This window comes from Anser brachyrhynchus, assembly GCF_964034855.1.
Source record: "Anser brachyrhynchus genome assembly, chromosome: Z".
NCBI lineage: Eukaryota > Metazoa > Chordata > Aves > Anseriformes > Anatidae > Anser > Anser brachyrhynchus.
The window spans coordinates 22,611,344-22,730,504 of NC_137697.1; the positions used below are offsets into that span (position 1 = coordinate 22,611,344).

At 37.1% G+C, this 119,161-nt stretch overlaps 3 protein-coding genes across 7 annotated transcripts in view; all 3 read right to left on the reverse strand.

Moving 5' to 3' along the window:
- The window catches only part of TMEM171 (transmembrane protein 171), an 11,910-nt gene extending 4,470 nt beyond the window's left edge, over positions 1-7,440 (reverse strand). Inside the window, exons 1-5 of one of the 2 annotated variants that reach the window (XM_080572605.1) lie at positions 7,270-7,440; positions 6,395-6,495; positions 4,444-4,493; positions 918-1,045; positions 1-430 (exon numbers count right to left, since the gene is read on the reverse strand). The exon at positions 1-430 is cut by the window's left edge and continues 268 nt beyond it. In XM_080572605.1, the coding sequence (XP_080428731.1) occupies positions 1-360 (360 nt within the window). In that variant the 5' untranslated portion in view covers positions 361-430; positions 918-1,045; positions 4,444-4,493; positions 6,395-6,495; positions 7,270-7,440. The remainder of the gene's footprint in view (positions 431-917; positions 1,046-4,443; positions 4,494-6,394; positions 6,496-7,269) is intronic. The other variant, XM_080572604.1, reaches the window with a different exon arrangement.
- Positions 7,441-20,141: 12,701 nt separating this feature from the next.
- FCHO2 (FCH and mu domain containing endocytic adaptor 2) lies at positions 20,142-117,365 on the reverse strand. Of its 4 annotated transcripts, XM_080573186.1 has the most exons (27): positions 117,219-117,365; positions 116,967-117,056; positions 100,970-101,061; positions 96,782-96,856; positions 95,635-95,776; positions 95,395-95,547; positions 91,175-91,279; positions 86,031-86,129; positions 84,516-84,612; positions 66,132-66,176; positions 64,248-64,320; positions 60,354-60,378; positions 52,720-52,777; positions 50,017-50,192; positions 49,428-49,442; positions 48,968-48,992; positions 48,209-48,251; positions 47,468-47,562; positions 40,618-40,721; positions 38,473-38,602; positions 33,770-33,881; positions 32,997-33,152; positions 30,609-30,741; positions 27,715-27,914; positions 24,838-24,902; positions 22,644-22,808; positions 20,142-22,411 (listed from the first exon to the last, which is right to left on the reverse strand). In XM_080573186.1, exons 3-27 carry the CDS (start codon positions 101,020-101,022, stop codon positions 22,389-22,391), a joined length of 2,367 nt encoding a protein of 788 aa, XP_080429312.1. In that variant the 5' UTR covers positions 101,023-101,061; positions 116,967-117,056; positions 117,219-117,365; the 3' UTR covers positions 20,142-22,388. The 4 variants fall into 4 exon arrangements, with proteins under 4 accessions (XP_080429312.1, XP_080429311.1, XP_080429309.1 ...); XM_080573185.1 differs by lacking the exons at positions 116,967-117,056; positions 117,219-117,365 and adding an exon at positions 110,283-110,711 and having other exon boundaries at positions 49,428-49,439; XM_080573183.1 differs by lacking the exons at positions 116,967-117,056; positions 117,219-117,365 and adding an exon at positions 110,283-110,710.
- Positions 40,728-43,312, reverse strand: LOC308185927 (uncharacterized protein; the record flags this gene model as incomplete). Its single annotated transcript, XM_080574655.1, has 2 exons — positions 40,728-42,883; positions 43,199-43,312. 2 exons carry the CDS (start codon positions 43,310-43,312, stop codon positions 42,311-42,313), a joined length of 687 nt encoding a protein of 228 aa, XP_080430781.1. The 3' UTR covers positions 40,728-42,310.
- Positions 117,366-119,161: the final 1,796 nt, after the last annotated feature.

Consider the following 119,161-nt stretch of genomic DNA (forward strand, 5'->3'; position numbering starts at 1 on the left):
ACTCGTCAAAAATAGGAATCCAAAGATGAGAAACTGGGCAAACTGACAGCTCCCTCGACAGAAAACAAGGCTGTATACTTGCTCATTTTGCAATTGTCTTTGTCTTATATACAGCCTGGCCCTTGATCTTGCCAATAAAAGAAAAACTAAGCCAGTTACAGCCAGCACAGGCCCAGAAGCCTTAAGAACCCCATTACAGTCACTAAAGGTTTCATATGGGCATGATTGTAGAATAAAGACTGAGAGCAGAAATCCAGCACAGAGAAAGACTGCTCCAAAAAGAAAAAAGAAAAAAGTAAGTTTCTCATGTTGTCCATTATTTCCTTCACCTCCTGGTGCAGGAACAGCCACTGGATACATTACAACAGAATCTCCTCAAGCAGATTTTTTTTTTCCTGTTGGCATTCAGTGACAGAAAACTACAGTTGATCTGTAAACATGAAAATACACAAATCAAAAGAAGAAAAAATAGCAGGACTAGATACATAATGTTTACTGCTACATTTGCTACTCAACCTATTTGAATTGCATGCTTTTAGTATATTTTCTGTTTTGCAGTAATGCTGTCATGGAATAAAGGGCCTAATAAAGTTTGTTGCCATTGAATACACACAACAGGTCAAAACTTACTTTAGAGTTACACTGAAAACAACTGTAACACCCCACAATTGTGGATGTACAACTAATGAACTGTTTCTTTAGAAATACAGTCTTATGATTAAGGGGACATTGATATCAAAGAATGAATACTTGAAACAAGGTGTGGTTAACTTCCCCCTGAACACAAAGCCAGGAGAAACTTCTGTAGCATATGGTAGGAAGTGGCAAGTGTTGAAAGAAACAACCTTAATGAAATTGAGTTTAGATGACTACTGGCCTTTTTTTTTTTTTAACTGAGTAAATCTTCTAATACATACCTTTTAAAGCATGTACATCTTGTTTCTTTTTCCACAGCCACTAGAGACTTTGCAGTTTCTCTCCGTAAGTCACCTTCCTGTCCTACATAACCACAAGAGCAAGTACACAGAGGATTTTTGGTTCCATTCTGAAAGTGAAAAAAAGCCATGTTAAAGATTGTACTTCAAGTTTCACTGATTCCATAACCAGAGCTGGTACGTGTATCGCTCCCACACTTCCTTTCAGCTTTCCTTGTTTCTGAATCCTTTGTCTATACTCCAAGAAAGCTTTAAAAAGAAATAACAAAGGTGGCTCCCAGAAGGCTTCTGGACCTATCAGCCTGTGGGAGTTCAGATTCAGAAGTAACCAGAATACAGAAGTTAGTGCTGAGGCCAGTAACAGTTTTGTGCATACAGACAACAAATCTGCTGATCTGTTGACATACCAGAGCAGGGAAAGCCTGACTAAAAATTAGGACAGAGTGCCATCCAGTGAGCTCTAGAAAAAAATTTACTTATGTCATTACTAACAGGGAAGTTTGTACCGCTCTGACATAGGGATCAGATTGATAGCTGCAACCACTGAGATCTCTGTCCAAGCAGCTACCATCTATCAAGAGCTAACCTGAAACCAAGGGGAATTTCAGACTGGAAAATAGCAAGTTCAGAGGCATCATGAGAAAATGGTCTCCTTCGGAGAGCAGGAGGTACTTAATCCTGCCCATACTGCAGTGTTTCAACACTGCTCTCTTCCCTGCACCAGTAGTCTTCCAGGACAGGCTTTGTCTGTGACTTGGAAATATCACAAGGGACATCAGACTGGAGCAGTTTGTCAAAAATGGAAGCAGGTAACTGGTTTAATTCGCTGTTTCAGTTAACCTTCAGCATCTCCTCTACCAGTTTCTAGTGCCCTGCTACAAACTGAGACAACTGGAAGCTACAAGTTAAGTTAGACTGACTCCTCCTTACATATGCCTCAACAGCTATTCCACAAGAAAAACAACGTATTCTGTGATTTCTGGAAGCAAACTGTTGAACATGTGTCAGCCACAACAAGCTCCATGTCACTCCCCAGTAACTGCAATGCCCCACTGGGATGAAAACAAAACATAACCATAAAACCCACTAGTCACTCAAATACATAATTATCTAATTATCTGTCTGCAATATAAGGCAATCTATTGAGTCACTTACTTAATGACTTGTAAGAGCAGAATCCCACTTAAAGAAAGGGGTGAACAGATATACAAACAAAGTTACTAGATCTGCTGAACATCAAACAGCACCTCTAGCAGCATGGGAGAAGGCAGAGAGCATGCTGGTGACAAGGCACAGTGAGCACAAGACCTGAAGGGCAAGGAAACAGGCTGTTCCACAGCAGCAAGATGACCACTGCAGGAAACAGTCTCCTGACTGGCTATCTCAAACAGCGTAAGTAAGGGACATGCCTCAATGAAGCCCATTACTCCGGTCAGTTCATTCATAAGCTATGCTAAGTATTTCTTCCCTATTCTGAGAATAACTTCCCTTTACTATGAATGGTTTGAAAAACTGCAAGTGGGGGCTCCCTTATCATAGAATCACAATGGTTTGGGTTGGAAGGGACCTTAAACACCATCTAGATCCAACCCCCTGCCATGGGCAGGGACACCTCCCACCAGACCAGGTTGCCCAAAGCCCCATCCAGCCTGGCCTTGAACACCTCCAGGGATGGAGCACCCACAGCTTCTCTGGGCAGCCTGTGCCAGTGCCTCACCACTCTCAAAGTATTTCCCCCTTATATCTAATCTAGATCTAACCTCTTTTAGTTTAAAGCCATTACTCCTTGTAATATCCCTACACTCCCTGACAAAGAGTCCCTTCCCAGCTTTCCTGTAGGCCCCCTTTAGGTACTGAAAGGCCACTCTAAGGTCTCCCTGGAGCCTTCTCTTCTCCAGGCTGAAGAACCCCAACTCTCTCAGTCTGTCCTTATAGGAGAGGTGCTCCAGCCCCTTGATCATCATAGCCTTCCTCTGGGCTCATTCTAATATTTCTGTGTCACCCCCTGTGCTGGGGGCCCCAGATGTGAATGCAGGACTCCAGGTGGGGGTCTCATGAGAGCAGAGGGGAAGAATTCACCTCCCTCATCCTACTGGCCACACTGCTTTTGATGCCTTGATAGTACTGAGTATTATAGGAGTGTTACTCATGACTTCACTTTGGAAAAAGCAGCTATGCAGGGCAGTAAGGGTAAGAAAAGAAGAATAAAGAAATCTTGATAGATTTCAAACTGAAGACCTTTACCCAAGCATACTTCTAATACTGCATGAGTTGGAGTCAATTTGAAGGATCTGTTTACAAACAGAGAAAATAATTAGGTTGGTCACTCCTTCCTCAATTTCACTGGTCCTTCCTAAATTACCTTTTTTTTTTCCCTAATAACTACCTACACTCCCTGATGACTAGAATTTTTCCTCATTTTCATAATTGATTTGAGCTGGTTCAGAGTTATTGACCTACAAGGATACTAAACTGAGTAAATGGCCTCTGAAATACAAGAACACGCAAAGCCCAGTTTTAGACACAACTGTCTTGAGATATTTTTCTGTTGAGGCACATTAACCATTATAACAGCAATACACTATAATTAGAGAAAAGTCTGAATGCTTTCTTTGCAATTCCCTTTAGGGAAGAAAATATGGAAATAAGTACAAGAAAATTAGAACAAAAGGAAACAATGTGAAGTGGAAAAAAAATAATCAAGTGTTTAGTCTTTAAAAAGAAAAATCTAGAGGTTTGTTCTCTTTGCTCCAACACAGTGCCTGTTTCTCTTCCACTAATCTTGTTGTTATGAGATTAAGTTAAAACACACATTAGAAATGAAGCATGTGCATATTTTCTTAATTCTCTCAGGCCACAAAAGAAGGAACATTCAGAACAGCCTGTTGTGGCTTTGAAGATGAAAGCCACAGATTTTATGCTGCAAAATCCAAGGGCAGACTAATTTTCATTTGTGCTACCACCAAATTTTAATAGTAAACCCAATGAAAGATTAAGCCATATTTCTTGTGTTTCAAGAAGTACTTTAAGACAGAAGCAAGGCTTATATTGACTATGTGTTTGAAATACTTCCACAAGATTAGGTATCATATTGACACAGGGAGGTCTTCACTTCCTATTTACCCCTAGCTTGAAAGCAGACATGAAATAACAGGTCAGAAACTGCTGGCATAAAATTCAACAGTGTAGAGACAGTTAAGTATGAAGGAAGGAGAAACTGGAAACATGGCTTGTAAAGGAAGTCTGGTTATGAGCTTAACTTGAATGATATAGTGCTTTATCCTCTTGTAAGTCTGGCCTATGACAGGTATACAGAACAGGAAATAACGTAATTTTTGCATGTAACGCTTGTGATACAACTTTCACATTATGGATGAGTCAAAGAATTTAAAAATACAAATTTTGATTCTAAAAAGGGGACATGTTGCTTTCTGTTTGACCCTTCAGAGTTCAAGTTTTCTAAGATTTCTACTGCAAACACCAGGGCTATAAGCTTACTCTCCCTTACCCATATGAAATTTGATATCCTCATGCAGTCATGAATTCAGGAACTGAGGACTAAAAGAAAAAAAACATTGGAAGAATTAAAACACTTTTGTCTCTCTGTTTTATGTCTCCCAGAGTAGGCCCCATTTCTGCTATTTCACTTGCAAATGCACCCAAATCTTTTCATGCACAAGGACCACGCTCTTCGGACAAGAGGGAATGGCCTCAAGTTGCACCAGGAGAGATTTAGGTTGGAAATTAGGCGACATTTCTTCTCAGAAAGAGTAGTCAGACATTGGAATGGGTTGCCCAGGGAGGTGGTGGAGTCACTGTTCCTGGGGGTGTTCAAGGAAAGGTCAGACCTGGTGCTCAGGGACATGGTTTAGTGGGTGATATTGGGGTAGGGGGATGGTTGGACCAGATGATCTTGTAAGTCTTTCCCAACCTTAATGATTCTATGACCAGGTCTAGTTTATACAATTATTTAAGAACTACAATATCTAACCCTTTTAGCTGTTGTCCACAACAGCAACTTCCAATGGACTCAGAAGCCATCTCTTTCAGATATTTTCCTTTTAACTGTTTTCACCCCTAATTCCAATTTTGACCTCCTCCTGCAAAGTCGCCACTGTCATTCTATGTTTTTTCCTTCTGGTTTCTAGTAAAACCATGAATCCTGATAGGACAAACTAACTGGAGGGAAAACCTCCCAACTTTATTCAGTTTAACTTCCATGTCACAACTCCAGAGGGCTCTCTCCTTCTTCTTCCTTTGCCTCTCACTCCTTGTATAACTCACTTCTCCATTTACATACAGTATGTCCCCCAAACTGCACTCTTGACAGTCAGCAGAACTATCTTTCTGTGAGCACAGCTGGTCAACCTAAAGTAAATTGGAGTTTACCACATTTTTCCACCCCCCATGTACCACCCGCTCACCCCAACACAACTTTTAATCACTTGTGTAGGTAAGGGCAAATGCCAATTAGCCTGATAGTACTTTCAGTTTCCTACTATCAAGCAACAATAACACTACCAGCACTAGCAAGTTTGCAGATGCTAATCTAACCAATTTGCTCTCATATATACGCAGAGTAATTAGTGCCCAACGTTGTTCTCATCTCACATAACATCTGACATCCAAGAAGAAGGATTTTCAGAATTTAAAAGATGCACAAAACAATCTCCAAGCATTCAGTGGATGTCACAGACAGAAACTCTACCAATATGAGTTGACAAAATGATTATACCAGCTCACAATATAAGAAGGGTAACACTGCGTTGTTAGTTCTGAGTGTTGAAGGTGGGATAGGACTAAGCGTCTGGAAGAGTGCTGGAAAACACCTGCAGTAGGAAGTTACAGAAAACAGGATAATCCTGACAGTCTCCAGGCACGTGTGCAGCAGGGATCCTTCTCACCACAAACTGAGAAAGTGTCAGGGATTCTATCCTGTGCCAGACAACTACACTCCTTTAAGAAGCTGCCAGCTACGATCCCTGTGCGCTACAGGGAAAAAATGATTAGAATAGAAGCTGGCCCCGATCCTTTTTGGTAGGAAAGGGGTCCTTGCACTGATGCCATGGTTGGATGCAAGGATCCCAGAAGGGCGCATGGCCACAAACAGACATTTGCAGACCAGTTCAGCAGACGACTGGTTGGGTGCCACGCAGACAGTGAGGATAAAACCCATATTCAGCAACAACTCTGAAGGATCCCTGGTAGGTAGGATTCTTTTTTACACAGAACACTCACAGCACACAGGAGCTGGGGTAAAGCAGCTCTTGTTTTCTCACCAGTAGGGAGACTAGGTAGAAAATAAATAGAGGTGAGGCCCAAGCACACAATTAAAACCAGAGGTGACTTTCTTCAGACGCATAACACAAGGCAGAGCAGTTTATGTAAAGTTCTGGGAGGATCTGTCCCACAGATCTGATCGACATTGAGTGACAAAAGGCACAGGCAAGGAGACTTACAGATCTTTGAGGCGATACGCTTGTGACCATCGAGACGACCTAAGACTCCACAAGCTGTCCAGAGCCTTCCTGTCTGAGTTTCTTGATGCTGCCCTTGGGCACTAAAACACAACCAACACATGGACAAAGCAATTAAGCTCTACTCCGTTCAGGAAAAGCACCATCCCACCAAAGACCCCACCTCGTACTCCAGCCTGTCAGCCAGGCTCTCCTCCAAGCCACAGAGGATCTCGGAGGGGCAGGACGATGCCTTGAAAGCGCAGCTCGTGCGTGTAGCAGCAAGAGCCAGGTGGCAGCGAGCCTGCCCGGGGCGAGCTGGTCCTCACAGCAGAAGCCTCCTCACCAACCCCATGCCACCAGCACGGAGAGCAGCGTAATTCGCACAGGGCTATGTGATAATTCCCCATCCTCCCGCAGGCCCAGAGGTCCCTGCATGAGACAGGCAGGCCCAGGCTCTCCAGGGAGCAGCAGAAGAGCCTCTCTGTTACTCCAGGACACCACCGCCCTACAAAAGCGACGCGCAGAGGATCAGCCATCGCCTCCACCCTTCACCCGAAGGGAGCCAGACCCACACCGACAACAGCAGCACAGCCGGCGGCTGTCGGGTGACACAACACCCCGCACACCCGCCCCACGGAGGTCAGCAGGAGGACGAGACCTCCTCCGACACCCTCCTCCGGAGCCGCCGCTCTGCCCCGCGGCACCGTCCCCAGCCCTCCCTCCCCTCAGCGCGGGGACCACCCGCCATCTTCGCGCCCTCCCGCTCGCTCTCTCGGCAGCAGCACCCCGACATGGCGGCGCGGCAGGTGCGGGGCAGAGCCGGCAGCTCGCTCGCTCCTTCTTTCGCTCCCTCCTTCCTTCCCAGCGCCCCTTACCTGGCCGGCCCGCGGACAGCTGCCGTGCTTCAGCCAGCGCCGCTATTTAAGCACCTGCGCCCGGCTCCGCGCACCTGGGCGGCAGCGGCGCGGGGCAGGGCTGAGCCGAGCCGCCCAGGGGCCAGGGGCGCGGCGGCGGTGGTGCTGCTGTTGGTGGCTGCTGCGGCGGCACCGCCTCCTCGTCCCCGCCTCCCCCGGTGCCGAGAGCCCCGCCCGCTGGCCGGCGTCGCCCCTCGGTCGACCTGGGCTTCTCCTGTCAGCCCTGAGGGGCGTCCGGCAGCGCTCCGGGGCGTGAGGAGGCTGAGGCGGGAGGCGACGCCATGTCAGCCGCCCCGCGGCTGTGAGGTGACGGCCGGGGCTGAAGGCCGGCCGGAGGGGATCCATCCGGGATGGGCTTCCCAAAACCGGCCGCAGCCCGCCGGTGTGTTTGCTGCCCGGCTGTGAGGGGAGCCGGCCGGCCGGCCTGCCGCCGTGCGGGTGCCGCTGGCCCCTCACAGCCCTGCGTACGTGGCCCGGGTCTGGCGCACACCCGAAATACGGGTGGTTTTGGGGTGAGGCCGATGAGTGTTGCTCTCGGGAGGGTTGCGCCACACCTGCCATCTCTGGATCCCTTTGGTCACAGCCTTCTGTGTGTCCTTGACCTGAGACGTTGGGTTTTGAGCAGGATTCCCCTTGCTTTTCATGGTCTGGATGTGCCTGGTGTTGCTGAAGGTGACACAAGGTGATGCCACGTTTCCTGCTCCTCCTGCCTACCCTTGGCATTTCAGTAGGATTCTATAGTTAAAGCAAGCAAACAAACAAACAAAAAACAAAAACACAAACAAACAAAAACAACAAACACTTCTGCACACTGGGAAAGTTGCAAGGCATTAAAGATAGGCCAAGCCTAGGAGTGAGAGATTTCCTTCAGTGGTGAGTCAGTTCAGGCAGTGGAAATGTGAGGAGATGCTTTCCCTCCAGCTTCCTAGGTGCTGGCAGTGTGGAGGAGGAACGTGGCTTTGGCAGCAGAGATGAGAGCAGAACAGTGAACAACAGGCTTAGGTGGAAAGGTAAAGAAAAGTGGGAGTAGCTGTGCAAGAGGACAAGGAGCTAAGGGAATAAGGTTGGGATGTACCACTTGTAAGTGCATGGAGCTGTGGTTGGACCTGAATGACCATGCGACTAAAGCTGCTCCACTGGTTAGGCCCAGACTGGCAGCTAGTGAGGTGCAAGGGAAGCTTGGTCTTATGTGAGTCAAAGTGAGACGAGCAAGAGGAAGAGTGAAAGGTGGAATGATGCATAGAAAATAGATGGCAGGATGGAAAGGGAATGGTTAAAGTCTTGTTTGACGGGGAGATAGTTTTGTTATATAACAACACTGAGAGAAAGGGAGATATGTATGTTTTTGGAGTGGATCTGGATTTGGGTTAAAAATAGGGAAAACTAAGAGTGAAAAGTCAAAGACTGGGCACTTACTAAGTTTGAGAATACGTGTGGGGTGTGAGAAGGATGGGGTAGAAGGCTTCAGGTTTTCTAGAGTTGTAGGTTTCTGGATGTTATTGACCTTCTGTTGTTTCTATGTTTTTATGTCCCAACTCAGCTGCCACCGACTTGAAGGTCAGTTGTGAAAACTCAGACACTGTTGTGAAGGATCCCACGGTAAGGAGAGACTAGGAAGTGATGATTTCTATATTCAGTGAAGAGTGAAGTATTTCAGTAAAGGAGAAATAAAAGGAAAAAGGCTTGAAACAAACAAAAGAAGGTGAGCATCATTTGTTACGAACACAAGCGGAAGCTGAAGTCTTGAAAAAAAAGAAGGAGCATCAAAATGCACAGTCAGACTATTTTATAATGTGTGGCAACACTGGCACAAGGAGATTAATTATGTTTATGTGACAGTTTTCTATTATCTGATTCTAGTTCTATTGTTGTCCAATATAGAGCTTTAACAATAGTAATAATAATAAATTATGTAGTGCTTATTTCTGTCTTGTTAGGCTGAACTTTCTTCAGTTGTCTGGTATCCTTAAATGAGAGGATCACTGTTGTTCTATAAGATCTCTCCCTTTTCCTGTTATGTAAATACTTCTTGTACCAAACCTTACACACATTAGGAATTTCACATTTATTAAATTATTTTCTTTAATTAAAAAAAAAAAAGGAAAAGACAATCACTCTTCTTGACAAAAGTTAGCAATCTTGTTGTTTAGCATCTACATGCAAACAAGATTTCTGTCCAAACCTTTACATCAGCCTTTCTTCTCCACCCTCCACTTGGTTTTCTCGTAGTGCTAGGTCTCCAGATTTGACACCGATGATGAGAGAAGTCATTTCAGGAATACCATTCTTCCATTTGTGAGATTCTGATTCAACCTGATTTCAGTTTTCAGTGGATTGAGTGGATTTGAATTCATGTCATATGGCTATAGTCATTAAACTGTAATCTTGAGCCATATCTTGTGATTTAAGATAAGAATAAATTTATCTTTTTATTTATTTATTTATTTATATATATTTTTTAGCTTTTCACATAGTAACTGTTTAGTTATAAGTTATGCATATTTTATTTCTGGATACGAAGTGGTAATGTTTGCAAAAATGGAGGTAAATTGATTTTCCCTATACCAGAAAGTACTGAGAGAGTTGTTTGTATAAATCTGGACATGGTTGTAAGAAAGACAGTGGTTATAGAAGTTGATGCTAATGGGGAAAATAAAGTATTTTGGACTGGCATAGAAAGCAGTCCTAGGGCTATGGAAAGCTATAGTGCATTCACAGCTGGAGCGTGACAGGAAACCCAGAACTACCAGAATATCATTGCTTTTGACATAATTTCCAGGCCTGCAGTCAGGAGCACTAGTGAAGGCACCAAAAATACAGATTACCATTTTGGGATGATGAGCAGGGAAATAGAGTTGTTCACATTTTATTGGTTGGGAATTAGTCAAGGCTGTTCTGGTGGAAGCAACTATTAAAGCAATAACCTAATGAAATACAAACTAAAATTACTAACTTGCTACACACAGACCTTTTTTATTTTTTATTTTTAAATTAACACACATAAATGACAAAGTCATTTGCGTGATTTCGATTGCCTAATGAGGATGATCTCTAGAAATGAAGACAAGTACCGTAAGGAAAGTTAAGCATATTTCATCTTCTAAAATTCTACAGTGCAGAAGAGAAGTTAATTTGTTATGAGCAATATGAGACTGGTCACAAAAATCACAGCTGTTGGAGTAATCTTTTCTCTTTTGAGATTATACGTGCAAAATACAGGACGTGCTGAGATTGTGCTTCAATTCAAAACACTAAATATGCTCTGCAGAACGTATTTAGGTGTCTGAAAACATGGTGAGAGAGTCCAGGCTTTTCTAATCTGGCTTGATGAGAACGCACCCACTAGAGAAACATCTTGTGTTTATAATTCACTGCACACTTGGAAGTTTTTCAGTTCTGTTTTTCTGAAACCATACAAAATCCTTGAATCAAGGCCGGTGCTACTTGCTTTGTCTCAGTGAAATCTGACCTTTAATTGGTATGCTTTGAAACAAGAGCTGTTGAAGAACACATGGAGGTAATGTGCAGCAAATTGTACTTTATAAATTATAACTTGCTTACTGTGACAGTGTGGACCAAACAAAATGATGGCACAGAAGCCAAGGGAAACCCAGTTCTCCAACTCCCATTGAGTTCTGTCCAGACAGTTCACAGCAAGCACTCAGCGTGCATAGTTACTGTGAAGCTCACCCGAATAGCTAAGGACTGTGTGTTTTGGTTTATTTAAGTTCTGGTAGACTCAAAAGGGCTATACTTAGAAATATAAGGATATAAAGATGTTTGTTTTATTAGAATTGTTTAATTAGAATTGTCAATTTATAGGCTGAGGACAAAAGCATCGGTGCCAACAGCCAGTAAGCTTTTGAACCAAACTTAATTAACCCTGAAATAGTTGTTCTTCTGCAGTTGTTTGGCAGATAGTTACAAAAGAATTGCAGAAAAGTGCAGCAAGTTGGCTGCACTGGAAGTGGGGGGGGTGAATTTGACATCGACACCCTTCTCCCAAAGCAGCAGCAAACTGCTGCTGCCTTGTGCTCATGCTATGCACCCTATTCACCTGTGAATGTCCCTCCTGCAGGAGGAACTGGCAAAGTCCCAACAACAAAACTGACAAGACTGCTTTCTTCAGGGCCTGGGCAAGCCAGGAGTGCTCATAATTTGTCTGTCTGTCACTGCCTCTCCATAAATCTTCTTTCCCACCCTTCCCTCTGTTCCTCTAAGAAGTGTGTGAATGTGACAGTTCAGTTCAGTTTTTCTGTTTGTAAATGAAGATATTTAGAGAGAAGAGGTCATTTAATTAAAGGTTACACGTTGACCCTACTAAAAATCAAATAACTTCGTTTTGGCCTGTAGAGGTAGTCCTGTATCTCATGTCTGCATCTTAATTTGTCGTGTTTGCTTATCGTGCTTGTGTCTGATTTTAAGAGAAGGGTGTGGCGGATCCTCCAGCTGGCAGTGTTGGTAACCCTTCACCTGTGGCGCTGAAGAGTCACGGCACTGAGATGAGGAAATGAAGGTCAGCCCTTCATGTGCGTGCTGCTACGTGCTGCACCTGTCGGCATAGGTGTTGGCTGCAGACACCTGTACCCCGACTGGTGGCCGTGCTGCCCGTCTGCCAGAGCTGAAGCCTGGAGAACAGTAGAAAACACAGTGGGGTACAAAGATGAATCTGTATTCTTTAAACAATGTTTTTAACCTGGTACAAGTGGGAATCTTCATTCCGTTTGGGGTGCCTCCCCTTCCTACCTCTCCCCTCTCGCTCTTCCCAGCCTTTCTGGGGGAGTCACGAACTCCTCTGGTGCTGGAATGACAGCTGAGGCTCCCTGACGCTGCTGTGGATCTCTTCTCTTCCTGCATGTAGCAACTCAGTGGCTGGGACATTTAGGACGGATGTGGGAGTCCCTAGTCTGTGGGATTCAGTTAGGATCTAAACTGCGATCTTATATATACTTGAAAAGATTAAACTGGATAATGCTGGACTGTGGCTGGGTGAAGTAACGAGGTTGTTGTTGCTTTTGAAGTTGTGTCCCCCTGCCCAACTCTGGGGAGACCCAGAGTTGAAGCGAGGTGCCATTTAGGTACCTGGTGACTGTAACATCCAGGTAATTCAAAGAAAGATTTAGACGCTGCCAGGAGGATAGCACAGGAGTGTGATTCGAGGGAAACACTGTCTTCTTGCTCATCTTTTAAACAAAGTTTACTCCAACTGTTTTCCAGACTACTCCTTTTTTAATCTAATCCTGAGTATTCCAGAGAGGTGCTTTTAAGTGGAACATAGAGAATATATTGGAGGCAAGTCACTGCAAGCTCTCTGGCCTGTCCAGGTCTCTCTGAATGGGACTTGCAAAAGGTACACCCAGGCACAGCCCTCTGGTGTACCACACCTCACAGTTTTGTGTCATCACCAAACATGCTGAGGATGCACTCTGTCCCTTCATCCAGGCCACTGACGAGTGAGTTGAACAGGTCTGGACCCAGTACTGACCCCCCGGGGACACCGCTGGCTACAGGCCTCCAACCAGACTGCGCCGCTGATCACAACCCTCTGAGCTCTGCCATCCAGGCAGTTCTCAAGCCACCTCACTGTCCACTCCCCTAACACACAATTCCTGAGCTTACCTATGAGTATGTTGTGAGAGACAGTGTCAAAAGCCTTACTGAAGTCAAGGCAGACAACAGCCACTGCTCTCCCCTCATCTACCCAGCCAGTCATTCTGTCATAGACGGCTCTCAGATTGGTTAAGCACGATTTGCCCTTGGGGAATGCATGCTGACTACTCCCGATCACCTTCTTTTTCTCCACATGATTAGAGATGACCTCCAGGATGAGCTGTTCCATCACATGTCCAGGGATGAAGGTGAGGCTGACTGGCCTGTAGTTTCCTGAGTCCTCCCTTCTTGCCCTTTTTGAAGGCTGGCGTGACATTGGCTTTCTTCCAGACCTCAGGCACCTCCCCTGTTCTCCACAGCCTTTCAAAGCTGTTGGGTAGTGGCGTACTGATACCATTGGCCAGCTCCCTCAGCACTTGTGAGTGCGCCCCATCCAGGCCCATGGATTTGTGGCTATGGTGTTTGCCTAAATGATCTCTAACCCGACCCTCCCCAGCCAAGAGAAAGTCTGCCTTTCTCCACACTTTCTCTTGTGTCCGAAGGGTCTGGGATTCCTCGGGGCTGGCCTTAGCAGTAAAGATTGAAGCAAAAAAGGCATTAGTGTTTGTGAAGCTCTTGAGAGCAGAGGATACTGTGTGATATTTGCTGCTTTATGAACCAACCAAATGGTTAAGTTACTGCTGATTACGTGTAGGAGGGTTGTTCTCAAACAACAAAAAAATCATTATAACAAGCCCACTTAGTATTCAGAGAGGAGGACTTTTGTAGGGAAATCCAGATTTCATTGGGTTCCACTGTGCAAGATCAGCTATTTTTTGAGGACAAATAAAAACAGTTACATAAAGTTCAGCTGGCTTGCTGATAAAACCAGGCTGTAAATGTCATCACACTGGACACACTTTCATGTAAAGTATATCCCTGGTAGTGTTTAATGGTGCTTAAAGTAGCTAAAGAATCCATAATAAAGCCCTGTTAATCCTATACAGGTTCAGTTCACCTTTCTCTTAGAGTGCTGTTGCCGTACGTAGAGTTTTGTCTTTCTACTTATGTTCATGTAAACTGTAATGAGTTCACTCCTTAGACTTTGATATTCTGAAATAGACTCACACCATTAGCGCCCTGTTTCACTCATTCTGCAAGTCCCATGGCTTTTTTAATATTCTTCATATTGGCTTTAAAGTAAGCTGAATGAAATTATGTTAATATCATCTCTAATGTAATAAAGCAAAACAAAACAAAAACCAGGGAAAGATAACTTAACCATGGCCAAAACCTTCACCTGATTATAAATGAAGCATTTTTTTTTTTTAACTGAGGATTCTTGCCTGAAGTGATTTTTTTATTTTTTTATTTTTTTTGGTAACGTTTCGCATGCTTTAACTAATTATTTTGATATAGATGCAGAAATTTTATTTCTGTACAATCTAACAATTTGTTCTCCTATATTTTGGACATCATAATCAAAGAAGAAAGGCAGATTACTGATTCTTCTGAGCATGGCAAGTGTGTGACTTCACATGTACATATGCAGGCACTGAAGCTGAAAGGCTTTTTCTAACTTGTAGGACGCTGTAGGATACACACCTAAGCTACATGTCTCCCCATGTGTCAAGTGATTTAAAGAGCTTTGCAGCACCACAGGCACTTGGCATTTCTCAAACTCAGATTTCTCTTGTTTATTCAGGAAGCTTCTGGCCAGAGGTAATTTGTGAAAGCCTTGAGATAGAGAGAAATGGAGATGGTTGGGATACGTGCCACAAGGAAGTATTTCTTGATATTGATTGTATCTTTATTCTGAGATATGGTCTGCAGTTTTACACCATGAACGACTCCAAGCAGGTGATTGTTGATAATACTTGTGTTATCTGGATAAAGATGCCGGAAGCATAAGAAAAAAGTGACAAGGAGGTTGCTTCTACTGACGTTTGTGTCTTCTCTGCACTGTACTTAGCTATAGTGCAGTGTATAGAATTTTGTGGATAGAGCTCTAAGTTAAGGGATAAGAATGTTTGTCCTCGTCCCATAATATGGGCTTGTATCACATCAGATAGCTTCATCTTCCATGAGAGCTTACTAGGGTACGAGACAGACACTAACACACTGGGAGAAGATGAGTGAAGACTGCAGTAAGATTCTTGGAGAAAGAAGCAACAGAATTGCATTCTGTCCAAATTAAAAAAAAAAAAAAAAATCTAAGCATGTTAATATGTAGGGTAGAGAGTGTTGCTTCTGTTGTGGATGAATGAGATTTAGGAAAGGATGTAGGTGGGGTAGTTTGGACTAAGTGAAACTGAGGAATTACCTTTTGGCAGGAACTTCTAGTCACTCTGAAGTTAACCTTGTCTCCAAAACTCTTCACATAGGCAGATCTGTCACAGAAGCCTGTACCTTTTTTGCAGTCATTCCAGCAGAAGTAAAAGATGCCAAAAATTCCATTTCATAGATGTGAAAAAGACTAAATGTACCTCACTATTCCACTGAGGTCAAGAGAGTGAAACCAAGGTTTCTCCAGGTAATTGGTTTCTTCTTTAGAAGAAAAACACAAAGGAAGCTGTTGAGGATGGAGCTTCAATCAGGTAGGCATGAAGAAAAGGGAGGGAAACGGTAAGATAGGAGTAGTAGCTAAATATACACTAACTAAACTAATGGAAAGCCAATATAGCCTGGAGGAGTTTGCATTGGTAGGTGGTGGAATGATGGGTTTCCACAGAAATCAGTCTTTGTTGGATGTTTTTGTTAAGACTAACATTTTTATTTCCAGGGAGTTCATTAATTTGGTAAGACCTCAGGTCTTTGTCCATGCTTTGAGCAGGTGAAATGGCTCGATGATTTCTGGGGTTCCCTTCCAGCCTCAGTTCTTCTGTGGTTCTTTGAAGTTCTGCAGGTTTACAGTCAGAAGTTGGCACTGTATGTCTTTTAAAAACAATTTAGGAAAGTCCTTAGTTATCCCAAAGCAAGAGGATATTTTGTCTGAATTATTTATTCCTAAAGCCTCTTCATGCCTGTTTTGTGTGATGACAATGTGGTCCAAACTGTTTGTACATGAGATCTAGCTTATCTTTTGTACTCCGGCCTTTCGTCATCTGCAAACATTTATTTTTTTAAACTTCAGGTAATCGGAAAAATGTTGAGTATTATGAAGTTTGCAGGAATCCAGCAGAAATGTGCTTATAGTTGATTTCTTTTTTAGTTACACCTTAAGGCTCAGTTTTTAATCTATTGTGTGTTTGTATTGTTGTAAATTGTACATTACAATTATTTGGACTTTTTTTTTTTTTTTTTTTGTACTGGTGCAGTGTTAGCTTTCTTCCAGTCTTCTAATACTTTCCAGCACTTTAAGGCTCACTGAAAGGAAAATTAATCGTTCATAGCGTGGCTTATCCAGCTTCCTAAATTCTTGGATGTTTTTTATTTGATCTGCAGGTTTAAAAATATTTAGCTTGATGATTTTTTAACATTCTCTTAGGTACTGCTGGATTGCAAGGTATTTTCACCATGTGACTACATAACCTAGGTGTCCTTTAAGAAATGTGACAAAACGATTATTAAACACTTTTTAAAAAATGTTTTTTGTTCTTACTGATTCTGGTATTTCCATTTAGTAAGGGTCCAGTAACACTGTGGAAGTTAAAAGATTTTTGTTGTTTTTCAGAACAAACTCCTTTCCATCGCCCTCAGTTAAGCTACCAGCATGGACTTCCCTACCCCCTGTGTTTATTTGCTTTTCTTATCAACCTCTCATAGTTTATAACTTCTGGTTTTACAGCCACTATTAAGAAAAGTCTCCCATTATGCCATCTGAGCTAGCTGCTTCAGTTCCTCTCTCTGGCTGTGGTTTAGTGAACAGCGGAGCCAGGCTTAGGATGCATTGCAGCTGAAAGGGGAAGATCTCGTTCCCTGCCCCTTCACTGCTCTTGGATGGGGAAATGCCCGTGTGTGGTGTTCGCCAGCCCCTGCCGGCTGGTTCAGCTGGCTAACCTACCAACAATCCCTCCCTCTCTCTTTTTCTTTTTCCCCTCTCCTGAGTTTGAATTATGTCTGGTTGGTGACTTACGTTGACTCATAGGCAGACACGATGCACAACAGAGCTGGTGCAAGGTGTGGTGGGTGAAGTGGACAAGTGTGGCGTGCGTCTTTTGGCATTGTCAGGATGTTTAACTGGCCCATCATGAAGCTGTAGTCTAAGCCAGTTTAGTTGTTCTTAATTACTCTAGACCTCTCAATCATGGGATTGCTGCTTTATAAGCATCAATAAAATCTAAAAGTTGACCTTTTAAAGTACTACCTGCCCGTAATATTAGTTTGAATTGATTATAAACACCAAACACAAGTAATGGTGACTTGTTTGTCAGAAATATATGGTTGTGCCACCCGGTCAGGCAGCTTAAGATGAGGTATAGCGTATGATTCTGTCTGATAACTACATCAAAAAGTGTTTTATTTTTCTTTCTTTCTTTCCACGACCTTCATGCTCCAATCTCCAATTTTGAGCTCAGTTTGGGGCACCATAAATTAATGTGCATACTTCACAGCTTCAGTGAAGAGGACTAAACTGACAATGGGTGTTGCTGGACACATGAGCAAGATCTAAAGATCAGATCCAGATGCTGAAATAATGTCTGGTAGACTTCTGTGAATAGTGGAAATGGTGAACCTATCTTTTGGATACTGTTCCTGCAATGTCTTGGTACAGGCACACATTCACCTTTCTGATGACTTGAATAGGAGGTGTAGGTGAATCTTTGTTGGGAATGATTCCTTAAGGGTAAAATTCAGCATGGTTTTTGTTTAAAAACTGGTGTTGAGGTTAGAGTCACATGTTTAAGAAACAAGACATTTTTGGAAGGCTTCTGTTCAACCTGTGGCAACCGGTGACTTTTCCTAATCATTTTTTCCTAATCAGTACTAACCCTGGGACAGCCTTAATAACTCTGTATTACGGATGGCTATTGATATAACCCAGCAATGACAGTAGTGGGGAGGGGAAACGAAGGCAGTGGAGGCTATGGATATTATATAAAGAATGCATCTAATTGCAAAGCAGGAGGGGAGAATCAGCAATTGTAAAAAACAGCTGCTTCATTTAATGACAGTGAAGAAAGAACTGAGCAGAACTGAGCCATTACTGAACGCATAACCACTGCTAACTTGCTGGAGCAGAAATGAGACCTTCAAGAAGGGAGATCGGGTGATGGTAAGAGGAAGAGTTGAATTGCTATCACAATTGTGAAGTTGGCATAATTTATGACGTGATTATTATCCTGTTTTGTTGTTGTTTTTTAAATATCTGAATTCTAAGAATAAAAAAAGATGCCGAGTCACATAACAAGGCTTTTAGCAAGAAATACATCTGAGACAATGGCAAACAAAATGATTCCTTAGGTTATAGCAATTGAAATAGCCATCCCAAATTAAAAGAGATATAATGGATTCAAACTGAAGTGAAAGCAAATATAGAAAATGCAACATTTGAATATTAAATTCTTAATAAGTAATTCAGGAATTGCCTCATGTTTCTAAGATTATTCTTTACAGGCTGAATGATTTCTATTGGTATTGAGTTAACTAAGGAAGAACTTAAAAATCAACATGTCAGTAAACACAGAGGTCACACAGCATTGAGGAGGAATACTTGGTAGTGTAATAATATGCACAGCTGAAGATAAAAATCAGGTTTTCAATTAAGAGGCCTGGTAATCAGTCCAATCAAGGGCACTACACAGTAAGTATGCTATTTGCTGCTTTAGTACCTTGGACTGTTTTTAGCTTACTCTATCCTTACAGGAATTTCTGATTTTTTTCTTGCGTGCTCTAAAGTAAACTTGCCCGTTCATGGCAACTGAAATGGAAACCAATTATCTAGCAATTCCAAGAAAACAAAAGGTATGCAGATATTAAGATGCCTATCTTAAGCTTCTCAAACATGCAAGACTTGAAATGTAATGCTTTTTGGCATGATGCAAGACCTTCCTGGCTAGTTGGATGGCAAAAACCACCACACTTGTAACTTCCACACTGTTCCATTTGATAATCAAATAATTCATCTGCTTCAAATGCACTACCTAAATATTATTTGGCAGTGGTAGAGGTAGACGATTATCCCTGAAAAACTACCTGATAATACACTTCGATAATGACAAACTAGCTTGAGCAGTATAAATCCAGTTTGTACTAGCTGTGAGTAGTACCTGGGCACTGGCTTACAATAACAAGTCAACTGTTAACAGAAGTGCCAGAGCAGTGATCTCCAACACTTTGAGTTAAATGACTGCTGGAAGGACTGAGCAGAGTTGTACCCTTTCACATCCCTAACCAATAACTGAGGATGCTGGGTGAATAGCAAGGAAATGGCTTATGAACTCTCCTTGCCACAGTCCATTCTCCTGCCTTTGCTGAAGACAAGAGCCCTGGGCTAGACGGACCATTTGGTCTGGCTGTAGGGCAGTGGCCAAAGGGCACCTGCATTCTTCATTCCTGCCTTGCAGCAGAAGATAGCAATCAAACCCCACCTTTGGACTATTACTTGCCAGCATGACAAGAATGGTACTTATTGAAATGATATCCAGCCAGCTGAGAAAGTCAATTCAATAAGTCATTACTTATTAAACTACACAGACTGTGAGACTAGTGGGAAAGAAACGGACACAAACATACATTTGTTCAGCTTCAAACTTTGTTTCTGTGCTCAAAGCTTTGAGGGACTATCTATTCTCAGACTGTGAGAACTGAATTACCCGCCGTTATGACTGCGGAAACATAAGTCAGAAAGAATTACTTTAGCCTCGCCATGGACTTTTTTCATGTGCACTCAACAAAATATATGCTTATTAAGGAAGTTAGGGAACATATAGTATTTTATGGCACTATTTAGAGAAAGCAGCTACAAGCTAACATGTCTACAAAGTCAAGATTTTTCTGACAAACGTATCTGCAGTTTTGTCTGATAGTTAAGTATACCAATTTAGTAAAGGCAGAAGACATTGTAGATATCTTCCCAAGCATTCCAGTTTAGTAAAGATGTAACTCTGCAGAAATCATCTTTCCACCCATCTTTTTTGTGTTGTTTTAAAATATAGAAAATAGATCATATATTATCTCTACTACTTATTACTTGCAAATCAATTAACACTTCACAAACATTTAATACAGGCATAGTTTTGTTCTATTATCGTATTGTATCTCTGTGGCCCTGAGTGCAAAAGTATAAGCAATATAAATCAGTATTTAAATTATATATTACATGTTTATTATGGGTGCAACATTTTTTAAATTTACATTTTATGAAAAATCAGAAGTATTTACAATTTTTGCAAGATAAACTTGTATGCTCTAATTTACAGTCTGACGTAGTAACAATTCATAAAAATTCAGATCCTTTAGAGTTGTGTTTACAAATTATTTTTTTTAGGAGGCAGCTACAAAGGATATTGCTGTATACACAAGCAAGAACCAGCTTGCTACTTTTTTTTCTTTTTTCATCAGATAGCTACATGTATTTTTTACATTGTTTTTGAATTTCTTTACAAAAAGTCTACATAAACTTGTATGGCTTCAAAATTGTAACCTGCACCCAATGCAAATGTATGTATAATCACCTGAACGAAGACTAGTTTAAAAGTGCTGAAACATAACTACTTCATTTAACTTAGAATTGAAAGTAACGGTTGATTAAAAACGGCTATACAGTTTTGGGTTTTCCTAATAAAACATACTCATGTTAAAGAGCATTTGATTGCAAAGCAGATTACAATTAAGATTCCAGTAAATTGACTGTACCATTTCATATTAGTTAGAAATTCATCATTCAGTAAGATCATCAAATTAAAAGCCAGATATACTCTTCCAAACAGGTCTAAAGTACAGTATCCCCTTAATGCTAATAATGAAAATCTCATCTGCAAAAGTGTATAGTATACCTTAGAATTTATGTAGCCTCTGCAAAGCTTAATTTACTGTAAAGCTTTAGCAGTCCAATTTATTACCGGTTCTGCATGAATTAGTTCTAGCAAGTTGTATTGTTTTAATATACAATTTAAAATAGATACTGGTATTGTGAATGGTCATATAATATCCCCACTTGCACGTTATTAAATTATTTTGCTCCAATACTTTTGATTTCTGCATTGAAAAAACACTTGATAATAAAAACACAAAATATTTTCTAAATTAGAAATTTACTTAAAAAATGTTACTAATGTGTCACTTCCCTGTGCTTAGGCTGTGTAAGAAGAGTAGATGACAAATATTAAAATCGGTGGTTACAGATAAAATTTAAGCTAATAAAAATGGCAGTACTTGTCATCCTGCTGCCATAAAATACCCTTCTGAAATGCTATTCCTCCCAAAGTATTATGTTTACATTCACTTCACACAATTCCAAAAGCACTTAAATTCCAAAGACTTGCAATCAAAGCGAAGGGAAATGCTGTGTGCTCTTATAATCTTCAGTGATTTTTAAGGATTCTCATCTTTGGTGACATTAGAGTTTCTATATCAAAATTTCAGTGTTCTGCATGATGCATCTCCCTTTACTATGGCTGCATGTATTGCAATTACCCCATGAGGAAGTAATCCAGTATTTTAAACCTCTTTTAAAACAATCTCCAGTTTTTGCAGATCTCCCTTTTAAATCCCAGTCAAAGGAATTTTTATAAAGTTGTATGTATTATACAAACAGCATGCTTTCTTTACGAAGGGCCAAACTTTGAAAAAGGAAGTGAGGCACATGAATAACAAACTGGATAGGCACAGGTTTCTTTTAAAGGCACAAATGTTATGCAATTCATATAAAAATAAATTAAATCTACAGCATTAATTCAAACAATCACAACGCCCATAAAATTTACTAACTGCAGAAGTAAATCTCTTCTGTCTTTTGCAATTTTATAACACATTGCACTTAGGAAAAATAAACAAACAAACACCTATATAAAACAACTTAGATGTTAATAATATATGATACATGGGAATCAAGTTACATTTTTATACACCTCTAACTCAAATAGTTTTATGGCATGAGTGGATGGAAGAACTACATGAGTTTGCCTTTGTTTTCTTTAAAAACTGGCAATTAAAGAATCTGATATTACTTATGGAAAGCTCAAATATTTCTTACTTGCTCTCCTACATTTTAAGGTTTAATGCTTACAGTATAACATACAACTTCATACTTTCATTACAACTATTGATTACCATTTTGACTTCTATATAAATTTACTAAAATTTTAACAAATTTTCCCCAATATTGCAGTTGATCATTTACAGACAGTGTTGAAGTTAACTTCAGTGCTATTAAAGTAATAAAAAGTTTGCAAAATGACTTTCAAAAGTGCATTTTCTGTTCTGTAGTTCAGCCTCAAAGTAGGTCAACATTTAAAAAAAATTAATGCATGTTAAAATAGTGTTTGAGAAGTAGAGGGGGCAGAGTGAGCTTCTTGCACTCCTTTGATCCAATGACTTTCACAGGTTCATCAGCAGTCTGCCATATACCGTCCTGAAAAATAAAGGTAGTTTTTTTTGCATTCAGTAGGTAAAATAGATTTTGTCAGTATTTTCCTGTGAGCAGTTTAACTATGGAAAAACAAAAGACATGCGAAACAATTTTCAGATGTGTTTTAAGGAAAGGTAAATATGCATCACTTGTTTAACAGTTTCATAATCCATAATTTAGCACTACAGAATATATCATGTATTAATTTGAATACATAACCATTTCAACATCTTACCAGTGGCAAATCTTTTCTTAAGTAGGGAAAGCCGATAGCCGGTGCCTACTAGCTCTACATCTACTCCTGAAAGGGTGCTTCCTTCACTTATGAATTGCACTGCAAGTGTTGCTGGTTTACTGGGTCCTTCTGAAAGTTCAAATTTTGCCCTGAGGGATCCAGAACCTATAAAAAACAGTAATGTACCAAGAGGGAAAAAAAATCTCATTCTTCTAATATAGACAAGATTTAATTAAATACATTTCCCAAAAAGCTTTAGTTGATTTGTCATAGACATTGGTGAAGCTCACTTCAGTGCCATTATAAAGTAGCAACAGTTCAAAATTATTTTAAAATACACTTCTGTAGCTAGTGCAAGGCATTCAAAAAAGCATGCTACTGCTCCCTTTTTCTAGTTCTTTAACATTTTCTTGTTCTTGCACTGTCTAGCGGGAAAATGAGATTTAAATAATAAATAATGGAATAGTAAAAGTCAAGTACCTTTGCTTGCTTAAAACAACTTGCTATTCCTAGTCAATAGGAACAGCCAATTGATGAGGAGAGCTAGTAACTTGATAAATTTGCCATAAAGTCCATTCCATTTCTTTAGTATATATATCATAGTTTGGGTAAATGGATTCTCATACTCAAGAGCTTTGAAAGTTGGTTGTGTTTTACCTCTGTGATTCACCACTCGCATAATGTGTTGGATTGTACAAAAAGCACATTTTACCACCCTGTACACCAGAATAAAGAGACTTCAAGGCATTTGTCCTAATATGAAGTCTTTCTGTAACTTCTATTGTTCCTATAACTGTAAGCCTGGCATAATATTACTTCCTCTTAAACACTGGATTGTGAGTATTAAGTATTTGTGCTCAAGAGAAAGGGAAACAACGATGGTGGGAAGAGAAGGGAATATAGTAGAACCAGTGGGATATGCAGAAGTCTGCTGAACACACAAGATGTGATCTGCATCACTAGGAGTCCATTTTATGCTGCTCTGCAGGTGTGCAGTAGTTTTTCATCTGGCTGCATTCATGTTTTAGTATGGCTTTTTTTCTTTTAAAAGAAAATATAGTTTAGAAAAGAAAAAGAAAAGAGAAGGCTATCCCTACATAATCAAAATGGAAGAGAAATGGCAAAGAACTGTGAGGTCAGTGAACGGTAAAGTACACCAGACTACAGAAACAACCTCTGTCAGATTAAAATACCCTCAGATTTTGTTCAAATGACCACCACAACTTTGCAGCCTTTACACCAATTGAAGAGGGCTTCCCTTTCCAGGCTTATAGTTCCTATATGAAATCAGACGTATTTACAGGAAAATCTATGCTTTCATAATGCTCTTCACTAAATTCTTAACAGGACTATAGGCCCTTCCAAGGGCCACAAGGCCATTTTTTCCACAGAGGCTTTGTGGATGAGATGCTTCCCTTTTGCCCCTACTTTTCTAATTCAGAAAAAACCATTGCAACTACAAAGGCTTCAAGGACTGTGACATCAATTAGACTTCAGGGAAAGGCGGCTGTGTGGAGGACACCTACTGATACCTCACAAAATGCTACATAAACTACCACTCTGAGCAGATGTGCAGAGTCTTTTTTTTTTTTCTCAGAGCTGTATGCAAAAACAAAGACCCTCAAAATGCTGGTCAAGAATCATCTAGAGTTGAGCCTGTCTCAGCACAGCATTTTATTTTATTTTTTTCAGTTCTTCCACTTACCTCTTACTACTTTATCTCAATTGTCAACGTGTGGCAAAACAGAAGACAGATAGATCCTTTTTCTTCAAATAATTGCTCATTTTCAAATAGCATTGATGTAATAATTTCCTTACTAAACCTAAACTCTATTTTAGAGCTGGTAACTGCTTTCAAGGGGGTTCACTATTTTTCCTTTTAAAATTAAATGATTTGTGCTGGTTTCAGATGGGGTAGAGTTAATTTTGTTCCTAGCAGCTCATATGATTCTGTGTTTTCAATTTAGGATGAGAATAATGCTGATAACACGCAGATGTTTCAGTTGTTGCTGAGCAGTGCTTATGCTAAGTCAAGGCCTTTTCAGCTTCTCATGCTGCCCTGCCAGCCACTGTTAAACAGGATACAGCATGAGATGAAGTGTATACACGCATGAGGATGCAGAGGCTAAAATGATTACATTTTTATTGTTATCATTTTTCTGTAGAAGAAAACAAAACAGAAAAATCGACTTGCCTCCATTCTCAGACTTCTCTGAAATGCTAGATATTTTCCAACAAGCTTTCATCTGGTCTGCATTCCTGTAAGAGAAAGTTACAGGTTAGTTACAAGCATCAATTTTTAGAACATTATTTCTGTACATTTACACTAGTACTTTAAAAGACTACGTATGTATGAACTACATCTCTAAATGGATGTTTATGAAAATGCTTGATTATTTTGTATAAGTTTGTGGAAAACTGTACAAAGCAAACAAGTGCACTGCACCTGAGTTCACAGCAGAGCTCATGCGTACATGACACCTCTTTATACAGTTAACACTGTCCTATGCCTAGGTTGACAACTCAAAAATATTTGTCTTCGAAGGGCAAAGACAGGCCAAACACACTGGAAACAGTTTGAAAGCTGAATTTTTATGCTTGATGGTGATGGTCTGAATGGGAACAATGCTGATTGCTCTCTCCTATGCGAGATTCTTGGCTGTATAAATTTTATTCCATTTCCATTCTAATAAAACTATAGTTGGCAAAAGTGCCACATGGTTTAAGCTTATGACACACAGATTTACTTCTGATTATATACAGGGACAGGAAAGGAAAGGGCACTGAAAATTGGAGTCTCTAAACTGATAAGACATTTTGATATTGAGCAGCTGTTCCATCATAGGAAAGTTAACAACATAAAGCTGTGAGTGGCATGAAATGCTGATAGGTGTGAAATTGTCTTTGACATTGGTATAGCAGGAATGAAATGTTCACATAAGTAGCACAGATGATACCAGTCATTTGCCAGAGACAGAATTACAAAACTGTTATTAAAAATAAAAATAAAAAAGCACAACGGGCCACTGCCCAACCCAGTAGGCCAAAAATGTAGCATGACAAACACTAGAACTGTATTTATTTTTTGTCAACTTGCAAAGCTTAAAATTCTAGCTTTGGGTGGTTGCTTAGTTGAAAGGCAGAATAGCTGGGATTGAGTCCCCTACTCTGACGAATCTGCTGTGAAACTGTCACTAAGTGTTGAATCTTCCTACCTAGCACTAGAGGTTCCTGTTTTTACTTAGGTTTCACTATTAAAGGGTTTTGTGGAAGAAGCCTGGACAGGGAGAAACTGGTCATGTGCAGGCAGGATACTGAATCTGCTCCAGTAGAAAAAGCTTAAGATGATCTGGTTACAAGTTTTGCTCCCTTGAAATAGAAAATATAGAAAGATTCAGTCTTGGCAGATTTTTTTCCACTTAAAATCATTCTGTATTACCACATTGTCCAATCAACACATTTAAGAGGACTGCCTTCTGAAACATCAAAACCTACCTGATAAATACATCAAGTTTATTTTTCTTCTGAACCTTGCTTTATAGCAAGGTTAACAAAGTTTGGTATTCTTTTCTCTCATAATCTTCATGCTTTACTCAGCTAAAAAGACCCTCTTGACCCCCTTGGAAGTAAACATCCTGGAATTAAATTATACCTGGGCAAGTAATTTAATATTACCAAACCACAGGTGCAGTGGTTGAATTCTGGTCACGTTTTGCTCATGCATGTACTTCTCTGCCTTTTCCTACCACCCTCTGCTTGTTTTCACAAATCTGTAGCAATATACTTATCTGAGGCTTATGTCTCACTTTCAAGTGCTGCTGTAAATGGCCTGCAGGCTTAGGAGGAGGTGGCAGGTAGCTGTGAGTCAGATGATAATCGTGACAACTCTCGAATTGAGAGACAATGCTACATGGCTTATAAAGTACTCTTCCATCTACTGAGTTATCTTTTAAAACAATTTAAATCAGAAGCTAATTTTAAAGTTAAAATCATCAAGAAGTATAAATCTGTATGTTGCAAGTAACAATGATCAGAGGATACAAAAAATACTAATGTATGTGGAACCTGAGCGTGACACTAACTTTATGGAATAAGGAGTGCAAGTTGTAGTGGGCCTGGCTGGGATGGAATTAAGTTTCCCCACAGCTACCCACACAGTGCTGTGCTCTGCATGTGTAGCTAGAACAACATCTATACCAATGTTTTGGCTAGTGCTGGCAGTGCTGCCACAGCATCAAGGCTGGCACAGCATCTCCAACCCTCCACCCTCAAAAGCCAGTAGGCTGGGGTAGGCATAGGCAAGAGGAGGGGAGGGGACGTTGCCAGGGCAGCTGGCCCAAACTGACCAAAAGGATGTGACACGCCATGTTATGTCGTGCTCAGCAACAAAAGCTGAGGAAGGGAAAGAAGAAGAGGGGGACACTCGTTATAACAGCATATGTCTTCCCCTGTAAAAGCTACACATTTTGAGGCCCTGTTTCCGAAAACGTTGCTGAACATTGCTTGCTGATGTGAAGTAGACAAGAATTGTTTTCTTCTTTTGTTTCTGTGAGTCCTTTGCTTGTTTTTCTTTTTCTATAATTAAACTGTTCCTTATCACAACCCATGAACCTTTTTTCGTCATGTTTTCTCCCCCGTTCTTTTGAGCAAGGAGAGTGAGAGAGAAGTGTGCTGGAGCTTAGCTAGCCATCAGTGTGAAACCACCACAAATCCATATACATGGATATATTTACACACACACAAATCTATATAACATTTTTTTAACCATTAAGAGATTCTGGCTGCAAATCATGTTATTAAGAATAACTATCCTGTCTATTGGACCAAAAGAAAACACTGGAAATTTCATGAAGAGCTGTATTATTATACAGTTGGAATGGCTGAATATAGTTTCATTTTAGTCGGTATGAATTGGCTGCACATGGTCTATTTGGACCAGAAAATGTCCTATGCACTTTATTAAGAGAAAAAAAAAATCGACTATTTCTTCCAATGAAATTTTTTAGGCTATGACCCTAATGAATACAATGAAATGAACTTAAAATAATAGAAAGAAAAGTATTAATGTTACCATTTTGCAGGTGGAAGCGACTGCATGTTTGTTACTCCTCCATCTACTGGTACCACAACCTGTACATTAGACAGCATACTAGGCACATTCATAGACTCTGGATTGTACTTATAATCCACTCTCACATCAGTAGTGCTAGCATTACATTTCCAGTAAGTTGCAAGATTCAAGGGAGTGGACTGGATGCCATTTGAAGATACCTGTAAAAAAAAAAACAACCAAACAAAAAAACACATTGAAAGCGGCTTAATTACAATATCTACCCTTTTGGGCAGAATTATGGAATGATGGTAATGAGTACAACTATAGTATAACTATAAATCGTGACAAAAGATCAGAAGAACAATCGACCTCTGAGCCTTTGATCTCAGAATTCTAAAGACTGTTGCAGCCTACAGTAATTGCCACTCTTTTAATTTTAAAATAAATTATTTTTAAACGACGCTTTAAATTCACTGTGGCCCATGAGACTTTTTCCTGTTCTGGCTTTCTTAAGTCCAAATAGTTTTGTTTTAGTCTTGTTCTCTAACTCACAGAAGTTACCAGTGGCAAACATCCTTACCAATTGTGTACCACATCAGTTCAGCTCCCCAAGCAGCAAGCAGCAAAAGAGAATACCTGTCATTGGACAGGCAGACAGCAAAACAGTTCTTACATACTAAAAGCATTGTTGTCCTGGCATAGGAGAGCTGGAAGCTGCTGCTTCTGTGGTTGAGCTCATGCTGCTGCCCTGCTGCATACCCCTACCACCTTCCTCATCTGCTTGAGGAACCTTCTATTTCCCTGTGCCCTATCTTCCCTTTCCTTGGCAACTCAGGAGTCTTTCCATCTGCCATGGCTACTGCATGCCAATGCCTCACTTTTCTCCAGTGGTAAAGGCCTCACAACTCCTCTTTCCGCAGTGCTCATTTCTGCAATCCAAAGAACAGTTCTGTTCTTTCAATCTTTCTTAGGGTTTCTGTGATTCTTCCTCTGTTTTTCTGTGAATCTAACATTCTTTTTATAGATTCAGTATGGCAATATTTTGAACTATACTGAGAGGATGTGGAAGACTACTTTGGTATTAACAGCTGCATTGGCAGGCCTAGGAAACGCTTGTTCTCCCATTCAGATGAACGTGTCATTTCTGTATTTTCATGAAGGCCTTTGGTTGACATCCCACAGAATCACAGAGTGACTGAAGCTGGAAAGGACCTCTGGAGGTCATCTGGTCCAAGCCCCCTGCTCAGACAGGGCCACCTAGAGTCAGTAAGCCCAGGACCATGTCCAGACAGCTTTGAAGGATCTCCAAGGAGGAAGACTCCACAGCCTCCCTGGGCAATTCATGTCATTGCTTGGTCACCCTCATAGTAAGAGGGTTTCCCGATGTTCAGGTGACACCTCCTGTGTTTTCAGTTTGTTCCCATTGCCTCTAGTCCTGTTACTGGGCACCACTAAAAAGAGCCTGTCTCCATCCTCTTTGCATTCTCCCTTCAGGTGTTCATAGACATTGGTAAGATCTCCCCCGCCCCCATCTTCTGTAGGCTGAAGAGTGAATCCCAGCTGTCTCAGCCTTTTGTCACAGAAGAGATCCTCCAGTCCCTTCTTTGAGTCATCTTTGTGGCCCTTTGCTGGACTCTCTTGAGTGTGTGCATGTCTCTCTTATACTGAGGAGCCCAGAACCGGACTCTGGCTGTGGCCTCACCAGTGCTGAGTAGAAGGGAAGGATCACCTCACTCGACCTGCTGGCTACAGTCCTCCAAATGCAGCCCAGGATACTACCAGCCTTCTCTTCTGCAAGGCACTCTGCCGGCTCATGCTCAGCTGTGTCCACCAAGATCCCTGGGTCTTTTCCAACAAACTGCTTTCCAGCTGGGTGGCTCCAGCATGTCCTGGTGCCTGGGGTTATTTCCCCCCTAGGCGCAGGATTTTGCACTTCTCTTTGTTGAACTTCATGAGGTTCCTGTCAGCCCTTTTCTTCAGCCAGCTGGGGTCCCTCTGGATGGCAGCACGACCCTTTGACCTATTAGCCACTCCTTCCAGCTTTGCGTCATCTGCAAACTTGCTGATGGCAAAATCTTCTCCATCCTCCAGATCATTAATGAAGATCTTAAGCAGGGCTGGTTCCAGTAGTGACCCCTAGGATACTCCAACTGGACTTTGCACGACAGATAACCACCTTCTGGGCCTGGCTGTTAGCCAGTTTTTGAATCACCTCACTGTCTGCTCATCCAGCTCCTCCATGATGATCTAATGGGCGACAGTGCCCTACTGAAGTCCAGGCACACCATATCTACTGTTCTTTCCTCATCTACTAAGCCAGCTGTTTCATCATAGAAGGCTATCAAGTAAGGGGAAGCATGACTTCCCCTTACTGAATCCATACTGACTACTCCTGATGACCTTCTTGTCCTCTGTGTGCCTAGAATTGTTTCCAGGATAAGCTGTTCCATATTTTCTGAGGGGTCAGAACATCACTCACTCTCTTATATTACATCTGATACAGCAACCAAAAATAAAATAATTACAAAAGCAAATGCAATTGAATTACAAACTCAAACAAACAAATACCTGAAAAATGCCTAAATTCATGTAAAACTTAAGACTTTGCTAACAAATACGTAAAGAAACAGTGTTCAAAGTTTTCACACTTGAATTGGAGTAAGGTGTGAGCAAGCTGAAACAGGTCATGAATTCAAGGGAATCCAAGGGAATGACATGAAGGCATAACAGGAATGCACTCAGCCTGGGCAGACCCTATGGACTGGAAACAGTGACATACCCAGAACTGATCTAGATGCAGGGTGACAGTTCATCTGTATGCTATCAGGCAAAGAACAACCCTTATAAATTCTGTATAGATAAGAAATCAGCCAGAGTTCATTAAAAAATTCCAAAGGGAAAAATGTGTTTACCTGATACTTTAAAACATCCACATTATAATAGGATGCAGATGGATTCTGCTCTGATAACTTCTTGAGGTAGACAGTTATAGCTTGCATGTTCATCCAAAAATCCCTAGTACTGGAATCACTTTGTGACTGATCACTACAAAGAAAAAGAAAGGTAGGACTGAGAATGCAACACTGAGTGTTCTTTTTTGGATGTCTAATAACTAAGACTAGATCCTTTCCCTTCTTCAAGCAAGAGTTTGTTATACTGCTTTATGACACATAATTATACCTTTTTAATATTAAGGAAAATTATCAGCTTGTTGTATCTAGTAAAAATTCTCCTTCCATTCAAGGAGCAGTGAGTTTTCTCCACTGACAACTGACACCACAAGATTTAGTCTTGGATTTTATATTTAATAAACTCAATATTGGCAGGTGCCATGGGGATGTGCCATGAGGATGTGCATGAGGTCTGGATACAAAGGGTCTTTGAAAAGGAATGTTATCCAATTTGGAGTAAGACCTAAAATCGTAGTTAATTTTGGTTATGTTATAGCATCACTAAGATTTCTGCTACATGTGTGTTACTATACTTTCACATCTGCAGAAAGCATAAGCTTTCTAAAGTTTTTCCATTAAAAACAATTTTCAAATTATTATAAACAATTGCCTTTTAGGTACTCATAGTTATATTCAATCTATGAAGCAATTTATTATATCATCTCTCTATGTAGTTAAGAGCAAACATGACTGCATGATCAAAATGCTGGTTTGGAGCTACTGGAGCATGAAAACCTGTTTGGCAGGTCAAGAATATTTTCAGTTCTGGTTGCATCATGTTTATTTTGAATAAGGATGAAATTTTTAAGAATACTGATTCAGAAGCAAAATAAAAATCATTTAACAATCAATAAGCTTCACTGAAGCTCTGTGGATACAGTGAGGACCTGCATCCATTTGCTAAGGAGGTCTGCAGAATGTGTGTGCAAAGCAAAAGCTGAAAATGAACATCTGGACCACAGTAAATATTACTGCAATGGGTTGAATCTAGAATAGTGACTTATACACAAGTAATCTGTTTGATTTATTTTGACTTTGATTCTCAATATAGTATTGTAATTCATGCTACATCCATTTTTAGTAAAATATAGATGAACACTTACTTATCACTACAGGGACCTTACACAATTTAAGTAAATTAAATCTACAGTAAAATCCTTCTGCTGCTCCACAATTAAGTGCAATTCAAAATAAATTCTGATGTTTCCATAAATGTCACTCTCATTGAAACATTCCACCTCAATAAATATTAAAGAAATGATAGCATTTGCCATATACAATGAAAAGTTAAATTATTACCATACAGTTAACTTTGTAAGTTTCTGTTACATGCATTTTTTCTAATTAGAGGCAGGGTTACAGCACTCAGATAGGAATATTAGACATTTTCATGTTTTGCCAAAATGTACTTTTTCAGTATAATTCATTGTCAGATATAGTTCTGCTAATATTTCAGGTATATACCATCATGTCAAAAAGCAGCAAATACATTTTTTTACACTGAAACATTAAGTATGAATGATCACAATGATTAAATGTGAAAGAATGGATGCATATGGTTTGTTTCAGTTATTTCAGTAATTTTTAAAAATGTACCACCTAGAAGTGTTTAATAGGTTTTCAGATAATTTCTCCTCTAAATGGAACAAACAATTACAGCTTTTACAAATGTCCTTTTTTTTTTTTGAAAAGAAGTCAAAATGCTGTGATTTCAACACTTATTCTACTCAACCTCCAGCCTTTTTTCTTAAGAATTCTCCAAAACATGTTGCTATGCACTTGATATATATATAGCCATGTAATGGCTCTAATCTACTGTAGAAGCAATACAGCTTAAAAATACAGTAGTAACCAACAAATGAGATTAGGCATAGCTCCTACTATTTGTCTTCTACTTAAAGCCACTGTTTCATCATTTAATCATACCACTGTTACTGCATAAAGAAATTTGTATGACAACATAAGAATTTCCTAGTTTCAATATCTAATTTTTCTTCATATCTTGTATTTTCATAACTAGTTAGATTGTTCATATAGTTTGACTGGGAAAAAAAGTATTTTTTTCCAATAGGTTATTAAACCATTTCATGTATAAAATGCATGTAAAAACACAGCTACCTTTGCAAAGTATTTCTTATGGCTCCTGTTTTATTTAGCATAAATTTCAGTACCTTACTGAGATTTTTAATGGTGGCAGGAGAAAGAAACTGAGCTAAACAATATTAGTTCATAGAATTAAATTACAGTTAAGCAAATCAACGAGATGGAAGAGAACTCTGATTTACATATAAAACAAGTGAAATTTTAGAAATCACACAGTTTACTGTTATATTAAAAAAAATACAAAACCTGTATACAAGTTGTGCATTTGGAAGAATCTGCTCTAGTTTGCTTGTGTTTTTTACCCTGAAGCAGAGCACAGCTGGAGATGGGTTGCTGGTGAAGACTTTAATAATCCCACTTGGGAATGATACTGTCATATCACCAGTGATCTTCACAATACATCTAGGAGAATGAAAACATCAGTTTTATTGCAACTCATTAACTGCATGGTTTTAATTACTGATTTTAAAGCAATCACTGTACTTGCACAATCTGATGAGCTGAATTCAAAACAGAAAGTCAATTTTAAATGAGGGTAATGTGGCACTGTAACAATGTACCATCACTTTCAATTTGGCAGTCAGATGAAAGTGAAGAAAAAAGTGCAGCTGGTTAAGCATACAGTAGTCTTGGTGGATATTATTCAGGCTTTGAAAACATGGCACAACTATGCTTAGGCAAGGCCTACTAGCATAGCAAGGGATGTGACAGGGTGAATGAGGTGCTTTATAGAGCTGCCCAAATTTACTTGTAGCACCTAGCTGACTACGATAAAAACCTTTCTAATTTTCAATGTTTTCACTGAACATATTTTTGTAAAGCAGGGATATATGAGCTCCTAGCAGGATGCAGGACAATAGAGAGCAAAGAGCCACTGTTGTCACTTACACTCGGGGAAAAAAAAAACTGTGAAAACCCCTTCTAATGCACATACATATTCCCCAAAATATTACAAGTATAAACATTTTTTTTTTAAATTGTAACTTATTACATTCAAAACAATTCACTATTTAACTAACTTTGTGGGATCTGCTCCTTTAAAGTAGGCGTTAACAGATTCAGTAAGGGCTACTGCAACAGGCAAGGTGTCCTGGTTTCCAAGGCTGACAGGGCTGGGACCACGTGAAACACCTAGAATACATACAGTGTATAGGTTTAATTTATAAAAGTTTAGCAATAGATTTCAGAATGGTTGACTACATCTGTCATTTTCACAAGATGTTACTACCATCAAGGTCACAGTAGGGCCTGAAATGGTACTTGAACAGTTATTAGAAAAATATAGACATAGTACAGTACAATCACACCACCAAAACACTGCTTAGCAGCCTAAGAAAACAGGACTATCAATATGACATATTGTAAATGGACAGACACAAGGAAATACATATGAGCTAGAGGAATGCTGCATTAAAATGGCTAATGATAACACCAAAGTCAACAGATCCAAAGGACATTGGACATTAACTACAATACTTAAAAAAAACCACCAACAACAAAAAACAAACCCTACTGTATGCTTGTTGCATGGAAAAATGTATGATAAAATGGTGAGGGAAATGCAAAGAATTCAGCTACAGTATGTATGAACTTAAGTGCATATACATTTATATTACTCTACATAAGTGAACTGTTGAACATTCTTTTAATGACTTCAGCCAACAAAGGTTAAAATTTCCAAGCAGAAATTGCTGGAGAAATATTTTGCTACGTTTTCTATTGTTTTTGTAGTAAGGGTTCTGGGAATACCTTGGAGGTACTTGGAAATACACAGCAGTTCACAAGAAAAATAATTATCAGGCTTACATCAGCCTTCACAGGTGCTTGTGCATATACAACAGAGTTGAAATGCACAGCTACAAAAATTAACTCAGACCTCATGCTATGGCTTTTTAAAATCTGTACGACTGAGAAAACCGGTTGTCATGGGATATTACTTTTATCAGTGTTTTCCAATGTGCGGCCAGCTACTTAATATAAACCACAATACTGGAACTTTCATCATTTTTATTACTGCAGCTGCATAGTAGAGAGCATCTTACTGATTTTTTGTACCACTGCTGAAATGGTTTATATCACATAATATATGTATCACAAAGGAGGCACAGTCTTTCTCATGTCATAAGCAAAATGAGAAACTTGATTTTCATACCGTGAAGTAGAAACAAAATGCTTCTGTATAACATTGCTAATGGCAAACTAATCTCCTATTTACTTCAAAATAGCAGCTGTGCCTTCTGGGCTCTTTCATAAACAAAAAGGAATTTGAGACCTTGTTCTTCACAGAAGGTCTACTATGTGATTTTATGCTTAAATACAGAGATAAGAAAAAGAAGTATTAACAACAGAACAGTAAAAGACAGGAGAGTTGGTCTAATTCTGCTACTTTCATACCTTGCCCTCCATCATGATTTCTTGCCTAAGGTATGAAAACGTTCAGAATACTTCTCTGTGCTATGAGAAGGTATTAGTGCAAACTTTAAGCCCTCTTAGATGCATAGTACTGCTCTAGTCACAAGTGTTCAAAAACAGAAGATTCTTCAATGAAAGAAATGTTATGATGCTTTTTTTTTTTTAATATAAACAGTAGATCAATTTTATTTGTTCTTTCAGAGTACTCATAGGTCATGTTTCCAGTGTTATGTTTCTCTCCATGGAAGCTAGCAGTAAAAGCTGTCATTTTCAGTAGTCTTAGGAATGCAGAAATAATGACTTCAAAAAACAAATAGGCATTAAAATTCTGTGTTAACAACAACCAGACCCATTCACAAAATTCTGTCTGATGAAATAGCGAACTCCAGAAGTATTCTCCACCTAAGTCAAACTATGCACTTGATGGAACAACAAACAACTGCAGAACCCATAAGAGGTTTTTATGTCATATTATGTCAGATTGTCTACAGATTTATAAATTGTATCTAAATCTTTTCCTTATAAAAGTGTTGCAGATATCTTTACAGCGATATTTTAAGATCAAGAGTAATGTGAATACATAAATTATATTCCTATCAGTAAAAGACAAACATTGATTTCTTCACCAAACAGGGAAATTTATTAGTAACAACAAGGCTATTTTACATTTTTCTGGTAATACCAAAGCAAATATATATATATGTATAAACATTTCTCTGAGGTGTGTCTTAGGGACTACTACTTATTTCCACAGCTCTCCATCTTCATTGCCCTTTATGATTCATGAAATCTAATCATTCTCCTTAAAAACAATGAAGTGAAACATATAAAACTGTCTAACCTAACACATGTGATTGTTTTGTTGCCTTGCAGCTGAAAATATAAGCCTAACAATACAATGCACCACTATCCTGCTTCATGGCATTCCATGTCTGCTGCACCCTTTCAGAGGGGCAGGAAGCCATAGAGCTGTGCCAAGGTGGACTTGCTGCATCTCAGACTGCAGCACGGCTCAAGGGTCCAGATGTTCTGCAGTACCTGCATAGCTGGCCTTGATGTCCTGATCACCGTTAACAGCACCTCAGCTGTGCTGACACATACTGACATTGACACTGTTGAGGAGGGTGGCAAACTGCTAAATAAAACCTCTTATCATTGGTCATAAAAATGCCAAATAAATAAATTTGACCAAAGGGTTTCAGTTCAGTTCAGGAATAAAGACTCAGGTGATTTTAACATTGGCTAAGCTGTTTTGGCGAAAATATATATATATGTATTTAAAAAAAGACTATCTTTACTATCTGTATCTTCAAAGCTTTGTATTATATGAATATATATAAATGTTTTTACCTACTTGTCTTACGAGAATAAGGACCGTCAGAGTAAAAATGTAGTCCCTTTTTTGAATAAAAGCAGTAAAGCAAAACTAAAGAAGCGAGACCAGGTATCAGCATGTTTGGAGAAATAGAAGACTATGCTGCAAAGAAGTGGTTAAATAAAGTTTTGATGATTTTGGTAACATATAACACATTAAGAAGTTGCACTTTCTAGCTATTTGTATCTGCCAGACACCAGAAATAGCTGGAGAAACTTGTTCCAAAAGAAATACAATTTTATTAGGTGCAGTGCATTAGAATGATTAGTTGACATGTAAGTCTGCTTCTAATACAATACCTGGTGGTGCGTCACAAAGCCTTTCTATTGGATGAAGTGTTCCAATCAAAAGATCATCCTCTATTACATTTAAATGAAACAAGACATTGCAAGAAAACAAAATATTTCAAGCAAAAATATATGATAATTTAATATATATATAAATTCTTTCCAAATGAAAATTAAGCTAAAGCATAAAAGAAACGTACAATTAGGCACACCTACAAGTTCACACGGAACAAGACAAGAGTCAGCTCTCTATTATTCAGAACAAATGGGGTGAGGAAAACACTAGATTGTGCAAAAGCCAAAAGACTATAGATAGTAGTGCAGAGTATCCTCATGCCCCAAAGTCATTCTGCCATCTGCATTGCCCTTCCCATCTCTCCAGGTCTATTTAATTCACACACACGGTGCAGTGAACTGGCCCTGTTCATTTTCGGTAGGCCAGGTTAACAACCATGTCAAATCTCTGTGGCAGCACACACCTCCTTACCTTCTTCCTCACACACACATGCATACACAGAGAGCTGGAGCTATTGATGCTGCTGCCACCAACCTCTAGTTCCTTGGGACCAGTGCTGAGGCCTGAGGAAGTGAGCCTGGATGGACTTTGACAATCAAAATATCAGTTACCTTTCTATGATGATTCTCAGCGTTTGGGAAAATGGTAGACACTGAACTGTGCCACCACCACAGCAGCTAAAGCTGGTCAGATCTTACTAGCCTACGTCTTGCACAGTGAGGAAGCAGCTGCACCGCTTTCCATATGGAACTCCCCGCTAGAAGCTGTACAGATGCTCTCCTGAAATGTTGAGCCAGGCTGAGAAATCCTTAGCATCAGTACGATTCACAGACAACTAAGTGTTAAATCAGAGTCTAATTTCACTTTGAACTAAAGTGCTAACAGTGTTCAGAAATGAAATATTATGCTTCTGCTAACAAAACTAGTTAGAACATCTTTAAAAAACAACAAAAAAGCAAATGAAACACCTCAGAAGTCTCCTTACTATTTGTTAAAACCAGATATAAAAATTGAGGACTTTCCTTTAAAAACATGAGAAAATCTTCTGAAACTTGTGGCAGCACATAGAGACTGATTTGACTTTTTTTCGATTGTTCTTTTGTTTTTACCAACAAGTTCTGCTTAGTTAAAATACTTCAATAATTTGAAGGAGAAGATGCATTTTTTTTTTTTGAAACTGCAATTACAGAATAACAAACAAAATAAAAATAACATAAAATAACTGTTTTGAACATTTATATTCATTCAAACTTATCAGTATCCTAAAGTATTTCTGTACCTATAAAATAACATATTCCAAACAAGTGCACAATAACACACTGTGCTCAATGAACGCATATACAACCACACCAAATATGAACTTACAGAATATTTTAACTTTGAAAAGTATTTCACTAAAGAACATGCCATAATTGCATTAATGGCCTAATCTAATCAAATCCACTCTCCTGGCAGGACAGAACACTGTCCTGTCTCAGTATCATTTAGTAGCAGGTATTTCAAAAGATGCTTGAAATACCTACACTAGACTTACATGTGGAACAACTAACTCCAAGGAATGGTTTTCCTAAGAGGTGAAACTTAGTGGTGGAATTATACCACTACTAAGTTAGTATGGTTAATTTAACTTACCAACTGTAGGTGTGTTTGCTGCACTGAGGGAAGCAGAAGAGGATATTGAGGAGATGCTCTCAGCACGTGCCAAGGGAGCTGCAGGTGGTGGACTTGAGTTAGAGGTCAATGGAGGGCTGAATGGCCTAGGCTGAACACAAGAGATCACAGGAGTATTAAATAGACAAAGTGATTTTAAAAATAAAAAATACTGTAAATGGAAGAGTTTTTCTATTTCCCCAATTGGGGAATGTATCTTCCCCAATACATTTCAAAGCATTTCTTATTTCTTTTAATACTTTATCTATCCTAGTTTTGGTGTAAAACAGAGAACACACATTTTCCTCGGAAATCAACTCCACTATTTCATAGACTATTGATACCATTTTTTTCCCTGGGTAGTGAAGTCTAATATTTTTGATTGTGTAACAGCCTGTCAATAGTTGAACTGTATTACAGCAGCAGAATTTAAGCCTACAGCCCTGTGCATGTGTGCACCAAATGCAGATTTGCACAGCTAAAGGAGAGCTACTAACAAACTGGAAGCAAGTCCAGCATAAGACAACTAAAACAGCCGGGGTCTGGGGAACATAAGAGAGAGTAAGAGCTGAACGACCTGAGTTTGCCCAAGCCTGGAGAAAAGAAGCCTAAGGAGGGATCTACTAGCAATCTTCTACCAGCTAAAAGGTGTCACATTCTTCTCAGATGTGCAAAGAGCTATAGCAAAGGAACTTCAGTTGAATGTATGGGAAAAAGTTCCTTCTTATAGGCTGGGACAGCTTGCCCAAAGAGGTTGTGAGATCTCCCTCCTTGGAAACTTTCAAAAGTTGGCATGTCCCTGAACAATTTGATTCAATTTTGAAGTTGGACCTTCTTTGGACAGGAGGTTGTCCTAAAGATCTTCAGAAGTCCCATCTACCCAAAAACTTTGAATGGCCTTGTAAATCACTTGACTGTAAAAGCACCAGTTTAAACTAATCAATGATCACTTGGGGATTAATCTATCTAAAAGGTACTGAAACTCCTGAAACATCTATTTCGGCTGGGCAATGGTTATTTTATTTCAGTTCTATCACTCTTGTCAGCGAGTATATGACTTTTATACAGACCATGGGAATTGTAAATGTGTGTGACATATAATGAAGACAACTCAGTCTTCCACTTGTACAGAGATAATAGCTGATTTCTAAAACAACAGTATAAAATAAATGTAACTTTAAGCAGAATCATACTTTATAACAGAAAACTACCGGCTAAATTCACTTCTATTTGGATGATAAGAAGAGCAGATTCCTTTGTCTAAGAGCAATTACTACAGTTTTATATTGGAATGAGAAAACAATCTCAAAATAGACCTTACAATATTACAGAATAGCAAAATAGTTTAAAATGTTTCTGTTTTGTGAACATGTAGGACCAAAATTTTGTCTATAATGAGAAGATGGTGAATGTATCTTGCTGTTTTGAAAGACAGGAAGAGGATATTACCACAGTCACATTCTTTCAAGTCATTAAGTCAAACAAAACCCAAAGAATTATAATATTCATAGAAAAGATTCAGCATGGCTTGGTTTGATATGCTGCCTGAGTACTTGCATTCTTTGCCACAATCTTTATTGGCAGGTGGACCTGCACTGCAGGCAGTGAGCAGAGATGACCTCTCACTATCCTGATGGGCAGCTGCTGCAATCTGCCACCTCCCTTCACCACCAACCAGCACCAAGGGCAGGGTGAAGTCACAGAATGGCTACTTGTGTCAACACACAACTGATAATGATCTACTTAATGCCACTCATTCCCCAAAGCTTTGGTGATATTCCTAAATCAATGGAGCTTTACTAACGACTTTGCTAGAGTTTCACATTTTGAATACCTTAATCCCACAAACATACTATCTTTGCATTTTCAAACTATCTATTTATTCACTTAAAAACAACTGGCTGATGCAAAAATTATGTTTTAGACTTTTCTAATTCAATTAAGAATTATTTTTATTATAGTAATATGTTTACCAGAAACAACTTCCATGCCTACTTGGTAATGGTGAAAATCTGAGTATGTGATTCCTTGAGCACTGGCTGGAAAGTAACTCCATTGTAACAGTGTAAATTAATGGTATATCTGACACTGAGTTATAAAAGAGAATTTAAAAAAATCTATACATACTATTTCATTAATTCCACTAAGTTTCCCTGTAGACAGCTTTGGTCTTGAGGCAGGCCTTGGTGGGGGTACAATGGTGCCTACAGAAAGAGGAGTTGTGGGTCTTGCTGAAAGAAAACAAATTTAAGGAAATTAGAAAGATCACATTGAACATAAATACGTACTCACTTGAATAAAATAAATAAAAGTTATGTTTCTATTCAAAGTCCCTATTTTGCAAGTTCCATTTTATAAGATTTACCACTAATCAAAAATGCTTCTAAAATAGGACTATATGATACCCTGAAAAGTGACTCTAAAAATGGCATCATGGGATTTCTCATTGCTCTCAAATGACTTTATATCAACTATTCTTGGAAATTTATAGGTAAAAATATGGTTTTCCCTGAGCTCCCTTTTGAGTATAATCTATGTGGTTTCAAAAAACAGGACAATCTTTCATGCCTCACCATAAATGGAAAATTCAGTGGAAATTCGTATTTGGTCCTGGCTGACAACGGGGCAACTGTTTGCTTAAAATCATGCCCTTTGAAATCATGTTGACTCCAATATGTAAATGCCAGTGCAACAAATATAATTCAGTTAATTACTCTGTTGTTTGCAAGAACACAATAACTCCTCATTATCTCTTAGCTGACCTGTCAGAACTAAAAAGTGATTAAAAATACTGCCCCCATGTCCTTCTAATGCTAACAGACACAACTAACAGACGGTGGCAGCAGTACAAAGATGCCACTTTTACATAGTCACTTTTCTGAATAGAACTGCATTTCAAAATAAATGTTAAATGCCATCCAGTGAGTATGCCACATCTAAAATTAACTTCAAAATAGAACGAAACCCTTATACATAATTACATTCCCAGTACTTCATCTCCCTCAAATTATTCTGGATGGTTCTTTCTTAAATAATTAAGTTAATGTTATATAAAATGCAACTTTAAGCATGGAATTTTCTCAGGTATTCAGCATAACTCTGCCATCATTGAAGTAAGGGAGTTTCATTGCTGACTTGGAAGAAATTAGGCTAATACTGACCACATCCACCTTAAAAGTTGCAAATTGAAATGTCCCCAAACAAATTCGATTCTGAAATATCATTAATTCCTTTAAAATTCTCGTTGTGCCCAAAGAAGGCAGTGAATGCTAAACACCGAGTAGTCTGCTGCAGTATCAAAGGTATTCAGTGAAACATGGCACACTTGCCCAAATACTTTTTCCCATTGCCCTCTTAATATGAAGCATTACCATGATATCATCCACCCTTCAAAATAATGGGCGTTAAGAAAGTATCATTCTTATTCCAATGTATTTAACTTTATTTAACCTGAAGTTATACAAATATATACAAAGCTGGTTCAGAATGCATCTGTTTAAGAATGGAATTGTTTTTGCATATTCAATCATTTAATCTTTGAGACCTCACTGCTCTCTGACATCACAGATAAGTACATTCATATTTCTAGAGAAGCTAAGTTTCACGTAGTTAAGAAAAAGCAATGCCTTTAATTGAATAATTCAAATTTTTCTTCTTATGTCAAGCTGAACATTTATTTTGATGTCCTAACTTTCAAGGAAGTTGGTGCTAACAAGCAGTTTGTTTAGTACATTCTAAGTTAAGAAGACAAAGTTAATTTTAACATCAGGTGAGCAAGAATAATGAAATGAAAAATCAGTCCAAAGCTTACTTTTTAGAGTCAGTTATTAGCAAAGAGCAGCACACAATGCATGCTTGTCATACCCTTATTTGTATGAACACAAGGAGACACTAAACTATATTCCAGTAGTGCTGAAGATGATGTGGAAGAAATTTCAGCAGCAGTGCCAGTTTCTTCAATGAATAATTGTTCATGGCATATAGCACTATTTGAAAGGTCACTTTGATCCTCAGAAGCACAGCTGTTGGAAGAATTCCCAAGCAAAGCAGAAGAGGCAAGGCAGGCATTTTCAGTTGTGAATGGCAATTTTGGGGGCTCCTTCTTGTCTGTGCTTGTGTCTCTACTTGTAAGAAGTTCATCAGCAAAGGAAATCCACTGACTGAGAGACCATGAAACAGAGGATAAAGTACTCCCTGATGGTGCTTCTGTAACACCAGATTTGCACAAAGTGCGAATGGTAAAGTCTGGTGAGGATGGGCTTCTAGACCCAGAATCTGTCTGGTGTCCAAGCAAAGACTGAGATACTCTACACCCAGGCAAATCATTGGTAGATGAAGAGCAATTCGTATTGTGCTCTCTTAGAGTAGCTGAAGGAAAAGGGAAGAATTGAAACTAGAGGCAACACCGAGATAATAAAAATTTCAATATAAATCTCAATATAAATCCAGACTTAAAAGGTGTATTCAATAATCATTGCATGATGACTACTAGCCAGCATGAAGAAAAAAAAACACACAACAAAAAACAAAGTGTTCTACTAGGTTAAAAATCCCACTACTTACAATTAAAGGAAAAACAACAACAACAACAAAAAAAAACATCCACATATCATAGGTACTTTGTTCATACTTTCAGCCAGGTCACTTTCCATTTGTTAACTAAGCCAAAAAGTTATTTACGGTGTTTTTCTCCTCTTAAGGCCTTTACTCTCATGACTTTGCTTATTCCTCTGACTGCTTCCTTATTGTGGTTTAACTTCCTCTTGACTTTTTCTTTTACTTTTCGGTGTCCTAATCCATTTTTATTTCCTCTCCACGGCATTTCCTTCAAAGTTATTTAATCAAACCTATCCTTCTATGTTCCTTCTAAACCCTCTATGCTTGTAATGGAAAGGCTTAACACAAATGGCTGCCCAGTAAATGAATGAAGACAATGAAGTCATGAGATCCTGTTTAATATTTTTCTGTCTGCATTCTAGAAAGTGACTGTATGCATGAGGCATCATCTGCCTCAGTTTATTTTTCTTGCTCATCCCAGAGTCTTTGGGGTGCTGGAAAATGGGAGTTTCCTACAAGTATTCCCTGCACTTGGCTGTTGCCTGTTGCAGTAGATGACAACAGAAGCAGCAAATGCAAGGTTAGTCAACTCTCAACATCTTGCAGATTGGCAAAGCTAGGAGCAACAGCAGAGTGGCATAAAGAATTAAAGAGAGCAACACATTTAAAAATTCATGTCAGAAGTGTAAGTCACTATAGCTATCTTTCTGTCATGAACAAGTACATTCCCTAAGCCCAAATAAACAGAGACCTAACACAGTTTTCCCTTTCTAACAGATATTTTAAATATCATTCAAAGACTTTGAAATACTACTACAAGTCCTATACAAAAGCAATGTGGAAATGCTATTTTAAAAATACCTGTTCATGAAAATGGGGAAGATAAACAAAAAGCATTTTTACAGTTATCAACAGCTCACTAAAAATGTCTGTTTTGTTTGTTCAAGATAACAAAGTTAGTTTAAACATCTAATAAAGCAGGACTTCACGGATGACCAAAGTTTACCTCTGTTCTGCATAAACCAATGCCTGCTCAAATACCACAGTGGTTTAGGTGTTCAATGATTAACAGAGTAACAAAACAGTATCTAATGAAATGTTTTAACAGTAAAAAAGTATCCGTGGGACTTGTTAGATCACATTTACATATTCTGTATATAAAATAAGTAAATAATTATATACTTGAGTAATTTAAGTTTTGGATTGAGATTTTCAAAAGCTTTACGCACCTTGTCTTATAAGCTTATCTTATTAACATTCAAGATGAAGATAACACTGATTTCAATAGGTTTCAAAATAGAATCAGATCAAAGTATGTATTTTTTGAGGTCTTCAGAACTAAGATGCAGGTAAATGAACATCAGAAGCTAATTTCATTTAAACAACAATATGAACTACTGCAATTAAGTAAAAATTTTCCCAAATGTGCTACTAATTTGGTAACACTTTAGCACGCTCACTTGCTATCTAACTCCATGGATCATTTCACTGATGTAAATACCACACTTAATTCCTAGAACAATAATCCTTTAAATAATTATCATCAGATAAAACTGCAAAGGCAAAATATGTAGATATTTATATATTTCTCATATTTAAAATAGACTTTCATACCTAAAATTGACTTATACCCATGAGGCATTATATTCCAACAATTTCAATCAAACATAGGGCTCTGTGCATAAGTCACTTTCATGTACAAGGCCAGGTGCAGATGATTCCTCCTGAAGTCTGGCTACTGATCCCAATGATCTGTCATTACTCACCAGCCAGAGGCTACGCTCTCTAGTTCTGCTGACAGGAGGGACTGTGTGAACATTTCCTAACCTGCTTTACCCTCCTACTCATAGGTAGCAATAAATATCTGATTGCAGACAGAGCTTCAGATGGTGGATGTGGCCCTCCAAGTCCCATGCTGTGGGCAGTGCCTGTGGCCTCTCTCTGATGCCAGGACAGATGATCAATCCCCTGTCCTACAGGACAGCTGCAGTGCTGTCTTGGAGGAGCTATGCCACCAAGTGGAGGAGATAAAGTAGGGAATGAGCAGGCTGTGCAGCATGCGAGAATATGAAAGGGAGACAGATCTTCTCTGAGACACAACAGCTTGAAGAGCCTCAGACCCCAACCACAGTAGACAAGCAGGTAGTGTCCACCCCCACTATTAAAGTAAGCACAACCTCTAGAGAAGGGGAAGGATGAAAGCTGGTGACTTCTGGCAACAAGAGGAAGGCATTTGCCCCTTCCAAGGGCTTATAGCTACAGAGGAGGTTCACTGCCCTTGCAGTTGAAGGGAAGCCAGATGGACGTTAAAGCAGTGAACATGGTCCGCCTGATCCTACACTATGCAAGAACACCTGGAAGAAATGGTAAGTCACTATAACGGGTGACTGACTCCCCGCTACAAGCGACAAAGGCACACATCTGTTGACCTGAGATATCAACTAGAGAGGTTTGCTGCCTGCTGGAGGCCTGGATATGGGATACGGCGGAGGAACTGCTGAAGATGGTTCAACCCACTGACTACGATCCCCTGCAGTTCTTCCATGTGGTGCCTAAATGATACTGCTAGGTGAAATATGGACAGTATCAAAAACAACTACAGAGCTCTGAAGGCAGTAGTCAAAGGCATGGGGGCCCACGTGGTTTTCCACTCAATCCTGCTGGTGAGGGGAAAGGGTGTCAGAAGGGCACTAACAGGACACGTCAATAATTGACAGCAGAACCAGTGCTGGTGACAGTATTGTGGGTGCTGTGACCATGGTACCTTGCTTACAGATCAGCATCTGCTTGGGAGAGACTGGATCCACCTCACTACATGGCACAAAGACATTTTTACCAATAGGATGGCTGGCCTCATAAGGATGATGAGGGACTAAAAGAGTAACCAGCAGTCCTGTGAGGGATTTGAACATGGTCGCTGAGCAAACAGCATGCAGTCATGTGACTGGAACAGATTACAAAAATTAACAAAATGGGGCTTAAGAAGGGTCATCTCCATCACTTCCATGTAAGCAAGGAAATGCCTACAAGGCACTATTACAGAAAGATTGTTCAAACCCTTTCTAGAAACTCCACATGCTGGGACACCTCTCTGAAGTGCCTGTACACTAATGAACACAGTATGAGGAATATACACAATGAATTAAAAATCTATGTGCAGTTGTAGGGCTCTGAACTTGCCGGGATGGTAGTGGGACAGCTCCTAAGACTGAAGTAGGAGTCAGGGATGGAGTACGGGCAGGGATACCACCCGCTGGATCAGGCTGCCCAGGGCCTTGTCCAACCTGGCCTTGAACACCCCCAGGGATGGGGCTTCCACAACTTCTCTGGTCAACCTGTTCCAGTGCCTCACCACCCTCTGAGTGAAGAATTTCCTCCTAACCTCTTATCTAAATCTCCCCTCTTTAATTTGCTTTTAAAAACATTCCCCCTTGTCCTGTGATTGTCTGCCTGAGCAAAAAGTTGTTCTCCATCTTTTTTTACAAGCCCCCTGTAAGTACTGAAAAGATGCAATGAACTCTCCCTGGAGCCTTCTCTTATTCAGGCTGAACATTCCCAGCTCTCTCACCCTTTCTTCATAGGAGAGGTGCTCCAGCCCTCAGATCAGCTTCTGAGCCGTCCTCTGGGCCCACTTCAATAGATCAAAATCCTTCCTGTGATGGGGACCCCAGACCTGGACACTAACAACCACTAGCAGAACAAACTAAGCATCCTCTACGTTCCTTTACAGACTTCAACACCAGACCAAAGCAATAATATGCTACAAAAAAAAAAACATTACTTTGAGAAAACGCAACTTCTTTTCAGCATATTTCATTCATATATATAGAATATATATATATATAGGTGGTGCCACAAACTTCCCCCTCATTTCAGTCTTAGTCCTGCCATTTTTCTCCCACTCCCCCTGGATTCTGCCCACACATCTCCTAATAGAATCACGGTTTACTATAGAAAGCAGGTTAATTACTGCAAAGTTCTATAGTGGCTTTGTACTATACAGCTCAGCAGGCTTCCCTGGAAAGAAGCTACCCATCCCTATTCACAGTGCAAGCTCAGCTTGGCTCACAGTTGTTCAACAACCTCCATTTCATCTCCCAACCCTACCAGCTGAAAAAGTAGATTATATTATTCCTCCAGAACAGATGATCATTTTTTGGGAAGGGAGAAAAGGAGATTAAAAACAAAAGCAAGAGGGAATTTTCCTAAGGTTTCTTGTGTTCTCTCTTCCCACTTGCTCCCTAGCCTGAAAGCCTGACGTATTGCATTATTGTTGTGTATTACTTATAACATAGGACACTGCTTTTAAAAGTACTTTCATTTCAATATCTATGCACATTCACTTGCAATGACTAAAAAAGCAACAATAGAACACCCTGAAGAATATGCAGAAAACATTTTCTACTATAAAATATCTTACCTGAGGAAGATGAGGATGCCAAGGAGGCTGAAGAGGACGATTCAAGAGAACTGCTAAAGAGTGGATCCCATGCCAGAAGGTCACTGTTCCCCTTTCTACAGTAAGAGTTACAATTGGAATATAAATGAAAGGCATATATACTTATAAAAAAAAAATCAAATTACAACTTTGATAGTTCATCTTCTATATTAGTTAGTCCTTGCATCTAAAATAAAAAAAAGTACTTACAAATTGTAGGTCAAGGAACTCACTTACACATAAGTAAACTATCTGAACTGATACCTTTATCACCTTGGTGCAAGTTTGTGTTTGGGCATATATCATTATGTTAGTACTTAACCTCATTTTCAGTAAGAAATACATTTACAAACTGATTTGTTTCAGCAAACACATATATGAACAATGTATATATATCTGTCTAAATGTGGGGTTTGTGATCTTAAACGCTCTTAAATGGAAACTAACCTCGGCAGTTAAAACATGAGTTTTTAATAAAAAAACAGTATTTAGTGATTATGTAATTTTAAATATCAATTCAGACATAACAACAAAGCAACAAAGTAAGTTACGAGGGCAATAACAAGTGAACAGGAATCATTACATAATTAGTCCTTAACTCTTACCACACAAGAGATGCTTAAAACAGCAGTCGATGTTTCCAATGAGTTTCTGAGCATTGGATCAAAATAAGAACAAATTCCCCCCACACTTCATTCGACATAATATAAAAGTTGAACTTACTCATTAGTTGGAGCAGAAAGTTTTGATTTTGTTAACTCCTCACCTAAGCAAAGAACATAGTATGACCAAAGCTGTGATACACTAAAATAAAAATCTTTCAGCTTTATTACACAAAAGTAGTAAATGCTTATCATTGCAGTTCAAACTTTATCATGGATTTTTAAAATGGAAAGAAGATGCATTATTTCTGATAACATAAATTCAGATGTTCCTGAAATACTTTCTGAAAGGACTACACAGAGCAATACATTTTGGGAGAAAGTGATCACTTGAAATTTCATCCTTATATTATTCTGTTTACACCAATTTTATTCTTCAGCAAACCTGTCCTCTTTTCTTACTGGAAAAAAAAAGAAAACCACACATACAAAAAACCTAGAGGATATACTTTCTCTCTGAAAGATAGTACTTAGTGGGTTTGTGGATCTGTGGATCACACCTTACTAGAGATGGTGGAAGGGTTTTAAGAACTTGCACAAGAGTCATTTCCCTTTGCTCTTGGACTTGTTCCTCAGCAACGTCACAGACAGCCTCATCTGATTCCCAGAACAGGGAACAACTAAGTACATAGAAACTGAAGAGATCTTCACGTGTTTTCTACTGTTTTGAAATTTAGACCAGATAACTTAATTTTGTCCTTTGAATTTACCACTGGTACTTCAAAAGAAATATCACAAAGGTACCAACAATAAAAAATCTATTTTCATGCTAAGTTGAAAAACTAACATAAATAGACTAAAAGTTAAATATTGCACTTACTGGATGAATTTCTGTTCATTTGTGCCTGAAGCAGAAGAAAAAATATTATTATTGTTGTTGTTGTTGTTACAACAATTGCCAAATAAAACACTTAATAGTCCCAGGGCTCATATTTCCACTCAATCTTCCATGAGATATTTTACTTTCAGTGCCAGGCAGAACATTCTGGAACTTGCAGAATAATAGAACAAGAGCCATAACAGAGCAACCAGCGCAAACCTGTCACACAGGATATGAAAAGGCAGGAAAGAAGATTGCAGAGCTGACAAAGGGAACAGTATTATCAAATCTCTTTTCAGGCTAGGCCAGTAGAATTTCACAGCTTTCATATTACATGAAAGCTGCATCATGTCTGACAGATAAGAATAGAAACATTCCTAACATTTTCCCAACTCCCTCACATAGTAGACTTACTCAATTTTCATTTGACAACACGAATAAAAAGCCATTCCGTACTTACAGGACTGTGTCTCTGCTTTCAAAAAATGGGGAAAAAAGAGAAAAATCACTGTTAATATTTTATTATTACTTTCCTTGAAATCAGAGCCATCCTAATTCTACTTTGACTATTGCACTAGAATACTTCAAAACTATTTATTTCTAATTTCATCTCTTGGTATAAAGGATAATTCTGTGGTTTGGCAGAATACATACAGTAAAGATGCTCTTTAAGAGTTACACATACCCACACCATATAATCAATTTTAAAGGTTTGCATATTATTGAATACCCATTAGTTAACTAAGTTTGCAATGCAATGCACACCTAACTTCACATTTATTCAAATGTATTGTGGTGGCAACGGTGGAAAGACAAGGATTGAGCACTTCTCAGACTTAAGAAAAGTTAAAATCTGAGAAGAGAAAATTACTTAACATTATATTGTGATAAAGTGCAGGAAAGATAATCTAGTGCACAGTAAAAAAAAAAAGAATAATAAAATTTGAAACTAGAATAAATTTTGGACAGTAAATTACATGTTTGCAGTAAAGATTCCTTATCACTTTTCTTCTCTATTCATTAAAAATACAAAGAACAAAATTACTTACGGATGTTGCTGGAGAAAGGGCAATGTTCCCTATAGATACTTTTAATTCATCCAAGGAAGGCATGGTATATTGAGAGCTATTATTTGGCTGTACAGGTTTTATTTCTATATGGAACCTCCTGGGTTCATCATCTTCAGAGTCAGAATCACTGGATGAATAGAAGTGGTTCTCTTTGGTATGTTTTTCTCAGTTAAGGTGGAAGTACTACAAATTCACTTACTTTACAAATTACAAATTCATACACAACTGATAAACAATACTGCCTAAACTCTTTGTGCACTTATACAGACATCTCAAATAGATCCCACAAGTCAAAGTAAAAAAATTTAGTTTTCATATCCCACTCGTCTTCGAAATGGTACCCCTGTTATGAAAGGCACTACTCCGTTCTATAACTGAAAAAGTGCGTATTTGAAGGCATCAGGGTAAAAATGAAGATTTTACAATGGCAACACTTCTGTATGATAAATTAATGATTTGTACGATTCCACCAAGGATCCTAATGCATGTATGAAAAATGTATGAATCGCAGAAATCCATAAAAATCAAGTAAGGGAAAACACTAGGCTTTTTAAATAGCAACGGAATGCCCATGGTACCTGCACCAACCATAACTGCAGAGGAAGCAGCAGCAGCCACCACAACTTGCCATTTTTGCAGAGTGGCATGACAATTTCGCAACAAAGGATGCCAGTTACACAGGAGGCTGCACAGTAAATGAAACACCAGAATCAGCTACTTAAAGCAATGTCAACATTCCTAAAAAGGAATCACAATGACAACTCAGCCCTCAACACAAGCGAAATATAAAGATGAATTTAGCCTTGATTCTTTTTATGTACATATACTGCACTGGGAAAAACCTCTGAAAGGCCCATGCTAAGTCTTAAAAGATGCATTCGTTTTGACAAGAAACAAGGTGAAAAATTTTCTCTATTCAAAATTTTCTTGCCACATGGGGGGAGAACACATACCCTATACATTGCTTCTTTTTTTTTTGTTATTTGAAAAAATGCCAGCCACTTGAATGATATCTCTTGAAAGTATTCCCTGACAAAGATTAAAATCCTGAACCATAAGTGCATTACAAATCCAATTTAACTGAAAGAATCCCTGAGATCTGGTGAAGAAAAATTCAGATGTCTTCATCTTACAGGCTATCCGTCCTCAAAAATGGATCACATCTGGAAAAGAAAATTTTAAGACAGGCCATTTTTCATTTCACAAAATTGCCTTGCCTGTGAAGTTACTGAGTTTTATGACTCATTTACTACAAATCAGGCTGTTGCATGCAGGTCTATTAAATGGTTACTGGCAAAGATTATTTAGATCTGAATAACGTGAACTGAAAGGTCAGACAGTAATTTTTAGGATGAATGTTCTTCCAACACTTAAGATTGGCCTTACTAAGATAGACTGCCATTATGGTAAATTAATGTCCTCCAACAAATCACCTTAAAAGTTCCCATCAGCAGAATAAATATCCACTCTTGGATGCTAGTGGGAGGAAAAGATGAAAGGAACTGATGACTTCCTGAATCTGGTCAAAAGCTTCTGAAGCTGAAGGGATTGCAAATCATTGAACTTTGTCACTAGATGTATGGCCTTTTCCATTTCTTCATGACAAAAGGGATAACGGAGAAAAAGATGTCTGGGTAAATCTTTTACAAAGAATGGATGTTACTCACTCCACTTCATAAACATATGCAAAACATGAAATAAAGCCCTCCACAGAACTGGATAAGTCTGTCACTTTTATACCAGTTTTCTAAATGAGAGGTAACATGACTGTTTTCATCAGTACAGGAGTCTTCACTGGGGGCAAGAGACGCATATTCTGCAGAGATGATGAAAACAGAAACTGTGATGAATTGGTTCACTTTAAGGTGCTTTAAACTTGTTAAAAATTGTCACTAATATAAATGTAAACTGTAAATTTACCTTTTATCTCTAGTCCTCTGAAAAATCAGCGAATACATTTCCAAAAATTAATAATCTTGCTAACATAGTAGGCTTGTTTAGATCTATAGCAAGCCAGATCCCAGCTCCTGAATAGAGCCTCTCTCTGTTTCTGATAGGAGAACGAAAGAAGACAAAAATATTTTCCTTCAAAAGAAGAGCAGAGAAAATCACGTGTCTCCGTAAAAAATTACTCGTAGTGAAAATGTATTCTACATATAGAAACAATTACTAAAATACAATAAAAGCTGTAAGCACCAATTAGAAAGTGCATGTGGTGGAATACTTAATAAAGAAATTCTATTTCTAGGCTGTTGGAGCTCCCAACCTTTCTAATGGTATTATAAAAATGTGGAAAGGGTGTGGGTATAGAACAGGTAACTGTTCATTATGCTTAAAAGAGTTCTACTTTGCAAACTCTCTGAAAGGTTTTCATGGAGAAAGATCTTCATGGTCACCTTAAAGCTTTTGTTCAGGCTTTCTGTTATTGTTTTGTTTACTGTCAGACAAAGAGAATCCTTTTACAGTTCCTACGAAGTCTGATCTAAATTTTAACATTTATATACACAAAATCTAGGCTAGACAAAATTTTGTACAGTTTGCAGAAGCTATAAGCATAAGAATACAAAGTTGCAACGTAAGCTTGAATGACGTCTTCCTTTACTTAATACTTTAATCAGTACTTGCCCTCTTCAAAGAACTGTAACAACATCAAATAATTTGGCACAACAATAGTAAAAAGGATATCCTGTGTTGTTTCTGGTTTAATGCTGTATCCTTCATCATCTACATCAGGAATGTTCTAAAAATGAACAAACAAAAAAAATGTGGTATTGACAAATAACAAAACCATTCTTACATCAGACTGGATTTTATGTCAATGACAAATTAAAATTTGATTATGACACCTCATGAAAGTCATCACTATTCACCAATAATTATCGCAGTTATCTCATGTTATGGTCTATAATTCGGAAGAAGAGTGACAGGCAAGATACCTCAGAACAGGGTGCAACAAAACAACCTCTGAATTTCCTGCGAAAAATGGCAGTTTAAATGCATCTGTTTTTACTGGTATGCTAGCAAAAAGGTCAGTAGCAAGTTACCTTTATTGCTGAGCATTAAATAAGGCTACAGGTTTTTGGCTCCAAATATTTTCCTAGTTTCTACTTCTAATTCTTTCAGCTGAGCCCTTTGAGGCTCTGATGGTGCAGGAACTAAGCATTTACTAAACACTAGTTAATACTTCAGTAAGTGAGCAAAAGCATTCCAGGCTATACAGGTTGCAACTTTTCTCCCCCTTGATAAGGCAGCAAGCCTGCTTTATCAAAGAATATGCACATCAGTTAAAAAGCATGGATGAAAATTAAAAATACATCCTCAGCACTGCCCTGGATTTTCAAAGCTAATAATCATTCAGGAACTTCAAACCATTTCAGTTTTTCAGTTCTTGCAGGCACTTAAGCATAAATTGAAGAGAATTATGCTAAAAATCATTTAGAATTTTTAGCTAAGCACTTTGTTTCATAAAAGTGCTTTGGAACGAGAAACAATTTTTTAATATGGTAATCTAGATTTCAGAAATATGCAAAAAAAAAGGTCACATATATATTGTATTGGTATATATTGCATGTAAAGGAATAGACTAGCATATATGGATACTTTCCCCATTCAAAACAGAATAGTAAAGGAAAGGACCACTAATGACTTTGTGAATTGAAATGCCACAGTTAAGGTTATTAAAAAACAACAAGTTCTTATAAAAATATAATAATGTCAAGATTCATACAAAAGAAGTGTTTTATTCTAATGTATCAAAAAGTTTATCCTTTCTCTGTTAGAAAACAGGTACGGGTAAGCAGTTTGACCGAAAAAGAAACATATATTATGGCCAAAATATATCTTTCTGATACAAGTCATGAGATACAAGAAAATAACCTATACTAGAGACTTCCAGTGGGCTAGCAAGCAGCCACTTGACTTCACCTAAAATTTGAAGCCAAGCTTAAAGAAATATTCAACCTGAATAGCTTTAGAATTACAGAGGAAGATAAACATACAGTTGTTCTTATATTCATTTTATAGGCATCACAAATGTGATGTCTCATATTTTACTAAGAGAGATTCTTTTCTGTACAGCCCTCTAAATCTAACACTTCTGAATTAAGTGTAAGGAATTTAAACATAGATCAAACTTTATGCTAAAAGGAGTAAGAAATATGATCATATATAGGAGATACAATACAGTACCTAATTAAACAGCACAACTAAAGCAAAAAAAATATTTAAACACAAACTTTTAAATGCAGAATGTTTAGATGCAGTTTCTTGAAATTTGTAAGACTTTGCCTTCACCAGTGTTTGATTTTAAAAAATTAAAAACAAGAAGAAAAAAAGTAACACCCCCCCCCCCCCCAAAAAAAAAATGTAATAAGAGTAGGATCACACGGTCCAGTACCTTAGCTCTACTTGCTCAAATCAGGGTTCTTAGCTACGCTTGACCTCAGGCCGACCTTGTTTATATGCCAAAAAACACTAATGAAACTTGACATCAAAGTAAACAGAACAAAAACATACAGCTAGAGGGTAGGTACACGTTCTTATTACAACTTCTGCATTCTGAAGTGATTTAGTTGTCATAATAGACAATTTTCAATAGAGTTGGATCACTCACGGTTAAGATGAATTGAAAAACAACAACAATCTTCAAACAGACAACATTTAATTTTTCTTCCAGCCAGGCCATATATGTAAAAGATATTATTACTGGGGACACACAGCACAAACAACTTAGCTGACAAATCTGTCTGTTTTGGTTTATAATTGTAGAAAAAAAACTCAGTTTGCAGAAGATATTTTCATAGCATTATTTTAGCTTATTAAGTAATCTCTAAGATAAATTGTATCTGTACAAAGCACTAAAATCTTAACTTTCTTAAAGTATGCAATTTCTTTCTTAATATTTTTATCTAAATATTTCTGATCTTGAGAAGATATTTGAAGCAGCTATTTCTCAGCAATGTTACTTTAGCATATAGCCTGTATTCGTAACTTCAGACAAGAAGCTAAAATTAGTATTTTCAAAACAGATGGAAATGTACAGCTTAACTTCTGAACACATGAACTGTAAAAGCCCTTGCTCTTACACCTGCAGGACTAGATTGCCTTTTTTTTTCCTAACACTTTCCAAAGAACTTTATTTGTACTTCTTTTTTTCTATTTTGAAATTTGAATATATATCATTTAAAACTTCTGACTTTACATAGTGTAAGCAGAGTCAGAAATCATCAGGCTTTATATTTCCAGGTTTCTCCATGATTCATATTGATCTTGTACAAAATTCTTATAATTCTTAAAATGCCTTCTGTTTTCCTTAGTAAGATACTGAATTCACATTTTTGTATGAACTATTAGCAGATATAGGTGAATGAATGAACCTTTATACTGACAAATTGTGTCATATACAAGCAAAATGTTACTTCACAGTCTTACTTAAAATTAAGCAGTAATTTCAAAATACTATTTTCATGGTGATCAGTTTTCCTTACTTTCTGAAACATGAGACTGTTATTTACTAATTTAGATTTTGTAACAGCAGTAGAAGACACAGCCCTTTGGATAAGCTACATATTCACAAAATTGATGTTAATGAAGGCATTTACACCTACCAAGCTAAGCCTCCTCCACACTTCTACAAAGACAGAACTACATATAAGGTGGTAGATCATGGTGCATCTTTCAAATACCAGGCACGCAATATAGTCAAGATCTGATTTGCCTACCACAATGAAATGAGGAGAAAAAATACAACCTCCATGTATACAAGTCATTTTTGAACTTCAGCAGAGAGAAAGAACATCTTTACAAATTTTGGTTTTCCATAAGAGGTAGTTATGAATGTGAGTGGGGATGAAGGTTTAGCCCCCTACCCAAACACTTTATTTGTTGTATTTCCACGGAAAAAAGTGCTCAATATGGACATGACTTGAACTCTGAAAGTCTCTGGAAAGTGTACTTCCTAGGAAGAAGGCTTCACATTCTCAGAGGTTCTGTTAAGTGACTAAACATACTGTTATAAAAAAGCACAGAGTTTTTCCCTGTGCTTGTAGATGTAATACAACACATTACTGATTAAGTTTATATGTAGTTTCGAATATATATATATATATATAATTTTAGAGTTTATAACTTGATCTCTACATTAGTATGTTTTACACACTTTCTGAGATGAATATCTTTTTAAAAATAACAAAAGGATGTAATGAATAACAAAGTAAAACTACCTATACAAAAAGCATAAGGAATGCAAATTCTATTGCCAAAACTCATTTTTAGAGTTTGGGTCAATATTTTGGCTCAAATTCCTTATTCTATCCCATCTGGCACCTAAAAACAATGGAAGATGCCTAAACCACTACCACATTATTGGCTCCTCCAAGGTACATACAAAGGATGAGAGAGGAGACAGCTGCAGTCTAGTTACTTCATTTGTCCCTTCCTCAGCAACATTAGCACTACTCACAGGTTGGTTACTGGGTCAAAAAACAACCTTAACTGATCTTCAGCAAGATTTCTGCCCATTTTCTCTTCTTCTGGGATATCTACAGTGAGAGCTACTTATCAAGTCTTCATCAAGGCATGCTTCAAGATACTGATAAGCAGAACAGTTCACTGTTTCTTTTTTTGCCTGATGAACTTTCTCTCATTTTACTGAGGAAGACTGACTTCTTTCTGTACATCCAGATCAGCAAACTCAAAGCACACTCAAAGTGAGCAGCTGAAGCTTATATCCTGGAAGAAGAGAAAAAAAGAGCCTCTCTACTTTTAACATATTTAAGGTGCAAATTTGACCTAGGTACATCCTCATGGCTAAGACAGAGTTTTACATTACATTCTCAGCCTCCTCTCTTTACGGTGTATACAAAAGATATGAAAGAAGAGAGCATTCAGTCACTTTCTTCCACTGCCAGAGATGCAGAAAGAAAGCGAGTATTCAGAGTGCTCCCCTCCTGTACTGTACAAAGGTTCATATCCTATATCATCACCAGCTGCTCAAAATAGATCAGAAGTAAACATTACAAAATACAAATAAAGAAAAACATTTGAATATAGCAATCCAAATATAATTAAGGTTATACTTGTGTTCCACATATTAATGACAATTACAAATTCAATCATTCCCTAGAAATAAAAATGGTGTATAATTACATAGAATCTTAATTATGCTATACCCTTTACGTATTAGATTAATGGAAAGTTTTAGACGCCCCAATATTGTTTGCATTCCAGTTTCCAAGGAAAAAGGGTTCGGCACTGTTCAGTGCATCTGTGACTCCCTTCTTAATTACTTTTGAACTTACTGGACAATTTCAAATGGATTTGACAGAAAGAACAGAGGACTCAAAGATAATTACATTACTACAGTTTTCATGAAAATAGGCAGTCAAGTAGAAGAGAGAGATCTGCTAGTATCCCAACCAAAGGAAGGGCTGCAATCCAAACTCAGACCTTACTGGACACAAGTGGAACCTTGTAAATGCTTTCCCAGAAGAAAAATTTCTGCTAGAGCTTCTATCTTCCTATACACCTAGAGACATGTCAAACTCATGGGAAACAAGACAATTAGTTCTGCCCGTGGAGCAACTTGCTAGGTAATAAACACTTACACAACCAAACTTCAATTGCTGTCTCCTTCTAGCATACACACAGCTTTCTACTTTTCTTAATTATTAAGGCTTTACTTAATGGAAGTTACATGTGTAGCCTGATATACAATATCACATGAATTTCATATCTCATGACATACTGTGATCCGTATTTCAACAGAGAATGCTTACTGAAGTGTTCAACCTCTTTAACAAAAAACAGTTCTCAGTTCACAGCTGCCTTCAAACTCATGATCACATAAAAACCTGTTATAGCAACTACAAAAAAAAATATTGATAGCAATTAACAATTTATTCATTTGCAATAAAATTATATTTTCCAATATATATAATCTAGCAGCTGCATAAAAAGGATGAGCATAAGCACATAGCTTGCCACACACACATTTAAAAACTTTCATTTTGGTACAGAAGACCTTTCTTAGGACAATCTTGCTGTTTTGTTTTCTGAAAACAGAGAGTACAAGTCAGAATATACTGCATTATACAGTTTGGACTACTGACAAGACCCTGATGGAACTGGCTACTTAATATCTATTTTCAAAGATCCATGAAAAAAATGGATCTGGTAGATAACTGATATAACCATGGATAACTGGTAGATACAGTACTGAAGTCAGTTCTTACTGGTTACTCAGCTTCTACAGTCAATACATTTACCTCAGTGTTTAAAATTATAAATAACTATAAGGTGGTTACCTCCTACAGTCCTTTCTCTTGAGTGAAAAACAACTAAAATTCTTGGCAAAAAAACAAAAGCCAATTTTAAGAAAAAGATCATGATAATATAAAAGCCAGACATTGAGATTTTTAGTAATTGACCAAACATGACCAAAATCACAATATTAACCATTAGTAGGGGACACCTTAAGTCAGTTGAATTTTCTAAGGGTTCATCCTCAGTATTTTTCTGGCAATCAAACAAAAATAACAATTCCTTTTTCTTTCTGCAATAATTCTATTCCAAGTTCAATTTCTTGAAACATGTAATGTATTGTGAAGATGTATACCAAATGATCCTCATAGAGATAGCCAGGTGCAATAATAACTAGCAATAATTACTTAGACCAAGTTTTCAAAATGAAACAGAAAAGATGCCTTACGGTAATACAAGAAAAAGAGGAAAAACATATGAAATGTCACCTTCCAGAGGAAGATGCCAACCCAAAGTGTAAAACTACACTCGGGATAAGTTGATTGTAATGGGTGAAATTAATCTCATCTACGGTACACTGCATCATTTTTCATGACAGTAATGGGTTCTGCTGTTAAAGCATTCTATCATTCAGAATAATAATTTTGTTTGCAAAAAGCAAGAAGAAATGATAGACCAATATTTAAATTCCAAATGTAATCAAAAAATTGTGGGCGTTAAAAAGAAGAGGAGGCATTGAAAGTATCAGTTTTGTTGTTAAACACTATGGAAGCTAGTGTTTGTTTGTTTTTATACATAAATTACATCTAGACAGAACAACTATCTTATATGATCATATGGTGTGCCTCATGCAGCCAGAATGAATGTCAGACTCATTTACAGTTGAATTAAATATCTTCTAAAAATGTAGAGACCAAAATAAGCAAGGTAGAAAATAAATACTGCAAGTCAAACCCAGTTGTGCTTCACTCCAGTGACTCAACCTGAACTGTCAGAAGACATTATTTCTATGTAAAGTCTGATAAACTTGCTTTAAATTAAGATGACTTTATAGACGATAAAATAATTATCTCATACGATTCTTACAGGGCTGTGCATACATATACAGTTCTATTATGTGGCAAATTTTATCTTCCTTATGTAGAAGAATGGTCCTATTAGATTTTTTAAACTAAATTCCTCAAACAAAAAGTTTTTATACTACATACTAAAACTTACAGACATTATATGAAGAGACAGGTGCACATGGAGACTGAATTTTTTTAAGATAACTGGCATCTAAATAAATTAACTGAAAAACAAAGCAGTCTATCCAAAGTCAATTAAACCATTCTGTAAATTATTCCCTACTATAGCTACAGGCAGTTCCAATATCCATGACATATAATTCAAGACAACATCTATGTTTTTAAATAAAAAGACTTAATTAAGGAAATAAAAAACTATTAACAATTGTAACTGTTACTTATTTTAATTTACTAAATAAAATTCTAAGATGCAGCACAGATCAACTAAGAGCAACGGAAGAGTGAAAAAGTGTGCATCTAGAAATTCTAGTGTGCATCTAGAAAGTCTACATTTAAAGCAGTATTTTACAAACTATATTCCTACATTCTATTGCCATCAATCAAGCAGAACTCCATTAATTTCAGAAAGGTTCTCCAGGGAGACAGTAGGAAAGCAGAAGAACTTGATGATGCAAAGTTGGGTCCACATGAGAATATAGTGAACTTTTAACTCACTCAGAATCTATTAGTCAAGCACTTCAAACTATTAACTGGCAAAACAAAGTAGCTAATAATTACAGTAAGAACATCTTGTTTAAAACCTAAAATTTTTAGGAAACATAAACGCATTATAGATGCATATTTTTATGTATTGTGAAAGATTATGATCTGAGAAAAAATTAACACTTCAGTTATGTTACCAAAATATTAAGTTCTCTATCACATAAATAATACTTAGCAAGGACTATATATAAATATAGTTTTTTTTTTTTAATTGCACTGTTTGACATTGTTAGCATAAACATTTGTGTTAGAAATAAGTCTACTTACAACTGAGTCTGCGTCTGGACACTCCCTATTAAAAAAATAAAGAATATACACAATTACAAAACACACAAATGACTTTATTCATCCAGTTCTGATACTTCTTCTAATATTTTCAATCTGAAACATTGAAGTTAACCCATTTGCCTCTCAAAGTCTATTAAAATTTTTGCAATAAATAATCCACATTCAACTGAATGATATTTAAAAAAGAAGCTAAAAGTTCATGCTGAAAACACTACAGGAGAAAAATTCACAATAAATGCTTTAAAAACAAACTCACTTCATAGTAAAGACAAAAAGAATCAAGGGAATTCAGGAGTACCGTGGTTTATTTTGAATTAATAACTTAATGAGTCAGGTCTCTGTGGACAATGTGCATAATAAGTATAAGTCACCAGACTCAGTGAAACATTTTGGATAATAACTAGCTCTTAAAACAATTAAGACTATTCTTAAAGGAATTCAGATCTTCTTTCTTTTGAAAATTCATTCCTAGTTCATGCTTGTCAAGTAAAGTTGCAGTTAGACACCAGAAAATGCAGGAAAAAATAAAAGTATCTTCTTAAGAAACACTTTAAAAAAAAAATTTAAAAAGTGGTCGGAAGGAACAGTGATTACAGTGATCTCTTCCCACCAATATATGCAAAAAACAGAAGGAATCACATTTACTGTATGTGGGAATACCTGAATAGCATACAGGTGATTAAATCCTCTCTAATCTGCACCCTCAGAAACAACTCTGTAAATGCTAGTACAACAGAACAACCGCATTTTGGTGCTGTCAAGTTGAACATCCTAAATTTGTACTTATGAAAAATTTAAAAAAGGAAAAAAAAGAGAGAAAAATAAAAAAGATTTTGGAGCAAACTACATCACCTCCAAAAGGTTAAAAAAAGTTATAAGTAAAAACTACAGTGTCCTTAAAAACAGGTTTGAAAACTTGCTGACATGGGAACATGAACACAAAATTCAGTCCAGCCTATTAAGGAACACAGCGAGATGAAGGGTCTCATCTCCTCTCCTCTAAAAGGCTACACACAAAAGAAAATGTGTGTAACGAAGTCAAATTGTTCTATGTCATACCTCCCCCTGCTGGCTAAACTGAATTCATAGCAATAGAAGCAACTACTTTATTTTGCAGCTTGAAGTATTAGACTTCTCTCAAAAGGTTCTAATTGCTGGTGAAGTAGAAAATGAGGACATCGAGTTTTAGATGGATGTGCTTTTATATTGCTAGATGCATAATCTTTTAACATTAAAGAACTGGGTCACGCTTTTAGTATAAGGTAACATTTCAGAAAATTGGGACTTTGTGAGAGAATCTAAAATTTTTAGCTAAAAACTAAACCAAATAAATCATGTAAAGCAGTAATTAGGAAAACAAGCAAAACCTTTGACTGAACCTGTACAGCAAGAATATAAAGCGTATGACAATTACCCGTGTAAAAACACTACTGGGCACAACATCTGGTTTAGGTGTCAACACTTCAGAGATTGATCAACTGAAAAGCCTAAAAAGCATGAGAGTTATGTATTCTAGGTCTGGAAAGCATGTCCTACACAAACTAAACAAACTTCCAGTCCAGTTTAACAAGAAATTAAGAAAGCACTCTCTGTGTGCAGAGAAGTTTCTCTCTGTGTGCAGAGAAGTTTCTGATGATACAGAGCTCTATCATGCACAGCTTGTAAGCTGATCATCAGCTGAAGACGAAATCAAGCAAATACAGACTAGCAGTAAAACTCTTTAAATAGATGATAAATAACTATTAGAATATTTTACTTAAGAACTTAATGGATCCTCTATACTTGAAAAACAAATATTAAAATGTGAAGTTCTAAATATGTGATGATAGAAATTCTGGACTAGTGCAAAAATCTTTGTAAAAACCTATGGCATGTGTTACACAGTAAATCAGTATCATGCAGTTATATTTCTTTCTTTTTGACCTCCACATCTATTCTTTTTTGCGTTGTGTGCAAATATAGAGACAAAAAGCATAATATAAATCAAGTTTCGGTTCAAATTATTGTAAATAAATCAACTTATTTTCCGATTTCAGAGTGGCTGCATTCATTTTTGTTATCTGATGACATCACCATGTAATGAAAAACAAAATTTCTCCCTGGAAGAAACACTCAGATTATCTTTCAATTTTAAATATAATGTCTTTGGAAAATGTCAGCTTTCACAAAAGTATCGAGACCCAATGGATAAGCACACAAAGCCAATTATTGACTCAATAAGCACACAGAAGCCAATTTTCAACCCTCAGTACCAAAGAAAATTTCTTTCTGTGATGGGTCAAGGAAAAACATGACCACGGAGCAAGGATACATTAAGTGATATACCTGCAATGAATCATTTTGGAGCTTCCTGGCCTTTTACTGGCTCCAAAAAAATAACATTAAGAACCTTCAGTCTTTGCTGGGGCCATGTTAAATTTCATTCATCATCTGCCAAAGAATGGATGGAAGAAGATGCTTGGCTTGCAAGCTAATAAAAAATACAAGAGATCAGCTTGTGTAACAACCCATGTAGTGGCAAAATATTTTTTTGTTGGACAGAAAAGCTGACAGCTATAGAACTCAATCGTGTAACAGTATTCAAAACTCAATATGCAAAATCACTACTTTGCAATGCAGTAAATGCAAGGAAAAAAGGTGAATGTACATAGTGCTGTTTTACACTGTGAGTTTTGCATCACAAAAGAAGTGTAGTAAATAACTTTCTAGAGAGAATTCATTATTTCTAACACTATTTCTGTACACAAAAACTCTTTAAGCTCTAATATCATCATTCATAACACATTAATTTAAATATTTTAAACTAAATCATCAGAAAAAAGTTTGTAACTTTATTTTTAGGTTACTGCTGACCAAAATCACACTGCATACATTTTTCTCATCATTTACTTAAACATAATTAAGTACACAAGAGGGGGTGGGGAAAGATTAAATCACAGAAAGAACAGAAATACAGAAGAATGACTTAAAGCAAATAACACCTTGGAGCCCCAGTGCATCTTTCTTGACAGCATGAAGAAAAAGGATGGTTTAGAAGTGTATCATTATTTAAATCAAACACCAAAAGAAAAAAAGCTATAAGGCACTTTTTGTATGTGTGAATAATCAACATCTGCAGTTCTTAGGTTATGAATTTTTCAGAACTGTACTAAAAAAGAACGTATACAGATGTTGCCACTTTGAAAATATTTCTATATTGTTACATTTTTGTTAAATTGCAAGCTATTTTCTGTTGAATAAGATATTTCTATTGAGAAAATGCTTCTAGAAATTTAGAACCAAATACACTGTAATACAGTAACCATAATTACTAGTACATGGAATGCTACCAATCCACGCAAGAACTTTTATTTAGACTCACTCTCTGGATAGTCTTAACTCCTGGAGATAGAGTGAATATAGCAGAGGGTATAGCTGGGATATCAATCATGAGTTAAAATGATGATCTTTCTGACATGAGTGTGCACATCATTTACTGGAAAAACATTCTGTACCGTATACAAAAGCTTCTCTAACAGTAGAATAACAGAAGCTTCAAATCTGCAAACAGACATATAGTACTTTTTCCACATCTACAGCTATTATTTCATTAGGAGTTCATGTGAAAATCACATTATCTACAATGTTCAAATGTAGAAATAGGGAGAACTACTTACCTCTGCAAAGAAAAGAATGAAACATGAGTAGACTAAGAATACATTATTTCTTTAAAACCCTCTGTTACAAAATTCTTAAATAGCTGTGACGTTTTCATATTGTTAGCATTCTTCTAAATTTGCCATAAAACCAGTTGTTAAACATCAGCTCATGTTTATCTCCATACCTTTACAAGTTTTCATACAAGACAAAGCTTCCATTTGGGAACATACTTACACAGATTCAGTATCTTTTTCTTTTTTCATTATTCCTGATAAACCAAAAGGCTTCCTCTTCCGTGGTTTTATCCCTATGGAACAAAACCTTTTCTTATTTAAAGATCAAAAAGATGAGTATATATCTATCTGTGTCAAACACTTGTGCATATCAATGTCAATACCTTTTAAATGCTGCTACAAGAAGTGACAGACAAATCTAGCAGTGGAAGTAGTATAGAGAGAAACTAAGGGTACACAAGCTATCTGCAATACATTCCAGTATATTGTTAAGTTAACACACCAATCAAAAAGCAACACATTAATAATTTAAGTCATTATAAAACTGATTTGCATTGTACTTGCTATTCTCAACATTCAGTATGCTAGACTGCCACTTCTTTTATAAATGGATGCACCGCTAGTTCTTAGGAAAGGGACCCAGCTCATGGAAACTCAAGAGAAGCCATTTCTCCTGCTAATCTTGAGTAGCCAACGAACTTGGATCGGAAACTCAAACTGTCCCTATCAGCTACTGCAGTTCAGCACCCTGTTCTTATTTTCCTGAATGTTCCTAGTAGCTGCAAGCCTCCATCTCTCCCCAAACCTAGGATCTTTGTAAAAAAGAGAATGTCTCCTAGGATCTTTGTAAAAAAGAGAATGTCTCTTAGGTTTTCCAGCTGAGGCTCAGCTCACGATTCCTTAGTGCTGTAGATAGCACTGAGGCTGGTTCCCAGTGAGTCTGGAATCATGTCTTCCCCGTTTTTAACGCTAGATACATATGGGTATACTACAAAAAAAAATTTCTTTCATTCCTATTTAATGTAATAAAATAAATACTTCTGAATATTTCATCGGCCTGACATTTCTACTGCTCTCCCCATTTTTGCTGTAGCTGAGTAGACTGTCAATCTTTAAGCAAAATGACTAAGTACAACTAAGTGCATGCATTTGATCCAACTAGTCTACAGGGTGTTTTTTTTTTCATATTATATACTATCTACAGCAAGCTTTTGAGCAGAATGGTGGAAACAATTTGGTTTCCCAAATTTTGAAACCTATAGTTCAAGGGCATCATTAAAATTTCATTATATTACCCTTTACGGAAATACATCACACAGCACATAAGGAACCTCTCCGCTCCGAGAAATTTTCAGGGTGAAATAATTTAAACTTCTCAAATCTGGTAGCTGTAAACTCAGCTGCATCTTATGTTTTCAAAAGTACACAAATTGCTCCAAAATTATTTTAAAACGCTATCGTGAGATTTATTTCCTTTTTGTGCTTTATCCAGTCCAATCCAGTAACAAATAGAGTATGTGAGTAGTTTCTGAATATTGATCCCCTTTGTTTTAGTCAAAAAAAAATTTAAGCTTCAGCTGCAATCTTGGCAATTTAAAAGTTTTTGGACACTACAGCTATACTGTTGACTCCTCTGTCCCTAAAGTAAATACACAGTGTATGCAAATAAAACAGTTCTTAACCACTTAAAACAATTCCCTAAGCAAAACAATTCCCAACAAAGAAAGGTTTTGTGAACCATAACACTGCATTAAAATTGGTACAACCAACATGACAACAATGGAAAGAGCCTGGGCCACATTTTGACACTTGTTAATGGAGTTACACAGTTGTAAGTCAACCATATACAAACCTCTGCAATGACAAGGTCTTAGCCAAAGTACATTTTTAAGAAACATTAAAATTCTCTGACATCATGCATTAGTTTAAAAAGTATTGTAGGTCTTATTTTCTTCTAAATTTGTTTCTTAAAAGAACAACTGCTTCTTAGTTGATTGAAATACTTTCAAGTTACATAAATTCAAAAGCTGAATACAATTCACTACTCAGTTCCAGGTGCTATCCACTGAACTGTTATGTAAATAGTTACACTACAGTATCTTACCTTCAACAGCACTGGACGTATTACATTCTTCAAATTCAATAGGGCCTTAAAGAAATGGCAATGAAGATAAACATTAGCTTAAATTTAACTCAAATGAGGGCCAAACACTAAAATATTTTAGCCACTATTAATATTTCTTGAAATTACCAGATAGTCTAATTGTGACTTTAAATGGTAAAGGTAAACCACGGTTGCTCTGTCAATGGTCAAACAGATGGTAAAATCATATATATACAACAAATCATTAAATATTTTCACTTTTTCATAGTGAAAAATTAAAATTCTAGTGCACACTGCCCAATTACAAGTTAATTGCCTATGCTCTTAAAGCCACATGAAACTATTCTGTTTCCTTTTCTCATTCAAAACTGTATCTCTAATATAGCATCAGTGTGAAGTTTTAGACTTATCTTCTTTTAATGAAAGATGAGCTATGTAAAAAAAATTGAAAACCAGAAAGTATAGCTATAACTCTAATTTTGAGATTCACACCTTTCCTGACTGTATTTTTAGTTCCCATTTTTTCTTCATAGCTAATTACCTAGACAGTAAAAAGTGATGTGTGAGCACCGTTTAAGTGTTGTATCTAAATAAATTCATTATTGTGACTTCTCATTAGAGCTGACACAAGGTAGCAGTCAGGTGTTATTGCAAAGGGTAAATCTAACTCTCATTTCTTCAATCTGTCTAAGTCTAGAGCTTGTTTAGCCCCACTATGAGCCACTTTAGGAAGTTCATATATACACTCATTACAGATAAAATAGAGAGCGAAAAAAAAAAACAAACCACACTGTTCCCAATTCTGTAAGATTGCCCAATTTTTTTTTTCCTCATCCCCTTTTTTGGGGCTTACTCATCTGCTGCAAATGAGACTGAGATCTTGCAAATTTCAATTACAAGCAACTGGAAGTAAAAAGATTGTGGAAACTTTAAATACAGAACAATTTTCACTTCTGCCCAAAAGCATATGTGCTAGTAAATACTCTAATTTATTTATCTTCATTGTGAAATTAAGATTATTTTGGAACATCTACCATAAAACCAAAAGTAGTGTAATTTTCAGTGTGTTTTCACATAAAATAAAAGGTGTGCTTGCAAGCATTTTCCATCATTCTCACTTGCATACACTTCAAAATGAATGTGATACTCTTAGTCTTAAAATAACTAGTTGATATAAACAGATCTTATATACAAGAAATATGACTACAGGCTTCAGATTGTTTTTTTAAGCAGTACAACATAGCAAATCACTGTACTGCAATTAGAGATGCCACAATGAAAGTAAAAAAATAATTTAGCTGTGAATTAGTACTGTGAATTACACAACTGGGATTAATTTGCATTTGATTTATGCAGTTAATTATCTCAAATGGTTATATTTGTAAAGTAACCCCTAAAATGTACATTAACTCTTGAAGTTTAAAATTGTGTTCAACTCAGTATAAACACCACATTTTGATGGCATTTCTCAAAATTGCAAATAAAAAAAATTACGTCAAACAAAAAGGTAAAAAGATAATTGAGAAACTGATGATGTAGCTCCATCCTTGGTAATGTTAAACAAACTGAATTATTTTAGGCATACTAGACAAAAGCTACCAGATACTTTGAAATCTTGCAGATATCTAGTGAATTGGTTTAAAAAAAAAAAAAAAGATACTCAAAGTAATGACTTATATTTATTGGAATAATGACCAAGTCTGTAATATTTTACCTGCTGGTTAAAAAACAAACCAAAAAAAAAAAAAAACACATTTGTAAAAGCAGCAGTAGCATGAGAATCTAGGACTAGGACACCTTGATACCTCATTTATCATAATGTAGTTGCTTCGGCTCCAGATGAAGCTCTTGAGAGCAGAATATCAAAAGACCAATTTCAAATGGCAGTCTTAACTACCCTTTAAATTTCAATTGCTAAATAACTTCAAATGCAAGTCTAATTATTCCACACAACAAGATAAAATGCAAATTCCAAACAGCTCTCTCATTCCACTATATATTGTAAATATATGGACATGTTAGACTTCTCTTCCAATCATTTCTCCTTTGCTCTCCTTGAAATTCATTGTAAAACAAAGTCACTGTGCTCCACAAGTCAGTAAATCTGGGTTATCTCACAAAATGAAAAAACAGCAAGAAAAAGAAGAAACACTGATTCAGAGAACTGTCACATCCCTATAACAATTTCGCCAACATTTTATTTTAGTTAATTAAACACTATTGTACAAAACACATTGAAGACAAAATTCAGAAAAAATACTATAACACATAAAAGCTCAAGAACAGATCCCTTACTTATTCAGTACTTCACTTCAGACAATCTATTTTTCATCAATTTGCTAGGGATTCAACTACTTCTATTTCTTGCTTCTATGCATATTTCCATTGGGCCAGGAAAAAAACAAAAGCCAAACCAACCACAAGCACTCTTCCCCAAAACAAAAACAGAAGGAAAAAACTGTAAACAACAGGGACTTAAACATATTTTTAGAAGAAAACAATACTAAAGCTTTTTCAGAATACCATCCTTCCTCTTTACCATTCCCAGTTACTAACACAGACGCCCAGACTTTTAATTCTTTTACTTTAATGATTAAAATATATATATATATATATTCAAGGTTCCAGTAAAACTCATCCTTATTTCAGATATCTTTAACTTTCACTTCAAACACAAGCATAAAAGATTGATCAACATGAACACATCAAAGTTTCTGTATTTTGTCCACTACACTTGCCTAATGTTTGTCTTCGAAGGTAGATTATTTTTTTTTTTACAGATCGATAAGCTCTTTACTTCAAGAAATGAACACTCTTACTTAGTACTGAAACACACAAGGACATGAAGAACAGGTAAGTATTTTCATTTAGAATTAACATAAGCTGGCCTATCCCCACCAGCCCGAGCTTACAGTCTTTCAAAACCGTATTCTTTCCTCATATGGAAGTCTACAGAATACAATCTGAAATATTCTTAAGAATATTAAGAATTCTTAGTTACTTAAGAATAGTCAGAGACTGTAATGTGATAAAAGTGCAAAAAATTTCAGCAAGCAGGTCCCATTTTTCACTAAGATCTATGAAGTTAACTTGGAGATTTTAAATGCACTTTCTTCTTAATGATACCAATTATCTAACTTCATGCTTCCTCAAAATGTGCAGTTAATACAGAAAACCCTTCTCCCCACATGCTTTTTCCTTTCTCTCTGTCTGCTAGCTGCTATACCCCAAGAAAGATAAATCATGAGAACAGCTTTCTCTTACAAAAAAATCTGTGAATCAGTTAAAATTCTAAAGCTTCTTTTCATCTTAACTTACTTTTTCCATTTAATTCAAATTTCTATAAGGCTCTTTTACCATTCGGAATCTCAGATATTTAAGATGCTTATGGCTGTCACTAACAAATTCACAAACAATAACAAATTAATTCTATGATTTTCCTCCAAACTCCATAATTTTTTTTTCTAAAATTTGTATGTAACCTTCTCCTGACATATTGAATCATATACTTGTAGCAAAGGCAAGCAAGGGTAAATTCATACATTGTGCACTTTTTAGCAGAATAGAGTGAAATTTGTAGTAGCTCTTAATTTTCTGGAGTTTTGTTCCGCAACTTCAGATCTCCCAACAGTTCTGTTCCCTACATGCCAGCTGTAAAGAGCAGCACATTTTGCCTTAGGAGCGTTATTTTTAAGCCAAAATAACATTTCAGAAATAGATATTTTATGTGGTGCTGTATGGTGAGCCAATTTAGAAAGCAGAACAGCTGTGATGAGCATTTGGTAGCCCACAAAATAACTAGAGTTTCTTGCAGGCAGACAGCTTTGAGCCTAAAGAGGTAATAATACTGTTGTTCAGCTCGAAGAGTGTGCTGTTGCCACATCATCTTCCACTACAAGATGCAGCCAACCAAAACTCCTTAGGCACACATACTGCTATGAAAGCAAAGTATCAGTAAGGATTTCAGAAGCTTTCTTAAGAAGTTCCACTACATTATCCACTGTATTTGTGTCTCTGAATAACAAAAGCACCTGTGCTATCACTGAAAACAAACAAATGAACAAAAAAACCCACACACTAAATCAAAAAGCTTTCTTCCCTTAACAACCATAACCTCCATCTTTCTAATTCCTAATTTCTTAATCCTTCGAAAATCCTCAAAAATTCCTAATGGGTTGGCAATAATGGAGATATCCGAATAGGTGTAATATATAGGTGCATGTCAAAGCATGAAAACTCGTGTATTGCTATCACACTTTCATAACAGCTACACGGAGATGTGGATGCACTACCTCTTCACTAGGAGGAAAGAATTTTTCTTAACAGACTTGTGCCCAACTACTGCTGCACAGACAAAAGGTTAACTCCAACAAAGATTTCTGCTCAAAACCTGCATGATTAATTTAATGGCACTGATACTTTTGTCTACAGAACCAAATGCTGCACAACCTAACTTCTGAGATTTTTGAAGCAAGTATACTGATGCACTTGTCCATCGCAACATCCAAAGAAAGAAAAGCAGTCATTTCACATTTAACAGGTATTGGTGATGACAGGGACTGAAGCCGTTCCCTGAAGTAGACATTTTTATGGATATCTCTAGAGTCCTAGCCACACGGTAGCCCAAAGCACTGAAAAGTGTTACCACACTGCAATAATAATGACGATAATCTGCAGTACTACAGTCAAAGCACTGAGATTCTGTTTGTACTTTTTCTCACGGAAAGCCAAGAAAATAATGTGACTTGAGAGGGAAGACTATTCTCAAGCATTCACCTGAACACAAAAAGAATAAAGACATAAAAAGAATAAAAACAAATATTAGAACTAAACCAGGACTATGAAAATCAAAAATACGTTTTAAGACACTTATCAGAGTAAGTAAAAATTCATAGCTGAGACCACCCTTCACAAAAGTCTTTGCATTCATGTTCTTTTGGTTTAGGGATGGATAGTTTCAGGCTCCACATAATTTCTTCACAGTCTGGTCTGCTCGTTGTTACATTGAGCTACGGAATGGTAACTCAACGATTTAAATATCTGAAATACTTGTACATAAACTTAAAAAACTATTTGATACTGTATGTACCCTGGGTAGAAAAAAAACTAATATGTCTAAACGAAGGTTAGCATTAGTCAACAGAAAGAAATATGAGTATCTTGTGGGATTTCAGTCACTTAAGGATACATACCTAGCCAGCAGGATGCTAATGAGATCTTAGCACCTACAAACGAAGGGGGCCTCAAAATTTAGTAAGCTCCTCTAATTGTATATCCACATTCCCAGTAAGCGTCACCCTAAAACACTTTCCAAAGCAGGCTGCTGCAGCTCACAGCATGCCACCAGAAGGGACAGATACAGACAGGAAGGAAAGGCAAATGGACAATGGCTTTACAGACACATGAAAGCAGAGGGCTGCTATTTGACTAGAGACTGAAGCAAATAAATCAGGAGTGGGTCAGTTCGTGGTTCTTGAAAATGAGGAAGCTTTGGTTTGCTAAAATAGAAAATGGCTATTTGAAGAAACTGACAATTTTGATTTTAATTAATCTAATAGCTTACAGTGAGTGACACTAGCATAACTAAAGTAACTGAATCTGGAGCTCAGGATGCATCTCCCAGACTATTCAGAAAATATAGGTAGAGTTCTCTTGTTACGGGAGGCATGTATGTGGACTTCCATGACACCAAAAAGCAAAGTGGATGGCTAACAATAAGGAGATACTGATCTTATTCAAAGATGAATGAAGAAAATGTAACTGTGCTGATACAATTGCACTGTTAATTTTAATTTAGTATCTACTACATATTTAGCCTATGTCTGTGGGAACGGTTTTTTCAGAGTATACACAAGACAACTACAGAAGAGGGTTTATAAATAACAACCCTCATGCCTGCTAGCAAATTTATGTACAAAGTAACACCAATAGTCTTCAAGACAGTTATGTTCTTTGTCAACGACCTTGAAAACCAGTTATAAAACCTACCTCTAGTATGCGGTCAGGGAGACTCTGGAAAAATAAAGGTTTTGCTAAGGTCAGACAAACAAAACTATTTGCACTTTGCATAACAGGGGAAAAAAAAAGTTTTATTGTTTGAATTCTTAAATAAACAAGTCAGGTAAAAAAGCCAACTACTATCACCAGGAAGGCAAACAATATTATGTCATTCTCTGGAAAAGAGCCCCCAGTAAGTATACCAATGAACTGGAAAATCCTGCCAAGCTAAAAAAAATAAAGTAAACAAATCAAGAAGTCAATAAATCAACTACCAACTGTTTTACGTTTGTACCTCCTTTTGGTCCTTTTTAGTTTAAGGGGGCTATACTTGACAGAAAGAAATGCTCTCCCACCCAGACATGTATTTTTATTAACTACATTTAATTGCCAATAACTGGAAATCCCCAGTCACTCAAAGAAAAAAAAAATTATATATATATATATATATATATATATATATATATATATTCTGGCCTTTCCTCTACTCCAAGGAAACAGTTTACATATCGCACGCACATATATAAACATTAACATATCTCTTTCAACCAAAAGCTTTTTAAAAAACTCGGTAAATCTGCACTTGTAGTTACAAATACAGTAACAAACAATATCCTTGTTTTTGATAAAAACAAAAGTTTTTCTCTTTGACAGTAAATCATGCATGAAAGGAGGGCAATTTTTTTAAACTGCATATGCTTCACATGCTGCTTCAAATGGCAAAGATTTGCGTGCCTGGCCCAGTGCCAGTTGACAGCTCAGCTGGATATCAATGCACATTCTGACCCCCCTTGCAGCGTGTCACTTCTGAATTGTTTCCGCAGTAGAAAGTTTATTCAACCTCTCTCTCAAATTCAGTGGACCGACCATCATTCTGCTATTTAATCATAGCAGAACAGGTTATTTTTCTGACAGCACTAAAGCCAGAGAGCAATTCCTAATGAACAGCTTGATACAAGTGGAATTTCGACTGTTTTAGCCTCAATTAATTCTGCTGTCAAAACAAATGACTGCTTTTAGTGTTTAGATGTTAAGCTGCATCACAAAGGTCAATTTTGTATGTACACAAACATATAAGCAATCTTTTTCTTGCCATCCTCTGATCCTGATCCAAGCTTTCAAATTTAGAAACCAGGAAACCAAAATTGTTTCTAACACCAACTTCCCATTTTTATTGCCTGTCCAAGAAAGATAAGCAATTTTCTAAAAAGAGCAGGAGAATTTTATTTTTCCATGGAAAAGGATTTCTAATCTAGAATTAGAAAAAAAAAAAAAAAGGGAAAAAAATTAAAACAGTTTATTTATAAGAATGCATTATAAAGATACATTACAGTCTTGGAGGTAAATAATGTATCTGTGTATCTTAATCGTATTAGTACCAGACTGTCTCAAACAAACATTAATTCATGGATTTGGTCAGCTCTATCTCACTAAAGAGGATAAGGGACATAAAATACAATAACTGACCTGAACATAGGCCTGACTGAGAGAAAATACTGACATTGTGGTAAAGCTGTATCCTTAAACCTAATTCTACAAATAATTTTTATACTGTTCCACTACAATAATCACTGAATTTCTGACAAATCTTTTTTACATACTCAGGCTTACACATCAATCTAGCCTTTTTGAGATGCATGAGACTTGACTGAACCCTCTTTCTCAACATTCATTTTGAAAAAAAAATAAAATAAAGAAAACTATAGTATGGTGTTAGTTCTTCAGCTGAAAAAATGGAAAAATATAGAGGTGACAATGGAAGCATAGACAACCTTGCTTATCAGTAGCAACGTGGGTAGCACTTCCAAATGACTTCTTCTTTAGATGAACAGATTAACATAAAAGGAGAGCAAACTTTGCCTCCATCCACTGAACAAGCAATTTGTTCTAACCCTGATTCTGCTGTGGTGCTTTTAGCCCCTCACGCTATTCACTGGATCAAAGGAAACATCATTTATCTCAGGCACTTCAGGTACTGTGTATACAACTCCACGAGTACACTAGGCACGCTACTCTCAAGGGGCAGTATTTCCCTATGGCTTACACAGCAACAACGAACTAGAAAAGCATCATTATCCTCATAGTTTTAAAACAATTACCATCAATTAAGATGTTTATCAGCAGAAAGGAGAGTACATTTTTTCTCTAAGATGACAAACATCTTCAGTTACAAATAAAATAATTTTTATTGCTCAGATAACACAAGAATTTTCAACAAGAGACACTAAGCACATACTGAAAGCAGTTCAAAGTTTGAGATCCAACTATCCTACAACACCAGAATATGACAACAAACACAGGAAATTTCAGCAGTTTCATGAAATTCATTAAATGAGTGGCAAAATTAACGTCAGTTAGGACAACAATCCGCAGAATGCAATGCTCCCAAGTCTCTTTCTTGATACCACTCCCAGACTCTTTCTCAACCTCTTCTACTCTCTTGCTTTGCACTTTAACTTCAACTTATATTTTCTTTTCGGCTGGATAAACAACAGGATGTGAGATATAGCAGGTTTTAAACTCTCCACAAGCTGGCCAACATGCAAACATACTGCCTGCTGTCTGCTGACTCTCAGTATGAGCTACTGGACATATTGCAGGACGTATTTGGGTTCTTCTTTACCTGTATCCTCATTTTTACCTGATCTTTGCAACCTCTACTTTTCCATCAAATTTAGGTGAAAGTAGCAAAGTCTTGGGAAAATGAAACGGCAGGACTGCATATACCTAGTTTATAATAATAAGCGTATGCAACACACAGCTTTGTCTGCCTGCAGGATGAATGACTCATCTGTTGCAGGCAGAACATGCAAGTATGTAGTGATGAAAAAGCTGCGTAGACACATTCAAGTAGTGTTCTTCTTAGAGTCAAGTCAGCTGAGATTTTTTAATGCAAGGCATTATATGTACATTAAATAATATCCCTCTTCTTTAAAGAATCACTTCTTTGTAACTGTTGCACAATGTCCCTGCAAACCAAGAGGGGTATGGTTTCTTTCTAAGTCCTGAACTCAAATCCATGAAACCTTAGGAGGTTAAAACCTTTAATAGGACCTCTTTCCAAAAGAGAGGAGAAAAAGAGAATTAAAACAAACAAACAAAGAAACAAACATATTTTCTGGTAGACAGAACAAACATTTTTTCAGGTAGACAAAAACATCTTCATGGGAAATACACGTCTTCTTGTTTTGTAGCACTTTCAAAGCGCTTTCCAATTTATGTGTACAGAAGACTCAGTTGTTAGGGCAAGGAAGAAAAGAATTCAAGCTTAATCACCTTTCCACCCCAACTGTAAAACAGGAAGTACTGATTACTGTATGACAGTTTCCAGTGCTACCAACAAGCAAAAAATTTGTTATGAAATTCTTCCTAGTGTGTTTTTTCAGCATAGCTTTGACCTTGAAATATGTCTCACTGCTTAAAGAAACTAAATATGCGTAATACTATTTTTTATTTTTTTAAATCCTTCTTTGGATATTAAAAGCATCTAAGCAATATCAGGCAAATGTGACAGTTTCAAAATCAGTGGTTGCAAAGGAACAAATGTATGTGACAAGATCCTGATTTTCCACTTCTATCTAATCTTCCTTAACCAGACAAATTATCAAAAATAATGTAGCACTACACAATCCTTTGAACTGTATCAGCTACAATAGTAAAGCTGAGAAACATACTGTGAAACTAAATTCCAAAAGCTTAGGAAGTTTAATGCTAGTAACAGCATTTCTTACACTGTTTTTTTAGAGACCATCTTTCCCACAAAACTAGGCAACCAATTAAGTAAAATTCTTCAAAACAAATCCATGACATTACATGAAGAATTTAAATTATGAACATTATTAATAAAAGACAGGAATTTGAGATATTATTGTTATGGCTAAACTTGGGCTTAGGTATGAAGAATGCAAGCCTAAGAGACATTTAAACCAACCAGCAGAGAGAAAAGTGTATGTATTAAACACATGTACATGTAAAAAAGCATCAAGAAATTTCCATTTTTGTAGCATTTAATAATTTTGCACATATGAATCTAGTCTGATAGCTAAACAAGATGGCAAATATCTGTACAGCTATTCAAGCAATAGGTGCCCCCCCCCGCACCTTCCAATGCCAAAATGCAGAAAAATCAGTATCGATCATTTAAAATCAAATTGTTCACGCAGAAAGCTTTCTGGATGCAGAAGATGATGATTTATGGCAATTAAGAAGACAATCGAAAGATACTGAAGAAAAAGGTGCTGAGATTCTGCACTTTCTGACAACTACCATGAACACAGGAGGTCAAAGGTAAATTAAGTGAGAATTCATTTCCAAATCATAAATGATATTCTTGATCAAGAAAGAGTATAATACACAGATCTAGTTGACCCAGTCAATTCACCGTAAAAAATGTCCAATGATAGCTTGTTCTGGTGTAAAGTACTTCCATGCTGCAGCATTACCATCAATGAAATTATGAGAAATAATTAATGGCCTATTAGACTTGTCAAATATTGTCTATCAGACAATTGTCCAATAATTGTCTATTAGAAACATGTCCGCATACAACTTAGTGTGTAAACTGTTTAAGTTTGTATGTTAGACAAGTGTAGGAAGACTGTATGCTTAGGATTTATTTTAATTTTATTAGAAAGGTAAAGTGTATGATAAAATATCCAACTTGAGACTCCTCTATTTGCTTCCCTAGTTGGAAACTATATTTTTCCTCAAAAAGTTAAATTACAAGATTCAAGATGTTGCTTTTCTCTAACGTTACAGTTTAGTAAGAATGAACTACAGCACAGATGTTTATAAGGAGTTTTCCAAATCTTTCCAGATTTCAGAGAGTTTGTTTTTGCTAAGCTTTATCTTCTGAAAGAAAAAAAAAAAGAGAGAAAGAGAGAGAGAATACACTTCTTCCAATTGTGCTTCTCGTGAAAATTTGAAAAGGCCATTTAACGTTTACTGTGTCCACAGAACATTTTCTACCTTAAAAGAAAAATGTCTTTAACAATTACCCCCTTCCTCCAGCATTAATTTCATATGTTATACTATTTATATAAATAAATTACAGGTCTTATTTGCTATATTAGTACAAAACATGTCTCATGATGCTATTTCTATTCTCAGGTGTTTAAAAGCTCTTCATAAATAATTTATTATTATCGTAGTAGTACCTATCCTGCCAATTACTTCATTTTCCGAGGAGTCTATTACCTAATTAATACCTTAAATTACTGAAATTGGCATTTCTTTGCTCCCACAACCTATAATAATTACTTGCCTTAGTCTGCAGCTGTTTTTTGTTGTTGTTGTCTGTTTGTTTGTTTGAGGCAGGAAAATTCAAGAAAAACTGACAGTACTTCTTAGGGAGTCAAAGCTTTTGTTCTGTTGCATCTACTGTTGTCTAACAGTTTCTATGGTATTTTTCATTTTTCCCTTGTCCCACTTTGGTTGAATATATTTACACTACATTTCAGTGTTTTAGCTAGCTCTGTAGAAGAAATTGTACTAATATACTGCAGAACTGTAATGAAGCCGAAAAAACAAGAAGGGTATGGTTCCAGACAGCGCGGCACATGCGTTTTTTAAAGGTTATCTTCACATAAACTTTTACCACAGTTCGACTGTTTCTTGGGTGTGTGTTTTTTTTTTTTTTTTTTTTGTTTTGTTTTTTGACAAACCATTGAAGTTGGTTTCCTGCTGTTCTACTGTTTTCTCTTTCAGCTAAGCTTGTGGTTGGTCTTTTACAGATTTTCTTCCTAGTTATCACAGGCAGCTCTTGATTTCCCTAAGTATTTCAGGAGAATTGGACTTTTCTTTCTCAGATAGAATGAACCCAAATTTTTCACACACCAGGAAAGGATCACCCAGCTTTCAAATTCAGATGTGGACTTCTGAATGTGTGTGTCTGTGAACATGATATATTCAAGAAAGATACCACACCAAGAATAATTTTTGTTATTAATATGAATTGTTCTTTCTACTACTTAAAACACAATCGCTCTAAAATGAAAAGCTTAATTAGCTTCCTCATGGCACTACATTTGTAGCCCAACCTGCCAAATAATGTTAAATTTCCAGTTGGCTGACAAATTCAGTACAATGCTACCAGTCTTCCACAGGCACTAAGAGATTTTCACAGCAAAACCTGTAGTTTTGACTCTCCAGACCGTTATAAATAATAAGTAATTTATTTTCTTCGTTTAAATCAAATTTGCAAGTTAGATATATGTAATTATTTAAAATCTATGCTGGCAGATAAGGTTTCCTAAAGTCTATGGCAGTTTAGGCAGGTTTTTTATCTATGACAGGACCTAATTTTTGCAGGCAAAATCTAACAGAGACCTAGGATAGGAACTAAGATGCATGAATGGACTGTCTTCCTTTACAGAGAACACTATTGTGAATCCCTTGGACACTGTCATTGTTGATAAACTAAACTCCTTCCTCAGTCAGCCTTCTGTGTAGAATTATGTATGGGCACAGGCTTTGAAAAACTGAGACACTTCTGGCTATTTATGCATCTATTCACAAGTGTTGGCCGTATTAAAATATTAACAATACTTACAGAAAATATAAAGAAAATAATTTATAAGAACGTAAATAAACAGTTGCTTTGTTATAATTCCTTGTGGAAAAGAAGCTCAAAGATGTCATGCAGACCTGTTCAAAAATTAGTATTAGACATTTGCAGTGTTTATTTCCACCTATTTTGTTGTTTAACTTCCTAGAAAAGTATTTTTTATAAAAACTACAAACTATTATGTTATCAAACAAACCCATGGAAAATACCAATGCCTGCCACACCCAGCACTGTTTGAAGTCTTTCTCTCAAAGCAGAGTTTATTATTCAAGTACATAAAAAGCTAGCAGCCTTAATCAAAGCTAGCTTCAATATTCCATGACCCTTGTTTTGCCTCTCAATCTCTGGGAAAGGACTAACTTCATTCTGAAATTTCATTGACATAAAACATTCGTTCCAAACACTTTTTTTTTTTTTTGGTCTACATTACCCTATAGACCTTGTTCATTTCTTCATAAGACAGAAAGTATGTAGTTTTACACAACATAGTAACTTAAATAAGAATGTTAACAAAGAGGAAGCATAACTGCGCATTCACACTACACTGGTTACTTTGGACTAGCTTCACAGCTGTGGTGCAGCTCACTTTAATGCTCTTGCATTCACTTTGGGAAAAATACATAAGTATTCACTTTTGGGAAAAATACACGGACATTTAGGACTAAAATGCCCACATAACAATTAGCAAAGGCCAACAACATCTCATAAATTCACACCTCAGCTTTGCACCAACTCTCACCAGAGCCAACAACCAGCCACATAAAACATTATTCTAATCAAATGTACAACAATTCAGTTGAGTTAATTGAATCAGTACTCAGTTGAATTAAAGCCTAGGTAAAATTTGTTTTTTAAATGTTTACTAAATTGAAGCTTTGATGCCTTACAATTCTGGTAATAGGCAATGCTGGCAGCATTAATGAGCTTGTAAGGAATCCAGATTAAACTGCTTTGATTGCCATCCAAATAGTAAACATAATGGTTTGTCAACAGTTTTGCAGCCTGTGAAATTTCCATATTGCTTTCAGCAGGAATGTCATTCCTAAATAAATCATTTTTTAAGATTTCAAAATAAGGCTTCAAATGCTAGCACTCCAGAAAGAGAGCTCCCAGATGTGTTGCCTCAGAGCAGACAAGGATCATCAGCATATTGAGGATACCGGAATATATTTTTCTGATATGCTCTGCCTTATGAGGCATTGACGATCTTGATATAATAGCTGTTTAAGTCAGTCTAGACTACTTCAAAGCCTTCCCAGAGAGCTGAATTTCAAAATGATTAATAAATAAATAACAATTCTGAATTTATGTCTGCATTTGATATCCATGACCTTATACTTCCTGATAATTGGACTTACCAGGAGCCTTGAGACCATTTTTTCTTGCATTGGCAAATAAAGCAAAATAGGTTTCAGCAGCTCTAAAAAGCCACAGACCAAACATTTATTTACCAGCATTACTGATTAATTATTGACTGAATTGTCATTTTCTGGGACTGTTAGAGGAAGGAAAAGGAGTAAAGACAATACATCTGTCACTTTCTGAATCTTGGTATCTATGGAAGCATCATTCAATTAAAAGGACATAGACTGTTTTTCCCAGTATCTAAAATGACAAGGACAAATTAAAATGTTCTGCTATATGTACAGCTATGTCACTGTGCAAGAGCCAGTGACAGCTGGTCACCAGCAATTGTGGACAACTGACATTCTCAACTACTTCTGTAGAAATAGCCCATGGATTGCCGACACTCACTTTACAATGCTTGAACAAAAGCAGACTTGTAGCCTCTCCTAAAGGTCAAGTTTATTGGGTGAACAGTATGTGAAAGGATACAAGAAGTATTTTTATGTACCTTTGTTTTCAACAGCCTAAAATCTAGATGTTTGACTGGTACAGTTAGAAGACCGTGTATGTAGCTGATTCCTCTTCCTCACATTTTTCATTTGCTTGCATGGATAAGGATGTAGGGTCACAGTGAAAATCATGTTCTGTCTGATTCTGATTGTGCAGATGGATCAAGCTAGCACAAAAGCAATGATTTTTTTTTAATAGTAGGAAAAAGCTGACCCCCAATTCCACATTCAACAATGGCACAGCATATGTAGTAATTGCCATCTGTGGATAATTGTTTAATTGGAGGGTTATGGAGCCAGAAAGGATTTTGTCTTCCCATTGTTGTCTGTATTACAATATTTTTTTTTGTTTTCCTCTTTATTAAATTTTTAAGAAAATTGAGAAAATAAGAGCAACAACTTAATAAATTACCAACAACCACTAACAAGGACATCAGAACAAATTAACAAAAACAAATAGTCTGGATTTGGCTTTTGTTTGTCTATTTTCGGACAATGTAGCACAGCTGAGTCTTCTCATCTGGCCTTCGAAGCTAGCTTCTGGGTAAACTGTAGTGGGCTAACACTAATACAGGGCCAGACACACAGACTTATTTTCGTACATAGGAGAACACTGTAAAAAATGGAAAATCATTCATGACCAGCTACAGCTGGCCACTGGCACTCACAAGTATCTTTACACACAGTATGTATTATCCTGCCAATTTCAGACATAAGATCTTGGAAGAACATGAGCTCGTACTTCCTAACAGTTTCTGTTTCATGCATCAACTTTTCATAATGAAACAAACCAAGTTTTTATAGATGATTAGAAGATTAAGTAAATACGGCAAAAAGTCATTGATATGTCACTAATCTGTAATTTACATCATCTCTACTATAGATTTAACACCTACTTTGGGTGGAAGAAAAGTAGACATTTTCTGCCACGCTATAAATGATTTTTCCGAGGAACACAGAACAGCAGCCTATCACAAATAGAAAGTAGATTAATCTGAAGTGGCCAACAATGGTTTTGATCAATGTTGCACAACAGAAGCATCTTTCAGCTGATGGTATCTAACCTGCTATTCGACCTAACAGCAGAACCAAATAAACTTTAGAAAATAGTTCAGATAATGTATTAAACTCTGACCTGGAGCATGACTGTTTGACTGTTTATTGAAGGGTCCTGCCACCTCTTTTTCTGTTTTTCAAGGTTTTACATTTAAGTGATTTTTCTTTCATTTTGAATTAAAATATTTGCAACTTAATATACATGGCTTTTTTTTTTTTACACTGAAAGAGAGTATGAAAAATTATGAATAGAACCTCTTCAAATATTGTATATCTTTAAAAAATATACTTGAAGTAAATTCCATAAGAATTAGGAGATAAAGCTCAAGAGGTAGGCTATTTAGGTAGCAGTTAAAAAAAGCCTTCAAGTAAGGAAGTCCATAAATAAGGTTTAGAAAACTCATAAAGCATTACTGCTTGAAAGAAATTTTATTTGTACTAGAAAAAATGCGTATTAAACTCTACTTGTTGCAGTACATCAAGACTTCAGGTATCAGAAATTAGCCACCAGAGGGAGCCCATATAATCTGGTATAAGGGATATGATCGTACAAAGAGAAATTGAAGTTACACAGATGAGAATTTAAGAAAATAATTGCATGTACAGAGAAACATTATAAGTTGTTCCTAATCCACAAAATAAACAGCCCTTCTACAGTACTTCCTTCCAGATTCATATTTATATTTAGATCTGTAGAAATAGGAAAGTGAACCCTGCTGTAAAGTACTATGACTACAATTTTAAAATACTGAAATAAACTAAAATACTTTGTTATGCATTATCCTTTTGTTTGTTATTGTTGTTCTCAAAATTCAGTATTTCAGAATGTTCCACAAACTGATTCAGTATATTGGTCTACAAATAATATGGGAAGGTGAAGGCCTACACACTACTGATGATTATTAAATTGTTTCTTTCAAATATATTCAGGACCAGAATCTTAAGTAGCAGTGAGAGCACTAAGACATTTTTTCTACATTTGTTTTGTACTCCAAGTCAGTACCATTTTTATACATTGAATACTTAGATTTATCTGAGAAGCCCTCTCCTTCTGCAGCATAATTACTAAATTCATATCACAGAAAGACTTCTAGAATTTGCTTCATGGTTAAAAATGTCTTTCTATTAAGAACAGTTCTCAATTGTGGAAAAGCATTTTTGAATCAAGAAAAAGCTGCTCCTCCCACACTGGATGTTTTCATTTCGTTCTTACAGAGGTGATACCTCACTTTGCATCCCAAATATTTGTAATTGTCAAAGCTATATGACTATAATAGAAGCAGTAATTATAACTAAGACCAATCTTTGACACCTCACAACTTCTTGTGAATTTCTATTGCTACTGAATTTGCCTATGCTTTCTCTCTGCCCCATGGCAGCTTTACAAAATTAATATCAATATAATTTCACTCTGTAAAAAAAAAAAGACAACATGCATACATTTCCACACTAAAAACATAATCCTTCCTTAAACCTTTTTGCTGTTAAAATAGTTACAGAATTGAAAAAAATAGAATTTGCCATGGCAAAAGTTTTTATTTGACTCAAGAGAATACAAATGGAATATGACAAAATCTGTAAAGCAGCTAATAAGTACACAGTGTACAACTTCTCCCACTAAATTAAAAGGTGAAGTGCTACTTTTCTTATGATTGCCATGTTGTCTGACAAAAAAAAAAAGTGTATTGCCTGAAACACACAGTGCTCTAGAATACGCTAGCACAGGTCTTTGTAACACACAGAGTCGGGATCCTGAATATAAGACAGTGACCCCTACACGTGACATTTTGGCCACAGCTAGTCAAAGAGGCTTGAATACTGAATTTTCACCTGTCTTCATCCTGAATTCAGTCCAACTGAACATGAATCCCTGAGGTGTGTACTTTTTCTTTCTTACTCTTTACCAAAAAAAATGTAAGACACACTGGAAAAGTTTGACAATTTTTCCATATACAATCTTGCCTCATCCCACTCATGTACAAGCATTAGCAGATCACAGAGTGAATATGTAACAATGTTATATTAAAAACACAGCACAGAAGCATTGTAAGATACCTAATAACCACATTTAATAATTCAATATAAATGCTTAAGATCTAAGCTACTCCGTACACCCTTGCTCTGAAAAAAACATGTTTTGATACTATAAGGCAGAGATGCTAACAAGGACTCCCAACACTCCACACTCCAAGAAAAACAGTATTACCAAACTTCTGTATTCACACATCTAGTGACCATGTTCCCATGCCTGAATATTAAACTGAACTCTGTATTTTTCCTGTAATGTTAGATACACAGTAATGTGAGATTGTCCTTTTACGCGAGCCCAGGAAACACAACACACCCAACAAGCAGTACTTTCAGAAAGTACTCGTAAATTTGTGGCTGATAAAGAACAAACCAATCTACACATAATCTACTAAAAAGCATGATTTTGTAAGCTAACTAAATAAACCAATGCAACTGTTACAACAATTCTATAATCAGCTTTACAGACACCTGTTCTGAATATATCCCTAAATTTGTATTAAATTTGGAAATATAATTTGTGCTGAAGCACATAGAATAAAGGCAGTTTTGTGCAAGGAACTTCATTTTCTGGACAAACTTCACTGACATCCCAAGGAACAGTATAGTTTAAAAGCTTCCTCAGAAGTCCACATCTGAGGACTCTGAGCTATAAATTGTTATGCTTTATGAACACGAGTCCTAGAAATACATAATAAATAAACTGTGTGTTGTTAAATTTCTATGAAATATTTAATATCAAAGCTAATGAACTCTGAGAATTTTGAAATTTTAAGTATGTTACAACAATAGCATGTTAACAAATAGGGTTTGCCTTTTGATTAGGAGAGAAAATCTACAGTATTAAAATTAAAATTTGCTCCTCTATTTTTAATCTCTTACCAGGTCTTTCCTTGCCAGTTCCTTTTGACTCAGCAAATTTCTGTATTAAACTCTCAACTGTAGTATTCGTCATGTTATTAATAAACTCTTCGTGAACCTTCAAAAAAAACAAACAAAATACCACACACAACAGGAATTTAAAAAACAGTAATTAAAGAAATTTCATTAACTTCAGAAAGTGTTTATTTTTCACTCTGGAGTTTAAAATGCTTCCTTCTAAAATATATTAACTTCCAGAAATCAACAGGCATTTTATCAAGGAAATCCCTTTTTATTGCTTTAGCATTGGTAATTATGTACACAATACACATACAAATGAGGAACGAAAGAACACAGACTGATGACAAGTCTATGATTTATTTCCATTTCTTCTATCTAAACTACTTTTCTATATACGCTTTTCTGAATTTGTCAACAACATGCCCCACGACAATGTCAGGAAGACAAACTGTCCCCTTAAGCCAGCACCAGTTAAGGGTGTGAACAGTTACCACTGTATTATCACAGTTTCCACCTGCTTGAGTAAAAGCGTTACTGTTTTAATGGTTTTGGTCTGGCAAAGGAACATGCTGTTAATATGAAGTTTTTGCAACAAGGCAGTAATATGTTTTAGAAATAAATAGCATGAACCTTGTGACCACCATTCACCAGCAGAAAACCTCAAAACTAAGCAAACTAGTGACTCAAAGTATACACAAATAAAACTGCAACACATCAAAAAAACTGAGGACTACTTATAAGGATTATTAGTTAGACCAGCTTGCATCTGAAGAAAAGATACTACAAAAACCTATTTTAACACTGTTACTGAAGGCCTTTCCCTAACAGCGTCATCAAAAATTTTGAAACTTTTCAGACAATATAATTCCATGTTTTAGTTAAAGAAAAGAGGAAGTACCCGTATTACGTGTAAAATGAGTGTTAATTTAATATCTAAGGAACAGAGCTTTGAAATACACTAAACATCCTTCAAATGGTCAAAAGACATTATTTTCTGTTAGCACAAAATTTATTGTTTGTTCAGACTTATTCTGTAGAATTTGTCATATTGAATTTATAATTGCAACAGGAAGCAGTAAAGTTTTTGGCTCATATTGAATTTAGATATTAAAAAGATTTCCAATACAATGAACAAAATCAGAGCTGATCCATTCAATAAAATTTATCAGAGAGGCTTGGATAAGAGAATAGATTGCACACATCTGAGAAGACCAAAATGGCTATTTAGTAGATATTCAAATCTCCTTCAAACTTCTGACAAGCAAATTCAGCACTGATACAATATATGATACCTGTGGTAAAAAGAATCAAATCTGCTTCAGTCTTTTAAATTCTGTGTTTTGTTACTATTTATCTCCTTCTTATTGTAATTTTAAAAGTTATTGCCATTTGAAAGATGTAGTCTTGCAATTACACAAGCACAAGTTACACAAACACAGTAAGGAATGTTCCATTTAGTAGTTAAGAAAAATATGTAGCATAATCCAAATAAACAAATGATAATATAAAAATTACCTCTCCTATTTGTAAATGAATTTCCTTTATGGTATTTGACAATGATTCTATAATCTCTTTCATATGAAGAAGATGTGTTTCTTCAATGTCTTGAAATTTCTGTCAACCAATGGAAGCAATTATTCATAATGAAAATAATTTTTGAAATGCTAAAACTTACATCATAATAATTAAATGTACTAAAAAGAAAAAAAACAAACTTTTTTTCCAGATCTTTATTACAGTGATTACAGTATTTAAGAAAGGAAGGTGTAAAACTCACAGTTACAAAATAATGTGCTTTATAATATATCCTTTTGGAACCATTATCTAGCTTTTTTACTTCCTTTTTCAGCTTTCATCAATCTTGATTTTTCAAAAAATCTGACCTATTTTTACCAAGAGAAAATAGGGTTGAAGAAAAAATCTCTTTTCTCCATTACTGAAAGATCTCATGATTTTTCATCTAATTTCAGAAGTCCTATTACTGAATCTGTTTTGTACTTCCTCAGCACCCTCTCCTCCTGATCACAACATATACATACTTTCTCCAGTTAAATCGATATCCTTTGCTTCTTTAAATATAATTAATTTGTTTTATTTTTAAACTGACTGTATATAATCTTTGCAGTTTGTTTGGAATTTGTTCCCCTGTTCCACTTTACCCACACTTCCATCATTTTAAGAGCACTTAGAACATCTCTAAGAAGAGAAAAATTTCCTCATTCTACCCAACCCTTAGCCATAATCATCTTGAAATCTTTCTTTACTCCTGCTCTCTACTGATTCTCTTCCTACCTCCGTAACTGCCTTTTCAAGCGTGACCAAACTTCGGAGCACCATTTATTCCTCTCTATTTTTATAAGGTTCTCTGAAGATCATCTTTACATTTCATACTTTCTGGTAGTCTGATTCACAAACACAAGCATAACTCCATACAAGTCAAATATCTGTATCTTCTAAACTCTCAGTCTGTCTTTTGCCACACTCATATATGACTCACTAGACAACAGTAAGCCAATAAGCAGACTAGAATAATCTTTTTTTTTTTCCCAGCAGCTTTCCTTGTTGATCACAGAGGATAGGGTCAAACTCTGTAGACTATTCTATGATGCCACTATTTTTACCAATTGCCTGATTAAATAAACTGCACTATTTTGCTTTCAAACATATCTGTGGTCCATGTCTATACATACTCTCAGTCACAATCAGGGTGCCAGCACTTGTACACAATGTGATCTTCCAGCCTACTTCTACTACCTAATGTTTACCTAAACTCAAAGTGAACTTTTGAGATTATACGAACACTGCTGCCTTCAGGTTTGGTTGAAGATCCCCATAAAACTGTGCAAAACTGATGTATCATTCTCTTTTAAACTCTTCTCTATGACGCGTATCAAAACAACCGGCCATTCAGAGATTTTTGCCTGTTACGTCAGTGGATACCACGATTCCCCTCAAGCCACTCCTGCCATTCTCGGTTTCCTTATTTCTTGTTTATTGTTCTATCTGCAATAAAGTCTTTGAAGTAGAAGCCATCTTTGCCTTGTACAGTACATAACACAAAGATTCTGATCAAAGACTATCTCAGCACTGCAATACAACCATATCATTCATGTCACAGATAGAATCATTAACAAAATTGTTTACTTGAACTTGCCTGTTCTGAAGGGATATACTGAGACATACTGAAATGTATCTATAATGCTAAGACCCAAGTACAAGTCACTTCTTAGTGTTTTATGCTAAATTAAAAATGAAAAATCTTCAACTATCCTTAACTGTCTAACTCAGCATACACAGCGTGTGATCCATTTTTAAACATTCTTTTCAGTTTTAAAATGTGAAGAATTACTACTTTATGTATATATGCAGATTGCTTAACATCAAGGTCATCTGAACAGTCAACTGTACTTAATTCTAGTTAAGACAGAAGGCTTTCAAAGAAAAATAATTTAGCGCTTTCAGCTATTTGATCCTTTCCAATAACTGACTGGATAACATGATTTTTTAAAAAGCTTCTGACAAGTTGGAATACTTTGCAAATGAGACATCATGTTTTCTTAGCAATTGCAGAGCAATTATATAATACAATCACAGCCTTACTCAGAAAAAATAAATCTTTCAACATAAGGAATTTCATTCAAAACCAATTTCTAAATGACAAATTAACTATATTATTATTCTTCTATAATCACAACTAAACCTTCCATCTTTATTGCAGCAAAAAATAAAACTTGCAATTCAAAATTAGGAAGATCGTATTTCAAAATTTAACCTCTCAAAATCATGTCTCACAAATCACTTCACTTTGATAACTGCAGATAAGATAGTAAATGACAAAAAAGGAAAAATGAAAAAAAAAATGCAACAGATTCAGTGGTGGAGGGTCAACAAGGAGGACAGCTAAGTGAAGACATTACTACATGATTACCTAGGATAAAGCCGCATCAATTCAAGATGTTAGTGTTCTCAGAACAATTTTATCTGAACAGCCCAAGACAGACTGAATAAGCCAACTATTTTTGCAATGAAACAGCAGAGAATGACCACATTCCTAATTTGTTTCCTGAACTGGTATATTTCAAGTGAAATATAACCCAAATTAAGATAATCTGGGGTGTGCTTAACTTAGGAGGGGTCTTACACATATTCACGGGTTTTCTTATTTTTCCTATCACATGATATTTAAAGTAGCTGTCTTGCAACCAAACTTTAGATGCAGCTACGCTATTACACTTAAAATGCAATAATTGAATAGGTACGACTTACACAGGTAGAATTTTCAGTTTCAGCACAGACAGTCATGAAAGGTATTAAGAGTTTTCAGTTGTCTCTTATCATCTTAAATGAAATATAAAGTTTGAGTAAAAGGGTTATTGCAGCTAAAGAATAACCGAAGACATTCAGACAAGTATGGCCTGCCATGAGAGGTAAATATGTACCATTTTTGTACTGGGAAAAAAAAAGAAGCCATGAGTATCGTCATGCTTTCCCAGCTATAATATCCACTATGGCAAAACCTTTTTTCTCTCTAATGTTCAGTCATGCTTAAGTACCTAATACCTACCTAACAACATAAACAAGGGGGGGAAAAAAGCATCTTCATATTGTGTCTCTAGATACAAAATAAGTCTTTTCTTTTCTTATTCTTTTGTTGTACTGGATTCTTCAAATGGCTTTTCTTTTAGCATATCACGAATAGCTCAGCTAGTTTGCTTGCTGAAAGTCTCTACATTTTCCTTCACTGATTCACTGACAATAAAATCCATTTCAAATACTCTTCATGTCTATCTCCTGTCAGTCTAAATAAGGACTCTATTACTCATAGCTTTCTTGCTCATTAGTGAAAAGTTTACAGAGCAATTTAGCAAGGCCAGTTCATTAAAGTCATACTTACACACTTCAAGCCAGCTTAAGAACACAAACCTCCACCCTTGGTAACACACTGCCTTTTCCTTTGTGCCAGCACAAATGCTTGTGTGATCTCTTAATAAACTAGAACCCACATCTCCTCTGGGTTAATGTTAACCTTCCTCAATACATTAGTTTTATCTGGCTTAGCTCTACAAGGCTGTTTCTCAAACAAATACACGACAAAAGACCAGAAAGAGGGCAACTACTGCTTTTGACTGCAACACTAACTTAAAACATGTATTGAAAACAGAGCTTCGCAAATCAGAGATGATAGAGAAGGACAACAGGACATAGAACCTTTACCACAGCACCCATGAATTTCCTTAATGATTTTTTTTTAAATAAAACCTTTTATAACACTGAATAACTGCAATCATCACTACACAATTAAACAAACAAACAAAATATTTAAGATTCACATTTTTACAAGGCGAGGAAAAGAATGTACTTAGCCAAATTCAACTCAAACTGAAAAGAAAAGCTTGGGGCATAGCTCCTCTATCAGAACCTAGTCAAGATACTGCACAAAGAAGATGCCTACTGGAAACTCTCCAACAAAAGGGTATCAAGACTCCTAATATAAGTCACATTAAAGGCAGACTTTAGCAGTAGTATACCCGAGCATTTTTTTGTCACAAATGCCTGGACTGGGGGGTTGCAAGGAAGACTTCTGGTATATGATATATTTGCTATTTTTTCTTTAACGTCTGTGTTGAGTATGTATTCAGAGATGAACTAGATCAAGTTCTAATCAAGTTTTCAAAGTAGAAAAGCAGTTTACAGTTTAGGACAGCACAGTTTTTCTGTATCAACCTACACAATTCCCTTACTGTAAAATTCAATTAGTTGAACTATTAATTTAATTCTTAATTTCCAAGAAGTTAAGGAAAATGCTAACACTTGTACACTTCTACATTAATAACATGTAATAAGTATGACATAATTTAAAAAAAAAATTCATCTTTGAAACTAAGCAAAAGAGCAAAGAATTTCCAACCAAAAAGAAAACTCCAATAACTCTAATCTTGTAAAAGCTTTTTTTCAACCAAAAAACGTATACAAGTAATTATGTCAACTAAATATTAAAAAGAGCAGAAATGGTGCATTTTGCTTTTTGAAATCTGGGACAGTCTTCTACCGAAAGATTTAAAAAAAAACTTTATAAGAAGAAACAGAATGTTCAAGCATACAGAGAACATGATATCCTTTGTAATACACATTAAAACACCTTAAAATAAAAAACAAAAACATTTGTTCATTTGACATTTGAATAGAGGTAAGGGCTTTTGACCACCTCAGATAAGCACTTAGGGGAAGACTCTTTAACAAGCTGTTACTGAAATGTTTTGCTGGAATGATAATGAAAAAACCATAATGGGTCACGGTATTGTAACTCCTGTGAACGAATTCTAGGTCACCAGCAATTCACAGGATTTCCTGCATCATCACAATGCATCTACAACACTTACAGAAGTTCATTTTGTTTTCTTACTAAAAATCTTCAAAATGTCTTTCTGAAGTGCTAGTATTTCAGTGTGTTATTCAAGGACACTGCCATCACAATACATATGGCCAGCGTTTGTCTTTCAAACCTATTACTTTTGACAGCACAGTTTACATCAATTTCCAAAGGAGATCATTCTATTTTGAACTAATTTTCCAAAAGCCTTGATTGCTGGTATCTTCAGAGAGATAAAATAAAACATATTAATTTATTTTAAAAGTGTCTTATTTAATATAACACTTACCTGTGCAGTTTCTGTCATTTTCTGCTCAAAATCAGATTTAACTGTAGCATATTTCTCCACATACAGTTTATAGGTATCTGTAGCTTTTTTCGATTTAACTGCTGCCTATGGATCAGTACAAAAAGAGTGTCAATCCAATCATATCTAAGGCTTTTAAAGTCACTATCTGAGAGAAAGCATAGGATGACGTATAAAAAAGATCCAGGGGCATATTAAAACAGCAAAGTGTCATAACAAAATTTTACCACCAAATAAATTAGATTCAAACTGTTACAGATTTCTGCATAAAATCATTATGCTGCTTAGAATAAGTCACATAAAAAAGGTAACAAAGCAACTACCTCATTTAAATTCCTTTCTCTTATCATCAATGACTAATTTATAATACACTTGTTTTGAGATCAACATTTTAAAGTATGTGTTGCTGAAATTAAGCTATTTCACTGATACATAAAATATTTAGATATACAACAACAAAAACAGGAAAAAAGCAGGGTTGAAATTCAGAGTAAACAGTTCTTAGTGCAATTCTGAAAGAGTCAATTGTAAAAAAAAAAATAAAACAAGAAGGCACTTGTTAGAAGTGAAAAGAAAAAAATAAGGAATGTGGAAAAAATAATGGAAAATGAGTAAGAGAAGATATTTGAAAGTGAAATTAATGCAGAACAAAGTGATGGACAGGTTCATGCAGCTCAGATTTGTTTCTAATAGTATTTTTTGGCATTATAATGATTTTTTTCATTATTTGTTTTCAATAAACCAAAGTTTTCTTTCTGTGGACTTGATATTTTTAAAAGATAAAAAGAAATATAGGAGAATCTCAATATAACATGGAAAAAAATGAATGAAGTAACTGTTTTTGGTGGGGAAGTTATTTTCAAATTTTACAGCATGACAGGAGATTAAGTTTTTTGAACTTTGATATTTTTGCTACATCCAAGTAAAAAAAAAAAAACACAGATTAAATAAAAATTATTTCTCATCAGCTTTTTTCTGCCAAAGAAGTTCGAAATACCTTCTTTATCTGAATGAAATTTCCCACCAGTTGTAACAATTCAGAAATACTTTTCAGTTAGTGACATGAGTGAAGACAGAATGTTTACTATTCTAGTTCTGAAGAGCTTTCCTTTCCTCTTTCAAAGGGATTTTATCAGTCCCAGATTAAAGACAGCAACTACTACTCACTTGCGGTGAGTTATAAAGCTGACCACTGTCTATAACATTCAAATCAATTAATACAAAGATGCCCTCTGGAAGAAGATAATTCTATTCTTCCTCTTCCAAGAAAAAATAACCCAAAATCACAAGTAGCAATATACCATTAGCACTTGTTTATCAGGGGAAACATCAAACAGGACTTCAAAGGATGAGGAATTGAAGGTGCAGTTCAATTTATCAACTTACTGAGAAAGCTTAAGCAGACCTTGCTCATGTAGTACTCCAAACCCAGCAAAACAGAGCATCAAAATACCTTATTGTACAAAGAATATGGATCCTTCAGGCATTAAGGACAGCAGGACAGGATGTATCAGACCGACCTACAATTTGCCCTGAATTTTGCTTCATGATTCTTTCTCCTGCATATTCACACAGGGGAACTCCCAAGAAGAAAACTGTCCTATCTTGTTTCCCAAATATGCTTTACTTTATTGAAAGTACAAGGTGCTCTATAAACACTTGGTTTTAAAAATAATTATGATTGCTTTGCAATGAGAGGATTCCGAACTTGATCATTTGAAACGAAAGGAAATGCCAAACTAAAAGACTTCAAAAAAGTTTCTTTTGTGAAGTATTATGTAACTGAACCCTGCGTGCATGGGATTTTGACAAACAAAATGTTCTCTGCCTCTTGTCATCATGTTTAACTATGAGCAGAATCATGAGTGTTGTCTGCTGAAGAGTACATACAGAAAACAATCAGCAAGACAGACAATGATGGAACGTGAACATTGCATGATTAGCTACTAATCCCTTCTGAAAACAGGATGTATCTATTCTCAGGTACAGCAATTGCTAGAGTTCTATTTAGCAGTTTTACAGTAACTGAAATAATAAAGATTAGTCAAGAATTTTTTGTCAAGTCACTATAAATACAGAAGTTAACATGTCAGAGAAAAACAGGAAGTTATTACACAAGCTAACACTAACTATCAGCTGCAATTAAAATTGCAAGCTTTCATGCCTCCTCAGATTCTTTGATAAAGTATCTCTCGAAATATTAAACTTAATGATAAGCTCTTAGCATACTGGCACAAATCCTCTGTCTTGTGATACAGTAGGTATTGTGTGATTTTGAGAAAAACACTCTTGATGTTCTGCTAAACATAACAAAATTATTCTCTGCCAAAAGAAAAATATACGAAAACAATCTTTATCACGATCCTAAAAGTACAAGTGTAAATTTTAATAAAGACGTGATGGAAGGGATGTGATAGTCACAGTTACTAGCTCCCACCAGAAACGTTTTTGAAGTACTAGCTGAGTTTCAACCATGCTGCCCTATTGTTTGGACAAAATTATCCAAGAAAGATGCATAAAACATCAGAAAGTGGCCCTTGTCCTACAGCATTTCCCCTCCTTCTTCTACAGTGACATAGCTATTAGTAAGACTGATTTTTTTGATTGTTTCTGACCAGAGGAGGGATTATGGATTATATCTTAAAAGCAAGCCTTCCATCAAGTCAACTTTTCTAACTGAAAAGTTCTGAACTACTTTCAGAAGTTCAGAAAAGTAAATATATTTTGAATAGACTGGCAAGAAAACATCTGCTGTCCCACATATTTTTGATTCATATCTAGAATCCAACACAGATTGCTATTTGAAATACAAATCAGGGGAAAAATAGATTTAAATTAAAAATAAAACAATCAGAACATTGTCAACTGGATCACCGTTGTCATCAATGAACCAACCCTATCTGCTCCACCAAGATTACAGAAAAAAGGTACTACGACCATTTTAACATGAACAGACCAGATAACCTCAAAAGAAATAGGCAGAGGTATCAAGATTAAAAAAGAGAAAGTATAGAGACAGGGAAACATAACCACTTCCCTCTACGTTGTTTCCTGAAATCAAGAGAAAGTTTCAGTTTTCCCAGCAGGCTGATGTAGGTGATCGTTCCCCTCTACTCAGCCCTGGTGAGGCCACATCTATAGTGCTGTGTCCAGTGCTGGACTCTCCAACTGCTAGATAGACACAGGCACACTGGAGAGAATGCAGCAAAGGCCCACAAAGACAAAGGGATTAGAGCACCTCCCCTATTACGAAAAGCTGAGAGTGCTGGGCCTGTTCAGCCTGTAGAAGAGGAAGCTCGGGGTGATCTTATCCATGCCTACAAATATCTGAAGAGAGAATGCAGAGGACAGAGCCAGGCTCTTTTCAATGCAGCCCAGTGACAGGACAAAAGGCCATGGGCACAAACGGAAAGACAGGAGGTTCTATCTGAACATCAGGAAACACTTCTTTATCATGCAGGTGCCTCAGTACTGGCACAGGTTGTCCAGAGAGGTTGTGGAGTCGCCCTCCTTGGAGATCTTCAAAAGCCACTTGGACATGGACCTGTGGTCCTGGCTTTAGGTGTCTCTGTTTGAGCAGAGGGTTTGGTCGAGATGGTCTCCAGAGGTCTCTTCCAGCCTCAGCCATTCAATGATTCTGTGAATGGATCAAACTCTCCCATGACCCAAGGACAGTACTAAATACAGCATCAGGATACTTATCCCTAGGGATTTTGATCTGTGTAATTGGGAGCTCCTAAATTAGCTTTGAAAGTAATGTAAGCTTGTTTTTCTTTTCAACGGAACAAACTTCAAATACTCTGATGATTAACTACTTTGTCCCTGTTGAAAGGACAATGTAAAAAACTCTCTACTCCTTAATTCAAAAAAGAGGGCATTGAGTGTTTGAATATTTACATAAGAAAATGCATTAAAAACGTAGTAGATGCTGAAACAATTACAAGAAATTTCTGTAAAAGCCACTAAATGAAATTACCGTATGAGGCAGTAATACAGCATAATTAGAACTGCAGTGCAGTTAGAGAGAACAGATAAGGAAGTAAGTGTAAACAAAACCTAACTAGGCATTCAAAGGATCATGTACATTATAAAATAGCTACAGCTTACCGCTTTTAGCCCGTTCTGAGCATTTCACTAATACAATGTGAATGTGTTACACCTGGACAACTCAATGAATTTTAAGAAAGATGTCACAGAATTACCTTATCGATTTCTCTTGGTGTTGCTCCTTCCTTTTTCAGACGTTCTTGTTCAAGACACTTTGCATTGTAGTTTTCCTTTGACTTCTGTAAGGCCTGAGTGATACTTTGAATGCTTTGCACTGCTTCCAATGTTCCTGAAACTTCTTCTTTAGTCTGCCAAATATCACATAGTCATCAAAATCCAACCTTCTGAACTTTAATGTTAACAAGTCACTGGACACACATAAGAAAAAAAATAACCTTTTTATAAGCTTTAATTTGTTCATCTCCATACTTGTGAACTTCTTTTATTAGCTCTTGTAATCTCCGCACCAGATCCAAGTGGCAGCTTGCTAGTTTTTCTGTTGAGGTTTTGAAAACATCCCAAACTGGTGCAAACGTCCTGCATTGAGGGGGGGGAAAAAAAAAGTAATGTTCATCTGGATTTTTTTCCTTTCAATCAGCTAACTTTTTTAAAATAGTGCTAATGTATCAATGTTTACAGAAGTTAAGCTGTGCTCCTAAACTGAAGCAAATAAACAAAAACCCAACAACTGCTATGTTATAAATAACGTTATTATATCTTTCAAATGTACTATATGCTAACTTTTCAGTTTTTGCTGTTTTAGAGTCAACACAGGTAAAATATAAAAGTTTACTCAATCCACTCAGTCTTCTCTGTCATCAACACATGAGAATGACAAGGATATTCCTACAGATGATGCAAGAATAGCTCAAAAATTTAACATAAGTATATTTATGTGCATACTGTAATAGTGCTACATCTACTGATAAAAGCTCTCCATATTTCCATTTTCTGAAGTGTTAACTCTGTCCTCAGAGATGTTAAGAATGTGACTTTTCAATAGATTCATTCCATAATTTCTTTTTTCTTTTTTTGAGGTATGTTTTAAAAAATTAAATGATTAATGGATTTTTTTTTTGTAAGAAAGATTAGGCCTACAGCTCAGACTTCTTACATGAGGCTAAAGGCTTTTATTTTATTTGCAGTAACCACAGCTAGAAATAGAAATAAATTCACTGCCACATTTGTAGACAATATGTTCTCTACTCAGAACAATTAGGTTTGAGAGCACTTAATAGAAAGTCATGTTCATTATTTTGTCTGAGAAGAACTCAATCTTAAATATAGACGAACAAACAGCCCTCCTCATGTTTGGTTGTGTTGTCGTGTTTTTTTTTTAAATATCTAAATAAAGAACTATACTGTCTTTTATTTTTGTCATATCTGTATACTTTGTATGGTTGCATACTAGCTGAAGGACTAACAATCATTTTTAAAGGTGGCAAAGTTACGCTACTTTCAAGATTGCCACTAAAATATTCAGAAGCAAACTGGATTCTTAATATGTATGTAGTTAATTATTTCTCTCTTGTGCACACTTACCCAAGTTGTGTGTAATTGCTCGCTGATTTAGCTAGTTTTGTCATTGACCTAGAATATGCTTCCTCTATTGTAGCCCTGTCAAAGAAAACAACCAAAAGCACAATTGAAATTTTGAAGATACTTGAAGACAGATAAGCATGAATTCTAAAAATGCAAAGTACAGGACTGCTAATCTTGAGCTGAAAATTGTTCCATTTTAATGATCCCGCAAAAACTATATGCAAAACCAAAGAAATATGTAAAAAAATAAATAAATCTAAGAACATTGTGACAGAATGTTGAAGGGAACTGGAACAAGTAAAACTGAAGGACTCAAGACTCGCAAAAGGCAACACCTTCCTTCTTTTATTCTCTGCTTTTTCCTGTCTTTAGTAACAGTTAGAACAAAGTGACACGATCACTCATCTAACACTGTCTCAATACCTGAGATTTACAGAGCAGCATGATCGAATACATTTGTAATAAAAACATTACACAAACTGAATGCTTACTGAGCGATCACATTTGTTCACCATAAATATAATGAGGTCTTGTGTAGCCTTTCTAGTTTTTTTCACGGTTTTAAATTCTATGCATAGTGACATTTGAGTCTGGAAAACAGTGAAGTGACATGCAGCAAAATGTATTCTGTTCCACTGTTTATACTTATTTTTTAAAGAAAGTTCTTTCAAAATCCAAGGGATTCAAAATCCAAGGGTCACCATTAATTCCTCTCAGGAAGAATGCTGAGAGCCTCTGTTGGGGCAGCTGTCATGGAATAGCTGTCACGCGCAATGTACCATAGCAGTGACTCCTTTCAAGTCTTTCCCACACCAGTCTTCCTATTGCTAAGGTTAAGATGCACACTATTTTCATTTTTGACCCTAAGCCAATACTCAGTACTTATGAAAATATGAAATGAAGTAGTAATAGTCACCTGAAACTCTGACAGATGTATTTAAGTCTACTGAACTTCAAAAATAACAAGCTAATCAGCTGGACAATCAACTAGGAGATGGCGATTAAAATGTAAAATGCAGCAACTCAACTTCATTTTAAATCTCACCTACAAACAACTACAAATTTATTCACCACAAGAAATTACACAACTTTCTTCTCCTTCCTCATATGTAAGTATTCTTGATGATCGGAAAAAGGTTTTAAGTTTCCAAGGCTGGGAAAGCTTACTCACTGAAAAAAGTACATATACTGATGTTTCTTTAATTATCACGATGAACAATGTGTTTTGATAAATTATCAAAAGCTTCTATCATTTTTTTCTAGATTTAATAGCTCCACACTTAAAAACGAACAAACAACAAAAAAAGCGCTTTTTGACCAAAATCCACAGCTCTTTTCTTCAGAACAATTTACAGAATACTTTAATGAACGATCTTCACAACCCTGAAGTTATGAAACTTGCTACACATTATCAGCATACAACAGTTACAAACAATAAAAACAAAAAGATGCTGCTGACTGGTTGGGCACATTTATCTTCAGTTGTTGTATCAACTGACTTCCCAGAGCACTGATATACCAGTAACATACTATGAATGCCTGGTTAAACTAGTTTTTACTTATTTGAAAATGTCTTTGGTTGGGATCTGTTAAACATTTAAACTGAAATGGGAATACGTGCATTGCCAGTTTCTTCTGATCAAGGAGTTCCTTTTTAGGCCATTTATAGACAACTGGTGCACAAAAAGGTTTGAAAGACTTCTAGAGAAAAGCCAACACAACAACTATTCGGTTCCTAGTTGAGACCAGTTTCTTATATATACACATTTTAGGCGTTAAATACATACAAACACAACACACAGTTGACCTACAAAATCTTCCCAGTATGCAAAGTCTGTATTTCTAAACAAGAAAAGAAAGAAATGTGGGGTAACCCAATCTTTATACATTTTCACTCCTTTAAAGACAGCATGTCTATGCACTTTATCAAGAATAGAGCTAAGACACCTATGTTTCAGAAGAAAGACAGGTATCCCACCCGATCAAAGATTTAACAGTGCTGAGCAGAGTGCTCCCCCACATGTTCATTCTTTCAGGAAACACATTTCTGAACCTCTTCGAAGGCAGTAACTACTAACTAAGCAACTCTTCGCCATTCAGAGCAGCAGCATATCCAGAAAAAAAAGGCAGTGAAGAACTGTCCAAATATGTAACTGTCCCTCAGTCCTGTAAGAACTTTACCATTAGCAAGTACTCCAAAAGAAAAATGAGACAGTGAAACAACACTGTTGAAAACTGAATTGCAATTGACTTGGTAAATCAACACAGCCTAGAAAAATTATCTCTCTCTAATAAGCTCAGAAAGTTGCATATATAACAGAGACTAGAGTGCCCACAAGGATAAACTGCTACAGGTAGCAGTCTGAGGGTCAGACAGACCACGGTAGTTTTCAGTGTCCCACCAGATCCAGGACCTAGCCAAGGGGAAAATCTTTTGGTCCTCCCAGGAATATCCAGTTTTAACAGCACATACAGTACAAATACACTGTGTTCTTTCAAATGAACACATTACAAACATAGATACAATGGTTAAGTGCTCTAACTTTTTAAAGTATTATCAGTAACTCATGATCTGTCTCCTCTACCTATCCAGCAATTTTCAACTTTCACTCTCCTGTGTTTCCACATTCGAATAAAGCTACTTGCTACGTTCAAAAGGAACCAAAGGCAGCAAATGTGAACGTATGCAAGTTTGGTTTTCAGAGACAACAGCCCAGAAAACAGCACAGCCCAGGTACAAGCAGGGCATGAAAACACAAAATGTAGGAGGCACCTAATGAATCTTGCTCATCCACTTCCACATTGCCAGCAGAAAGGAGCAATGCAAAATAACATTCTATTCTATGTTCATCTATGCAGAGGAAGGAGGGGAACAGGTAACTGTGGACAACATCTCTTAATTACTTTGCAATAAACAAAGATGCAGAACAGAATGAAGTCAAGATAAGCAGTTCTGAAATAAAATATTTTTAGTGGTTTAAGTCAACATGAAAAACATTTAATATTTTAGACTAAAGATGACATAAATACCAGCTTCAGAAGCCCTGAACATTTCATACTAAACATCAACAGTGTGATATCCCTCCAAAGCAGGCTTTTACTAGAACCCTGTCTGGCTTCATAATGTGTTTTCTGGAATCAGGGACTCTTGAAACATAGAATTCCCTGGGTTGCGTACACCTTCAGACAGGAGCCTGCCCATCACACTGGGACTCTGCAATTCACCTACTTTGTGGAAAGATTTTTGTCATTTTCTCAACTCCAAGTCAGTTTGCAACTATACAAATGTCAGTGTCACTGAGCACCTGCCAGATCCACAGTGGTTACATTTTGCTGAGGTCATTGCAGGCCACAACAGAAATTCTGATGAAAAATTCCAGAAAACAAAGGCTGTTTTTTGGATGAATTTTACTGCAAGAAACCTTCACTGGAAGAGGTTTTCAAGTTAGTCTTTTACAAGTTTTTTCCACCTGTCATGTGGTGTCATTAACTGAATAAGACAAAATTCTGAACAAGACATATAATTAATTTCATCTAGAATGTAAATTCTTGCATTCCAAGTAGCAGCAATTGTCTTCTTCCATAAAGAAGACTGAAAACGGCAGTAAGACAACTGTTTAGGAAGTTGTCATACCTGCAGATTTCATTTCTCTTCATTCTATCCCATAAAGAACCTGGCTTATTTTCCATGTATTATTTTCTTATCCCAATATACCACTCCCTTTTCTTTTAAGAACTTGATCTCTCGACATCTTAATCTGAAAGGATAACTTTTAAAGATCATAATTGCAGTTGCTACTACCCCAACTCTACAGCTATGGTCAAAAATTTTGGGAGACTGATACTTTGTACTTGTTAAATTATTGTTTTTCTTCCAACCATGATGAAAATTGGGATTAATTTAAATAAACTGAGGGACCCCTAATGTGATACTCCAGATTTTTGCCTTTTTTTTTTCCTTCAAATCAAATCCGAAAAACTGGAAGCTTATTATTAATTAATGCTTAAGAGTCACTATCCGGTTCTAAGTGAATGGAATAAATCTAGATATTCTTGTAGGATATGAGAGATCTTGAAACACTCACTGATGTTTACATATTTAGCATGTTACTGCAACACGTAGCAAACTGAAATAAAAGCCAAAAATAGTACACTAAAGACACAGAATCAGCAAGGATGAATACTTACCTTTCCCTAATAAAGTCTGCTAATTCTTTTGTTGACAAATGTCCATGCTTCATATTGTGATAGAGAACGTCAAAGCCATTGTTTCTTTCCCCCTAAGGATTAATAAAAAGACAGAAAAACCATGAAACACAATGTGCTAAAGCAATTACAGAACAAAGTATAGAACCTATAAAATTTAATAACTGCTCAAGTTTCATGAACTGAATGATTTCTAATGGTTCAGCTTTTACTAACTGCTGTTAGTTCTCTTAATGTAAAATGAAATAAAATCACCCTCAGCAGCCTCTACTATGATTCTACCGACAACTCCTCCTTTCCATATATTTAGGCTACATTCAAAGCCATTTCCGTTTTGAACTTCTACAGCTCTTGCATTCTTTTGCTTCATATCTTATTGAATACATACTTAATACTGAACACCCTCTTCATTCTCCCCTAACTTTCATTATTTCCCATGAACTAAAATTCAGACTTTGGCATCACTGGACTTCCTACCAGTCCAATTCTTCACAGATCATTAGTCTTTTTTTTGTGTGTGCGCGTGTGTTTTGTTTGTTTTGTTGTTGTTGTTTGTTTGTTTGTAAAATCAGTAAAAATCACTAATCTCTTTTTTCCCTTTGTAATTTCCCTTTGTCTATTCTTAAATCTAGTTTTAAAATTTAAAATGTTTTCCGATCACTACAACATATCTCACCATTAAAATTAAGACACTGCCCTAAACACTGATTAAGAAAGTGAGCCAGCTTATCGCCTTTGGCACTACAGTGAACTTCCTGTGGACAGGAGAAAGCAACAATAGGAATTAAAAGAAGGCGAGGCAAGGCATGGTACAATAGCACTGCTACTCTTAGAGTTTTCCTGTGAAACTATCCATGCCCCTCCTCCCTTCCAAAAGCTTCAGATCCACATCACTGCTGCTGCTCAAGACACAGTAGTACGCCCTTGGGAAAGCTGCACGGATGTTCAGAGTGGAAGGGAAAGAAGGATAGAAATACAATCCTGAACTTTTAACGACAGCAGCTCCACATTTTCAGTGAGAGGAGCTGGGGATTTGGTCATAAATCCCTCCAATCATTTCTGACCTTTTTGTTCTGAAAAAAAAAAAAAAATTTGCTTGCGCAGCCTTAAGGCACACCTGATCAGGGCAGTTGCCCAGCAGCTGAAAAACAAAGCTGACAAATAAAAACGAAGGTCGGTGGTCCAGATCACGATGAGGATGCGAACAGCTGCGCTGCTCAGCGGGAGCAGCAGAAGCAAGGAGGCGTTGGGTGGGTGGCTGGAGGAAGCTTGCAGCGCCGCAGTAGCAGCCCTCTGGAGCATGCATCAGTCTGAGCACTAATGCAGCAAGCTCCCTTGAAGGACACCACGTAGACACAAATACATTTATTTACAATTAACAGGTGAGTGAACGGCAATTTCATTCAGATTACTAGTAAGGATTTATTTGCTTTAGTTCTTCCAGGCACTGGGAAAAACTAGCCAAAAAGAAACCCGCAATCGAAAAAGAAACAGCGATAAAATGACTGAAAACCAGCAAATTAGTTTTGAGGAAGCCAGATATCTCCAAACACAAGAAGTAAACAGTTGCACTCCTACTTATTTCTCCTTGCAGTTTGAAGCTCAGAATAATTTTGATTACACGTGCACTAACAGGCGCCTTATTATCTTCATGTATTTACTCAGTATAAACCCTGATGAACACCACCACATTATAAAACACCAGATTAACTCTGTAATTGAGAAAGTACTGATATTTTCAATTAGAATACAAAATCAAACTCTAATATAACAGTTGTTGTCATGCCCAAATCTGGAGGTTTTACAAACAAGCATTAAGCATGTCTTCTAGAAAAAATAATAAATTTCTCCTTTATCGTGTGTGCTTTCTTTGCTTTACTTTAATGCGTTTCTCCTATCTGAACCAACCCCCTGACCTAAATGTGCTGAACACAGACTGCTTGTGAACTTTTAAGTGTGACTGTTCATAATGGGGTAACTTTTAATCTTTCCTATACTGGAGGCTCCATAAATTTCCTGCCAGTTTAGAAACACAGGAAGGGTAGCATAGCCATGACCCTACTTCTGGCTGCAGCCTTCCTGAGTGCTGACAATCTATCAGAAATGTAACTCTGCAAATCCTTGCGGAACTGAATGATCCAGACCAACCAATTTCCATCATCATCTTGTTCCCTAATTGTAAGTGTAGTTTAATGTAAGGAACTAGTTTTTCCACTTAAATGAAGTCTTCTAATCAGTTCTAGTCTTGTTCCTAACATCACGTTGAACAGCAGACAGAACAACAGAGAAACAGAACAGTTAGTTTCATAAATGAAAAAAGCTCTCTGAATGCCACTTATTTTATATATGATAGGTAGTTATCCAAGGCTAAGTGAAAAATCTATTAAAGATTAAATGAAGCAGCAAGATCAAAGCAGGCACTGTGACTTAGTCCCATGCAGTTTAAATCTGGTGCAGCTAAAAGATGTTTTCACTTGCAAATACAACACCAAGTGCAGCCTATCTTACCAATATCAGGCTCCACCTAAAAGCACTAACATCTAGACTTTGAAACTGCTTGATTATTTACAAGTTACATAATCAAGAGTTCTGATAATTAACCTAAGGACAATTCTCTAAACTACATTACCTTCTACTCATGCCTGGGGAGACATTTGTGTACTTATGTCAAATAAAGCATGATATCTCGGTGCAGTGAGCAGATGTTTTTCTGCTTGGGAAAAGCTATATTGCCTATCCATAACCACTCCATTTAGTGGTTATTTTTAAGAAGGGTAGCTCAAATACTCACGTACTGAGCATCACAGTTAAGGCTCTGTATTTAGGATGCAGATGTATGCTGAAGCTAAGAGAAAAAAAAATGTAGTTCAATTTACAAAAATACAAGTACTTGCCCCCTACATGCATATATAGCATCAGCACTGTTTATTTGTGTGTTTTTTTCCTTAACGCACTCCACAGATGTGGCATCAAATTCTGTACATGGGAACTGTAGGTATAGCCAATTAATCTTCACTACGATTTTTACGTGCTCCTTCCTGATGCCAACAGTAATTGCTGGGATCACTGAAAGCCCAATACGAACTGTCTTAAAAATAAATAAATGCAGCAGGCAGTAGAAGGAACTGGTGAGACCTTCCACTCCTGCTCAGAGGCAATTACCATCCCCTTCCGTAACAGACTGCCCATGAAGTCTGATGCACATCCCTCTGCTAGCAGCACCTTGGGAGAAATACCAGCCTGTATGCAACACACTACCAGATCAGTCTGAAAAACTACTCTGAATGTCATATCAGGGTTAAAATACCATCTGCTGAGGATGACCCCATTAAATTACACTCAAGCTTATTAGCAGTTTTTCCTTTTTCCCTAGAGCTAACAGAACTCTCTCTTCCGAAGCTGGGGTTCTTGTTGAGGTTTCCCATTTTACGCCACCACAAGAGAGCTCTTTCTCAGATATGACATAAATGTCTCCTGAGAGCAAGCCATCAGGAAAAAGTAAGACTTAAAATACAAGCAAACACCTCACTTAAGCCCACAATAAGGAATACGGACCAACTTCGTATACAAAATAAACAACACTCCCAGAAAGCGAGGGTAGACAATCATTCCACTTCCCTCCATGGAGAACTATCTGCAATGATTTTCTCATGGAAATGAAAGTAACCCTGTCAGCAACTGAGAAGTCAGAATTCAGCATTTCCATGACTTGTACATAACAGGAAACAGATTACATGAACTCCGTTTTACTAAGCTACTTAACAGACTTAGAAAAAAAAAAAAAAAGACTAAGTTAGTTTGCTGCACATAGAGATAATTCCGAACCTAAATCTACATTTTGTAAACTAGCCAGAAATTTTTGGGCCATCTGTAGCACTGTTTATTTCCTACGTTTCTAATCAATTTGTCTAAGTGCAAGTTCTGTCTGCTTTGGACTAAAACTGTTCAACATTAACATGTATTAGTATAAAAAGCTAATACTCTATTATAGCACGCTCCTTTTTCCTAATGTAAACAAATGCTTCCCAACTATTGACGTGATTATAAAGTTTCCATGATTGGTCAGGTACTTACTACTGGTTTGGCCAGTGTGAGAAGCAAGAAGAGGACAGCTGCAAATACTGCTTTCACTGCAAAACTCAGTGGACAAGTCAATAAAAGGCACATGCAGTACTTTTTGATTTTGGTCAAACTTTAGAAGCTTGTTGAGAGATTCAGCCAAAGTTTAACTTTTTCCAACTAAGTTTGGCAAGTAAAGAAACGTTTGACAATAAGTGAATTACCATCATTTTAGCCTATGCTTTTGTACCACACGTGAGTAGTGGCTGAGTATGCACGATAATCCTTCAACCCCCTATTCAAACTTTTAAACATGATCACAATACCACATTACACTGAAGGAATAGAACAGAATAAGAAAAGTATACTTTTGACTTCAAACAACTTAAATCATAATCTGTTGACTCCCTTTTTTTATTTTTTTTAATAGCCTACCAAACCTCCAGCTTATTCTCCAGGAAATAGACAAATATTCAAACTGCAACATTCAGAAGTGCTTCTTCGACTTAAAGACAGGTTTTCTTTTTAACCCTATGAATTTTAGGTCTCTAATTTACTTCAAATTGTCTAAAAATGAAAATTGGATAATCTCCAAATTAAGTTAAACCTTACAACCGTCTATGGCAAACATGCAATATCAACGACATATGACCAAAAAGAAATTCTCTTGCTAGATAAACCCTAAATAGAAAAAGCCTAGAAAATAATTAATATGGAAAACAGAGTCACTTGCTTCAGTTTTGGTGGTGAGAATAGGAAAGTTTGTATCCTTTGCCTCTTCTATGGGTCGCTTCCAGAGAAGCTGTCCTACAGCTACTTTTACGCTTAAAAGTACTGCCCATACTACTATCAGATGCAAATATGAGAAAACCACACCCCTGAAGTAAGAGTATGCATATAAAACCCCTAGCAAGGATAAATCTTAACAATTTATAAGGCATTTTGGAAGAAAAGTTTTTCTGTATCAAAGTCTCAGAGTCGCACTGACAGGCCAAATAATAACTGTAGACATTCCCATAGCTGAGCGCAGGGAGAAGCACAACTCCCTCAGGGGGGGTGAAATAAAGCATTATATGAAACTAGACACAACTTTTACAACCTTTCTGCTATAAGATACAAGTTTAACAGGTTACAAGATACTTCATTTTAACAACTAATTTACATATTTTAGTGCATCAGAGACTGGCTGTTCATTCCCCTCACCCTAAAATGAAAGTTCTACATATTAACCAAAAAACCCTTGCTCTTTATCCACAAAGTTAGATGTATACTGTTTGCTACGGCTTGTCCATTTGTACCGTTGACTTCTTTTCGTGAACTCATAAGGAAGTATGACTTTAAAGAAATAAAGCTATAGAAGTCCAGCTAACCTCAGGTAAATTTAAACAAATTTTAGATGCTCTGATATACGCTGTTGTCTTTTTGTTTAATCAGTTACTGCTTACTGCAGTTTCAAGTAAGTAATGTTTCCTGCATAATTAAGCACTGCTTAATCTAGCGGACATAGTCTACACGAAAATACTCCTCTGATGCATGTGATGGTGTTACCCTTTTGAAAGCTGTAATTTTGGATCACTGAGTGTCTGAAAGAGCTACACAGAATTGAGTGCATGGAAACACCCAAAAAGTTGTCATCTGACGTTTACACAGGCAAAGTATCTTCTTCGGTTCTGAAAGTTTTGAGAAGTTTGAACACAAAGCAACCTGGAAATTTCAATTTCCTTCTTCCAGTTTCAGTAAATTAAATACAGATCAGCTACATAGAAGCTCCAGGCATACAATGGAGGAAGGACGTTTTTTCCTCTACATCTAGGTAATAAAAAATATTTTGGGGACAAGAAGATGGAAAATTGCCAACTCATGCTAAACGAGTACACAAAGAGGGAGGGGACTGAACAAACATTGCACAACAGCTCTCCTGAAAACTGAGCATCCATCTGCACACCAAGCCGAAGAGTAGCACTGCATAAACATATGAATGGGCCTCCAGATGGAAGCACGACAAGTCTCGGTGTCAATCATAGCCCGTAAGTGCGTAAGAGAATACGTCTTACATTTATTAGAGCAAGCCTCTTCACAAAGCTGAGATTACTAACCCCGGACACAGCCAGCCCTTACATGTTGCAAAAGCCCCTAAGAAAGGAACCTTCCTGGCAGCCCTCCTCAAAGGCTACATGTAGCATAAGCAGCTAAAAAGATAAAACAGAAAGAAATTGTCAAAGCTGACTTAAACATGTATTTTTATGCCGCAGAACTTCTTGGATGTTTAACATGTGCACCATTGCAGAGACCAGTTTCAGCTATGCATAAAACTTCAATCGGTTTAATCAAATTAATTTAAAACAATTTACAGATGTATGCCGACTGGCTTAGAAGTGGCTTATTTTGGTTGACTTGAAACAGTTTAATAGACTTACAATTAACGTGGGTATCGCTTGCACCAGGCAATTTAAAACCAAACTTATGTCAAAGCTTATGCAACACTTCCTAAGCAGTGCTAGGAAAACAGTAAGTAATGATAATGAATGCTTTTTTTTCTACTGTACTGGCATGAGTGTATTCAAAGTGACAAAACCTAGTTATTTATAATGGAAATAACTTAGGAAAGTGTTCCCTTTAAATTACATCATTGTTTTGATATAGCACATACATAGCAGCGAGCACCCAAGTTTTATGACAACATCCTAATTAGGAGTGGGGAATGTTTGGCCATGTGACTTGAATGCCTGAAACTCAGTCATAAGAATCAAAGCCATTTATAGTCTGCATTACTCGTTCATAATTTCTGATACCACAAACAAATGAAAAAAAAAACACACAACAAATCACACACACAAAAAAACAAACCTATATGATACTGACTTTGAAAAGCTCAGGAGCACCACACTCTACTGGCATACCCCTATGTTTTTCAAGTGACAGTACAGGTCTCTGAACTTCAACTTCATGTCCTGAAAATAATCTTGCAATGACCTGATAGAAGCAGTCAACAAATGACAAGCCCAAAAATACCACAAAGTAATTTTTTCTTACATTCCCTGCCAAAAAAATAAAATTGCAACTATCCAGTTACTTTTAAAAGCAGTACAATGTGGAAGTCTAATAAGCTTCAAGACTATTACAGTAAAGAAGCTAAAATTTGTTTTGTCTATACAAGAACCCTGTTAGGATCTTCTTAGAACATAGCAGCCTGAACAGTATGCAAGAAACGCATGTATATTCATGTCACCCCTCTCTACCAAAGAAATCATTTGAGACCCTCAAGTTTCTTAGGCCTTTTCCTACCAATTATTGCAGGTTATGAAGCTGGGAGAGGGTCTTCCAAAGCACAAGACCCAGAGTTCCATTTCCAATGTGCCATTTCAGCTGCGAATTGATGGCAGCATGTACGTAGTATAATTAAGTATTAATTATAATGTTTTGGATTTATTCCACATCAGCGCTTTAGAAAGTATAATTAACCCCATTCTATAGGTGACGAACAGGACAGAAAGGACGAACAGAAAAGTAAAATACTTTGCCCTGTGTTACCTAGAAGGCCATGGCAAAAGCAAGAAATAGACGACACTTCTTCCAAAGTTCAATGCAATACCACTTTTCTTTCTATTTACAGATTTATCTTCGTTATTTTTAGTCATCATGCGGTCAGTGCATTTCAACAGCAATCTTCTAATTTCCGTCTCAGCATTCTCACCACGTTTCAAAGCAGATATAGATGGTACCCTGAATCTTCCAAAGTAACAGTTCTGAACAATAACCCATTCTGAAAAGCTGGACAAGCCTTATCACTCAAAACGCACAAACCTACGCTTGTTTTTGAGGACATACTTTCTGATGTTAAAAATTATACATATGCATAGCCACTACAGTTTTTCTAGAAAGATATTTGCCCACATCAGCAAGGAGGCAGCCATCCTCATCGCTTTTTATTTTACTTTTACACAAAACAAAACTCTGTCTGTGGTATTACAAAGGTTTCTCGTCAAATTTTGCCAGTTTAAGACCCTGTCTACTGTCTTTGCCACCACTGCAAGACAAGCGAGAAGAACGTGCTTCCTGTCCTACTCTACGTCATTTTTGGAGGCAGGAAAAAAATACCTGCGCCAACAGAAGAAAAACTCCTTTTCTTGGCACCCGTTTCTAAACCCACAGTTGGAGTTTGGCCTGCGAGCTGTAAGACAGGGACTTTGCAGAGCAGAAAGGGGGAATGGGAAGCGTTGGGTAGACGTCTACTGCCTCATATTTGCTGGTAGCACTTTTGAAGGCACAGAGAGACAACATAGAAAAATAGCCCTCTATCTTCATTGATTTAACAAAATTACTGGCTTACTACTGAAATTAGCCACAGATAAGCACACAGTCAAAAGCTTAAAAAGTTGAAAGTTATAGTACTTACTGCAGTTAAATGGAAAAATATTTTATTTCAATTGAGGTAGCTGGATAAAAGCTTGTATTTCACTTTATTTGTAGGAGGAGATACTAACTTTTCAAATGAAAACTTGACTTTCTACATTAACTTAAATATTTATTTATGTTTAAAGATGAAAAGATTTCACACATTAGTTTAATACTCATCTCCCACAGCAGAACTGCAATTTAAGCGTCTCCACACGCCATGGGAACAAACGTGGGCTCTTTGCACCCGACTTTAACGTTTTGTCGAAAACAAAAAGAGCCAAAGCAAAAAAAAAAATAAAAGAAAGAAAGAAAAAAAAAAAAAACCAGCTGCAGACAAAACACGAAACCAGGCTTACGCCCGGAATAACAGCATATCGCATCTGGGAAACGGGCTTTCTCTAGACGTTAGGAATAACTATTGTTTGTGCAGAAGCAGGAAGATGGGAAGGTCTGAGGTATTTTCTCTCTCTTTTTGTGCGTGTGTGTGTGTGTGTGTGTGTGCGTGCGTGTCCCGGGGAGCTCGCCGATCCCCACCAGCCGGCGGGGAGGCAGCGCACGGCGGCAGCCCGGCGAGCCCCGACGACGCAGCCAGCCGCCGCAGCGCCCCGGACCCGTCCTCCCCGGCTGGGAAACACGCCCCGGCTCGCTGCCGGCCCCGGATCACCGCTTCCCTCCCCGATCTCCCTGCGGAGCCCCCCCCCCCGCGCCCACACACCGGCACCGGGCCCCCCGCTCCCCGCACAGCCTGAGGTGGGGGGGGGGGGGGGGGGGCTGCTCCCGGCCTGACGGGGCGACCCCCGCGGCACCCCGCGCCCCCCGTCCCGCGGCGCTGCCGTACCCAGAAGCTCTCGGCGAAGTACGCCATCATCATCCCGCCGCCCCCGGCGAGCGCGGCCCGGCCCCAGGCGCCGAGTGGCGAGGGCGGAGGAGGAGGAGGAGGAGGAGGACGCGGGGGAGGAAGGAGCAGCCGCCGCCTCCCTCACACGGCCCCGCCGCCTCCCTCACACGGCCCCGCCGCCCCTCGCCGCCGCGCATGCGCGCAGGCACAGAGTGGACACGGCGCTGCTACGCAGGCGCCAAGGGGCCCGCCCCGCTCCGCCGGGAGAAGGGAGGGTGCGCATGCGCATGGAGCCCATGGGTGGGAGGGGGGTGACCCGTTGGGTGCCGCTGTCCGCCTGAGGGTGGCGGCGGCTCCTCGGGGACGGGGCTGCCTCTTGCCTGCGGGGACCGCCCCTGCCTGGGGAGCGGCCCAGCGGACAGGCCCTGCAGATAGCCTGACGCGGAAAAACACGAACGCAGGCGCAGAGGACGGTGAATTAGTGTGTGCGCAACAGCAACGCGCCCGCTCCTCAGCCCTGCCTGTTAAGCAGAACGTAGCGTTACGCTGCCTCGTAGAGTTGTGAGGGGACAAACGGCTTCAGAAGGCTGAGCTTCAGCAGTGCCAGTCCCACACTGACAGTCTGATCCCTGAGTCACATCACAGAACCACATACTGTGATACATGTATGTCACAGAGTCCTATACTTGCGTCCTATATCTCTGCAGGGGCCGACCACTGTACTCACCCCAGGCTGGGGTGAAATGGTGCAGGAAGCCCAAAACAAGGGCAGTACCCCTGTGCTTACTGTCCCCTGGCACTCATTAGGCATTGCCACCACAACTGCTCCCAGTCCTCAAGTCTCACCTACATCTTACTGTTCCTTTTATCAAGGGTACAGCTGCCAAAACTATCTACGGTCAAACACCAATTTTACTCAGGGGCCAATGCATCCAGAATAGGGTAGATGGTCTTTATGGGGGTTTTCATGTTGATTAAACACCTCCATCAAAGCCAAATGGTTAGGAAAAGCGTTCTGCAGAAGCTTAAAGAACTATAGACTTTAATTAGGCATATATTTTACGTGCTAGGGCAAACGAGACCACCAAATTTGTATCAGCACAAGTCAGTGTGATTCATTCTGCCTTACACAATTTCAGCTACCTTCATCCTCCATGAACATGTAAAGAATATCATTCCCAATTGGTGTAACCCTTGCTGGTAACTGGCTATACCTTTAGCACATTGTTTCCTGTAGCTCCATGGTAACTTTAGGAGTGCCTCTCTTTCTAGCAACATTCTCCTAAACTTTCAGTGTATGCAAGGTTCGCTGAGTCACCAAAGCCAAGACAGAAAAATTCTGGACCCTTTGTGTAGTCAGAACTTATAAAGATGTCCCAAAAGACTGCTAGATCTGGATTTCTCTCTTTTCATAATAGTAGCAAGCATGTATATGGTAATTCTAAACAACAATATGCTGTAGTACTACATTAAAAAAAATGCTTTATGCTTCTGTTTACATGATATAAGCAAGCATTCTGCATTATGATGCTCTTAACCTAAAAGATATGAACATAGTTCATTTTGTAGTGTGCATTGTTATCTGTAAGGATGTACTCCAGGGCAAACAATGGAATAAAAACTGCATGATGAGAGCTGAGTTTGTTTATTTTTGTTTTCCTCCCCTCTCTCTATAGCAGATATATATATATATATATATATTTTTTTTCCACATGGACAGATACTATGCTATGATGGAAGGGGAGTCAGGTTTATTTATACATTTTAAATATGACTTCCCATCTTCCATTCCTATCTACCATTTTCAAAGGTATATAGTCATCCTGTATCTATTACTACATCAAGATGCAAAGCAACTGCTGCTGTTCTGCAGCAATCTACCATCACACAAGCATCAAACATATCCTCAGGCTTTCTACAAGTTTCTTTCCCACAAAAGTTAAGTGAAATGCAAAATCTTAGACCTCAACTTTAAGCATCCTGCAGCACAGGTACAGTTATCTAGAAAACCACTTTGATATGGATGAAGATCAGGAATAATAATTATGTTCTTAAGGTACACTGAAATTCCCACAATAAAATTAATATCTTCAGGAGTGAACTTTCTTTTGAACTCCATATACAATCACAAAGCTCTATCGGCAACAAAGGGTTGTTTTCAAATTTTAACATCGTGCATGCAGATCTTGTCACTTACCTTGTATTTACAGTAGCACATACTGAAAAACCCTTATTGAAGCCAATCTTATTACACACATCCCTTCTTTGGAGACTAGGCTAGATAAGAAAATTCTTGATTATTGATTACCTTGCTTAAGGTGCTGCTGGGTATTATGTAGTGAGCATGACTAAAAAATCAGTTCATGTGCTACATCAGTGCCATGTCAATAGCCAGTCAGTCTCTACAATTTTTCGGGCATGCCTCTTGCACAGCACCCAGCAACAGGTGTTAGGATGTATTAGAACTCAGTATCTTGCAACTGAAGTTAAAAATTCAGTATAAAGACATATGATGGGGATGAGATTTTATGTACTGTTACAATATCTAGCCAGTGTATTAATGTCATTCTACAGGGCAACTCTGCAAATTTTCTAGATAGAGAAATCCACAATGGGTTACTAAATACAAAGTCAGTGTCACTTATTCTGGAAGCCTATGAGAATACTTTGCAAAAAAATACCATTTATAGTACTTTATTCTTTTTCTTTTTTTTTAGGTATTGTCTTTTATTGTTTGCCAAGGACAGGATGCTGAGTTAGGTAGGCTCTGTCCCAGCACAACTGTTCTTTTGTTCTTATAGTGCAATGGGAGTGGGCAGAAAGGAATGCTGTTCTGATAGCCATAACTATACAATGAGCACTGTAAAATACAACAAACATTCTCATTGCATATTATCACTAGCTTTCACAGAAGATTCAAGTAATTTTCTGGATTACTAAGTTTTTTAGTAGAAATTTTAAAAAAGCAATTCCTCTCCTATTTTTGCCATCTACACAAATTTAAGGTTAAAGAACCATAACAATACACCTCACAGTAAGAGTATGAAGAGCTGAACAGATTTCTTGGCTATACCAGTTAAGTTATATCTCATGAACACAATCCTCATTTTGAAAAATGATGCCATTTGGTACTAATGTAGGTTGCATATGTGTGAAAGGATGTCTTCAGCTCATAATTCCTCTCCCAGAAAAGCATCCCCGATTCCAGTTTGCTCTCTCCATTTCATTTACCCATCCTCCTGTATTGCCAGCTTCTGATTTTGTAAGTTTTAATAATAACCTATTTTCAACAATCAATCTTTTTAAAGACTAATTATGCAAGGCATAGCATATATGCAGTGAGTTCTTATTGGGAGGACCTGTCAAATATGATACAGAAATGTAGAGTGCATTTAGACTACAGACATTAGACAGATATCATTAAAAAACAAAGATTGTATATTGCTTTCTACCTATAGAAACTAAGTTAATCTACCTTATGAGTAAGCCATTTGAAAATAGATTATGAACTTTAGGCACAATAACTGAATACAATTCTGGGGTACACCCATGGTACATGAACCTACAACTGAAGGCACTAATACTTTAAAATGAGAAAAATGAAGACATCAAATAACCTGAATTAAATTTGGCTATTACATTACTGTCATAATGAACTGCCAAAGAGCTAGTTGATATTTAAAGCTCTTTATACATTAAAAAGAAAGAGTAAGAAACTGATGCAGGTAAAATACATAATCTCACACTGCGCTATTTTTTTTAAAGAGAACCTGAAGAAGCAGATGGAGTTGGACCATATTTATCCTTCTCAGATACATACCAAATTGAGGCACACCCTTGAAATGCATTTACTTTACTTTTTTAAAATAGTTACACAAAGAACCTTGATAAGAAAACAAGAACTTTTACTGACAGATTCCAAAACAATGAGCACTAGAAAATGTACAAAGCCTTTATTTATTTTTTTCTTACAACCGTAGTGGAGAACAAAAGACGAGGCAAAAGGAAGACAGCAAATTGCTAGGGAAGTCTCTTTCAAGAGCCATTTAACTGTGGTAAATATTATCAGGTTGTGTTATAGGATTTCAAGATCATCAAGAGCATGTTCTAAGCACACGTTTGTACCTGGCTAGATGCAGACATTACCCAGAAGCTTAATGATTCACTTGCTTCTGATCTAGACATTACCTTCATGACTAGAGAAGGGTTGTTGTTGTTGTTGTTGTTTGTTTTGTTTTCTTAAGGTACAAAAAATGTAATGAAGTCCCATACATGGTAATTAAAGCTAGAAAGGTTTAGAAAAAAAATCTGGCTAGGAGTAAGAAGCTAAAAAGTTGGTAGCAAATACACGTAACTTAAAATAACTTATCCAAAGAGTACTGGCAATTCTCCAACACAATCTTAAGATATTCCCATCTCTTTTCAGAGATATACACACAAACTGAAGATGTGGTCTATTGAGAGATCACAGGTGAGACTATGACCAAATTACACTTGTGGGCATAAAAATAATTATGCACATAGATAACTACATTTATTACAGTAAGAGATCAGCTCAATTTTTTCAGCTTTCTGTAATACCTCACCTGAGCTATTTCAAAGTTGCTAATGATTTTTGTGTTCTGTTGAACCATTCACTAGCAAGTTTCAACTTCCCTGGAATGATGTATTCCATTAGGCTGCATCATCTGACTCACTGTATATGTAAAACCACACTTCTATTGATCTAGTCAGCAAGCTTGATCACATCCCATTCATTACTTCAATTACTTGAATTATGAACTCAACAGCATTGTTTCAGAGTGAGTCACTTAGTACCAATACTCGACCTTTATTAGTCTTCTGCTCATGCCGCCAAAATCTTGCTTCATCAAATCAGTTAAACCAGATGGAAGTGTTAGTTGGCATTAGTAACTATAAAATGCAGTAGTTTAATGGCTATAAGTTTCATGTTGACTCTCTCCAGTGACACTTCAGTCCTGCCTGAAAAATTCTGTTATTTCTAATATATTCAGGAGATGTATTATTATAGATACACCATACTGAGTTATCTCATCTATATTCTCTGAAAGGTGGGGCAGTAATATGAAAAACTATTTTGCTGTGATCCTGTCAGGTAGAGTCAATGGTTAGCTAGACTTTGTTGCTCTATCAATATTTTCAGCCTGAAAATAGGTTAATCAATGCACTTGGAGCAGCTTCTTATTTGTGGCCAACCAATGAAAAAGAACTTAAATTAAAAAAAAAAAAACAAAAACAAAACCAGAATTGTTTAAAGGATTTGAATTAAATGAAAAGCAAACAAATCTGAAGCATTTAGAAGACAAAGCTCTGATGGTGTAACTTCACTTAGTACCAAAATGCCACATAGTACCTACCACACAAGCAAGCTGTGATTTCCAGACCACAAAGATCTTCTCTGATAATATGAAACAGAAACGGTAGCTTGTGGTAGAAAGGCATGAAGTTCCACTAATAAGATCACACGGTATCTCAGGAAGGTGTTCTAAATGCAATCTAGTGGAAAAAATGCTGCTTGTGTTTTTAATTAAACACAAATACAGCTCATTATTATTACTATACTAATAAACAAGAAGCGCAAAAGCTCAGGAATGAGTTTTATGAGATATAGTCAAGGAATAATGAAAAAATTAATTTGGACAGATTTTTTTTTCTGTTTAGGTAAGAAATCATTGGGAATACTATGAAAGAGGTAAAACAAAGAAGTACAGGTACTGAAGTAGCATTGCATGTTTGAAATCTGAATGGCAGTAATGGACAGCATAGGCAGTGAACGAGTGGGTTGCATTTGGGAGGAAGTCATGCTGTGTGAAAATATAAACTTTGATTCTTTACAGCATCCATAGTTATACATACTAGTGCTTACCAATGGCAGCCATCAACTTGAGCAGCTGGAAGACAGGTGAATTTCATAGTGACCTTATCACTCGATAAAAATCACCTTAAAGCTTAAGTCATTATGAAGATGTGCAGACTTGTATTAGCAATAATTTTCAGGGCCTCCTGTCTCCACACATAGAATAATATCCTGTTATTTCTGCCACACTTTGAATTAAGATAAATAATTAAGAAACAAATGTATGTGAGATGCGTATTGCTCTTAATTAGGTAAAGCTCTGAGTTGTACCAGTGGGCAATTGACCTCTTCAAGTCTCCACAACTCCCTTTTTAATGCTGCCATTTTATGGACTGAGTAAATGAATGCTTGCAAGTAGTGGGAGCTGTGGTCAAAGGTTCCAGCTAGCTTCTGTCTGTTTTTTGCCCAAGACAGACAATGGTTTTGATGTATAAAACCTTTGGAAGTAAGAAGGATTGGAATAAGGAAAATTAAAATTAGTTGCATCTTCCTCTGGAATACTGGAGAAAGTGATGCAACTCTCTTACTCTCCTCTGCTAAGGTATATAAAGAATGAAAGAAAATGGCCACTTAATTCTTAGTCATGCAATTCATCTGTCCATCCAAAGTACATCTGCTCCTAGAAGGAAAAGGCGTGTGAGTTTACTAGCCTGGGATTATTTTGGGTATAGTTTCAAAATGTTTATTTCAGCAAGCAGAGTTTGGAATGAAAAACGTATGTGCAAGACAATGACCAGAAATATGTATAATGACTGAATTTTTTTTTTTCTAATACGATCAGGATAAAGGATGGCAATGCAACATACCTTGTGTCAAGATGCCATTCTGGGAAGATGTACTGGGTCTGGCTGGGATGGAGTTGACTTTCCCTGCAGCTGCTCTGCCTGCACCTGTAGCTGGAGCAGCCGATGGCACCAGTGTTGGTCTCTTGCTGAGCAGCACTGGCACAGCACCCAGACTCCCTCCAAACCCCCCCGAGCCAGCAGGGGGTGGGCAAGGTGTGGGGAGGGGACATCACCAGGGCAGCTGACCTAAAGCGACCAGGGGACGTTCCTTACCTTGTGGTGTCACACTCAGCAATAAAAGGTAAAAAAAATAAAAAATAAAAGGGAACAGGGAAGGAGTGGGGCAGGGGAGGCTCTCGTTATGAAGACGTCTGTCCTGCCGAACAACTGCGTGTGTATTGAGGCCCTGCTTCCTGGGATGTGGCCAAACATTGCTCACTGACGGGAAGTAGAAATATTTTTTTTTCCTCTGTACTTCCACACAGCCTTTGCTTGTTCTCCCTCCCACCCCTTCCTTTTCCCTTGAATTAAAATAGCCTTCTCAACCTGTGAGATTTTTTTCCTTCCTTTCCAGCGTACTTTCTTCTCCCCCTCTTCTTCTGAGGAAGGGGAGTGAGGGAGCAGTTGTGGTGGAGTTTGGCTGCCCATCAAGGTAAAACCACCACAGAAGAAAAACACCAACTCAGAATTATAAAATTTAAGTCAAAATCATATTTTTATATTATTATTTTTTAAGGTCTCGTTCACTATATTTGAGTTTTCAAACTGCAGAATCCTTCAGTTTCTTTATCTGCCAGCCACAGAATCCTCTAAACAAGCCAATCTGAATGTAACTCCAATAGGTGTGTATTGACAAAACTTCACGTAAAGTTTGTTCTACACATGGGGCGTTCCTTGACAATTATGTCAAGGTAAAAGTGTTGTCAAGCTAAAAGTATTGTCAAGTTACATTGCTTCTCATTGTGTACAGTACCATATTAGAGATATAAACTGTTTTGAATTTGCATTAAGTACCAGGGGAGCAGATAGAAATAATGAACAGTTTAATTAATTAATCTTAGTGTTATTGCAGTAGTTACACATCCAAGTTAACCTGTATGCTGTAAACAAAGTGGAAGACTAAGTTCCCCTGTATGATCAACAGCAAAAATTTATGACTATCCAATTTGCCAAGGGGTGATAAGAAAAGGAAAAATGGGTAAGAATGCTGTCATCGTAAGACTTCAAAGTTTTATTTCCATATTTTAAATATAAATTAATATTTGACAAGAAGTGTTTTGAAGCTACAAAATAGAGTATGCCAGTTTTCACTTTCACAATTCAAATGCAAGTCTGGCAAACAAGAAAAAATGTCAAAAAAATGAAAATCTGTATGATTCAAAAGTAATTTCTTGTACGTTATCACTTATACATACATGCTCTAACAAGTGTGCAGCATAATTACATATGTTTTTCTTGAAGTGGACTAACTAGTGGAAAAAACATCAAGTCCACCACTTTACAGATTAACATTGGTGCATCTTTTGGGAAGTTTCAGTAGTGCTTATATTGCTCATTTTACACAAAACAAGAGCAAACGCCTCTGAAAGAAATGGACTTCAGATGTCAACAATTTATATAAGCAGTATGTTTCATTCCGAGTCATTTGGATTAAAAAAGTTACCACCATTTATTTGCGATCATTTAACACACGCAAAAAATTTTATGCACTCAATATTCCTATTGACATGCTTCATTTTTCATTTAAGTCTATCTTTAAGTTAGATACAAAAGTAAAGTGAAAGGGAACAGCATGGCGTATGTTGAAAAGACAATCCTTTGCACTGTTGCAATCTAACCACAAACTTAGTCACAACATTCATTTCACCTGTCCAAGATGCTAGTACTTACTCTGCTCATCTCTTATGTGTAAACAAGTAGTCATTAACCTCAGACTCAAAATTAGAGGCCACAGCTAAAGATCAGGCTCTGAGTCAAGAGGGTTAGATATTTTGTGCAAGTACCCTGCTGACAGCAGGGCTCTATCAAAGGTACCCCACAACAAAAGGGAGTGGGAAGGGCAATTTGAAAGAAAACACACCCCTACCCCTCCCACCAGTCACCAGTGCACTCATGTCTCACAGCCGACAGGAGCTGATCTCTCTAATCAACTTGACACCTACATTGCTGTTAACAGCAATTCCATGGCTTTCTTCTCTTTTTGGAGGCAGAAATCT

What these genes read in the sequence shown, in the direction of transcription:
- FCHO2 (XM_080573183.1), bottom strand. Translation starts at nt 110,315, where the DNA reads ATGATGATGGCGTACTTCGCCGAGAGCTTCTGG. An exon ending in ACTTCGCCGAGAGCTTCTGG is followed by an intron (nt 101,062 to 110,282) that starts GTACGGCAGCGC and finishes ATTAATCCTTAG; the next exon opens with GGGGAAAGAAACAATGGCTT. An exon ending in TTAGTGGAATTAATGAAATA is followed by an intron (nt 38,603 to 40,617) that starts GTATGTATAGAT and finishes TCTTGTGTTCAG; the next exon opens with CCTAGGCCATTCAGCCCTCC.